This window comes from Muscardinus avellanarius (assembly GCF_963383645.1).
Source record: "Muscardinus avellanarius genome assembly, chromosome: 9".
In the NCBI taxonomy this organism is placed as follows: Eukaryota; Metazoa; Chordata; class Mammalia; order Rodentia; family Gliridae; genus Muscardinus; species Muscardinus avellanarius.
In genome coordinates, this window is record NC_137795.1 from 7,771,074 (window position 1) to 7,885,258 (window position 114,185).

Below are 114,185 nucleotides of genomic sequence, written 5' to 3' on the forward strand. Positions count from 1 at the left end.
GGGGCTGGCTGTATCTAAGAGTGGACCTGCTGGATCATGTGCTAACTCTAATGTTTAAACCATGGGAGGAACTGCCAAGTACTTTTCAAACCTGCTGCATCATTTTATAGCCCGACAGCACCGCCTGAGGATTCCAAGATCACCCCGCGTCCGCCATCGCTCGTGACTGTCCCGAGCTCAGGCCTTGCCCTTCGTTTCCCAGCAAGCACTTCTCTTACACTACATTGTTTATACCAAGTTTATAGGTGAGAAAATCAGTGGCCGCAGGGAGGTGACCGCATAACCATCATACTTGGTGGCCAGCAAAGTCCTTTCCAGGACTGATACTCATGCTTCTATGTCGAAGGCCGTGTAATTAATCACAGTTCCATCCTGTACTTCATGCAAGGTGCCGGCAGTCTGACAGGTGCTCTGTTTTTGCTGGTTTTTAATTTCCAGGGGTCTGCCCAGGCTAGGCCCCTCCCCTCTCAGCTACCCAAGATATCACTTAGTAAACGTCCTCTCTCTCCTATCACTACTTTTCCCTCTTTATTAGGCCATTCTACTCCTATCAATATGACCCCACATTTCCTATCTTAAAAATATGTAATAATAGCACACACCTGTAATCTCAGTACTCGGGAGGCTGAGACAGGAGGCTCGCAGATTTGAGACCATTTCAACTCTTCTCCCATCCGGTCCTTCTCAATCATCTCATTTCCAAGACTCTTCAAAAAGTCACCCATGATCTCCAGTTTGCCAAATCCAAATAATTAACATCCAGCCCTTGTATTACTACTCACATAGCTCACCAGACAACTATTTCCTCCTTCAGACATCTCATTTGGCCTCCCTTGATTCAAAATTCCCGCAGGCACCATCATTTAGTGGCTCTTTGTTCAGAATCCGACCATGTTTTTTCTTCCTGTACTGGGGACTGGACCTGGGGGGCACCCTTACCACTGAGCCACCTCCCTTACCACCTTTTTGAGTATTTTAGGCAGAGCCCCACTGTGTTGGCTTCTGATCTCTCGCCTCCTCGTTGCTGTAATACTGGCGTTCCAACCACCACCATCTCTCAAGACCATCAGAACCACCTGACGGGGCCCTTGGCTTCTCCCAGGCCCGAGTCTGCTCTCCAGGTGGCACCCAGTGGGATTCTGAATAAGTAGGTCAGATCGTATGATGGTCCCCTGAGCAACAGCCGCCACAGATGGGGACGGGTTGTCTGCAACGTGGCTCCCATAATCCCCTCACTGGATCGCCCCCGCGGTCCCTCCACGCGCTTCTGGGCCTGGCTGTCACTCGCTTTGGCCAACGGGACAGTACAAATCTGAAGCCAGCTCAAAGGCTCGTTCACTGTGGCCTGCCCCGCGCTGCTGCGGGCACATGCCCGCCACAAACCCAGGCTGGGCTCTGGCAGGACAAGTGACCACACGGAGAGGCGCCCCAACCGTTCCAGCTGTCCCGGAGGAGGGAGCCCCATCCCACCCCCGGCTCTAGATGAGCCGGCCCAGTGCAGAGGGCTGTGTTAGCGCACGTAGAGAACTTACAAAATAGTAAGTGTGTGTTTTAGGCCACTAAATCCTGGGTGGCTCGTTACCCAGCCAAAGCTGACACAACGCTCGCTTCATCAGAAGAGCCGGATCGGGCCTCAGCCCGCTGCCTTGTGTGCTGACCGCTCACCCCACTTCCCTCACAGCCCCATCCCGAGCCCCGGCGCTTCCCAGACACCTGTGCGGCTTGCGCCCTCGTTTCTTTATTTTTGCTTGAATGCTACTTTTACAGAAAGAACTCTCACAATCCTAACAAACAGCTGGCACTTCCGATCCATGCCCTTTATCCTGCTTATTTTTCTTTTTAGTCCCGATTATTGCCTGACATTTCTTGTTTACTGTAACACACCACACACACACACACACACACACACACACACACACACACACACCCCACGAGGGGCACTATCTCCCTAGTTCTTAGCACGCTGCTCGGAGTATTTTATCACTAGGACACTGGTGGCGGAAGCAGCGTGACTTTGGCCAGCTCGGTTTCGAGCTCTGTCACCTGGAACGTTTCTCCAGGTTGAGGCGGGACATGTGGACTGTTCGCATCAGGGCATGTAAGCTCAATTCCTGAAGCACCCACGGCGTAGAGAACGTTCCAGCGCATGTCCACAAGGGCTTCGGGGCGGGGGGCGGGCGCTGGCTGCGCCAACCTGAGCCCGCGCCCTCTCACTTCCTCCCGCTCTACACTCCCATCCTTTCCCCATTGGTCTGTAAGCCAGTTTGTTTGGGAAGAAAAATGACTCCAAGAAAATATTACCAGCATAGAAATTTATTTGAATTCAAAATAATATGGCTATATTTAGAGTGATATAATAATCTAAAGTAAATATCATCATTGGCTCTGAAACAGTCTAAAGATGTCATTTTTTTTGAAGTCAAAAAAATACATCGTAAGAATGTACAAGGAAGCAAACTATATAGAAACGAGTGTGCTGAGTACTGGGGGCTGTAACGGAGGGATGCACCAAGCTCCCTAACAGTCCGGATTGCAAGACACTCCCAAGTTCTGCTCTGTGGACTCCCTGAAAAAGCCAAGGGCGGCCTCAGGAACTCCAGGGCCCCAGAGGGACGGGGGAGGGCCCCCTGTGCTCCTCCCTCACAGCTCCGTCTTGTCTCTCCTTTAGGGTGGGATTCATTCTATTGACAAAATATTTGATTTTATTTGCAAAGTAAATAGTATCCTGATTGAAGTGTTCCACAATTTAGTAGAAGGTGCTCAGGGATCAATTTCTAAAAAGGTCAATTGAGATCATTAGCAGGAACAATCAGTGGCTTGCAGGAAAAAAGTCAGGTAAGACGTTTGCTAAACAGACAAAAAGAATAAGCAGTTTAAACGTGTGAAAAATCCTAGGGATTACTGTAACTAGACAATCGAAGGCAGACGTGGCCTCTGACTGAGCCGCTCACTTCTGGAGGGCGCTGGGGCGGCCCCGGGGTCCACGGCCAGGCTGTCAGAAGCTCTCCTCCTCGCGCAGAAACTGGAACACGGACGAGAAGTCTTTCTTTGCGTAGCCTTTAGCACACATGGTCCTGAAGATCTGATGTGCCAGGCTGCCCAGGAAGACGGGGCTCTTGGTGCTGGTGGCAGAGTCTTGGGCCAATCCCAGATCCTAAATCAAACAGGCAGAAGGGAATATGTTGAGACGGGTGGTAAAGGCTCACTCTGGGGCTGTGGCTCCTTGGATTCTTGTTTCAGAGAAGGAAACATAGTTGGAAAACATAGGATTCTTATAAACACTATGTTAAGTTTCGTGTGTGTGTGTGTGTGTGTGTGTGTGTGTGTGTGTTTATTTATTTATTTGGGTGGCACTAGGAATTAAACCCAGGGGCATTCTACCCCCAGCCCTATTTTTTTTATTTTGAAAAAGGATCTCTCTAGGTTAATGAGAGTCTATTTGCTGAGGCTGTCCCAGAACCTGCAATCCTCCTGTCTCAGCCTCCCAAGTACTGAGATTACAAGCACGGGCCACCACACTGGGCTTCCTTATATATTTTTGTAAGTATTTTCATATAGGTGTAAAACTGCTCAGAACAGAAACCTTGATTTCTGAGTTTCTCCCCTTCACCCACTCTCATATTCTAATATGACTTGTTTGTTTCTATATAGCAGTTACTATACAAGAGAGGTTATATAGGGAAATGATTTTCAAATCTGTGAAAGTTTGCAAGATGGCCATAAAATAAAAAAATTCTAACGGGAGGGAAAGCAGGGAACATACTTGCAAATATTACCTCATCCAATAAATAAATATTTCAGGTAAAATAAATATTTCATCATAAATTTTTGTTAAGTTACCCACTCTTATGGCAGGAGCCGTAAGAATTTCCTGATTTTACTGCGCTGGCATTGCACTTACACAGCCCTATTTTATTTTTATTTGGAAACAGGATCTCACTAGGTTGATAAGAGTCTCATCATTTTATTTGAAAACAGGGTCATGCTAGGTTGATGAGAATCTTTCTACTTGTTGAGACTATCCTCAAACCTGTGATCCTCCTGTGTCAGCCTCCCAAGTCCTGAGACAAAGGTGTGCGCCACCATGTCCAGCCTAATAAATATTTAAAGTGAGCCAGGCACGGTGGCACATGCTTGTAATCCCAGCATTTGGGAGGCTGAGACAGGAGGACCACGCAGATCAGAAGCCAGCCTCCACTACTTAGTGGGGCCCTTTGCAACTCAATGAGACCCTGTTTCAAAAATAAAGAATTAAAAATAGGGCTGGGGGTGTCACTCGGAGGTAGATGCCCTTGGGTTCTATCCCCAGTACCACACACACACACAAAAAAAAAAGTCTCAGAAGCTGGGATACAGTGATGACTAAGACAGCCAGAGCGCACCCAAATCCAGTGTGCTGGAAAAGAAAGACAATGAAGCCTTGACACCATCTGACAGCGCCCCATGGGCCAGAGTGCTGAGAACGGGCTCTGAGGGAGAAATGGCGCACAGGCCTGAGATGAGCGGGCACAGGGAGGTCCACATGGGCGGGTGGGCAGGAGCCTGGCAGAGGGAGCGGCAACGTGAAGGTTTGCAGGTGGGAAAACAAGAGGCAGAAATGAGTTCAGCGCGGCTGAAGCAAGGAGAGGGGCGCGGGGAAGCAAGACTGAGCCTGGCGAGGCGGGGTGCAGAGGGGCCTTCGCCACCCGCAGCACAGCGAGCAGCCAGGCAAGGGCTCCATGAAGGGATGCGGACGCAAGAGGCCAGCCGAGGCCAGCGCGCTGCACCCGGGGCGTGCAGCCCCGGCCAGCTCCGGGCTGACTGGAGAAGCAGAATGAACGAATGTCCCGGGGAGCGGGCGTAAGCCAGTGTGGCATCCCGGGAAAAACGTCAGTTGGTAGGGAATGAACTCCAGTCAGAGAGCTGAGGGTCTGCTGCTCCAAGGGTATCTTCTGCAGTTGAGATCACAAATGAAAAAAGGCGGACAATGTGCTTTTTGAATGGCCCTGTTAATTTACATGTAACCCATATATGCTCTTACAGCAGAAAGATATGTTTAGACATCATTTCCTCTTTTCTGTGATGTGTACACCCAACGCCAAAGCAACATCAGGAAATTCTTGTGGCTCCTAATCTAGGAGTGAGTAAATTAACAAAAACTTATCACGAGGAACAAAATTTGACCAGCTCATGTTATAAACACACCCAGGCACAAATAAAAAACCCTGGCCCAAGGTCCACACCTACAAGCCCGGGAATAATCAAGAGAAGGACTTTTTCTCACTATTCTAGTAAATCCGCTGCCTGTCATACACTGTTAGAAGGAGAAAGAGGCGAAGGAAAATTAAAACACTAAGTAAAGCACCCTCTGGGTTGGCCCGCATTTACCATACCTTAGCCATGAGTGTCGTTCCAAATCCACCCTGGTAGTTGTTGGCCGAGGGCACGCCATCCATCACCCCAGGAACAGGATTGTAAGTGTCGCTTGACCAACACCGCCCCGAACTCATATTTACGATTTTAGTCAATAGTTTTGGGTCAAGCCCTAACCTGACAAAGGTCAAAGAAAAGAAGTGTTAAATACCAAAATGGACAAGTCATGCATGACTTACTAACATGAGGATGCTCCATCTTCTCTCCCCATTTATTATATGTCTTCTAAAGTCAAAGCTGATTGATATGAGAGTGAGGACTCCAACCGCGAGTTATAGAGTATTAAACACGATCATTTGTGAGCCAAGGCACTTTGCATTTACACAAACCTGCGCTATTCTACTGCTAAGAAGAAATAACATATAACTGCAGAGAAGTGTGGCTTGCCACACTCGTGGGCTTTCTAGTGTTGGGACATTATTGCCTTTATGTGTCACTTATGAACTTTAAACCATATGATAATCTCAATTCTCCATTCTTCACGCACAAGTCATGCATTTCAGAAAGAAGGATTGACAGATACACGATACATCATGGGCATCCGTGTGGATGCATCTGTATGGCTTATTCTTCTGGCTTTCATGAGCATAAATGTAAGAGACAAGCTGCGAGCAGTAAAGGGGGCCGAAGAGGAGTTATCGTCATAGAAAGGACATCTCTTGCTGCAAACGTTTCCTTATTTATTAAATCTTCATTAGATAATCTCACTTACGAAGCAAGTCGGCCTGGAGTTGTGACATATGCTATCTACTCAGAGACTTGCATTGTATTTCTGGGTCAACTGCTGATAAGGTGACTGATCCTGATGAAGCAAAGCTCGCCCAAGCGGGAGCATCGTTTGTTCTATGCCCAGGCTGACGGCATGGGCGGCTGCTCAGCGTGGACCCCGGGACAAACGGCACCAAAATCGCCTGTGACTTTGATTGTAATACAATCTGGGGGGCACAGTTCTGTTAAGTCTCACTGACGTTTCAAATAAAACTTTACACTCAGCAATTTAGTGGTTTTCTTTCACACAAAGGGCCATTATAAAACAATTTTCATAAAAGATTTTTGATTTTTCTTCTAGAAAATAGAAAAGGATCGAAAAGTCATATAAATGTTAAATTTACATTTGTGTTATGCCTAAGCTCTTGTTTACTTTGTATGCTTGAAATATATGTTTGTTAAGTTCAAAATCTGAACATTTTTCTGATGCTAGAGCTAACAGCCATTATACACATGGAATTACCCTGAAATACAACTGGTATGTACCATCAGGCTTTCAAAGGGTCATAGTGGTTCACAGGGTGCTACACGGCCTGACACGTGTCTGAATTCCTATTGGCTGGGGCTCTGTAACGATGGGTGTTTACTAAGGATTAGAACAGATATACAAAGATTCCATCTAAACTGGCGGATAGTATCCTTGTGGGTGTGGTGGTGCACGCCTGTGATCCGGGTACTTGGGAGGCTGAGACAGGAGGACTACAGGTCTGAGAACAGCCTCAGCAACTTAGCGAGGCCCTCAGCAAGTTAGTGAGAGCCTGTTTCAAAATAAAAAAGGGCTGAGGGTAGAAGTTGAGTACAATTCCCAGAACTCCCCCACCAAAATAAAACACTATTATACGTTCTGTTCAATGGTAGAATGCCAGAGAGAAACTCAAAAGTTCTGTTCATTCTCTTATGAAGATCAAGTTTGTTGCATGTGTAGTTTGCCATGGATGCTATCTTTCCCTTCTTTCTTTCTTTTTTTTTTTTTTTTCTGGTGGTACTGGGGACGGAACCCTTCTACCTCCGGGCTACACTCCCAGACCTATTTTATATTTTATTTGGAAACGGGGTCTCTTAAGCCAGCGCGGCTGGCTTCGAACCAGCGCGATCCTCCTGTCTCCGCCTCCCAAGCGCGGGGATGACAAGCGTGCGCCACCACGCCCGGCTATCTTTCCCTTCTAAACTAAATTAGGCAATCACTATGATATTCTGGTGCCTAACTTAGGAAAAGATAAAGTGAATGTGCTTAGGGAATAACTGTGAAAAGTATAATCACAAACTAATAATCAGTTATTTTTCTGTCACTGTAAATATATTCTCTAAGCCCCAAAGTGTAAGAACATATATGTCTGATGTGCTCTATAAAGAGGTAGTATTTTCAAGACCCCAGACACTGCTTCTCCCAGCCACTTGAAATACATTTTAGGGGCTTCCTAGCTTAGATTTTCTTTTAAGATGATTCATCCCATTTAAAGCAGCACAGTTCTGTCTCTCTTTAAAACCTGCCAGGTTATACTCCTAAGAGTATCTTAAGCACCATCGTAAGAGGAAATTTCCCGCTGCTGAGGAAACTGGCATGCTCTAATACTTACAAAATGGTGAGGAAAGCTTATCACCCTAACTTTGGAAAGCCCTCCATTTTTCTTGTATTTTCAAAGGAAAGTACTGGCACAGATTTATGGAAACCTGTTTTGCTGAACACCGTGCTACTGAGAAGCCTCCTGGGGGCACAGACAGAAAACACGTAGGGGCAGCTGCTCCTTGCCCCTCTCCAGCTCCCGTTCAGGGGATGGCTGCTCCCGGCCTGCTCTTCCTCCCCGGCAGCAAAGTGTATCATTAAAACGAGCAAGTGAGAAGTGCTTTGCATTTCATCTTCCTGAGGATTCGTTCCCTGGCACACACATAACTGACAGTTAGAATTAGACGCGATATTAAAATCAGTTACTGAAGTCCTCTGTCTTCCACTGTGCCCAAAGCTTGTAATGGTCTGCAACCAGCTAGAATACACACTCATTGTCATTCCGAGAGTCTATCCCAGAACGTCATGCTTCACTGGACAAGACTGAGTTTCCATTTGAAATCAACAAATTAATCCGAGACAGGTATCTGAAAGGGCAAGTTTAATGGGAAGCAGCTACTGGGCTCTCAACCATGATAAAATGTTATTGCTGTTTCCCTGTAAATTGGCTGGGAACATATGATACTTTCTGCATAAGAGCCCATTGCTGCTCAGGAGATATACAGCTCAAGCCATCAGAAGACTGACAGCCTGTCAGTCCCCATAATAACCTGCCCCTGGATGTGGTTCGAGAGTGCACACGTGCATGCACGTGGCTTTACAATTGCTGGAAGGTTCTCTCATATAAACAGAGAATGAATTCATCGCGCTGATCGTACATATAATGCAACTCAAACAGACGTCACTCTGTCAAATCTACTCGCCTCTAAAACACAAGAATGTTAAATGAACTTATGGGAGAAGTAAAAATGACGAATAAACTGTAAAAGAAATTAAGGTGGATCTAACCCTTTGCCTTAACTATAACCAAGGTTTTGTTTGGGTACTGGGGATTGAACCCAGGGGTATTCTACCTCTAAGCCACCCCAGTACTGTTTTATTTTTATTTTGAAACAGGGTCTCACTAAATGGCCAAAGGTCTCTATGTTACAGAGACTGGCCTCGAATCTGCAATCCTCTTGTCTCAACCTCCCAAGAGTGAGGATTACAGGCTTGCGTCTCCACGTCCCACGAACCAAGGTTTTAAGGGCCAACAGTGTTCGGTCACTTTATGTTCTCTGTAAGAATCTAGCTTGCTTGCTTTTACGTAAGAACAACAAAAATTACGTCACCGAGCTGGGATGTTTGGGTCACAGGAAGAGATGTGGAAACAAAAGCTCTGAAATCATGTCAATTTTCATCAGCCATTCACGTATTCACCCCGGCTTATTCGGATCTGTTGCGTACAGGAGCCACATAGAGGCACAAGACGATGAAGAAGCTGAGGGCTGAGGGGCTGAGTTAAGACCCATACCTGGGTACTCTGGGCAGAGGCGTAGGTGCCGCATCCTGTCCACCTACTCAGCCCTCATCCACTTAGTCAAGCCCTCCGAGCTAAGGCTGTTAGACACAGCCATAAGCTGGGTGCAGCGGGGCACACCTGGAATCACAGGACCTGGGAGGCGGAGGCAAGAGGACCACAGTCTGGAGGCCAGGGCACAGTAACTTAGCGAGACCCTGTTTTAAAATAAAACTAAGGATCGGGCGTTAAGCACCCCTGGGTGTACGAACACACACACACACACCCTGAGCAGCCATGGCCACTCCCTTTCCTGGAGCTTACTTTCTGGATGAGAAGACAGGCAATAAACAAATATATCCACAACCACAGATGTCACCACGACCGTGCACTGCCGCCTACTCCATGTCAGGAGCTGGTGTAGAAGGTTTACGGGGATTAACCCCCTCCACACGCGCAGTGCCCCAGTGGGTGGGTACTGCTGTCACTTTACACAGCAGAAGAGTGAAGTCTGTCACAGCTGAGAGGCAGAGGTAGACAGACACCCACACTGAAGCCAGCTCCAGACCCACTGGGGTTGCGTGGTGACAAGCTGAGTCACCACCAGTGTCAGGGCATTCTATCAGTTTATTAAGAAATGTGGTAAGCCGGGCGTGGTGGCGCACGCTTGTCATCCCAGCATTCGGGAGGCTGAGACCAGAGGATCGCGGTTCGCGGCCAGCCTCAGCTACTTAGTGAGGCCCTCTGCAACGCAGTGAGACCCGGTTTCAAAATAAAGAATAAAGCCAAGCATGGTAGCACACGTCTGTCATCCCCGCGCTTGGGAGGTTGAGACAGGAGGATCACACAGGTTCAAAGCCATCCTCAGCTACTTAGTGAGACCCTGTTTCCAAATACAATGTAAAATAGGTCTGGGAGTATAGCTTGGAGGCAGAAAGCCTCTGAGTTCTACCCCTAGTACCACCAAAAAAAAAAAAAAAAAAAAAAGAATAAAAATAGGGCAGGGGGTGTAGAGCTTGGAGGTCAAACGCCCCTGGGTTCCATCCCCAGACGCACAAAAAAAAAAAAAAAAAAGAAGAAGAGAAAAAAATAAATGCAGTCACAATTTTATGACAGCCATCTGCCATTTGTTGTATTAACTAGGCTGTGTAACTAAGAGGCTTTAGTCACCACGTAAAAGAAAAAGCCCCATCTCAGGGCATCAACCAAGGAACTACAACCGTGTCGGCCCGAGGAAAGTTCTCAGCTGGAACAGCTTCAACTGATCAGCAGAAGTTCAGCTGTTTCAAGCTTCTTCTGGTGGAGGGAGACAGGACACCAGCTGCTGCGGGCCTGGGACCTGGCTGGCAACGCGCATGACCTGTCATATCACCAATACTTCAGGAGAAGCCAATCCCCAATGAGCGAAACAGAAACAAAACCACGCTCGCTCACAATGACAGACTTGTTCCTATGCGAGGCAAAGGAACAAAACCTCTGTACTATAAGAAGGGCACTTTCAGGGCCGTAAAATGACTTCTGGGCCCTAACGAGGAGCCCAATTAGAAAGTAGAAAGTTCTAATAAAAAAGAATCTCAAAATATACTGGATACCAATATTTTTACTCTTTACTTTTTTTTTTTTACAACATTTTAAAATTTCACTAACATCCATAAAGACTCACAGGGTTAATAAGAATTTTAAATGGTAAGATTTTATTCTTCTATTAAAAAAAAAAAAAAAGAAAACAGTGATCCAGAAAAAACACAGTGGCTTATGAGAACAAAATTAATCAGAAATGATCACTTCATAGGGACAGGTAACTCAATTTGTGAATGTTGACATTAATTCTCTAAAAAAATTTTCACTTCAAAGTGCGAACAGAATATAAATGTGGCCGAGCCACTTTGATGCTATACTACTTGGTGGGAATTTACTACTTGGGAATTTATGCTTGCTGATGCCAATTTTCTCTTTCACCTTGCAGAGCTCAATAAATCGTGACTGCTCTCTCTACTCTATTAGAGAACAATCCTGTCATTTTAAACCATGTCTGTAAACCATGGAGCAAAGACAATAGCAGAAGCGCTCATTTCAGGGCTTTCAAGCTGCCGAGAGTCGCCCTAAGATAAAGTGATACAACCCTAATGTTATGAAAATAAGTTATTTATTAGTACAATCTGAAACACTAGAAACTTATGAATTATTTTAACAGTTAAGTGAGTGGGTTTCTAGCATGTGTTCGGGCTTTGTATATATGCTATTAAAAGTAAATATATATATATATATATATATGTATCATTTATATGTAGATTTTTGTGAAAATTAAACATTTTAAAGTTTCATATTAGTAAATATCATGTATCACAGCAAGACTATGGCCAAAAAATAAGGGCAACTCTATTTATTGTTCCTGTTCTTGAACGTTTCTATTTGAAATTATTTTTTTATTTTTTATTTCATTTTATTTTTTTTATATATATATTTTTAATCTGGAAACAGGGTCTCTCAAGCCAGCGCGGCTGGCTTCGAACCTGCGTGATCCTCCTGTTTCTGCCTCCCAAGCACAGGGATTACAAGCGTGCGCCACCACGCCCGGCTCTATTTGAAATTATTTTATTTTTCATTTTCCTTAAAAACAAGATGGAACAGGAGCCGCTGGCTTTCACTTCATTGTATACAGTTTCCTCAGTAGCTGTCCTCCGTCACTAGCTGGTATTGGAGGGGAACTTGCACAAGCACTTACCCTGGAAAAGCTTCATTTTGGAAGGGCAAATAATTAGCTCATCAGAGTTTTGATAGGATCAGGAAAATTGCTCTAGGAATGCCAGAAGATACTCCACTGTGTCTAAGGAACATCGCGACCCAGTGATGAGGAAGGTAGGGAGTAAAGAAGGGAAGGGAGGAAACTGTGGTACAGGACAACACGGGTTCCTTCGGATTTAACGGAATCTCCAGAAAAATGAAAATCAAATTCCAAAGATGCATACTAATCGTGTTGTCAACACCAATTACTTTTGTATGCGATTTGGATTCCAAAAATTTACATTTTTTTTTTTGCTCCCAAGAAATTAGTCTAGAGAATGGACATGGGAACAAGTTGGTGGTGACCAGGTTTTTGATGATGATAAGTGACCCATCGCCCAACGCCGGCCACAGTACAGACACAGCACGCCGAGGGCTCCTATACGTTACCAGTTTTATTAAGGCTTTGTACAGACATGCCTTGCCATCTTATAGACATTCAACTTTAAAATGTGAATGGCACAGGGTATTGATAAACCAATTAGCGCTGATGCAAAGCAAATTCCTCTTTTATCTCAATTAGACATGACAACTTAATAGGTCAAGATAGTTTAACATCTGAGACAAGGGCAATTCAATAAAACAACAGCATCTTGATATGGTAATTAAGAGGAAATGTGAATCCATTACCATGTTTTAAAAACTATCTCAAGCAGTTTGGCTCTTTTCAATGCTTTTATCAAAGGCTCTGATATGAAACACTCCACTCTGCTTTGTGATACGTTTGCTGGGCAGTTTTGGGGAATGGGAAGAAAACATCTGAATAAAACACCTTGCTCACTAAGCTTTTTCTAAAGTAAAAATGTGTGTTTATTATATTCTTGAAATATACACATTCAAAAAAAATAATTAGGCGATTAATCATAGGTAGCATTCCTAACCCCAAAAAATCAAGGGCTAAAATTAATAAATTAATAAATTAACCTTTAGGATTCTAAAGGAATGATCATTTGTAGGGAAAAGAGAATCCTTGAATCACTTTAACTAAAGTATGAATGACATTTTATATTAAAGATACTTCCTAATGCGAACTACCCAAGTTAGAGGTAAGTCGACGTAAAAGCCACGCATATGAACTGCAGCAGTTCAGTTTATCCTGAGATTGAACCACCAAGAGCCTTGCGATGCGGGTTTCAGGGACTATGTTTAAAATGGGCACATAAAACTAGTTGCACGGTAGCATGACACTTGAATTCACTATAGAGTAAAACCATGCTTCACACGGATTCGTTCCGACACTCTCAAAGCATGTTTAAGTTTTATAGTAAAAGTGTTTTGTGCATTTCAACATAACAGAAGAAATGGGGCCTCCATATAAAAAGGATAATATAATTTAAAATGCACAGTCAATACATTTATGGCTACAGCAAAGCGTGTCACGCTCTCCAGGGTCCTATTGGTTGTCCAATGAGCAAAGTCTATTAAAGTTCAATAATGAAGTACTTTCAGAAGGTCCCTGGACCAACTCATTTTTCTCTCACGAACATCATTTCTTTAAACATCAGAAAATCAAATAGAAAAACCAATAAAAATAGTTAGGATATAGAAATGTACTAGGCCACACACCTGATTCCAAGATTCATAGTTTCAGCGGTTCCAATCATACTAATAGCTAGCAGCATGTTGTTGCAGATTTTAGCAGCCTGAGAATAGAGAACATATTAAATATCTTTATTTCCTAACTCACAGAAATTTCTCTTTGCCCAATTACATAGTTTTGTTTTGTTTTGTAAATAAATGGCATTCGATTGCTGATTCTCTCCAGTAGGGAAGGGAAGTATTATACCTCCCTCAACCAACACTCTCCCACAGCAGACTGGGGACCTCTTCCACTAAGTCATAGGCCCACAGTGGGGACCCAGCTCCTATTACGGGCTCAACACGATAGGGAATACTGATCCATGTGGCTCTTTAAAGGACTGCACTCCGCCAGGCGTGGTGGCGCACGCTTGTAATCCCCGCGCTTGGGAGGCGGAGACAGGAGGATCGCGCAGGTTCGAAGCCAGCCGCGCTGGCTTAGGAGACCCTGTTTCCAAATAAAAATATTAAAAAAAATAGGTCTGGGAGTGTAGCCCAGAGGTAGAAGGGCTTCCAGGAACCCAAGTACCACCAATAAATAAATAAATAAATAAATAAATAAATAAATAAATAAATAAATAAAGGACTGCACTCCAACAAATTGGTAATGGGCTACATGAGAGGCAAGAAATGAACAACAAAAGCAACAAAGTGATAAAATAAATGGCAGAGGCCATAAGGTAGAGACAGCGGGAGTGCAGAGAACCAGGACGGCAAGAGCAGAGGTGGGACCCGGGACCACCTCTAAGAAGGCCAAGGCAGGAAGTAAACGGGCAAGAAGGAGAAAGGAGACCAGGGTCGAGGTAAACACTTAAAAGGGATTAGATATAAATGAACATGGGATGTCCTTGAGATCTGTAAGAAAATTACTCATATGCATAAGGAATGCTGAAATTTTTTTATATTTTTATTGGTGCAATGTATTTATAAATCATAGTGAGATTCGAAGTGGTACAAACATACACGCACACATCACTTGGTGATGGTGAGAAAAAGATAAGACTGAGTCAAAAGCTGGTTAAGAGCTTTGAAAGCTAGAGTAGAGAATTAAAACTTGACACAGCAGGAAACAGGAACCTACTCAACGTTTCAGAATGGGGAAGTACCATCAGACATAAACTCCTGATAGAGTTGGCTTTGGTCACTATGTTGGGCAGAGTGATACATTTGGCATCCAGAGACCCCTCAGGTCGTCTGATCGGCAAACCAGGTATGAGATTCTGAAAGAAAAACTGGACCAGATAATGCACGGGGTGACAAGATGGCCAACAGTGAGTGCCGGAAGCAACACTCCTAGGACTGGAGGATGGCCACACGAGAGCTCGGGAAGGACAGACAGAGCCAGGCTATCGCAGGGCCTCGTGAGCCAGTCTAGCGACTGGGATAAAAGCACTCTGAAGAACTGAGTGGAGACGGCATGTGTGCTGGGTGTGGGATGGGAATAACCGTTTGATTTCAGAGTTCAGTACTGTCATATTTCTAAATTAAAATTATTTTCTTTTCAAGAAAATGGATACTAGAGGATAAGAGTCACTCAGACAATATAAACACCTAAGCAGAAGCAGTTTTAAGGGTGATTTCAGTAGTGACTGGGATGACATGTACAGGTCCTAACAGTGGAACTTTTGATATCTTTTTAAATAACTGGCTGACGTCTGCTTCGTTCTACTATGAATGACAGGAAATTGATTTATTCCAAATTAACTTGAGCAACTGAGCAAAGAATCCCCCAATCGAACAGAATAAACAGGACTAAGAATGCAGTCGGGAAAAAGAAAGGAACTTTAGCCAACTTTACACCATCGCGCCGAGGCCGTTCGCGAGGCCGTTACCTGCCCGGTCCCCACGGCTCCACAGTACACCACACTGGAACCCATGCAGCCCAGCAGCTCCTTGGCAGCAGCAAATTCCTCTTCAACGCCTCCCACCATGAACGTGAGGTTCCCAGACTGAGCAGCTCCCACACCTGCAGAATTGGGGGCAAAGAGATAGGAGCAAACATTTCTTAAAATGTTTAATAATAAGAAGAGAGGAAATCCTTCAGCTGAATAAAAGCAGCCTGCCTCCAGACTGTACTCATGCAGGCAGGTGTAAGATACTCTAGATCTCCGCAGGAATGTTTCAGTAATCAAGTACTGTGTAGGGTGATCGCAAATCGAGGGGGATGTATCGATTTAGTCAGACTCATTCTCAATTCATCCTCAACATCTTGGTACAATCATGAGACAATAAGTACCTATAGGAATCTAAAATGTGAGATGTGTTATTCTAGTTCATCTGTTATCCTCCTAAAATCCCTATTCAGTGAAGGAAAGTACACAGGCCAAAGAGGTTTACCTGGGCCCAGCACAGCAGGAGGCTAGGGGTCTGCTACCTGAGTTTAGATTTGAAGTCTCTGACTATTCACTCCCTCTCCAAACACTATTTACAGGGGGGATCTACACAGAAAGAGAGAGAGGGAGGGGGAGGGGGAGGGGGAGGGGGAGGGGGGAGAGATCTCAATCCTTTGGCCCATAACCAAGTAGGCAGTTCAGATGGCAAGGGTCTATTTTAAGAGAAAGAAAACAGTTGTCTACTTAGACTGACCATTCTCATGCACACTTTCCAATACTCTGTTTCTGTCCTTCCTACTCTCTCTCTTTTAGCAATTGTTCCAATTTGGAAGAGAGAAAAAAATGAACTTTAAGTTTGGTTTGACTACTTCTTAGCAGCTTTTAACAAAGGTTTAACATACATTTATTGGTTGATATGACTAAATAAACAACTTCTGCACAGAAAACTTGGCCTTATGCATCTCTTAAAAGGCAAGGGGAACCTCACGTATTTTATTAACTATAAAATAAAATCAAGACTACCATTAACGTTTCTAGTATTGAAATAAACTGTTAATTCATAACTTTTAAGTTCTGTTTTATTGTTCAAAAAATAGGAAAATATAACTTTTGCCTTTGTAACTTAGTGTTCGGCTAGGAATAAAGAAACTACAATTATGCTAAGTATCAAACCTAGCCATTAGAATAGACAGCTGCAAGAAATGGCTTGCTTTTCTGTTTTACTTATTCAATGAAATACAGTATTTACACTTTAAAAAAAAAGCCCAAACACTGAGTATAGTGGCATATGCCTGGAATCCCAGTACTCAGGAGGCTGAGACAGGAGGATTGTGGCCAGCCTCAGTTACTTAGTGAGGCCCTCTGCAACTTAGTGAGACCTTGTTTAAAAATAAAGAATTAAAAATAGGGCCGAGAGTGTAGCTTGGAGGTAGAATGCCCTTGGCTTCAACGCCCAGTACACACACACACACACACACACACACACACACACACACACACGCCCAATAAGAGCTCCCTATTTCATTCAAATTGTGAACATTTTGCTATTGCCAAATCAAGCAGCTTTCTCTTTAGCTCATGCTTTGTTTGTGTGGGGGTCTGGGGATGGAACCAGGGGCATTAGACCTCTGAGCTACACCCCCTGCCCTATCTGTATTCTTTATTTCAAAACAGGGTGTCACTGAGTTGCAGAGGGCCTCACTAAGTAGCTGAGGCTGTCCGCGAACTGCGATCCTCCTGTCTCAGCCTCCCGAATGTGCCACCACGCCCGGCTATATCATACTATTTTTAACCAAGTACTAAAAGTAAAGAAAGACAGTATTACATAGGCCAAACAGCCCTGGAAGAGTGAGTCCCTGTGTGTGATAACCTGAAATCCTCTCACATGTGGCTAAGTTACATTATTTTACAATATCGTCAAAAACACTTTGGAATAGATTATGTGCAAAAAAACCTAATTATAAAAAATGCTTGCAATTAGCTGATCTATATCTGAACTTTATATCTGAACTGATAACATTGATGTTTAAGTGACCGCCATCTTGCTAGTTTCTAATGTACTTCACTAAGATGTTGAACCATTAAAAGTTTTGCAATCATTTTGCTCAACTTCTTTGGCCATTTTTTATTCAAACTACATCACCACCCTTCCTCCCGGTGCTGTTGATCTGACCTAAGAAGTTAAGTAGACAGTTTAAGTGAAAGCTTACAAACAAATCCAGTACGACCCATCGTAGGCCAACAGCTTCGTATCTAGACTGCAGACTGCTAAGTAGCTTCAGAGTCATTTACTAAGGAAAGCTGATGCTGACACTGGTTCTCAGCTGGTTACTCTTTGGACGGGTACACTTTCTCACTTGTTCAAACACATATTTCAAAGAGAAAACATAAGTTATTTAAACCAGAGAAGACAACAAAATAAAGAATAACTATCTTTTAATTCTAAGGTCTGTGGTAGTTCCACAGTCCCTCCCCTCAAGGTGGTGGTGTAATTACTTCTGGCTTTTATCATAGCCCACATCCCAAATTAGGCCCTGGCTGAACTGGGTGACTCTAAAGTTGTAGCATTTCTTACATCCAGGTCCTATCTTTCTATACATACTCCTTTAATCGTACAACACTCTCAGGCCTAGTTCCACTGAAAAGGCAGAACTAAGATTTCAGTGAAAATAAAAGAAACATAACGACTTGCAGTAAGGGAAGAGCATCTAGGAAGCTGGAACTCAAAAATGGTGTAGACATCTTACAGATTTCAGAAGACACATTTGTTATGTCTATCAATAGTAAATAACAAATTCATTACCTAGCCATGCTATTTTAACTCAAGTCCCTGTTCCAAAAATTTTAAAAAACACGAATGTACACTCAGGTACCTGCTAAATAATGGGAGAACGATTCATAGGCGGAGCATCTCTATCCAAAGATGTGAAATCCAGAATGCGCCCAATTCAAAACTTTTTGAGCACCAACATGGCACAAGTAGAAAATTCTACACCTGACTGATTTGACAGGTTATAGTAAAAATACAGACATACTAAGTGCACTGTGTAAAATTACCTTCCGGTTTTGCATACAAGGTGTTTATAAAGCAAACATGAATTCCTTGCTTAGACTTGGCACCCAACTCCAAGGTATCTCATTATGTGTATGAAAATATTCTAAATTAACTGAAAAAGTCCAAAACCTAAATCATTCCTGGTCTGCAAGCATCTTGGATAAGGGATATTCACCCGGTATTTTACTATATATTTAAATAGTTAAATATATATATAAAACAAAAAATACATTCTGTGCTTAATTCTATTAGAACTTTTAATAACACTTCATTAAAACCTTTGATTTTTCTCATCTACAAGATCAGCACTGGGGTCTTGTTTATGTTAGCATCCCCGTTAGCTACCAGGTACATGGTATATGCACTTGGAAAATAAATTAATACGCATGTAAAAAGAGTAAGGGATCTGGAGAGCTGGTTTGGGGCTCTGGCATTTGCCAGTGTGTGGCTGTAAAGATTACTTGACTTTTGAGTCTCAGTGTGTAAAGTGGGAAACACACTAACAACCTCTTCATAGAGTGTGAATATGTGAACATAAGCAATAAAATAAAAATGCCATTTAAATATACGTGCTTACTGTTTTATGATTTGGCTTTGTGTAGTGGGTGTTGTTACATTTGGTTCTCTAAACTACCGTCTTCTCTAAGATAATTTTAGTACTGTTGCTAAATATTAACTATACCTCTAAATAAAGGAGCAGGCCAGCTCAGGTGAGGTCCACGGCCAGCAGTGCCTGGGTCCGGGCGCCGTGGAGACCTTTGCAGAATCGCTCAACGGCAGTCCAGTGTATGGGAAAGAGATGAGGAGCCTGCATCTGCTCTACCCATTCAACAGAACTACCTGGGTGCCTACCAAGTATCAGGGCTGGGTAGCCGTGGGGCGAAGGCTCACTCCCCTTGTGCCTGCTCCTGAGCAGGTATGACCTGCCACCTGGCCTCTCCATGACTACCACCCGTCTGCACCACCGCCACTTCTCACCTGGACCCCTGCGATGGCTTCCCATTTTGACCCCCCTTTTCCTGTTGCCCCCAGAGTCTATTCTCCATAGAGCAGCTGAGGAATCCCCTTAAAGTATAAATCTAGTCCATGTTCCTTCTCTGTGCTCGGCCTCCCAAGGCTTCCCATGTGTATGCTCAGTGTCACGTGCAAGGTCCCAATGGCCTGCAAGGCCGTCGACGCGGCCCTCGCCTCTTCCCATCCCCTGCGGCCTTCGGCCCCCTGGCCTCCTCGCTGCTCCTGAGCGCGCCAAGCCTAGCCCGCCTCGCCGCCTCGCACCTGCTACTCCTTCTGCCTGGAATGTTCTCCCAGGTACTCGTGACTTGACCCTTTGCCTGACTCAGGTTTCTACTCAAACCCCACCTCTTCACAAGAGCCTCCCGACCACTCCCTGCAGGAATCCGAAGCAGCACCTCGCACTCTCGTTCCCCGTGAGCGCCTCGGCCTCGCGCACGGCAGCCCCGACACCGCCGCGTTTCCAGCCTGTGCTCCGAGTGAGCCCTGGCGCCACCAGGGCAGGGCCAATGGGCTCATTACTCCCGCATCCAGTCTGATACACAGATGCGTGCTGCATGAGCTATCTTCACAGAGAGCGGGGAAGTGCTATGTGTGTTCCGCCCCACCAAATCCGAACTTGGAAACTTAATCCCGAGGGGACAGCGCTGAATGGGGGGGCCTGCCGAGAGGTGACTGGGAGAGCCCTCATGAGTGGACTAGCCACTGTCAAGGGTGCTTTGTAGGTTGGGTTTTTTTTTTCTTTTTTTCTTTTTTCTTTTGGTGGTCCTGGGGGTGGAACCCAGGGGCTGTCTACCTCCGTGCTATACTCCCAGACCTATTTTATATTTTATTTGGAAACAGGGTCTCACTAAGTTGCTGAGAGCCTCACTAAGTAGCTGAGGCTGGCTCTGAACCCATGCGATCCTCCTGTCTCCGCCTCCCAAGCATGGGGACTACAAGTGTGCACCACCACGCCTGACCAAGTTTGGAATCTCCCCTGCGTGTGTGTGTGTGTGTGTGTGTGTGTGTGTGTGTGTGTGTGTGTGTGTTTTATCATCCCATCTTTACCCTTCTGCCATGGGGAGATACAACAAGCAGAACTTTGCCAAATGCCAGTTCCTTAATCTTGGACCTCCCAGCCTCCTGAACCATATAAAGTATTTTTTTAAATTATCCAGTCTCAGGTATTCTGTTCTAGCAGCATAAGAAGGACTAAGGCGGCAGGCAACAGGGAAGGAAGGCCGGGGAAGCGAGCAGCGCGGCCAGCGCTCTCCTGGGGATGTGCAGATGCCAAGGGCCACACAGCATCTCTGTCGTTCTAAGGAGTCACTAAACACTGCTTGACCTGTTTTTCACTATGAAGTTAGGCGCTTAGACAAAAGAATCACTGAGTTATTTTGAAGCTTTTCAAAGTCTATAAAAATGTGAGGTTTTTACATTCACATACAAACATATTTAAACATTTATCCTTTTTTGTGTGGTCTTGTGTGTGTGGTACTAGGATTGACCTGGGGCATTCTATCTCTGAGATATGCCATCAGCCTTTTAAATTTTCGTTTGGAAACGGTCGCACTAGGTTGCCAAGAGTCTTGCTTTGTTGCGGAGGCTGTCCTTGAACATGCAATCTTTCTGTCTCGGCCTCCCAAGTCCTGGGAGTACAGGTATATGCCACCATATCTGGCCATTTATCACAGTAACACACACAACCAAGGGATCTTTTACTATCATATGTAAATCTTTCCAAATTAGAAAAAGAGAGGAAACTAATTTTATCATGTAGCTACACCAATTAAAACTAATAAGCCTAAATATTTGGGGCTGCCTTTCCTGTTTTATCTAACACTTTCTTACAACAATGATTCCAATGATTTCCTATCATGCCCCTAAAATCAAAAGGCTGGCCTCATTTGTACAAATGAAAAGGCAAATATTCACATCATTCAAAATGGGTTGCTGGCTACCCCGCTTTTATAATGATAGACAGCTATTACTTCTGTTGGTAATATGTTTTTCTCTCTCCTTCCTTCCTTCCTTCCCTCCTTCCTTCCTTCCTTCCTTCCCTCCTTCCTTCCTTCCTTCCTTCCCTCCCTCCCTCCCTCCCTCCCTCCTTCCTCCCCTCCTTTCCTGGGGACTGACAGTATGTCCCTCCCCTGGGGCTTTCTATCTCTGAGCTACACCTCCAGCTCTATTTTGAAACAGGGTCTCACTAAGTTGCAGATGGCCTCACTAGGCTGCTGAGGCTGGCAGTGAACCTGTGATCCGCATGTCTCAGCCTCTCAAACACTGGGATTACAAGTGTGTGTCTCCACGCCCAGCCACTATGTTTCAATTTCACCAGTCTAACAATGAAGCACTTTTAAACCTAATCAGAATCTCTTAGTTGGTGCAAAAAATTTGATCACAAAAGATTCCTCCTTGAGTGGTTTTCAGCCCTGCAAACAAAGAAGACACAGTCTTTGCTCTTGAGAATTCTGAAGCCCAGGGCTTGTGACTGTGGTAGTGGTGTATGGAGGGTAGATAAGAAAATACCTGTAAGTAGTAAAGGACAGAACTAAGTGCATGCTATAGGAGAGGTATAAATAGAGTTATACACAGGTTCAAAGAAGAAAATGTCATAAGCAAGTATCTGTTCAGTGCCTTTAACAACTTGCTAGGTCTTTGTGGTAGGTGCAAAGGTTTAATTAGTAAGCATATTTTTCTGAATCAAAAATTAAGACAGTGGAAGGGACTGGGGTGGGAACTGGGTAAGAGTTAATTAACGATGTGTGCATGTATGCCTCTACCGTCTTGTGTCCCGTTAAGATGTACAACTACAATGCACCAATAAAAATTTTTAAATAAATGGAAAAAAATTAAGACTTGTTTTTGAAATATTAGGAGACCATTTGAAATATGAATATTCCAGAGTCCAAAATATAGTCATATAGTAGATATGAAACTGCTTTTGCCCACAAAAGTTCTAATATACAGTTAGAGGAATGAGATGTCTACCCAGAAGCAAGGCTGCAGGTAGCATTATACCCCATGCGTCAGATCAGTGAGAGCCCACCCAACCCTGACTCCTCCTTCCCTCCATTTTCAATCTCTGTCATTGAAGGAATAACGAATTCTCAAAGAAAGGGTGCAAAAGCAAACAAGAGATTGTTCTCAAAGACTAATGGTCATGCTGAGGACTATGAACTGGTCTGAGAAACTTTGATACAGGCATTTTGACTCCAATTGCAAATCTGGTTCAGAGCGATTTGAACCAGCATGAGCTGAAGGAACAATTTGGTAGTTTTACACAAGGACACAGAGTTCTGCCTGTTATCTAAACACACGTAATGTCCTGCCTCTCTTGATAACAGAGTTGAGTTTGCTTATCAGAGCAAAACAATTAGGAAGCAGAAAGCCAGGAATAAGACAGTACGCTCAAGAGACTGACTGTACAGCACAATGGCTAGAGTTAATAACGCTGCCCTGCAGGCTCCCAACTGCCCAGAGTATCAGCGGTGCACAAACTTATTTGGCTTCCTGCCCCCTTTTCACGAGAATATTACTCAGCACACCTCTGGAAATGTACCTTCTTGAGCAAATAAACAGAAAGACCAGTAGCAAACTTGCATTCTTTCGTGTGTCTCTATTTTACTCCAGCACCCCCTGGGGAGTGGTTAGCACCCACTGTGGGAACCTGTGGTAGATTTTAAGTGTTCTCATCACTAAAAATGAGTATATGAGGTGATACATATGCTAATGAGCTCAATTTAGTCATCCCACGAAGTACACATATTTTGAAGCATGTTATACATGACAGATATATACAGTTTTTGTCATTAAAAATACATTTAAAAACTGGAAGAATCAACCTAGGGAGACCATGTTGACAAATAAGAAATAAAATTGGGCTGGGGGTATAGCTTAAAGGTAGAATGCCTCTGGCTTCAATCACAGTACCATACAATTTTTTTTTTAATGCTCATTTAAAACTTGATGCAGGTAACAGCAACTGAAATAACAGACAATTTTCACATTTTTCTTCTTTTCTTTTCCTTTCTTTTCTTATAGTATTAGGGATCTAACCAGGGTCATCCTACCTCTCCGCTACACCCCAGCCCTATTTTATTTTTTACTTTGAAACAGGGTCTCACTAAGTTGAGAAAGACTTCACTAAGTTACCGAGGCTGGCCACAAACCTGGGATCCTCCTGTCTCGGCCTCCCAAGTGCTAGGATGCCGAGCGCGGCTGGCCAATGTTTACATTTTTATGTAAAAGGAACGATGAAGTTCTCAAAGTGAACGGAGTTAAAACTCAGTTCTTGCCTTTTTCTCACTAGTCTTAACTTTCCCCTGTCATTAAGGTAAAAATGAACACAAATCACTTTGTTCTATTTATGCTCATCTGTCTCCCAATCACTGGGCAGTTTTATTTAAAAATCAAAATACTCCCAAGCCTCAGATTATGCATTAGCATGAAATAGCAGCAGCGGAGGCACTAGTCACTATTATCAACATTTCTTCTACAGTCTCACAGCTCCACCTATTTTTGCCCCAATTAAGAAAAGTTCCTTTTTTTTTTTTTTTTTTTTGCAGTACTGGGGATGGAACCCAAAGGCATTCTACTTCTGAGCTACACCCCTCAGTCCCATTTTTTAATCTTTATTTTGAAACAGTGTCTCACTGAGTTGCAAAGGACCTCACTCAGGAGCTGAGACTGGGTGAGAAACCCCATCTTCCTGTCTCAGCCTCCCGAAAGCTGGGATTACGAGCGTGCACCACCACGCCTGGCTAAACTACAGCTTTTTTTTTTTTTTTTTTTTTGGTGGTGGTGCAGGGTGTGGAACCCAGGGGCTTTCTACCTCTGGGCTATATTCCCATGCCTATTTTTTTTTATATTTTATTTGGACACAGGTTTCACTAAGTTGCTGAGAGCCTCACTAAGTAGCTGAGGTTGGCTTCAAACCTGTGCGATCCTCCTGTCTCAGCCTCCCAAGTGCAGGGATTACAAGCATGCGCCACCACGCCTGGCTTAAAAGTTCCTATTTCTTTTCTTTTCTTTTTCTTTTTTTTTTTTTTTTTTTTGTAGTACTGGGGATGAAACCCAGGGCATTCTACCTCTGAGCTATACCCCAGCCCTATTTTTTTTTAATTCTTTATTTTGAAACAGGGTCTCACTGAGTTGCAAAGGGCCTCACTAAGCAGCTGACACTGTCCTCGAACCGGGATCCTCCTGTCTCAGCCTCCCAAGTGTTGGGATTACAAGCGTGCGCCACCACGCCTGGCAAAAGTTCCTATTTCTGAAGCTCTTGTATGTTTATGTTTCAGCAGGGAACTACATAACTCCTTTATATCTTGAATTGTAGGAAGCAACACGTTTTCTTTTTTCCTTAAATCATTCCTGACCTTTTAATCTTTACTTTTCTTGCTAATAATCCCTAATTATTTCTCGGTTTCCTTATCTGCTACCTGTAGCAAGACTTGCCCGCTCGGTGTGGGAGGCCAGCCTGTGCAGCGAGCCGCCTCTCTCCGTGCTACTCTGGGCTCTTCTTCACGGGCAGCTCCCGTCCCTTCCTTCTCTGCTGCTCACCCCTCCAGATGCTCCGCGCAGCAACTCTGAGCAGCACTGCAGGGCCATGGGCCGTGACCTCCCCTCTAACCTCCTAACAAAGCACTTCACGACTCTTGCGCGTCCAAGATCTTCCTGGTGTGGCTTGTTAAGCTCTTTGTGGGCGTGAGCCTTTAGGATGTGACTCCCTCACGCACAGCATGTGTCTGAAAAATGGTAATTATCTACTTAGAAGAAAGGCAGGGCGGAAATTAATGATTAATAAAATGATCAAGAATACTAAGGTCGAGATCATGTTTTCTCGTTTCTCAATGGAGACCTCAATCAATTTTTTAATAAGAATGTATTATATCTTGAAAACTGCTGAGTAGACATCTGTGTTTACAAAAAAATAAGTATATGAAGTAATACACATGTCAATTAACTCCATCCAGTGACCCACGGTATGCATATTCTAAAACATTTTGTACATGATATATGTAAACTGATCATTTTTTGTCAATTAGATTTTTTTAAGTTCAATTTTGGACTGGGATAATTCTCCACATGTGCTATGGACATTTTACTTATTGCTGCAAAATCAAGCGTGATCAAAAGTGCACATGTATGGGGCCATTATCCTTAGAATGAAAAAATGAAAAACACATGGTTTAAATTGAGAGACCCGGGGTGAAATCACAGCGCAAGGTCACATCCCTTGGACAAGTCAGAACACCTCTCAGTCTTGCTTTCTCCATCTGAAAGTGCTGATAAGAACATTTGTCATACTTACTTTGAAGTTCAAATGAAAGAACATGTTGGAAAAGTATTTTATACAGTTATTACACAAGTGTTATAAAAAACTCAAATATAACAAGCTGAACAACATGTTCAGTGTGAACATATCAAAGTCTTTGGCCTAACGGTAGCTGAAGTTTGGAATTTAGCCTTCCTGGAAAGCGGAGCCAAGGGATTCTGATAAGCTACTACAAGGGCTGATAGCCCGGAATGACCACTTAGAACCACAGAGAGGAGATCATTGCTGACTCTATGACTATTGCGAAGAAGCTTCAAGTCCAGAGAGGGAAGAGACAGAACTCTAAAATGTACAACCAAATTCTATTTGTCTTTAATACTAGAAAAATCTTGCTGCCAAAGCACTCCCACTGATATACAGCAAAACGTAGTAAATCACTTAATTTACTCAAAAGAACTTAAATGTTTTAACCAGTCTGCCATCAAAAGATATCAAGAAGAGGACCAATGGGACCCGGGCTGCGATCTGCGCTGTCTTTAAAATGCAATTGTTCTAATCATTTTCTACAGATGCGGCCTCACAAGGGGCCGCTGTCACAGGGACCATTTACGACTTGTTATGGTGTCTCTATTGTTTACTAGCGACATTCACTGAAAAAGGCGACAGCTGGGACAGAAAGCTGCTACTCAACGAACAATATAATCCCGTGAAAGTAATCAACAAATTTAAGGGTGTTAATTAACTTTACACTTTATCATGTTCAATTAGTTGTCCTTTCTAGAAAAAGATTGCCGTGCACAATCAGTTTAGAGCATGCCATGTCTGATTTGTAAGTGATCACTGTTTCTGTTTCGGAGTCCATGTCAGATGTTCTCTTGGGTTTTGGTGACACAGATGAATGGCTCTGCACATGTTAGGGGTGATCTGGTTTAACATAAGCCAGCATAACATAACCTCTTGTTAACACTACTTCTGGCATCATCCAGGCTGGAAACAGAAAAGCAAAATCATTTAGAGCGGTATCCTGCAGTCAGACAGACAAAAGTTTGCTCAGCTTCCCCTGAAGTAAACACAGACACAAATACACAGAGAAATGAGCAATTTTTTATCATTATTTTTCAAAGTAAGACTTGTCTTTCAGGGGCATGTTTGGGATCATTTCCTCCCAGCAAGATCTCGAAGCTCTGCGGCATTATGCACCAAGCGCCACTGCGTCCTCAGATTTACATAGTGCAGACAGTCTTTTCCATTGCAGTTGAATAAACGCTAGGGATGTGCTAAATACTGGCTTGTATCAAGTTCTAGATTGTGCCTTTTAAGTCTAGAAAGTGTATTCTCTAAGTGTCGAAAATTTGCAGAGAAGTGTATCAATCTACGAATGCAATTTGCCATTTCTCTTACCTTTAATGCACCTGTTCCTACTTACTAATAGGACAAGGGAAAGCTCGTGATGGAGTGACAATATATTCTGTATTACATTTTAATGAAAGTCACTGCAGTTCCTCTGAATTGAAAGAGATTTGTATAAAATATTTCATAAGCCACTGATGAGATGAACAAAACTAGAAATTGAGGTTTAGCAAGAGGTGTCTACTTTAAGAAAACAAAAGCAAAGAATGGGCATCTATCTCTCTTTAAAAAAGCTGTCTATATAGGATTTTGAAATATTTTCATATGCTATGTCTTGCTATTCTAAACTAGCTATTTCCTGCACAAAACACTAATTAAATGCATGTAAATAACTACTGTTGGTTAGCTGGCTATAGCACACACAAGGACAAAGCTGGGCTTCTTCAAAATAGAAAAGTTAACTCGGAAAGCTAATAATGTCCTAAGTTAAATATTAAAGAAGGAAATTATAGGCTATATCTGAAACAGCTGAAACCACAATACACAGCAGCAGAAAACATTTGTTTTCTGCAGAAGATCTGCAGGGAGAAGAGAAGCGGTCGATAGATCCTTAAATTGGAAGCAATAGCCGTTCTTCTGCCCCAAGTTGGCAGCTGCTACATTTGCAGACCTGGTTCATTATTTACCCATAATGACCATCAAGCTGCAGTCAAAGTCAGATCACAACAACTGTCAGCAGCTCTTTAATTAGCCTCGTTTGAATTCAGATAAATATCACAGTAGCCCTGCTTATGCTCAAAGAGCAACACAGTGTTCCGCGTGGAGTGAGGCCGGCTCATGAAGGACCAGTGCGGCACAGAAGCTCAGAAGTGCAGAAAAGGTTCAAGGATGGGTGAATCAAGGACTAGGACCATTTGCTTTCATTTTAAAGATCGATTTAAAAAGCCCTTCCCTGACATTTGCCCAGGCCAAGATGGGGCCCGACGTTGGGCTGCAATGAAGCTCAGGACTCCTACAGGCCAAAGAGCTGGAGCCCAAGTAGAATTAACACCTTGAAGGATATGATTTTTAAAGCTCTATTTTGGGGGTAGGGACATAGCTTGGTGGTAAGAAACTTGCCTAGCACTGCAAAAATAAAGCTCTAATGTATGTTTCAGCTTCAAAAATCATCTTTAAGAGTCCAATAAGAAATGTTCATTAAACAGCCTGCAACCTTGATGTCCTTGTATTTTACCTTTTTTATGAGTTGCATAATTTGCAAGATTTCCTGTGACAGGGGCTGGGTACTGGAGGTACCCACTCCCCTTTGGATTCTCCCCTTCTAGTTTGCTTGAGAGAAAAGCAAGCAGCCTTTTCTAGAGAAGGGGCTGGTCATTCACATGAGCCCTGTGACTTTGTGGGTAGCCAAAAGAAGGCCGGCTGCCAGACGAGAGAGGGCAGAGTCAGGATGAAGGGCAAAGGAAGAAGACAACCTGACAGCAAATGGGGTAAACGGGGGCGGGGGCAGTAAGAAATTAAGACTGAGATCGCCAGCTAACACGATACACCGCCAACCGAGGGCCACGGCTCCGAAACCCACTCGGAACGGGTCCGAATGGGCGCCATTTGGGGGTGGGAAGCCTAGCTGCAGGGACACTCTGGAGGTGGCTCACTCTCCGAGCCTCCACCACTGTTATTTTGCAGCCACGCCCAATGGGGCGTGACATAATCTCAAGGAAAGGGGCTCACCAGATTTGCAAGGCTACTGTTTACACAAGGTTCACATTCTACTTGCTTGTTTCCTTATTGAGTAGGAAAAAACTCCCATGGGAAGTAATAAAAAAATTACTATAATTTTAGTCAACCTCGAGTACTAAAACCTTGGAATAAAACTTTTATAGCACGTTGTGAGACCACATATACAATAAAGGTAACTTATATTTGCTGCATGTTGATAATGTAAGTGAGAAGTCTTCATCAAGTTTCGTGAGAATCAAAGCAGAAAGGTATATTCCTCGCCTTCCTTTTTCTTAAGAATAAGCCGTATCATGGATAACACCCTCGTTCCTCCTCACTTTTAATAAAACCCGCCTCCTGACTCCATGTCGAGCCAACCATAGCTATGGCTTGTTCAGCACACTGAGTACAGAGTAGGGGTCAATGTGCCGCTTCCAAGTCCAGAGTCAAAATTTCAACTACACACTGGCTCTTTCTTCCTGCTGGCCCTCAGAAACACAATGAATTAAGAATGCTTCAACATTGCTGGCTTCTCATGTTCCCTCTCAAACCCTCACGTCCTCTCCCTTAGACAATCCCACTACCTGTACACAGTAGAAGCTCTAGGGCTTCCCAGGTCAGCCCCTCACACTGCAGGTCCTCGGAATGGGGGCCTGGTGGGGGGAGAAAATGCACTGTCCCTCTAACTTTTGTTTTCACTAAATTCCAAATTCCCTTTTCAAGGAACCTCCTTAGAATTCTTTTTCTCAAGGTCTATGTTTTGGAAAATGGTACTTTAGAGTCATTGGACGTCTTCCTCACCTCTCCAAATTGAGGTGCCCATTTCTGTTTCTGTTGATTCTTTTTTTTTTTTTTTTTTTTTACTACTGGGTAATGAACCCAACCCTCGCACATGCCGGGCAAGTGTTCTACTACTGAGTTCCTCCTCCAGCCCTTTTGAACTTTTTACTTTTGAAACAGGGTCTTTCTGAGTCACAAGGCTGGCCTCAAACCTACCACCCTTCTGCCTCAACCTCCTAAGAAGCTGGGACTTCAGGTGTGCACCACCACCACATCTGGCTCAATTTCTGTTGATTCTGGGTGAAATTCCATGTTTATATGATATGTTCTCATTGGATATTTTTTCTCCCTTTATATGTTTAATCTTCTGGTGTTGCTTTTTTAAGATTGTGGGTATTGAAAGCTGGAATTGAAAGCTGGATTTTTAAAATGTAATCTGATGAAATATGAATTCAATCAGTATATGATTACTGATTAGACTGATTTCTAACACAATATTTTATCTTTACTATTCGCTTTCATTTCTTTTTGAGTTTTTTCTTTCTTCTCTCCTGCCTTCTGTTGGATAGATAAAGTTTTCTAAGTTCTTTCTCCCCTACCCTCCACCCCTGTCTAGTGGGCCTTTGGAAACCATAGGTTACTTTTTTAAATTCTTCTACCAATAATTCTTAACTTTAAATATACTTAATTGACTATAAATATTTTAAATAATTTCTGAAGTTTCCATTATTTCTCCTCACTCCACTATGATGTGAATCTTAGCATGCTCTGGGTCATCTACCACCACCTGCCAAACACATAACTCAAATTTTCCTATTGTCCAGAATTTCAGTTCTACCTTTTTATTTTTTAAATGCACACAAAAGTGGGTCTTTCAATATTCTATCCTTACGTTTATGGTTTTATTTTTCAGATCATTTGTATTCGTGGCTATTTCTTTTACTCTGTGGTTTGCTTCCTAGGGCCATTTTTCTCCGTACTGAAATGTGTGCGTTAATGATGCACTGGGTAAGGTTGTTTTTGTGGCCTCCCTGGCCTTGTTTTTATGAGTTTAGGATTTTGGCTTTCAGGCTCATATTGAATGGTGCTTTCTGTTTAGCCCTGCCCGCTCTGGCCACATGTGTCCACCTCCCTCTCTGTGACTGCACAGTTGGCCTCTGGGGCCTTCCAAATCTCCAGCTCAGGAGCTCTTACCACGATGGCCTGGAGCTCAGGCGTCACCGTCAGCACCACATCGTGAAGTGAGGAGGCCCAGGCGTGAGCATCCTCCCATCACACCTGTTACCCAGCGCGCAGTGCTCTGTTACTCTATTACGGTGCTTTACCTGTTTGCTTTTCCTTGACCAATTAATAAGCTGATAGTAAAAACTGCCAAAAAAATAAAAATAAAAAAAGAGGCGGGAGAGAAACAATGTAGAAAAAGTAAAAACTCAAAGAAATAATGAATGCCACTTTATAATCATTTTATCCCTTGGATTTGTTACAGAAAACAAGCTGAAAAAGGACCATGGCAATCTGTATGATGCCATTTATAAAATGCTAATGAAGCAGATCTCAGCTTCAAAGAAAGCCATTACTGTATTTTAAAAGATAAAAGAGTCAAAAGGCTAATTCTAGGATCAAAAAGAACAAACCTTGATGACATAAAAGAAAATAAAACCCCTTTAGCTGGAAAATTTAAAAGTACATTTGTAAATATATAAAACAAAAAGTAATTCTATTGCTCAGAAAAAGATTAAAACATATTTCATGAAATAATGAATTGACTGCTGAGAGACTCCATGTTAGGCTCTCAAAAAAAACCCTGGATCGATGGAAAGCTAACTCAATACTATGCCAGGAAATTCAGAAATGTAAAGAAAGTATCAAGTAAGCAAATCTAGAGACGTGATTTATGCAATATTTGCCAAAGCAAAACATTAACACATCCTTACAAAAATCATGCCTATCTTCTCAGGTAAATGTACACATACATATGTGTGACCAGGTGTCCTGAAAGCAACCTGTTGGATCACATGAAGAAGGGTCATAAGCTGCATTTTTTTTCTTGCTCTGTCTTTTCAATGAGGTGTACCAAATTAATACCTTCAAATGTATTCTGAAAATAAAATGTGTGTTAGAGATATCAACCATAAGTTCATACACAAAGGGCTTCGGGTTTCATGGGGAAAAATTCCACTACTTCCATTAGCTACAATATTTCAAAAAATACCCATGAGTAATTTATTAGTTCTAAAGCTCAGTGCTCTCACTGTCAAATGAGTCCAGTTGCATAGATATTACAGGGTCATGACGGATAAAGACGCCATGCTTGTTTATACATGCAGTTACCCCTCCCAGGCTACAGCAGGGAGCGCCTGCTCATGCACAATGGGCTCTCCCTGAGCTGCCTGCACACCGCGGGCCTCTCCACTCCTCTCTCCTGACCTCAGGCGCTCCCCTTACTCTTGCTGCAGCCACCGCTACAGATCTCACAAATGTCCCCTCAGTCTGTCACTCCCTTCAACTTTGCACCTTGTCACACAGATGTATGTGTTTTTTTTAATTCCTGCATCTTAATTTACTTCTTTATAGTTTTTGATGATATGTTTTGTTTCAGAAGGTTGTTTTATGTTAACATTATGTAAATATCCTGTCATATTTACTGTTTTTAAGTTTTTAATACTCAGTTCTTTAATCCATTTATTTCATTTTTTATGTATAGTGTGAAGTAAGGAGCCCCAACAAACAGTCGATTGTCCTGACATAATTTATTAAATAGCTCACCATTTCCCCTACTGAGCTGCCTTACTCAGATACTAAGTCCTATTAGGTACTTGGGCACTGGGGACTCATTTCTGTCCCCCAATCTACTGTCTATTCTTAAGCAAACACCATGCATTTTAATAATTTAAACATCATCCTGTGTTCAGATATTTAGCAGAATCCTAATAGTTTCATTAAAAAAAAACTTTTGGCATTTTTAAATGACATATTCTTCCAGAAAAGCTTAAGTTTTAGGGGCTCACTAAGTTGCTGAGGCTGTTCACAAAACTGTGATCTTCCTGTCTCAACCTCCCAAGTAATGGGATTACAAGCATGTACAACCACACTCGGCTTAAGTTTTTAAAATTGATGAGGGTGCCGGGTATGGTGTGATTGTAGTCCCAGTACTTGGGAGGCTGAGACAGGAGGATCTGGGTTCAAAGCCAGTCTTATCCACTTAGGGAGGCCCTTTGCAACTCAGTGAAACCCTGTTTCAAAATAAGAAGAATAAGCTGGGCGTGGTGGCGCACGCTTGTAACCCCTGTGCTTGGGAGGCTGAGACAGGAGGATCGCGCAGGTTCGAAGCCAGCCTCAGCTACTTAGTGCGGCTCTCAGCAACTTAGTGAGATTCTGTTTCCAAATAAAGTATAAAATAGGTTTGGGAGTACAGCCTGGAGGTAGAAAGCCTCTGGGTTCCACCCCCCAGTACAACCAAAAATTAAAAGAATAATAAATAAATAAATAAATAGAATAAAAAATAAGGCTGGGGGTGTAACTTGGAAGTAGAATGCCCCTGGGTTCCATCCCCAGTACCACAATAAATAAATAAATAAATAAATAAATAATAAGCAAAATGATGGCTATATGGCTTTACACTGTTATTCAGATTCTATTTCACCTCCATATTTTTAAATTTTCCTCAAATGGGTTTTGAAAATTTCTTGTTCTATTTTTTTTCTTCATTTTTTTTGGTGGTACTGGGGATGGAACCCTTCTCCGGGCTACACTCCCAGACCTATTTTATATTTTTGTTTGGAAGCAGGGTCTCTTAAGCCAGCAAGGCTGACTTTGAACCTGCACCATCCACTTGTCTCCGCCTCTGAAGCGTGTGCCACTACGCCGGCTGAAAATTTGTTAATTTAAATTAAATATTATAAGCCGGGCGTGGTGGTGCACGCTTGTCATCCCAGCATTCCGGAGGCTGAGACAGGAGGATCACGGTTCACGGACAGCCTCAGCTACTTAGTGAGGCCCTTTGCAAACTCAGTGAGACCCTGTTTCAAAATAAAGAATGAAGAAACTAGGGCAGGGGGTGTAGCTCGGAGGTAGAATGTGCCTGGGTTCCATCCCCAGTACCACACAAAAAAATTAAATGTTATCCTAGAGTTAAGAACCTGGAATAAACTGTTACGTCTCTACCTGCTGTCAGTCCATTTTGTACTGCTCTAGCAGGGTATCGCCAACTGGGGAATTTGCGAAGAGCAGAAACTCATTTCTCCTGGTTCTGAGGCTGGAGACCGAGGAGAGGCGCCGCAGGCCCATGTGTCAGCCGAGGGCTTCTCTCTGACCCAGCCAGGGCGGAGCACCGAGTCTTCACGCGGTGGTGACAGAGGCAGAAAGGCACGGGGGCTAACTCTCCAGCGCGCACTTTCAACCCTGGGTTTGGCACCACAATTGTCTTTTTTGTTTAATTTACCCCATTTTCTTGGTTCGTTCTCTCAAGTAATTTTTAATAGTATCTTGAACATTTGGAATATAACACATTACAAAACTCTATTTCTTCCTCCAATTCTATGAAGTGTGTGTGTGTGTGTGTGTGTGTGTGTGTGTGTTGTGTGTCTGTCTGTCCAGGCAATCAACCAGGTTAGGGTCAGGCTGCACACATTGCAACCTGCTTTTCTAGCCTGTAGTTCAAACGTTGGTTTAGTTTTCAAATTCTTTGCAGTGCGACTTGAATCTCTCGTACACATGCATCAGGCGGAAGCTCGTAAAGTCTCTGCTGCTGCTTAGGGCCGGATTCCCACTGTACAGCTCAGGGGGACCCAGAAGCTCTTAGACAAGGTTGTGTTTCAACGCTCCTTCGTATCTGCCAACGGCTCCCCAGTCTCTGACACTCTAGTAGCCCACCTGCCTCTAACTAGACCATCCTACACCCTCCACGGGCTTTATCACTAGGGCCAGGCAACAGGTGAGGAAGGAAGGGGAGAGTGGAGGGAGGAAGGGGCTCCTCACATTGCCTGACCTGAGAGAAGGACTCCATCCTTGGGTTTCTAAGTATCTGCTCAGCCACCATTTGCTGCTACAAAACCACAGCTTCAGGAGCAAAGCTCTTATGGCAGCACTGTAGGAAAAAGAAGACAGAGAACTTCCCCGTCTCTCTGTATCAAAGGGGCTCTCGCACTTGGACCAGAAATTTTCCTTCTCTTGGAATTCTTTTTTTTTTTTTTGGCCTGCAACCTGGGCATAGTCCAGGGTTCACGCTGCCTAGAATCCAGGCAGGAGCTCAGAGAAGGTGGGGTGGGCAGGAAACTCACTGCCAGCTGGGCTTCAAGTTCAGTGTCCCCAGTCTACCTGTGGCCGTTTACTGCTGAGTACACAGATAGTCTGCTCTGTGAACTCTGCCCAAGATTTTTAGACACATTCAGTAGGAGAGAAGGCTGGAGTGTATTTACTGTCTTAACCACAACTGGAACCTAGCTATCATTCTTTTTTTTCTTCTTTTTTGGTGGTACTGGGGTTCCTGGAAACCCTTCTACCTCCGGGCTACACTCCCAGACCTATTTTTACATCTTTATTTGGAAACAGGGTCTCCTAAGCTAGTGCGCACGGCTAGCTCCGAACCTGCGCGATCCTCCTGTCTCTGCCTCCCAAGCGCGGGGATCACAAGCGTGCGCCACCATGCCCGGCTCTAGCTATCATTCTTGAAGGAAAGTTTTGCTGGATGTAAATTCTAAGTTGAGAGTTATCTGTCAAGATTTTGACAATACTGTTCCACGGTCTCCTGATTTCAACTGTGTTTATGAAGTTTGCTACTGACACAAAAGACTACACATTGTACAAACCCTATGTGCAGATTTACATACCATTTTTAGAATATTTTTATCTAATATTCTAGAAAAGGCAAAACCGTACCAGAAAGCAACGAACTTGGGGAGGAGACTGACTTCAAAGGTGCAAAAGAAAATTTTCTGGGTGATTAAAATTGTTTTCTGAACTGTGATGTTAGTTACATGACTATATACAATTGTTCAACTCCACCAACCTCCAGATTTAAAATGGATGGATTTTATTACATGCCAATTACACTTGCATAATGCTACCGCAGGGCAGAGAAATCAAGTGCCAGTCTGTTGTTCCTGTGTAGGTGACGTCTAGCTACTTTAAATGTCTTTCTCAAGAAAAAAAAAAAAAGCTTTATCTTTGTGTTTGGCACTTTATAGCTTTACTACCATGTACTTAGTAAGACTGCTTTTTAACTCTTGTGTGGTACACCTTGTGCTTTCTGTTTCATGGGTTTATGTCACTTTGGGAAATTCTCAGACACCGTGTCGCCCACTCTCCCGTTCCACTGGAACTCCACTAGAGCCATGTTCCACTTTCTTCCTAGCCATGTCTCCATGTCTTTTATTCTCCACATCTTCCAGCTCTAATTCTTTCCGTGTTGCTTTTGTATGACTTCCTCACATTCTTCTTGGTTACGCATCACTTCTTCAGTTTTCATATTTAGCAAAACTATTGGATTTTAAATCTCAATAATCTTTCCAAATAAGATGTCATTTCTGATCGCCAGTTCCTTCTCCACTGCCTTCAATTCTACCTTCTCTTCATCTGTTTTACATGTCATCATTTCGGTTGTTTTGGGAGTCTCAGTATCTGCAGTTCACAGGAATGTGATTTGCCCCGTTGGCTTGTCTGGTGACCCGTTTCCTTATGTCTCTGACGATTACTTTTAACTGTGCACTTCTGTTTACTCTACATCGTATTTGTGCATTCTGAGGGCCCTGGGTTGAGGACCATTTTCTGCAGCAAGGATTCTTTCTGTGGTAACAAGCCCTACTAACCTAATCTACTTAGACAACCTGCAATTTAATTTATTGGTTGGACATTTTCCAACCTGGTGAGTAATTTATTTGAACTCTACACTCACGAGTTCAGGGCTGCTGTTACGAAGAGTCAAGTGAAACAAACATTTTATTTCTCAATGTCTCAACTTATATCTCGCACAGAAAGATGAATTTCCTAGTTAGTCTCTTAGGCAGAGGGCAGAGCATCCCCAGACTACCCTTCCTCCTGAGTATGGCCTCTTTTTAAGTGCTCTGGCTTCCTTGGAAGGGCAGAGAGAGCTTCTCCACCTTGTGTGAGCACAGCCCTGGGTTCTGGGTACCCCCATGACTCCTTCCCGTGCCTATTCCCATCCCCAAAGCCTGTGGCTCCCAGAATCAGCACCTGGCCTGGGGCAGCCAGAGATTCTGGGCTACTTGGTCATTCTTGTTTCACGTTACTACTCAGTTAGCTGGCCACTGAAAATTGTTCACATTTTGAGGTATTTAAAATGCTTAGGAATATATTTAGGAATGAGGGTGCGGCTCAATGATAAAGGACTTGCCTAGCATGGGTGAGGCCCTGGGTTTGATTCCCAGCACTAGAAGAAAACAAAGGAAAGAAAGTACGTTTATTTATCCAGTACATGGTATTTTATGGCAGCAGCTTATTTTAATGTATCCAATCTACCATACTGCCTGAAGCAGTACATGGCTGTTAAAAAATAAAAAAAGAGAGCTGGGCATGGTGACACTTTATACCCGTAAATCCCAGTACCTGGGAGGATGAGACAGGAGGATCTCAGGTTTGCAGCCAGCTTCAGCTACTTAGTGAGGTCCTTCACAAGTTAGTGAGATCATGTTTCAAAACAAAGAACAAAATATAAGACTGGGGGTGTAGCTTGGAGGTAGAATGCCCTCCATCCCTAGTACTGAGAAAAAAAAAAGGGGGAGGTCTTTGAGTGTCAAGAAAAACTTCTTCCTTCTATTTCTCCTCCTTGAAGAATCTTCTTTTTCTTTTTTTATTTCTTTTTGGTGGTAGTGGGGATTGAACCCAAAGGCATAGTTTTCTTTTGAAACAGGGTCTCACTAAAGTAGCTGAGAGTGTTGCCAGGTTGCAGAGGCTGGTCTGGAACCTGCAATCCTTTTGTCTCAGCTCCCAAGTACTGTGAACACAGGTATGTGCACCATCCTGAGCTTCCTTCTTATTTTTAGGCTAGGGTACCTTAAACAGGTTTTATCTTTACCATTAGCACCTGTATTCTAAAACTTTACAACTGAATGTTGCTTTTATGACATCTCCTTTTATAAGCTAAATCAAGAAGTTTCATTCAACTAGACCAGCAATCAAATCAAGGTAATGAAGACTTCCTGTGAAAGTAATCTAAAAAACAACATTGGGTACTTGGAATTTCTAGACCACTGCAACTTGTGCTTTACTTTTTTTTTTTTGGACTGTTTTAAGATCTCATAAAAATATTTGCTACTCACAAATTATTTGCTGAACATCTTCTGTACACAAGGAAAACACAGAACACACTCCTGGCTCTTCAGATTACACAAAAAATAATTAAGCCCCAATTCTTACTCAAATTAAATACTGCAAACCCACATGAGAGTTACTACACTATAAAATGAACTTCAATGAAAAAAAAATTAATTACCACAAAAAGTTAAAATATTCAAAGTTTGAAGGAGGGAAAATGTCACATTTGAGGCAAAAAAAAAAAAAACTAGAAGAGAAGCTACACTAAATGACCACATTAACACAAGTCAAGAGGGATAATAAAGATTGTGACGTGCTGGCAAGAATGACTTGCTTGGGCAGAGAGAAATAACAGGAAGTGAACTGCCAACGCAGAAAAAAAATCAAGAAATGGAAGTGTGGAATTTATTCTGAAAACAGTAAATGGCTGAATTGGGAGCCAACAAAACTCCAGAAACACGCTCTCGCTTTGTCCTCTTCAGATGCTGCGCGCTCTTTTCAATTCAAACCCCTCTTCTCGCAGTGCCCTCACCCGGCCCCACAGCACAGCATAAACACCTGCGCGCTGGAAGCGCCTGGCCTACACGTGAGACCTGGTGGACCACGCCACGACCCCACCCACCTGCTGGGAACACGAAGGTAGAAGGTAACGTGCGCGGGATCCTTCTCCACACCCATCTCGCTGAGGGGGAGTGTTAGCTCCTCAGAACAAGAACCATGACACACCCCAGTTAAGTACCCGCTATCACTTGATTTTAAGAACAGGAGTGGAGGAAGTACGAAAGGGACAGAGAAGAACCTTTAGTTTCCTTGCACACGTGGAGGGAACTTCGGCAGACCATGAAGTACCTCGAGGTCCCTGGCGGACGAGCGGGGAGGACTGTGGGGCCTGAGGTAACACGCCGTCCAGTCCAGCAGCCGCTAGCCAGGTGGCTGTGGGAATAGTTAGAGCCTGCTGGTTCAAGTCAGATATGCTTTACTGGAACCTTACGCCACATTTCAAAGGCATAGTATGAAGGGCATAAATATTCCAATTATTTTCATATTCATTACATCTTGAGATTGCAATACTTTGATATACTGGGTTAAATAAAATGTATTATTAATGCTGGGTGCGGTGGTGAAAGCCTACAATTCTAGGACCTGAGAAGCCGAGACAGGAGGATCATGGGTTTCAGGCCGGCCTCAGCAACTTAGGCAAGACTTTGTTTCAAATTAAAAAAAAAAAAAAAAAAACATTTTAAAGTCTAGATATGTAGCTGAGTAGAACATCCCTGGGTTCAATCCCCAGTATAAAAAGTTAAGCATATTTTATTAAAATTATTTTCATGTGTTTATTACTTTATTAATTTGTTAATGTGGCTGCTACACAATTTTAAATTATGAGCCGGGCGTGGTGGGCGCACGCTTGCCATCCCAGCATTGGGAGGCCGAAACAGGAGGATCGCGGTTCTCAGCCAGCCTCAGCTACTTAGTGAGGCCCTTTGCAACTCAGTGAGACCCTGTTTCAAAATAAAGAATAAAAAATAGGGCTGGGAGTGTAGTTCGGAGGTAGAGTGCCCCTGGGTTCCATCTCCAGTACCGCAAATAAAATAAAATAATGTATATGGTTCACATTACATTTCTATGGGACAGTATAGCTCTCAGATTTAAACCTAAAAGATTAGAAAAACTGAAACTATAATATACTACAAATAGGGATCAAAAGAACTGGTTTTTATAGGAAAGAAGATGGGATTAACTTTAAAAGTGTGGTTGACTTAAGGGATAAAAATGCAAGCTTGGAAATTAGAAAATTCTGTGATATAAATATAATATTAAGATTTCCGGGAAGATGGCGACTGAGAAAAGCGGGGCTTAAGAGCCCCGCTAACAACCAATCTCCATTACCACAAAATCAGCGCCTTTCCTAGCCAGAGAACACCATCAGCAGAGAAACAAAAAAATCACCAGGCTCCAGAGAGAAAGTGGACTGAGAACAGAGCACTGAGCCACAGAGGAGATACATCGGCCTCACCCCCGAGGACGTGGCAGCAGCGCCATACTGCCGGTGGCAGCGGCGAGTTCACCGGACGGCTACATCAAGCCGAGGTGAGCCGCTGTGGAACAGCCAGGCGGGATTTTTCAGCGCAGGGAGCATCTAAAGCTCCCAGTGGCTGAGCTCAGCACACGCTGCAGGGATTCAGAGTGGAAATCAAAACCAAGAAGAAATAAGCCAGCCTCACGGCTGAGGGCGTGGCAGCGGCGCCATATTGCCACCGGCGGCAGCAGCAGCGAATTCACCGAGTCCAGTACAGCTACATCTGCGAACTTAACAACAGTGGGTCAAATTGCGGGCCCCAGAGGAGAAATCCCGGTACTGTACTCCCTGGGACTTGACCCAGTGGGGGAGTGGCGGTGGCAGAGATATCACACCATAGGAGAACGTGCAACCTGGCACCCCCCATAGTTTAAAGCAGCCTCTATCGACTCCCTGGGTCGGAGACTCTGTGATACAACCCAGTAAAGGAGTAGTGGGGTCTGAGATACTACAGACTCGAGATCCAGAGCACCTTAAGTGAAGCCGTAGTGACCCAGGGAAGAACCCAGAGAAGGCACAAACTTCCGAAATCATGGGAAAGAGGAATAACACTGGAGCAATGAATGCCCACAACATCAGAACCCGATAAAACAGAAAATCAGAGATTTCTAGAAGATCAAATCAGGAAAATAACTGTAGAAATAATAGAGGTGCTTCGAAAAGAACTCAGAGAGAGCCAAAAAGAGATAAAGGATGCAATTAATGAAGTAAAGGCCTCAATTCAAAGCACAAACAATCGATTAGACCACATGGAGAACAGAATCTCGCTCTTAGAAGATGATCATTCCAAAAATGAACGCATAGTTTCTAATCTAGGAAAAAATATCCAACAGCAGGAATCTGACACTGAAGAAATATGGGCCCATTTTAAGAGAGCTAACCTAAGAATAATTGGAATAGAGGAGGGAAAAGAAAGTGAAACCAAAGGGATCAACAATCTCTTCAAGGAAGTAATAGCAGAAAATTTTCCAAACATAGAGCAAGAGGTTGATACACAGGTCCAGGAAACTTATAGAACTCCCTTTAGACAGGATCGGAGAAGAGGATCCCCACGCCACATAATTGTCAAAATGACCAATGTGGAAGCCAAGCAGAGAATCTTAAAGGCAACAAAAACAAAGGGCCAAGTGACATTCAGAGGCAAACCAATTAGAATCACTCCAGACTTCCCAAACCAAGTCATCAGAGCCAGAAGGGCTTGGAGTAACATATTCCAAACTCTGAAAGAAAACAACTTCCAGCCAAAAATTTTCTACCCAGCAAAACTGTCTATCAAATTAGATGGAGAAATAAGAAGCTTCCATGACAAACAGAAACTGAAGGAATTTATGTCTTCAAAACCAGCGCTAGAGAAAATACTCAAAGAGATTAACTACAAAGAAGAAATAGGTAACACACACCAAAACCAGAGAAACAAGATTTTCCATCCAACAGACAACTAAGACTGGTTATCTGTGGAGATTCATTATTTATGTTAGTCTTTTACCTATCTCTAAATTGTATTGTTTGCCTTTATTGTTGTTAATTTTTAGGATTTCTAGTTGGAATATTAATATACCTTCAGATATAGCATTTGGAAATATTTTATCTAATTCTATTAGTAACTTTTAACTCTGTTTACATTGTCTTTGGATATACAATATTTTTTTATTTTTTAGGGAGTTTGTATACTCTTCTGTTGCCTGTGCCATTGAAATCATATCCAAGAAATCACTGCCAATTTCAATGTTGTGAGGTTTTATGACCCAGATTTTCTTCTAAAAGTTTATAGTCTTAAGATTTATATTTAGGTCTTTTATCTATTTTGAGTTAATACTTGTATATGGGATTAGGTAAGGGTCCAATTTTATTCTTTTCCATGTAATTATTATTTTTCAACAATATTTAGTTAAAAGATTATTATTTCCACCACCAAATGTTCGTGAAAACCTTGTCAAAAATAACTTGACAATATAGGGAAGAATTTAGCTCTAGGCTTGTATTTAACTCCAATGGTTTATATATATGCTTTTAGAACAGTACTACACTGTTTCAATTATTGTAGCTTTATATGGTTTGAAATCAGAAAATATATATCTTCTAGCTTTGTTCTTTTTCAAGATCGTTTTGGGTATCTAGAATCCATATTCCATATTAGGATAGATTTTTTTCTGAAAAATAAATATATAAATATATGATAGTTTCACCTAAAAAAATAGAAAAAAATGTTCTCTGGTAAGAAAGAAAGCAAAAAGAAATATTGAAATGTTATCTTTAAGTCATCAAAAGCTTGGTATCAGACAAATGAAACTGTTATGTGAGATTATCATTTTTAATTTTGGATAAATTGCTATAATACTAGATGTCAACCACTAAGCCAAGCATGGGAAGGAGGGATGGGGAGAGAATGGGGTGGAGATCGGGTGGGGGCTGACTGGGTGATGTGTGCATGTATGTCTACAAAAGTTTGTATCCCACTATGATGCATGAATATAGTGCACCAATAAAAAATAAAAAAATAAAAAATATATAATATTAAGAAAACTCTAGAGGTAAGATAACTTAGATGTAGGAAGTTTAGGCAAATTCCCCAGGACAATTGAGATTCTAGAGCTTGGAAGAGAGGAGAAAGGGGCAGTAGGCACATTTTCTCAGATGATGGAAGGATTGGCCCCTGGATCCCCAAAATCATTTCACACAGATGTGATGCTAAGTAGTATCTTAAATTAGGAACATCCTGAGTTGAAGATATTTGAGGTGAAGTAGGCTCCAATGGAAAAGTATATCCCAAACTTTAAATGGGTTAACTCTCTACCTGCTTAATTTATAAAGATACACACCAACCAACAAACAAAAAACTCCAAATTAGTTTCGATGATAACAAAATCTGAGCTCAAATTCACATATCCTCCACATCTATTTTTATCAAAACATAAGAAATTTGGAGCTGTTACAAGAAAATGGTTATTTTAACTAAACTCTTAAGTTTCCTAAAAATAAAGCTATGCAAATATTAAGTACATCATTTCAAAACGTATAATACATTCTCTTCTCATGAGATTTAATAAAGAACCATTTATATTCCCACTGATTTTACAAAACAGGGAATCAAGAAAGGCAAGTTGGCTATTGTGCGTGTGCGTGTGCGTGTGTGCATGTGTGTGTGTGTTACTGTGGAGTGAGCTCAGAGGCATTCTTCCTTTGACCTACACCCCCAGCCCGATTTTTCTTTCTTATGTGAAAACAGGGTCTTGATAAGGGTCTCACTACTTGCTGAGGCTGTTCTCCAACCTATAATCCTCCGGTCTCAGCCTCCCAGGTACTGGCATTATAGGCATGTGCCACTATGCCCAGCCTAAAATTCAACTTATTGGACAAAAGTCTATCTTTTATGGAAAAAAGTTCTAGTGAAATATATTCCACAGCCTTACCTAATATCACCAATTTCAGCATTATAAGAATATTTAAATGTTCCCAGGATAAAACTATAACACCAGAAACCTGCCAAGTAGGTCTTTTTTTTTTTTAATTGACAAGGTTAGCACCTTTGTTTTCTAAGACTCTGTAGACTCAATAGATTTTCAGTGCACTTGGCCAGAAGACACGGGCACAAAGTGGTAGCAGTGCAACGGCGGGCGAGGGCTCGGAATGTCAGAGCCTCACGGGACGGCCACCTCTGCAGAGGGCGCCACAGAAGGAGGGACCTAAACTGGGCTTAGGAGTGTGTGAGGCAAAAACGAGGAAGGGATCTAATTTCAGTAAAATAAAGGATAAACAGGAGCCAGAGACTTGCATAACGATGTACACATTTAAGAAATTCTGTACGGTGCAGTCCGAGTAGAGTTTAAGGCACATGGAGATAAGGAAGGAAAAATAACAGGCAAGGTGGGTGGACATGGCGGCGCGCTCCTGTAATGCCGGTGCTTGGGAGGCTGCGACAGAAGGAGCACAGGTTCAAGGTCAGCCTCCGCAACTTAGTGAGGTCCTGTTTCAAAATGAAAAAATAAAAGGGCTGGGGGTGTCGCTCGGAGGAAGAACACCACTGGGTTCAATTCCTAGGACCACAAAAAACATAAATAAAAATGAAACATCGAGCAATCTTGGATCCAGACTGCCAAGGGCCTTGAACGGCAGCTGAGAAGATGGGGCTGAATGAGCTGGGGAAGCCCTGGTGGTGATGGCGGCAAGGAGGGAGGGACCTGCTTCCTGAGCAAGGCCCCGGCTACTCCCAAGACAGACGCGTGTGCACGCAGGAGGCTCAACCCTTAAAGGAGAAAACATCTTTTATCACAGGAGTCGGGAAGTCTGCCTTCTCCTGGATGGACGGGGCTGGGCAGGCCGAGCAGAGCCGTCGGCTCTCGGAGAGGCCACCACCTCCTCTGCAGCTGGCCCGGCTCAGCTGCCCACCCTGGGATGCCTACACCACGCGGCGAGAGCCATAGTCTACTACTCGCTGAGTCAAGGCTGCAGAGCTTGAAGGAAACAGTCACCGACCAAAAGAGAAGCAGATTCACATTAAGGTAGGAAAGGAATCCAAAAGAGGGAGGAGAGAACCAGGGGCAGGGATGGGAGCAAGAGGCCAAATGGCCGGAAGACGGAGAGGAGGGGCCGGCAGCCGGCAGGCCTGCGTTCACACACATTCAACTTCACAGTAAAACTTTACACGTTAGGAGAGCTCTACCCACAGAGGGGTAGAGGGGGCAACTAAGTTAATTGCAACTCATAATTAGTCATTAAGATTACGTAACAAAGCCTTTGGCGATGTGCTATTCTAATGATGGAGGGCCGACATCTGAGAAATATAATCGTGCATTACCATAAGCACATATGCAAAGTCCATAGAACCACTTCCGCCGTTAACTTGTCATTGAGTGATTAAATATGAATTCATAATTAGAAAAACCCACACTAATTTATTGGCTTTCCTGACTGTTCTGGTCCATTAAAAGTTGATTACTAAACAGTGACCCCTAGTGGCCCATAATTTTCTAATGCTATATTATTTCTCAGCATAGATTAAAAAGAACTTATTTACTCAAAATAACGCAGTTACTTTTCTCTATCAAAAGAAAAGGATTCCTTTTCCTGTGCTCCCCTCCTTCAGATGCATTTTGTGCAGCAACTACGTGCTACAGTTTTCATGGTTCTGTTCAAGTGTCACACACCCATTAGCAAATCTAGACGTGGCCTGGGTGCCTACGGTGTTTTATTACTACGTAGCAACTGACTTCATTAATCCTCTCCTATCCAATCAAAATCTAAACCAACATCAACACAATCATCACACTACTATTTGTTGCCTGAGCACAGGAACATACTGAAAACACACTTTAAAATTCAAAGATTATCAGAAATTTCTGATACACTGCATATGTGTCTTCAAAGGAAACTGATTAGCAACTGTAATAACAACCAAAAAAAATCTATCAGACCAGGAGCGCAGCTCAGCGGTAGAGGACTCGCCTGGCATGTGCACGCAGAACAAAAACGAAAAAGAAATTAGCTTGTCTTAATTTTTTCCTCTCTTTTCTTTCTTTCTTCCCTCCTTCCTTCCTTCCTTCCTTCCTTCCTTCCTTCCTTCCTTCCTTCCTTCCTTCCTTCCTTTTTGTGGTATCAGGGATTGAACCCAGGGATATTCTATGTCTGGACTACACCTCCAGCCCTATTTTTTAAAATTCTTTATTTTGAAACAGGGTCTAAGTTGTGGGGGGCCTCACTGGCCTCACTAAGTAGCTGAGGCTGGCCGCAAACTTTCAATCCTTCTGTCTCAGTCTCCCAAGTATTGGGATTACAAGCATGCACCACCACATCTAGTTTTTAAATTTTTCTTATAGTTTAAGTAAAAATGACGTTTCTCAAGAAATCTATTTATTACACATGTGAACTTTTCAAGCATCATCTCTCCCTTAAAATCAATATATATCTTTAAGCCGGGCATGGTGGGACAAGCTTGTAATCCAGGCATTTGGGAGGCTGAGACAGGAGGATCGCACAGGTTAAAAGCCAGCCTCAGCTACTTAGTAAGGTTTTGTGCAACTCAGTGAGACCCTATTTCAAAATAAAAAATAAAAAAATAGGGCTGGGGGTGGAGCTCGGAGGTAGACTGTCCCCTGGGTTCCATCCCAGTACCACACACACACACACACACACACACACACACACTATCAATATGTCTTTAAAAAGGACTCATATCCCCACAGTAACAGCTTCAGATTTACCTAGAAACCTGCAAACACACTTCCTTTTATTATTTGCAACCCAGACACACTCATCAGTAAAACAAGGTGTCAGCAAGAAGACCTTGCGCACGTCATGGGAAGGATTCCATGTACTTTCACCCTCCCACATCAGTCAAGCAGTTGATCTTGGGTCTCCAAAGCGGTGACTGTGTCCTCGGAGAACGTGGCCGAGTCCCCCTTAAACTAAGGTGTAAACAAAAGAGGCAGAGACACTTTTCTCATGAACCACTGTTGCAGAACCATGGGCGTGGGTTGCCAGTTGTTTTCCGTGATGATTTAATATGGTGGCTGGGTAATGAGTGGTGCCCTCTGCAACAACGGAATCACCATTTAATGCTATTATCAACAGTACATGACCCACCAGCAAGAAGTGTCAACCTGATTAATCTAAACACCGCTGACCTCAAAACCCAGAAAAACAAAAAGACCTTACTCCTTACAGTAGAATACTGCTACTAACATCTACTGTTCCTAGCATGAAAATACACAAACCAGACCATTAAGTAAAAACAGTATGTTAGAGAGTTCAGTGTGCTAGTTTTGCCAAGTGAGAGTTAACAGGGTTCTGAAAAGAGCTAAAGGCATTAGTTAAACATGGCCATTTGGTACAACTTGAGAAACAGTTTTTGAAGATGCCTAGTTTTATAAGTTCACTATGTCATTTAAAATATTTATTGGCACTGTAAATTAGTATTATGGCAAAATATCATTTTGGTTATAAAATTTACCATTAAACTTTTACTTCTTTATATAAGTTTCAAAATAACCAATTAGACCACAAATATCTGAAGATGCAGATTTTGGACTCTCCTTCAATGAGCGTAGCAGAGCAGAGTGCCGGCACAAAAACCTTCAAATCCACAGTCAACTGGAGTGCACCCTCTTGCAGGTCAGCTTGCTTCTGCTCCACACAGTGGGATGCAAGCCTGAAGGCCTGGCCTTTGGAGAGACCACTGAATACTGCCATATTAAGACTCCTGTGAAGTCACAGCGAGGCACTTATAGGTGTCAGAAAAGCTCTTTGAGAGCATAAATTAGACATCTGATTTTTACTAAAAGCAGAATCAAACTTTCTTCACCACAGTAATCTAAGTTTTCAGTATCTACAAAAGGTAGATTCGGCTTCAACTTCCTTGCAGCTGGGTTCAGAGGCTGGCTCTCTAAGAAAACCACCATGTGAGAGAAGGCAGAACAAGTAAAGGTTCCCTACAACTGAGCGTCAATCCCCCTCCACCTCAACGCAGGCTCTACATGGTTACCCAAAGAATTTAGCCGAATCTAACAATCTGAGAACACTCAGACACATCCAGAATGAAGAACATTCCATCAGACAAGTGGTCTACGTACAAAAATGTCAGCTCTGTGAAAGATCTTTCTTTTTAAAGAGAGGGGGAACTGCTCTAGACCCAAAGATGAAGAAACATGACCACCAAGGATAATGCACAAACCTGTATTAGATATGGGATCAAAGGGGGAAAAGCCCAGTTCCTTAGGGGGCAAACGAGAAAAAAGAAACACAGATGACACTGGGTCACTGTCAAAATTCTTGGGTAATAGTTGTCTTGGAGTTATATAAGAGAGATTTTTAAGAAAATACACACTAAATTTACTTAAGGGTGCCAAGTACAGTGGTACATGCCTGTAATCCCAGCACTGGGGAGGCTGAGACAGGATTGTAGATTCAAGGACAGCCTCAGCAATGTAATGGGACCATCAGCAGCCTAGCAAGAACCTGTATCAAAACAAAAAACAGAAAAGGCTGGGATATAGCTCAGAGGTGGAACGCTTCTGGGTTCAATCCCCTGTACCCTCCCCCCACACACACACACATACAAATTACTTACGGGTGAATGTTTCAGCAAAAAAACTGTGTGTATGCACGTATCTGTGTGTGTATGTGCGTGCACGTGCGTGTGTGTGATAAAGAGGAAGAACATATAAATTGAAATAAGAAACAGAACAAATAATCAGATAGCACAGCACTGATCCACACATAAATGGAACTGCATACACTCGTTACTGAGAAATGTTTCGTGTAGCCGGGTGTGGTGGTACACGTCTGTAGTCTCAGTACGTGGGGGGCTGAGACAGTAGAATCTCAGGTTCAAGACCAGCCTCAGCAAATTACTGAGAACTGGTTTCAAAACAAGAAAAGGACTAAGGGTATAGCTTGGAGGTACAATGCCCCTATGTTCAATCCCCAGTACCCCAAACAAACAAACAAACAAACAAACACACACACACACACACACACACACACACACACACAAAGAAGTATTTCATAAATTCTATTTTCATGATGTAAAATAAAAAGGGCAGGAAACAAGGGAGAAAGAATTTTGACCTAAATATCAATGGAGGTAAAAAACGATCTCCATTTACATTTGAAGTATCTAAGTAAAATTTCTAAAAATGCAACAGTTCATTAACTACTGTTTCTCTAGTTTAACAAGGTCTGCTAAGTTCTTTTTATCTCTAGTGCCTCTGAGGCTACCCTGTTCCTACCTTCCCAAGTGAATGTGTAACGCCGTAATGGTGTCTGTTATCAGAGCACTGTGCACAGAAACACCCAAGTTCCATTTTAGGATTGTCTTACAAATAGACACTCAACCACAAACAAGAAGGTAGGTGTCTTTATCATAATACTGTTTAACTCACGTCAGTAAGAAAAGCAGAATTCACAGCCGGGCTCTCTAACGGGCTGCCACGCTGCCGAGTTATAGCCCATGAAAATTCAAAACGCTCACCTACGCACTACGACTGCACTGCGTGTAGTACACAGCTCTGACCGCACTGCGTGTAGTACACAGCTCTGACTGCACTGCGTGTAGTACACAGCTCTGGCACAGTTTTAAGATACAAAGGAATCTGTCTAAACAGCCACATTTCCACCAATGGGGAACTGGGGAAAAGGCAGAGGATTACATGTAATGCAGGTGGCTGTTTCTTCCTATGCATTTTCACAAAACCGAAGTGTCAATAAAACAAACACGCTTCCCCTGATTTAATTACAGAAATGCAATCGATTATAGCGCGGCTGGACGAGCCATTTCTCGGCACAAGAGCCCCCACGGCCGGTCCCATTTCAGAGGTGAGACGGCGACAGAGCGGCAGTCGCAGCCGGGTCTTCTGAGTGGCAGTGAGAAGGAAGGAGAGCGGGGCCCAGACTGCACAGACCCTCCCACCAGGGAAAGCCTGAAAAGAGCAGCGACGTCCCAGGCTCAGGAGCAGAGCCTGTCCAGCTAACGAGGAGCCTCTGAGCACAATTCTAGGAAAGAATTCTGTTGATGATGATTGTTGTAATTAGGCAGAGTGCTTCAAAACAAGATTATTGTTAATGGACAGATTTTTAGTTTCAAGGTTGATTGTAAAACACCAGGAATAGTGATTTTTAGGTCTGTTTTGTGCTCTCAGAGGCGATACTGTAGCTTGTGCCTTTCTTTCCAGAATCACGCATCCATCCCTGCATCCGCTCATCTATTATTCCACGGAAGTCAATGGGACCACACGTGCTCAGTGATGTCTCAGCCCTGAGGACACAGCGATGAGTAAAGCAGAACAAATCCCAGCTCCAGTGGGGTCGGCACGCAGGCCAGTGATACAAACTCCAGAGGTCCTCTCTTAATCGGGAAGCCACAGGAGAGAGGAGGGTCAGAGCCAGAGAGAGGCTGACTGGAGAGACCACCGAGCCCGCCCACCCTGGCAGAAGAGAAGCAGAGTGCGCAGCGCAAGCGCAGCGGGCGGCCGTGACAGTGACCCTGCGGGAGCTCCTCCTCGGGGGTCTGTTCTCAGTGAAAGAAAGAAGGCCAGCGGCCCACCCGGCTGGGGAAGGTTCCAGAGGTCTGCAAACGGAAGGGCCAGTGTGAGGTAATCACTCGGTCGCAGAATGAGTGGAAGAGAGCTGCCCAGCAGCCCGAGGCCCGAGCTGAGTGGCCATAACTGAAAAGCAAGGCCAGGCCCGCCACCTCCATGAACGGCCGGACTGGACCAAGGATGGGCCAGGTTCCACCGAGGGAGAGAACAAGGGACCCAGGAAAGCACACTCACACACTGTAGGAGAAAGAGAGTATGGAAAGAAGGGAGGAAGGAGGAAGACGGGAAGAGGACGCGGTTACATCACTCTGTCTCCTTCGGTTTTGGCACCAACAGGCACTGCCATTGACTAATTGCTTATCCACCTAAGACCTGAAATTTCCCTCCTTTTTTTTTTTTTTTTTTTTGCGGGTCTGGGGGGTGGAACCCAGGGGCATTTGACCTCCGAGCTACACCTCCTGCCCTATTTTTTATTCTTTATTTTGAAACCGGGTCTCACTGAGTTGCGGAAAGCCTCACTAAGTAGCTGAGGCTGTCCGTGAACTGCGCTCCTCCAGTCTCAGCCTCCCGAATGCTGGGATGACGAGCGTGCGCCACCACGCCCGGCTGAAATTTCCCTCCTTTAACATAGCAAATTCCTCTTCTTTCACAAAATACAGGTTTCTGAGCCAGGTGTGGTGATGCGCACATGTAATCTCAGTTCTTAGGAGACTCAGACGGAGGACTGAGGGTTCAAGGTCAGCCTCAGCAACTTAACACACAGACCTATTGCCAAGAATGACAGAGTAGCCTGTGATCCAGTGACTCAGGAGGCTGAGGCAGGAGAATCACAAATTTGAGGCCAGCCCTTAGCAAATCCTGTCTCAAAATAAAAAATAACATACACCTATAAACCCAGTACTTGGGAGGCTGAGACAGGAGGATATAAATTCCAGGACATCCTCAGCAACACAACAAGACTTTGAGTAACCTAGCAAAATGCTGTTTCAAAATAAAAGATAAAATCGAGCTGGGAGTGTGGCTCAAAGGTAGAATGTCCCCAAGCTCAAAATCCCCAGCACTAATGATAAAAGAAAAACAGAAAAAATAGGTTTTCTTTTTTCCTGCCAACTTTATTAGGGTTTAATTGACAAATATAAAATTTTATATATTACTGTGTATATTGTGTTTATGTGTGCACACGTAAGATGAGTAAATAAGCTAATTAATACATCTACCACACCCCATGGTTCTTTTCTCAGGACCAAACAACAGCCTATAGTCTTAGTCTCTTTCACATTTCAAGAGGATTTAGTACTTATAGATCTCATAGTATTTAAAAGACCACAATGCAGAATACCATTTTTCTGTTCTCGCCTGAAGGGAAGAAGATTCTATTTTATTATAAAGAGAATCCAGAAAGAGGAGATGATTCAGATGGATGTGGCTGTTTACTGTTGCTCTGATAAAGGGAGATCCCTCTAAAGAAATAGGGCGCTTTAGGCCCCAGCTTCATTTAAAGTAAAGCATATTTATTTGAGGAAAGAGGTGTGTGTTTTCTCTCCTTGGATATAATTATTAGAATCTGAGACTGGGAGGGGGGGTCACAAAAACCACTTTAACTGAGGACTTAATAACCTTTTTTTTTTTTGTACCTGGAGTGGAACCCAGGGCCCATTGTACCTCCAAGCTACACTCCCAGCCCTATTTCTTAGTCTTTTTATTTTTGAAACCGGGTCTCACTGAGTTGCGAAGGGCCTTGCTAAGTAGCTAAGGCTGTCTGAGAATTTCGATCCTCCAGTCTCTGCCTCCCAAATGCTAGAATTACAAGCGTCTTTTTTAAAAGAGCTACCACCTCATTGTTTCAGTTGGTAAACTGTGGTTTGTTATCCTCCTTGGAACAGCACTGTATGCTTTCCAAGTTCATAATCCCTTTTCTACGACCTTGTTATACCATAAGCTCTAAAAAGTAAAGGATTTTTTTCTTCACTCATCTGGCAGCAAGATTTTACCTGAACTGATAGGAGGCTATTGTATTCCTTTAGCCTGGTTAGGGTGAATATCCCTATATTTCAATGCAGAAATAGTTAATGTGTTTGATGATGGGGTATCTCTCAACTCTGCTAGGTTTGTTACATAATATATGGCATATACACACATTATCTTTCCATAATTCTAAAACAAAATTCACAAGGTTAGCCAGGCGTGATAGCGCAAACCTGTAATTCCAATACTTGGAAGGCTGAGACAGGAGGATCGCAGGTTCTCAGACAGCCTCAGCTGCTTAGTGAGGCCCTCTGCAACTCCGCCAGACCCTGTTTCAAAATAAAGAATAAAAAATAGGGCTGGGGATATAGCTTGGAGGTAGGATATCCCTGGGTTCCATCCCCAGCACCAAAAACAAACAAACAAATAAACAAACTCACAGGCTGCAGAGATTCAAGTGAGGGATTGTGGACCTATGGGAATGTTTCGTCTTTTCCTTTTTCATGAACAGAAACCCAAATTTCTGGCTTAGTGTTAAACTTATTATAATAAGGTGCTTGTAGCTACTGAATGCTTACGATATACCAAGCCCTGGATTTTGTATACATTATCTTAATTTAATTGAACACTAGGGAACGAATTAGTAAGGTGAGATATCTTGAAGTACGTGAATCTTAATCCAGGCTGTTCTCACCTCAAAATCCACTGGGTCTTCTAGAGTGGGGAGCTGGGTGAGCTGTAGCTGGTGTTCATTGGGTGGTTTTTCATTTCTCTTTAGCAGGAGGTAACATATTATACAGTTAAAAGGCACAAAGCTTATGGTTAGCCAGGTGTGGGTTAGGTTAGCTTCCCCTCCACAGATGACTTGGACAAATTCCTTAGTGCCTTTCTGAGACCATTTCTACTTCAGTAAAATGGGGATAATAATCATAGTTGACTCAGAGTAGTTGTGAGGGTCAGATGAAACAATGTCTATAAAGAGGCTAGCATATTACAAAAGCAGTTCACTAAATATTACTTTACCTTACCTATCTTTTACCAAAAGGCATGCATATGATGACAGTTACTTTCTCTATTATTTCTCAAAACTTTTTTCCACAGAAATATAATAATACTCACATATGTTCCCCTGCTGTCAAAGGAGCCTTATTTTAACTTTAGAGGAAGCTTTATTAGTCACTGAATATCATAGATATACTGTGGTATTATATGTATCATAATATACATAATCTAGTATTGTACAGGATACATACAGAATTTGAGCTAAGAGAAGTGTTAGAGGAAAGAAAATACACTGAACAGCTATTACAAGCCAGGTATATTATCTCAGTTCTTAAAATGAGTCAGATAGTATTGCTGTCCTGATTTTTAAAATAAGGAGAAAAAATTCAAGTTAAATAAGTTGGCAATGTCACAAAATTAGTAGGGAACAAGATGTCTTCACCAAAAGCCAAGAGGCAACAGTATCTCATAATGCAGTCTGCTACTCTTACAGCACAGACTTAACTCCTTAGTATTATAACACTGTAATAAGCATATTATATATTTATAATATCTTCAACAAAATTAAATGTATTTTATAACCTGCTTTTACAACCATTCAAAATGCTATAAAGTAGCTGGGCGTGGTGGTGCGCGCTGAGACCCAGAGGATTGCGGTTTGCGGACAGCCTCAGCTACTTAGTGAGGCTCTCTGCAACTCAGTGAGACCCTGTTTCAAAATTAAGAATAAAAAATTGGGCAGGGGATGTAGCTCAGAGGTCAAATGCCTCTGGGTTCCATCCCCAGACCCGCAAAAAAATAAAATAAAATAAAAAATAAATAAATAAATGCTAAAAGTTTTTTCATGTCAAATACTTATATGCAATTTAATTAACTCTTAGATATCTATTTGGGTTATTTCTGAGTCATCACTATTTTAAACCAGTAGTTCTTGAACTTTTGGTGTTAGGGTCTCTTTATGAATTTTTTTTTTTTTTTTTTTGGTGATACTGAGGATTGAATCCAGGAACCTTCTACCTCTAAACTACATCTCCAACCCTATTTTACTTTTAATTTTTGCTAGGTTACATTATGATATTCTATTGTCCTCAAACATGCAATTTTTCATGTCTCAGCCTCCAAGCACTGAGATTAGAGGTGTATGCCACCATGTTCAGGCCCTTATAATCTTATATCTAAGTATCTTATTATAAATAATAAGCCGGTGAGGTGGCCCACGCTTGTAATCCCAGCATTTGGGAGGCTGAGACAGGAGGATCACAGTTCACGGACAGCCTCAGCTACTTAGTGAGGCTCTTTGCGACTCAGTGAGACCCTGTTTCAAAATAGAGAATAAAAAATAGGGCTGGGGGTGTAGCTCGGAGGTAGAATGCTCCTGGGTTCATTCCCCAGTACTGCAAAATAAAATAAGATCAAATAAAAGTAAATAAATAATAATAATATCTAACAGTAATATCTAATAAATATTTAAATATTAAGGCCCAAAAAACTTTTGTTACCTATTGCTATTTACTATATTAGAAATTCAAACTGAAAAAAATGTTTAAATCTTTCTTTCTTTCTTTCTTTCTTTCTTTCTTTTTTTTCCCTCTCTAGTGCTGGGAATCGAACCCAGGGCCTTGTATGTGCTAAGCAAATGCTCTGCCATTAAGACACATCTCCCCATTCCCCAAAATATTTATTTTTAAATTTAAAGTGACCATAAGCAGCTCACCATATGTTACATATTTTTTTTTAAAGGTAAGAATCACCAAAACAAAAATAATTAGTGAGAATAGTGCCATTTTTCAGTGGCGGCCCACTTCAATTCTGGCTTAACAGAAAGCAGCAGGGTTTTCATAGCAGATTAAATACAGAAGCAGATGTGTGTTTGGGCTGAGGTAGACAGAGAAAAGATGGCCTCGTACAGGTACTGTAGTTGGAAATGGTGAGGTCTTTAATAACCTTTTCAGGTAATTGTGGCTCCCCTCTCTTTTTGTGGAGATGAGCCCAGGGACACTTTGCCTCTGAGCTATACCCCCAGCCCTGTTTTTATTTCTTTTGGGAAACAGGCTCTTGTTAGGTTGCTGAGAGCCTCATGAAATTGCTGAGGCTGGTTCCAAACCTGCAATCCTCCTGTCTCCGTCTCCCAAGTACTGGGATTACAGGCATGTACCACCACGCCCAGCTGATATCCTTACTGACAGTGAACCACGGAATCTGAAACCGCCATCAACACAGTGTTAAATGGTCACCCTAAAATCTAGCAGTCTATTTCCCATTTTCCTAACATCTTTCATGAAGCTGGAATCCTATATAAGAGTCATTTGGAAAACAGTCAGTGAGTTACACAGATCTTCCAAATTCAAAAACTCACATTCTTTACCGGCCCCCCAGCCAGTCATAAACCTCTTTCACTGAAAGGAAGCAATCATACTCTTATAATCAGATAAAAGTGTTTCGAAAGTCTAATTTTTTACTGGTAGGATTCAGTTTTACCAATGGCAACAAATAAAGTCCTTTTTCCTTGAAGTAAGAGCCTCACTTTGTTCTTTTTCTCTAAAATGTTTTGCTTGTCATTCTTTCAAATAAAAATGATGATCTACTAAAAGCAGGCAGTTTACCTAGTACTTGTCTTTAACAACCACGGTACCAACCGTAGCAGAAGTGCTTTATGAATTTCCCATTTCATTAAGTAGAATACTCAATTCCAAGGTTTGATGGGATTCATTTTTGATGCTTCATGAAGGATACTCTTACGTGACACGGGGTGTGTGTGGCTTGTGAACACGAGGCTGCCATCTCCATTCACGCTACGCACTCCTCCTGCGCCATGACTGCCACTGTGTTACTGGGAAAATAACTCGGACTCACAGTGTCACTGGGGGTCCAGACGGCACGTTAAGAACCTGAACGATGCTGACAGGACGCTCACAGAGCTAAATCTCTGCACACTTTTTTAATCTGTGGGAATAAATTCTTAGAAGTAAAATCATTAGGTAAATTATAGACATATATATAAATTAAGATTTTGATGCATACTGCCAAATTCTCTCTGAACTGGTTGAAACGACTTACCCCAGTATGAAAGGCCCCGGTCGCATTCCCCTCTTTCCTAAGAGCAGGTTTTCCTATCTTTGCCAACTTGAAGGTTAAACTGTCCTTACTACCTCACCCGGCTGCCCCGCGCTCAGCCAGGCAACGCTGCACCGTCACCTTCACTGTGGCCCCGGTGCATTTCACTAAAATGGGGGGATTATCTGCCCCGTTAATATCACTGCAATGATATCAGGACAGAAAAAGATTGAAACAGTAAAAAGCACCTGCAAGATAATTCAAAGAGAAACTGCTCACCAATGACACTAAAAGGAAGCTTATGGTTTTTTTGTTTCACTAGCATCTGATTGTAAAAAATGTGAGCTTAGGACATATGTAACAGAAAAAAAAAAGAATATTTCTTTAAAGAAATATACAAGCTGGACGCAGTGCCACATGCCTGTAAATCCCAGTGCCTGGGAGGCTGACACAGAGGAGCTCAGGCTCAAGGCCAGCCTCAATAACTTGGTGAGACTCTAGTAACTTCAAATGACCTTGTTTCAGAATAAAAGATAAGAAGGGCTTGAGGTGTAGCTGGGAGGTACAGCATCCCTGGGATAAAAATAACACATCTAAATAGTTTCCCTTTCTCAAAAATAAAAAGATGTTATGCAAATGCTTACATGATTTTGATTTTTTAGAGGGGAAACATTATAAAATTGAAAAATTCCCCACTCAAGAACAGAGATGCAAAATGTATTAAAATGTAAACCAGCACAGTGGCACACATCTGTAATCCCAATATTTGGGAGGCTGAGACATTAGCTACTTAGGTAGACTCTCAGCAAACCAGTAAGACCTTTTTTCAAAACAAAAAGGGCTTCAGTCCCCAGTGAAACACACACACACACACACACACACACACACACACACACACACACAGCATTAATATGCAAAGACAGAGGGATAACATGAAAAGAAAAAAACTCATTTCTATCCCAAATGATGGTCCTCATGGGCTCCCAGAAAGGCTGACAACTTGGTTTCAAGCTTTTAAGAATACTACGGAATCCCAGAATGACTAAAGTCTAGTGCGGCCGTGGGGAGGAGGAGGAGGGCCTGTCCTCTCTCAACAGTGGGGAATCACTCTGGAGAGGTGGCTGCAAGAGTGACCACCTCCACTTCCCGGGGACAGACTTCTTCGGCTTAACAATCCTCACTGGTGACTTGTGACATTCTCCTGCCAGTCCCTGCAGGTCCAGTGCCCTGACAGGCATTATGAAGAGGCCCTCTAGCAGGGCCACTGGCTGTCAGAAGCCACCAGCTGGCCTGCCACAGCCCTGCAGTCGCCAGGGTCCAGCTGCCAGCCTGGGCGGTGCTGCCCATGCTGAGCAACGTGCCACCCAGCTGCTGCGTGGTCGCGTCCATCTGGAGCTCTCCAGCTAGACAAATCTCTCTGCCTGTCAGAGCTCTTCAGCAAGCCTTGTTATGCAAATTCAATTACTCAAGTGTGCCCTATTACTGCTGGCTAACTGCTCCGAGAACCCATCTCACACTGACAAGTCAGTGCACATTTTTTGCTCACCAAAAGTACCTCATTTATTCTTGCTTTTCTACCCCTTGTATCATTAAAGCTAAACAGCTAAAGTCCACGGTATTCTAACCTCTCTGCAGTGGGCGCCTGTTCTCTGTAAAGAGCTCCGAGGGAAATTAATTACAAAGGAAAACCTTCTCCTCAGACACGAAGTGGTGTTAAAGCTGCAGATTCCCTGCACTTGACGGAGATGATTTTACTACCAGAAATAGAAAATTTAAGCCTTAATGACTGAAAAGAAAATCTGGTATAACAAGTTATACTGAATATAATGAATTATTAGGAGAAAAATGCTGTAGTAGTACTTTTGCTAATAACCCAGTTTTATATAAAAGAAAGATGTGCCAAGAAATTTGAGCAGGTAAGGATCATGTGGAAGGCGCGTTGCCTGACTAACCCCCCACCCCCTCCAGCTATGCAGCCCACCTCTGTCCCTCCTCTCCCCTCCCCTACAATTAGGAGGTTCTTTATCTGTCAACTCATTTTAACCAACCAGTGATTTGAATATTATTTGAAATATAAGTATGCCAAGACATTTAACTGTTTCTAATCCATTCAAAAGATGGCTGAGAAAGAATGCCACCAATAGAAAGCCTTAATTCAAAGATTCTTCCCCAAAAAATATCATTACAGAACTGGACAATTCAATCAAGTGAGAAGGTAAGAGAGAAAGCTGAGTGTATCTGTAGCTGTACTTTCTAACTAGCAGTTTCTATGATCTGAGTACAGCACTTGGGAGGGAGAGGGTCTAAGTAAAAATCTGTTTATGATTCATGCAATGATTTAAGTATCAACAGAAATTTATCTAAGATAGGTATTACAGAAAAACATAATGCTATTTTGACCCCAGTTCTCCAAAATGTTTCTAGTGCAGAAATGTATAGGATCTCTACTCTGAAAATAATAATGCTCTGTTGACTGCATAACTGAACGCATGAAGATTGCTGGCCAGGCACAAGTCAAACTCAAATATATTTCAGGGTTAAAGCCTACGGACATGGAAGGGCTAGTAAGGTCTGGGGTTGTTTGTTTTCCTTCCTTTTCTAAGTGAACTTGGAAAAAGAGTAAGGAAAAGGACCAATAAAGACATGTGAGAAATTTTGATAAATCAGCATAAAGCATTTCAAAATATATCATGAAATCATCTTGTTTATCTACATAGGTGACTTTAATTCAGAATTGTATAATTTTGTTTCTAGAAATGACTGAATGTTATTTAGTCATATCTGAGAAAACACTCAATGTATAAGAAGTTACATTCACTATGTTTACTGTTTTACCCTGTTCTTGATTAAATGGGAATAAAATGTAGTAACAATATGCTTGGCCTTAAGCAGCTAAAGCAAACAGCTGCTCTTCAAGTGCCACTTTTTTAATTACTTAAGAAATAACTACCTTTTAACTTTTGAAATATCAAAGTTTAAAAAAAAATTGCACAAAGCCAGGCGTGGTGGCGCAGGCTTGTAATCCCAGCATTTGGGAGGCTGAGACAGGAGGCTTGTGGTTCACGGACAGCCTCAGCTACTATTTAGTGAGGCCCTTTGCAACTCAGTGAGACCTTGTTTCAAAAATAAAAGAATAAAAATTAGGGCTGGGGGTGTAGCTCAGAGGCAGAATGCCCCTGGGTTCTATCCTCAGTACTACACACACACACACACACACACACACACTGCAGGAGCTAAAATTAAAGTTGAAAGCAAATTATTTTATGCAAGTAAGTAAAAGGATAATTATAATCAAATTAGGAACCATTTACATTGTTGGAACAAATACCTATTCCAAGGTAACATTTTTTCACAAGGTGGGAATGGCAATATTAGGTAATACGGGTATATTGAAAATATGTATTTTTATCTAGTGAACTGGCTTTATCAGCATGTTATATTTCTACTTATAAATTCATATTAACAAAAAAGCGTAAACAAAGAATATTTTATCACACTTAAAATCACTAAAATGTTTATACTTTGAATACAAATTCTCTTCCACAACAAGGAAACCCAGATTTGTCTCCAAATTCGTGTGTGTGTATGTGCGTGCGTGCGTGCGTGCGTGTGTATTTTACTAGGCACTGATCTCAGGGGCATTCCACCTCTGAGCTAGCCCCAGTCATATTTTATCTTTATTCTCAAGCAGGGTATCACTAAGTCATGGAGTGTTTTGCTGAGTTGCTGAGACCGCACACCTGAGGCCCTCCTGTCTGTCTGAGCTCCCACTGTGGCCTTGCAGGTGTGGAGCACCATGACTGGCTTGTTCCCACGTATGTCCTTAATGTAAGTGTTGTTTTCACTATACCCAATTCACTTCTGTACTATAACTAAACTCTTTGCTGCCCATTTGTTTATCAGAAGTTAATGCCTATGTGAATCTGCCCACTTAACAAAGCAAAAATGGCAGTCTCTTAATTTCCAAAAAGTAGGACATTTTAATTTCTGTGATGAGTAAAGCCCTTTCTCCAAATCTATGCACAAAGTAGAAAATCGGTAACTAAGTCTCATCCTTAAACTACTCTGCTAGGTTCTTACATTTTTACTGACTTCACTTTTTTCCCCTTTTAATAATTCCAGCAGTGATTTTAATAACAACACGGGTAATTAATACTACTGAACGCACACTATGGATCAAGCACCTTTTCTCAGAGGTTGGTATTATCATAATGTCCATATTATATAAAAGAAACAGACACAGAAACGTTAAGCAATTTGCTCAAGGTCATATGTCTACTATGCAGGAGAAAAATTAACTCTAATCCCCACTGCCTTCAATATTACTGTAGAAACAAGAAAGAAAAAAAAAAAAAACAGAAACTAACTTGGTATAAAACCACCATTAAAAATGCAATCTAGAAAACCCTTCCTCTACCTAGCACAAGAAGGCAGCTGTGTGCTCCAAGCCAACTTCTCTCTGGTGAGGTTTCTAGGGTTTCCACTGGTGGAAATGTCTGAATATGCCCAGGTCCTACAGTTAGTAAGCAATCTAAACCTGAGTCCATAGCTGGGCTTGGTAACATACACTGTAATCCCAGTGCATGGGAGACTGAGACAGGAAGATTGCAGGTTGGTGACATACATTGTAATCCCAGTACACGGGAGACTGAGACAGGAAGACTGCAGGTTGGCGGCCAGCCTCAGCTACTACGTGAGGCCCTCTGCAATTTAGTGAGACACTGTTTAAAATAAAATATAGCTGAGTGTGGTGGTGCACGCTTGTAATCTCAGCATTCAGGAGGCTGAGACTTGAGGATTGCGGTTCACAGACAGCCTCAGCTACTTAGCAAGGTATTTTGCATCTCAGTGAGACCCTGTTTCAAAATAAAGAATAAAAATTAGGGCTAGGGGTATAGCTCAGAGGTAGGATGCCCCTGAGTTCCATCCTCAGTGCTGAAAAAAACCCCAAATAAATAAATAATAAAAATAAATAAATATAAAAAATAGGGCTAGGGGTGTAGCTCAGAAGTAGAATGCCCTGGGTTTAATCCCCAGTACTGCAAAAAATAAAACAAAATAATAAATAAATAAATAAACTCAAGTCCAGAGCCAAATCCCAAGAACTCCAGGCCGCCTCTTATCAAAGTTCTAGAAAGCCTGTTGCCAAGTGTGACCTTCTCACTCTGATTATACAGAACAGTCAGATATAGTCAATCTTGATATTAGGATTTTGGCGAGAAATAAAGGATAGAAATCTCATGTAATTTTCACAGAAAGTAGAAGCCCTAAAATGATATTTCAGAAATATCATAATCTCCCCAAGGGAGATTAATTTTTTTCAGCAGACTAGTAAGAGTTTTTATCTTATATATTATTTTATTGAAACTTCAAAATAATCAATATATACAAACTCAATACTAACATTCTTAATCACTTTTATTTATACCCAGAAAATCTGAGGCTCAGAGAAGTCAAGAAACTGTCTAAAGTCTCAACACAGGCTCTGAAAACCAAGGAACTACCTGTCTCTAGATTCTTGACATAAGTGCTCTTTTCACTACACCTAATTAGCCTCTGTGCTGTAATTAAATTATTTGCCACCCATTTGTTAATCAGAATTCAATGCCCAAGCAAATCTGTGCACTTAACAAAGCAAAAAGAGCAGTCCCCAAAGTCGGCCAGGCCTCGTGGCTTACTCTTATAATTCCCTGTATTGGGGAGACTGACATAGGAGGATCACAGGCTACAGCCAGCCTCATCAACTTAGGCCTTCCACAACTTAGTGATACCCTGTTTCAAAATAAAATAGGGCTGGGGACGCACCTCAGAGGTGGTTCAGATAATCACCAAACCCACTGCACGTCCTGAGCAATTCCAGCTAATGGTCCAAGCACCTTCACTACTTAGTTTATCATCTGCAAGAACTCACATATACACACAATGGACGCCACTTACAGAGATGTCTACCGAAAACATAACTGAAGCCTAGTATATATAATAGCTTACTTGTTAACCTAGGTGAAAAGGACATTTTTTAAAAGGAGATGTAAACTCCTAAAAACTTGTTTAAAAAACCCTAAATGTTTGCCATATTGATTTCTCATACTAACCTCTTTTGTCATCCGATCAATGTAAATGTTTTCTGAACACTGTGATTCCGGGAATACTTCATGGTAGGTGAGTATCATTCTGCCAATCTCATCTCTTACCACTTCCCCTCCATTTACAATGTGAAACGCCAAATTCAGAGAAGCCAAACTGCCATATTTCAGGAAAAAGATCTGCGCTATTTACTATATCTGTGTCTTTGCATGCTATATTCCCTTAAACAACCTTTCCCCTTCACTCTTGGAAAATTTCTATTTAAAATGTAATTCAGACCTTATCTATTCTTTAAAAAGCCTTCCACATCATGTCCACAAGTGGGTCAGTAACTTCATTTTACATGTTCTTACACATGTGCTGATCTGTCTCACTTCATACATGACGACGTCTTAAAGCCCCTGAGAGCATCCATTCACCCCTTTCCTCAGCGATGCATGACAAACAGGAGGTGCTTGGTTTGGACATGGTTCCTATGTTGAAATTTAATCCCCATTGTGAGGTACTAAAAAGGTTGAAATCCCCGCGCTTGGGAGGCGGGGACAGGAGGATCATCTGATTCGAGGCCAGCCTTGCTGGCTTAAGAGACCCTGTTTCCAAATAAAAATATAAAAGACAGATCTAGGAGTGTAGCCCAGAGGTAGAAGGGTTTCCAGGAACCCCAGTACCACCAAAAAAAAAAAAAAAAAAAAAAAGGTGGAAACTTTAGTCCAAACACTGTAGTTGGAGGCGGAGCCTCTGGGAGGTATTTAGGACTAGATGAGGTCACCAGGGTAGAGGGCTCGTGGTTGAACATGGGGAATTTCGTAAGAAGAGGGGTGAGCCTAGAAGACTCTCCTCCTGGCTCCTGCCATGAGATTCCCTGAAGCCACCACCTGGTATGGCCTCTCAATCTTGGAGGCGGGGCCAGGAGCCAAAATAGACCTCCTTTCTTAGTAAAGTTACCCAGCCTCAAGTATTTCTGTAATAACAGAAAACACACTAAGAGGAATGTTTGCTGAATGAAAGGATGTTGGAGAACAAAGAACAGAAATCCGAGGAGGAGACGCTGACTTTCAGGTTGAGAAAGAGGAAGAAAGATGAGAAGAAGTGGGAGACGGATGAGAACAGTAAGAAAAGTGTTGAGATCAACTTAGACGTTATCCAAGTGGGCAGCACCTCCACCTTGATCTGGGCCATTTTATGGGCTAATTTCTTCTAACACCTAAATCTAAATTATTTTTAATAAGCAAATAAAAAGTCATATTACTACCTTTCTCTCTCTCCCCCAATCACAACTCCAGCGCAATCATCCATTCTTGCCCACACTACTGCAATAGTCTCCAAACTTCTACCCTGTCTCCAAAATGTTTTCCATGCAACTACTGTCACCTTTTAGAAATCATCCTGTCTTCCTGCTTAAAACTCTCAGTGGCTTTCCACTGTTCTTAGCATAGAAAGCAAAGTCGTCTGACTAAAGCCTCAACAGGCCAGCCTAACTACTTTCTTACTCTTTAGACACAGTTTTGTAAAAAGACCAATCTTCCATAAATTAATCCCTAAGTCCAGTGTAATCACAATGAAAATATTAACATTATGTTTTGGGAAGAAGATGATAACTGGTGCCATTTCTTTTTGGACCAATAACCAAGCAAAAGTAGTCTAGAGTTTGAAGGAATTCTGGGGGGGAGGGGGGAGTCCAATGTAAGAGGACTATCCTTCTAGATAACAGAGCAATAGAAAGTAAAAATGGCCTACTCAGAAAAGAATCAACCCTGAGATATCACAAGAACAGTACAGAACGTTCAGGAATACATCCTGATACGTAAGGGAACTGAGAACATAAAATTAACGGGTACTTCAAATAAACAGGGAAGACATAGGTTTTTCATTAGATTTTAAAAAAAGTAATCAGGATCTCTACCATCAATCAAAAGCTGTAAAGGGGAAGACTAATAAATTAAACCACAGAATGATTCAAAACTTCTAATTTCAAAAAGTACCATAAGTAAATTGGATAAAGAAAGAAAGGACAAACCGGCAGAGACTGTTTCAACATTTGTACTTTTCCACACGTACGCACACTCACTAAACTGTACTGCTATAAGGGCGCGCGCGCGCGCGCGCGCGCGTGTGTGTGTGTGTGTGTGTGTGTTTGTGTTGTCACTGCTGTACTCCAGGCCTAAAATAATACATGGTACATGTAGATACTCACTATCGAATGAATGAATGAACATATGACACTCAAGCATATCAATTACACAAGACCCCTGCCTAACCTAGTGTGCCAGGCACACGCCAGGCACCAGCAAACAGCTGTTGTATGAGTGAATCTCATAAAAACACATCCAAAGGACTGGAACAAGCACTCATTAAAAAATAGCAAAAATTTAAAAACTCAGAAATAGTCCATAAGTAAGCATTCTTACAATGCTCAAAGGAGAGTCGGGCACGGTAGTGCAGGCTTACACCTGTATTATACAAGTACATGGGAGGCGGAGACAGGAGGACCCCAGGTTCGCGGCCAGCCTCAGCTACTCAGTGAGGGCCTCTGCAACTTAGTGAGACCTGTTTCCAAATAAAGAATAAAAAATAGGGCTGGAGGTGTAGCTCTGAGGTAGAATGCCTCTGGGTTCAATCCCCAGTACCACTAGAAAAAAATCAAAACCACACTATACCATTTTTAAACTATCAGAGTAGAAAAATGTTGAGACAGTGTTGGCAAACGTGTGATTAAATACACTTAGTTTGCACGACTACAATAAAGTCCTGCTGATGACTGGGCCATTTACAAAGAACAAAATTTATTTCTCAAAGTTGTGGTGGCTGTGAGGTTAGCTGGCGCTCCCAGTTTCTGCTTTCACAATGGCACCGTGGATGACACACCCTGAGAGGTCCGCGTAATAGAATACTTCATTTTAATTTAAAAAATACAAGGAAAAATAAACAAAGAAAATGAAACAAACGCAGAAATAAGAGTATATGGAGAAAATTTTTAAAAAGAAAAACAGTACAAAAACCTAATGGCCATGAGTCCATATTTATGATATAATCCCAAAGGATTTTGAGACATCAGATGACACACACCCGGCCTGCACACGCTGAGCGAGGGAACGCAGGCCCCGCGTGCTCGCCATCCCAGCGTCCCGTGCTTGCGGACAGTGGGAACTGGACAAATACTTTTAAGCTAATGATACACGTGGGATGGAAATCATATAGAAAAAGGGAATGCCGAGGGAAAGTAGGATGACTACGAGGCCCAAATGCAGCCCTGGGCCTTCCAGCTGCCTCGAAAACAGCATCTGCGGAACCCAGTATCACCTTCCCGCGGTCAGAGGCTGCGCCGCTATGGAAGCGCCGCAGAACACCTGGGCTCCTCTGCATCCTACCCTCAGCGCTGAGCCACAGGCAGGACGGGCCCACACCACTGACAGCAGGTTTATTCCTTTTCTGTTTTGGTGCTGGGAACTGAACCAGGGCCTCCCGCGTGCTGAACACAATCTCCAGCAATGAGCTATGCTCCCAGCGCTCTACCTGACATTTTGTTCCCAAATCGCCATCTTTCCTCAATACCATTAAAAAGAGCTAAGACCATGGAGGCTGCTGTCTGCTATTATCCTACTTTAGATTGTTACTGCTTCCCCTGTGTAGTAATGGGAGTTGAACTATGCGCATTCTACCTTCAAGTTATACCCTCAGTCCTATATTATTTTTTATTTTGATTTATTTTGATTTTTTATTTTTTGGTGGTACTGGGGTTCCTGGAAACCCTTCTACCTCCGGGCTACACTCCCAGACCTATTTTTATACTTTTTAATTTGAAAAACAGGTTCTCTTAAGCTGGCGCGGCTGGCTTCGAACCTGCGCGATCCTCCTGTCTCCACCTCCCAAGTGCGGGGATTACAAGCGTGCACCACCATGCCCGGCTTTATTTTGACTTTTAAACAGAGTCTCACTAGGTTGATGCGAGTCCTCTACATTGCTGAAGCTGTCCTTGAACCCGCAATCTTCCTGTCTCCGCCTCCCAGCTATGACAAGCGTGCACCACCATGCCAGCTTTGCTCCTAACTCTTAAAGGAAAGAACACATTAAAGCTGGAACATAAAGTATAGAGGAGCTTGAAGGAGTCTCAGATTCAAGAACCACCACCATTTTCTGATTACCTATATTAATGTAAGGAAATATTAATTGAAAAAGCTAGACCATGAGGATAAGAATGTACAAATTACGCCCACAGACGCAGTTCAGGCTATAAATGTGCTCAGTTGTGTCAGGGCAAATCAATGTGGGTCACCCAAGAAGGAAAAGAAGATCCTGTCTTCACATGCCGGCCATTCGTTTAGACCCCCTGCCTATTTTTAGTAACAAGTTTATTTGTTGGCAAAACCCAATCAGAAATTTATTTCAACCCAGTAGCTGAGTAGTGCCTAGCATTTTTCAGCACCAGTACAACTAAATCTTAGACTGCATAAAAGCTAGTCGAAGTATACAAGTATCAAAAAATACTATCAATCAAATTAATCAGAATTAAACTAACAAAGGCATGGCTGAAGAAGGAAATACCTCTGAGGATATAAGAAATATGCACAAAGGGGTCTTTTGGGAAAGAAAAGCTAAGGAGAGTTGCTCTCTACGAGGGGAAGACTTGAAAGTTTTATCCTTGGAAAAATCTTCCTGTAACACAAGAGAATCCCGTGACTTCTTTATGAAATAGGGACAATACTTCATTACCTAGAAATTTCTCCCTGGGGAGTTCTGAAGGAAAAGTTTGATGATTTCTATCACTTACACTATGTCTGACAAGACTGACCATCATTTCTGTTTTTTTTATTCCTAAATCGCCATCCTAAAAAGAGGAAAGGAAGGATAAGCACTGATAAGAAGCATAGTTCGTCATTAGTGCTGATCTGCCATGGGCTTGTTTATCCAGTACTCTGATGTGATTCCAGTTTCTTCAGAAGCATCACTGAAAGACACAGTGCTGTTTCCAGGTCAAATTTCACCAAGCGTAGTTTTAGTATATTTATCATACCTAGCAAGACCAGCAGAAGACAACTCCATCTGGTACAGCAACACAGAAAGATAAAAGTCTCCAAACGCTTAACAGCACTTTCCCAAAAAAGGGCCATAAACCAAACACCACTGAAAGAGAAACGCAATCTGCGCCCTGCAGACTTGGACAGGAATTGCTTCAATACTATCTTTTTCCCTCTTCCTCACCATAAAAGCTACCCACCCCTGGTTGTGATGTACAGAGCTACATCCCGAGTCTCTTAGGAGATTAGGAACCCACAAATACCAACAAAGACAGGAAACACAACTTCTTTCCCACAGAAGCTTTATCACCATGCCACTTCAATAGCTACGTAGTACGAGAACGCTTAAAGGGCAAGCAAAAGGTGCACCCCTCCCCCGACCAAGGCAGAGTGCGCACAACCCAAACTTAACACGGCCATCTAGCTAATACCATAATCATCTCTGTCAAACGAAGGTTAAATGCAGAACACCTTCAGAGAGCAAGTGACTGATCCTCCCCTTCCAGTTTAGGTCATCACTGAGGGGGTGATTAAGGAGCCCTCCAGGAAGCAAACACCCTATCAAAGACGCGCTCAGACAGAGGTTAGACGCCACTAAGAGGCCCTCAAAGTTTCGATTTGGGATCCAAACAGAAAAGTTAATTAAATGCCTTCTTTGGTTCTATTTTGAGGAAGGGTCGAAGGTAAGAGCATTTATTTAAGAAAATTCAGTAGAAAACAGAAAAAATAAATTCCATTTTTTAAAAAAATTTTCATCCTAAACTTTATTTTGAATTTTTTATATTTAAATTATTTGTTTATTTTTTGTTTAGCCAGGCGTGGTGGCGCACGCTTGTAATCCCCGCACTTGGGAGGCTGAGACAGGAGGGTCGCACAGGTTCGAAGCCAGCCTCAGCAGCTTAGTGAGGCTCTCAGCAACTTAGTGAGACCCTATTTCCAAATAAAATATAAAATAGATCTGGGAGTATAGCCCGGAGGTAGAAAACCTCTGGGTTCCACCCCTAGTACCATCACCAAAAATAAATAAATAAATAAATAAATAAATAAATAAATAAATAAATAAAAAATAGCCGGTTGTGGTGGCACACACTTGTAATCCCAGCATTCGGGAGGCTGAGACCAGAGGATCGCAGTTCACCGACAGCCTCAGCTACTTAAGTGAGGCCCTCTGCAACTCAGTGAGACCCTGTTTCAAAAAAGGAATAAAAAATTGGGCAGGGGGTGTAGCTCAGAGGTTGAATGCCCCTGGGTTCCATCCCCAGACCTGCAAAAACAATAATAATAATAATTTTTGTTTTACATTTTTATTAAAATTGATCAGAATGTAAAATGGAAACATAATTAACAATAATACTCAACATATTAGTTTAATAAAAGTTTCTCTCACAAAAGATGTGCATGGGAAACTTACGTAGACATTTGTTGGTCCTTTATAATGATGTATATTGAGATATCATTATATAAAAATTCAAGAACATTTAAAACTCAGGTGTAAGTAAGAAGAGGTATTTTTACTTTTATTGCCAATAAAAAAGAAATATAAAGAAGTTAAGTCACTAAAGGATGTGGAGAAAGTAACAAGAGGTACATAACTTATATCTTAGGTGCTAAAATTGTGTTTTGATGAGGTAGGGAAAAGACCCAAGCAAAGATGCACAGCTAGAAATCCACTGGGAAACGGCACCAGCCACAGGCAGCTCATCCCACAGGGCCTTTCCCCAAACTCTTTTCCAAGTGGTAACCCCCAAGTCCATAGGACGTACAGCACAGATTATAAAATATGTGCCAATAATTCTTTAGGAATCTATTTTTGTGTCCAACTATACTGCAAAGATACTTAATAGGGTGTGCTGAGTTCAGACATTAAAATTACCAATCTGTGTAGGGATTTACCTATTCATATTTTTTAAACTTCTTAACCATATATAATTGGATAGGTTTATGTGTGATTGATATAAATGCACACAAATTCTACACTTCTCTCTCTCAAACAACAAAACCAGAATCCTTTAGGTTCCTTCTTTTTCTGCACCCTCGTTACTATCGCGTTCCCGTATCATCTCCCCTTCCTGACAACACTGGGAAATGTTCACATACCACTGAGAATATCACAATTCATCCCTTTCAAGTTGCAATTTCTATCTTCGAAAAACACATTACTTATAGAATTTTGTTCCTGACTATGAATCTCAGTATCACATGGCATTTTGGTTAGAAAAGATAACTCACTAAAGTCAGGCAAACTTGACCTTAGTCCGGCCGTAATGAGACAATCCACTAAAGGTCCCTTCTATCCCAACCAATGACAGGAAAAGAACAAAACTACACAAAGACTGGGCTAAACTCCAGGTTTCATCACTAATTGCTGGGTAATTTTCTAGCCAGCAACAATAATTATTCCCTAGGAACTGTACCCTAGTAAGAAAGGTCAGTGTCAGAATAACTTTTTAAAAGTTTTATTCTGCCCAAAACTTTCTTGCAAAAATATAACCCCTACAATTGTTAACAAGAATATCGGCTAGGGTCTCCTTCTTTCCAAACTGTTGCCGGTCATGTCTGGAGCTAGAAATCTGTAAGTCGTGAAACTAGACATATCAGGCCACCTAAACACTTCAAATTCTCACTCAGACAATGCAAAAAAGGAGTAGGGTGGGGTTCATTTTCTAAACTTCTCACTTCGGCACACTTGCTAGCTGTGAAACTCAGAGAAATAATGCAAAGCAAAATGTCACAAACATTCCATTTTCTTCAATGAAAATTATGTTTTATGATTATACTATAGTGAGTATGGGATGGTTGGAATTTTTTAGAACATAATGTGAATTAAGTATATTAAGTATCATTTAGGTGGGCATAGTAGCATAGGCTTGTAATCCTAGTATCCTTGGGAGGCTGAGACAGAAGAATCACAGGTTTGAGACCGGCCTCAGCAGTTTGTGAGGCCCTCAGCAACTTAGTGAGACTTTGTTTTAAAATAAAGAATAAGAGCTGGGCGTCGTGGTGCACGCTTGTAATCTCCGCGCCTGGGAGGCGGAGACAGGAGGATCGTGCAGGTTCGAAGCCAGCTGCACTGGCTTAAGAGACCCTGTTTCCAAAAATAAAAAAAAAGTATAAAATAGGTCTGGGAGTGTAGTACCACCAAAAAAATAAAAAAATAAAAAATAAAAAAAAAGAATAAAAACTATGCTGGGAGTGTAGCTCAGAGGTAGAATGCCCCTGGGTTCCATCCTGCAAAACAATACAAAAAAAAAAAAAAAAAGGAAAATACTAACAAGATGATAATCATCAAAATTCCATATAGTTCTTTTAGTAAAACAGAAAATGATAGTTGAAGCGTTAAATGAGAACTGAATGATGTGCTTTATTGAGCACTAAGCTTGATGCACTTACTCAGAAGTCCCAATGCTAAGTACTAGAACCTCATTTCCTCAAGCCTATCACTGATCACGCACACACAGTTGTAATTCTCACTGGTATTTTGTAAAGTCCAAATTTTGGAATTTAACAAGTTACAAAGGTACATTCAACTGAAAGAGAAAACATGTACATTTACATTATAACTACGTGTCTAAGTAAGACACTGGCTCTTTTTAGCTTCCAACTCCTAAAATACCTACAAAGAAAGTTATTTTACAAGTTGAAAATCTCTGGTTTTCACCTCTGGTTCTGTATGTTCTTGTCCATTTGATCCTCTGGTTTACAGGATTCATGCACATAAGAAAAATAAATTTCTTTACGTTACCTAATTAGACTTTCTGAAGTTGACTAACAATTCTTTCCATATTTTGATTGGGGGGCAGGTGTGTGTGTGTGTGTGTGTGTGTGTGTGTGTGTGTGTGTGTGTGACTGAATGGTAATATCAGTGGAGCATGAAAAAATATTTCTGTTGAGTTCGTCTTTACGATAACCCAAAGGCCTTTCTTTATTCTACCAACCAAAAGAAATTCCAAATTTGAAGGCAGCAGTCCTACCATAATATTTAGAAATCTTCTAACTACTCTTCTTTTGCCAACTCAAGCTCATTCTTATAATAACTGCAGGTGTCACATCATTCCTTCCAAAGTGAGCGTAACTAGAAAAAAAAAGTGAGCTTAACTTTCCCGCTAAAATTTGAGAAGAATCTGTTCATGAGGATCAGTAATATCAGCTATTAAAAAAAAAAAAACACCCAACATGACAGCCTGATACAGAAAAGGTGCTTAATAAATATTAGAATTGCCTTCTTCTACAAAATTCTGTATTTTGAAACTTTTTAAGGCTGATTAAAATAAAGATATTTTTAGGAGTCTTACTGGTAAGACTGTAAAGACTGTCAGGTTTTCTTTTTCATTTTCATGGAACACTGAAGGGGAAAACTGAAACAGAAATGACACGAGTGAGGTGCTCGAACTTGCATTCTCAAGGATCTCTTTAACAGACGTGTGTGTGTGTGTGTGTGTGTGTGTGTGTGTGTGTGTGTGTGTGTACGGGTGTACGGTACTGCGGATGGAACCCAGGGGTATTCTATCCCCAAGTGACACCCCCAGCCCTATTTTTTTTTCTTTATTTTGAAACAGGGTCTCACTGAGTTCAAAGGGCCTAAGTAGCTGAGACTGGCTGCAAGCCGTCATCTTCCTGTCTCAGCCTCCTGAATACTGGGATTATAAGCGTGCACCACCAGCCCAGCTCTGACTTGAATTTTTTTTAATTGTTATTTTTGCTTTTTATTTATTTATAATATATATATAATATTTTATTGGTGCATTGTAGTCATACATCACAATGGAATACAAGACTTGTGAGGATATACAGAAAGAAATAGGTAATAGGAGGAGATCTAGTGGAAGAAAGGGCCCTATGGAGGAGCAATTAAGGTGACCAATCAGAGGGGGTGGGATGGGGAGGATGGATTCTCTTTAAAACTCATGATGTACGTAAACAAATGTATCAGAGTTAAACACTGACTTGACTTTTTAATCACAGTACTTTTTCCAAGAAATAGTTTTCCATAGTTCCTCATTTTTTAGGAGTCATATGTAGAATGAAGCAGTTATACTATGCCAAAAGGACACCTAAAAGTGGGCAATGCTGCGCATTTTACACTTAGAGGCGACGACTCTTAAAAAATGACTATTCATAACTAAGTAGTCTCTAAAACTTAGGAATTACTTCACACCACTTAAAGGTTTCACCTGGTCAATTTTAGACGCAAACATACTTTCTCCTTCTTTACTCTCATTCCAAATAAGTTGTCCTGCCAAAAAAAATCCACTGATAAGGAAACTTCCTGCATGCCAGTTCACTTCCCAAGGATCCACCCGCCCACTTCCCAAGAGATACCCAGCTTTGTTTATATGAGCGCAGAACAATATGCTTCCACTGCCACTGCCCCGTAATTTACAGCAGACAGCGCCTGAAGCAGTGTTTGTCTTTCATCCCCTCTTTCTTCCCTTGCCTACCTCCTCACTCCTTTCAATTGCTCTTTTTAATTTAAGAACTCCTGAACGTTTTATTACCTTGGCAGCTTTATTTCTCTGGAATGACTAAAAAGGTAAGTTTAAACAGGTTAGCGTCGTCTATGTTTGTGCATGTGTATTTAAACAGCTCAGAATCCACAGAGTTAAAAAGTTGATGGTGATGTTGCTTTTTACCATGTTCACTCATGCTGGGCACAATTTCATTCTTTTTGTAAATTAAGTATACAAAAGCCAAAAATGTTACTTTGCATACAGTGAACTTGGCTGATCTCAAACCATTTTTTATCAGAGCTACACGTAACTCTAAAGGGTATGAAAGGATGTCATACTAGGTTTTCTTGTTTTCCTTCCTTGTTTAAAATTATATATTATACATACAGATACTGTCATTCTTTCCTCGCCTGAATATGTATAGACTATTGCTGGAAATATTTAAGTTGTAAAATCTATTATTAAAAATACTGTAAGCCCTCAATGTCAGCATTTTTTGAAAGTCATGTTAACTTGTCTCCTAGACGGTTTAGATTTTTAAAATTTTCTATATATTATAAGAAATTAAGTTTAAGAACCATTTCTTTAATAGAATTTTTAATTAAAGCCATTTCAAAGACTGAAGTCCTTTTGAAACAATAACTTTCATTAAATTAAACATTTTTTATCTAAAATGAAGTCAAGTAAGTTAAACATATTCCATATATGTAATTTTAAAATAAGGAAGCTGAAGACTCCTTAACATATAAATAATTAAGAATCAAATTTCAAAGTTTAAAATGCTTCCACATATGCGACTCCAAAAGTGTGAAGTATAAATAGACGGTTTTAGCTGTCAGCCTTTACTTTCTATACGACTTTCTCCCTTCGGCTCCTCTTAGCTGCCCCGTGTCCCCCTCACCCCAGGACCCACCAACACGTAGATAAAACAGAGCATCTGGGCAAGTGGTATTTTAGTACATCACCCCTCCTCTTGCACTTAAGACAGTCTTGCCTTTATATCTATGGGTAGGTTCCCATGGTAACACTCACTCACACCACTACTATTTCCCACTGAAACAAGAGCAGCCAAAATCTAAATGATTCATTACTAAACAGCACATACCCTAACAAGTAAGAAGTTTTTTATAATAACTTATTTTTAATGAAAAAAGATTATTTCTAAAATGTTGGCAATACAGTTAATTAATATGACAGAAATAATCAGAAAAAGTCACTGTAGCCAATTATATGTCTGCCTATCATGGCATAAGATTTGCATTTGCTGATTCTTACTGCATAAAACGCGGGGCCAAGAATATCGCTTCTCTTATAATTAGACATAGTGAGTATAATTTTTGCTAATCCAACTTACTGTATTAAATTTAATTTTTTTAAAAATGCTGGCTACGTAAGCCCTAAAATACCCTGGTGAGGAATTCGAACACAACATGCCATGAAGCAATTCGCGGACAGCGGGAAGCAATTCCAGGGCACAGGCGTCATCTATAAAGAGAGCCCACTGCGGCTTCTGATGTTAAACGAGTCGAAATATTAGCACGCAACAAAGCTAAGAAGCAGACCGTTGTATCAAGTTTAAAAGTAAAGTATCGAGGGTCAAATGTCATGAGTACCTTTGTCTAGACTACTTTCAAATGGGAATTCACAATTTCTAAAGCAAAAAAGTCTCTTCTGTGATACTGAAGGGTATGTATGTATGTATGTGTGTGTGTATATATATATATTAGTACAGCACACATTCCAATAAAGTTATTCAAAACGTGAGAGACGGTTTTGTTTTGTTTTGAAATGGGACCATCAAAGTGGGAGGTCAAACATTTACTTTGAAAACATACACATTTCTTAACCAGGTTGTGCACATTAAGAAGCCTTGGAGAAGAGGCAGGAGTATACAATGAGTTAACATTTCATAAAGCTTTCTGAGCAATGATCAAAGCTAAGCGTTAAACATCTCTCTATATGCGAAGTACACTTTTTAAAATAAAAATAGAACATACACAGAACCTTATTTATTCTGACAACATATCATAGCACCTGGATAGTTGTATTAAATAATTTAATTGTTTCTGCTACAGTTTATTAACTTATATTTATAGGTTCATAAAAATTAAACATAAATGTATATTTTAATGAAAAAATCTCACTTTTATAAAATTTATAATGAGCTCTTTTTTTGGGCTATACATTATCACTTTTTAGAAATGAGCTTATTTGAAAAACTATAAAGACTTCCTGAAAACCAGTACAGGAAACTCAAGAATTTACTTTCTTAAAAACAGCTTTTAAGACATGAACATGACTGCCTAATGAATCTCATGGCTGGGCTTGTGAAAAGGACCAACTTGCACCTTTCAAAGGTCTATCCCTCTTTTTAAAAATCCCCATACAGGGAAACCTGCTGACACTATTTTTACAAGTGCCTGGGCAGGGTGTGTGTGTGTCCAAGCATATGTGTGTGTGTACTGGGGGCAATTTATAGCACGGGGGGGGGGGGTTCAGATATTGGTGAGAATTTTTATAGGCACGATCTCCCCTCTACTATTTAAATAAATAAGAAATTCAATGTCTATTTTACTTAAAAAAAAGCAATCCTTGAAAATGTTTCATTTTAATTTACTTTCATTTCCGTATCAACAACCAAGAACAGTATTTGCAGAATTCAGAAGCCTTTTCAATTCTTTGGAGAAATGTAATCAACTTCAATATCATTTATAATTTTAAATATTCGATATAATTTAAAAATTTTAAATCTACAAGTATTATGTCTTCTCAAACAAAGCAAAAAAAAAAAAAAACAAAAAAAAAACAAAACCAAAACCAATCCATTTTAAATCCCCCTTGCAGCATAGGCAGGTTTGGATGCAATGCCACCTGGTGGCACAGATAAACTCTTAAACTGGCTTATGTCCTTTGACAATGAGCTCTTCTGTATCACACCACCATCTTTTCAACTATTCTGCCTTCTTCCCAAACAGCTTGTTCATCCCATACCTAAAAACTAAGTAATTTTTTTAATTTTAGGATTTTTATTGCAATTAACTGTACATATGACAACTTCCTTAATGTTTAAGTAACAAAAGAAGCAAGATATTCTGCATAAACCAAAACTGTATCAAAGCTTTAATTTTTAAAAGATGAAATGTTTGGGGAGAGCAGAGATGGAGTAACCGAGTTGCTTTGTAAAATTACACTGTATAATTAATTCCATGGTAAGAATGTTTTTATGGTGTGTTTTGGTGACCTTTTATTACCATCAAGTTCACAATGCTGGTGGGCTGCCTTTTAATCCCTCCGCAGACAAAGGCCCTAAATAAACACAGATCCCTTCCTGGGAAAAAGTCCACTCTGGTTAAATGGTAAGGAAATGAGTAAATCATTAGTAATCTTTAAAGCCAAAGCTATAAACTCAAGTTACCTTAAGTTGAAATGAAAGTGTCCTGCAAGAGTTTCAAAGTTCTGCCACAGATAGAAATCTCTAGCTCTTGACTCCAGACTAGGCGCCAGCTGATAAACAAACAATTTAAGTCCAGAGCTGGAGAATTCCCAGCTTCTTCATTTAATGGCTTTGGCCAAGAGTATTTATTGCCTCCAGTTTTATTCTCACTTAGCCCTAAGAGGAAATCTAAACTCATCATTATCTTAAAGCCCCATATGGGTAGCAGTCGGCTCACCTGATACAACTTCTCTTGCCCTATACTAGTTTGAATCTCTACTAGAAGTGATGTAATAACATAAACTAATTAACTGCAGTTTTATGTTGACTTCTTAACAGGCTAAATAAATTTTGTTCAATATAGTTTATGTTCCCACTTGGGGTAGTAACCATTCCAAAAAGTTTAACTTTACAGTTGGCAGTACAAGCTGGCAGCTCGAGTGGAAAGGGACACGGCCACTCTCCCCACACAAGCGCCGACGCTGCTCTCCCTCTCGCCCCGCTCTGTGGCCCACGGGCGGCGTGTGAGTAACTCCACGGCTAATGTACACTCTTCCCGTCAACCTCAAGGTGGACGGCGCGGACCGGCCTATTTCCTAACGGAGCAAAGCGCAAGATTTAAGATGTAAATGCCCCATCATGAAAACCTGTTGATTTTATATGGGTACCAATAAGAATTAAGTTCAGACCAATTAAAGACCATGAGATATGATCAAATAAATGCTGTTTTTAAACGTTTGCTATAAAATTATAGGCCTCAAAGAATTATGTGGATGTTTTCACGCCATTCTTAAAATTATCAGATATTTTTGAAAACTCTCATCTCTACCCAGAATTTGCTATAAAAATACATCTCTTAACTATGTGGATGTTTACAAATATTTGATAATTACAGTGACTAAACTAATCTTCTTCCTCTAGCTGCTTACCTAGTGAATGAATACTCCAAGAAATTTTTATAGCTTAAAGTAAAGGGTTAATAAAATGTCATTAGTGAAAAAAAAAATTCGTTTCCTCCTATTTCTTAATTTCAAGTTTTATAAACCTATCTTGGCTAGAAAATCTAATTAACTATTTCAGTATCTGCCAAGACTGTTTTCTAATCTTTTGATACATGGATAAAGTACATTAAAAATGCTGACCACTTGAGAACAGGTACTACTCTCATATATAAGACAAATTAGGAGCAATAAAATTAATTGATAAATTACTTATGTGTCTGACCTCATATTAAGCTTCATTTTTAAAAACTTCCAACAATGCCCTCTTAGTGGCTGCAAGGGATAAACAATTATAATAACTACAATTAACAGTTTATAATTCAATAAAAAGATGTCAGCTACTAATCTTAAAATTCTTAGTACTCTTCTAAAAAAAAAAAAAATCCTATCTGCCATATCCTCGGAGGTAGCCTGAGCTGAATACAAAACAAGAAAGATACCCTCCCTCCAGCCAGACAAGAGGCCCGCAAAGCAGAAGGCACAAGGCATTTGGCCCCATGTCTGCCTTGGCCGTAACAGAAGCACAACCACGGTGGAATTTATGTGCAAATTTAAAATGTTCACAACTGAAATGCCCAGTGCAATGCAAAACAAAGTAGAACTGGATGGAAACTGGGAGAGGGGCTTAACACTGGACTTCACATGCTACTCAACTGCTGACATTATCAGAGTCAAGAAAACCACACATCCAGAAAACTGCAAGGAAGTCTGCTAATGGCTGGAGTGGGGCCCTCATCAGATCCTCAGCTCTATATTTCTCCTACCTCACCCATGATGCTCTCACAAGCAAAAAATAAATAAATAAATAAAGACATATATGCGAAAAGTATAATGGAGCTAATTTCACACCACTCAGGAATAATAGACGTTGAGGATAAAGTATACTTGTAAGTCATAGCTACAGATTTATTTGCGAAGTCAACTTCACCTTTATATAAACACGGCTAGGCAGCCCTAAACTATGTGACCAGACCCAATTGTGTCTGGTCTGACTTACATCCTGACTGGCAATTAAAGGACATTAAAAATACCCTGGGATTCCTCCAGGCAGGACCCCTGCCTTATCCTTACACTTCCCTGCAACACCATGTGAAGAGAGCATGGCAGCCCCCCCCCAACACACACACACACACACAGACAGGCAGGAGGAGGCCAGAGCAGCCCTGCTAATGGCTACCTGACTGCAAATGAAACACAGTTAAATTCTGGCCCTCGGAGTTAGATGTGAAGAGATTACAGCCTGAGAATAAGTCTTTAGAAATAAACTAGGTTGTCAGCAAAAATAACTATTACTAACATTAAATGATAACAGTAATGAAAACACCGAGTAAAGCAATCACTGCGCCTTCGCTAACTCATTCTTTTGCAATTTCCTCTGAGAACCGCCTTCCCCACGCAGTCCTGGGCAGTGGGGCAGTCAGAGTCGACAATCCTCTCCCGCTGCATTAAGAACTTAGAGACAACTTAAACAGGGTCTCTGGCCGTGAGAGCTCTTGTAAGGGAGTCTTAGTACGCCAAAGAACGGAAAATATTTTTTATAGGCACATATTCAAAGCTAATTTCAAATTTCTTTATCACAAATTTCTGAACTACCTGTGCAAACTAAAAATCCCAGGCAAAAAAAACCCTCTAAGACATTAAAAAAAATACTAGATATTGAGTTGGAACTGTAAATGGCCAGTATTAATTGGCTGGCAAGCAGTTTTGTGTATTTGTACTGATAAATATTAAATCATTTGTAAGGAAACAGATTTGTCCATCAAGCCAGGCGTGGTGGTGCACATGTGTAATCCCAGGACTTGGGAGGATGAGACAGGAGGACTGCAGATTTGCAGCTACTTAGTGAGGTCCTCCACAACTTTGTGAGACCATGTTTCAAAGTAAAGAATAAAAAAAAAAAGGCTGGGGAGCAGCTTGGAGGTAGAAATCCCCTGGGTTCAGTCCCCAGTACTGAAGAAAAAAAACACACACACACAAAGATGTGTCCATCAAACAAAGTGAAATTACATTCTCATTGAGTTACTAAAACTTTTAATAATAGCAAATCAAACCAAAGAAAATCTTATTACTTTTTTACTTTTTGAAATAGAGTCATTCAGGTCGCTCATAAAAAGTACATGCTACAAAATATTTTTAAATTTCTCAGTAATAAAAGTTGTCAATTAAAAAGGAGCTTTAAAAATGCCTTACAGCTGGGCGTGGTGGCACAGGCTTGTAATCCCAGCATTTGGATGGCGGTTCGCAGAAAGCCTCAGCTACTCAGTGAGGCCTTTCGCAACTCAGAGAGACCCTGTTTCAAAATAAGGAATAAAAAAATAGGGCCGAAGGTATAGCTCGGAGAAAGAATTCCCCTGGGTTCCATACCCAGTACCGAAAAAAAAAACAAACAAAAAAAAAAAACAAGCCTTATACACACACACGCACACCTGTATTTTTTACTCCCTTGGTGCTGGGGATAGAACCTGGGCCCTTGTGTATGCTAGACAAGCACTCTGCCACTGACCTATACCCCCAGCCCAATAATATAACTCTTAGAAGGAAGGAAACCCTTGAAAATAAATTATTCTACCAACTTATTTCAAAAGTATTGAAAACTATTTCAGCATCTTTATTAATTGAGGTATACTGGATATACCACACAGCAATATATCTCATGTGTACAATCTGATGAATCTGGACATAGGCAGACACTCCTGAAGCCAGCAGCACCATCAAGGAAGGACGTACTCCATCGCCTCTGACATTCCCTCATCTTTCTGCCCTGCTGAGTGGTGTTCTGTAGTAAGACACTGAACATGAGATCTACCTTCTGATCCGTTTTTTAAAGTACAGAATACAGTACTGTTGGGCACAGGCACTATACTGCAATAGCGCCTCTCCAGAACTCATTCATCTTCCATAACAAACCATAAATTCTTACTGAGGTGGGAATAAGCTAAGAGTAAATGAAACATTCAACACTACTGTGCTATCCCACCGCTTGTGAGACAATACAAAAAAGACCTATTGTGACAGTCCTCCCCCCTCAACACTTCATAAACCAAGGCAAATTCAGATCTATGAAATTTGATAAAAGAATTTGCTTTTGGACAGAAATAGCAAGGTTTCAGCCCAAAGCCAAGTAAAACTGCCAAGTTATAAACCTCTCTAAGAAAACGGTTTAATAGAAATGCCAACGGACCCTTAACTATAATAGCATTAGGTGCCAAGATAGAAATAATTTTTGTTTATGTGGTCCCTTTACCACAAATTAGATACAGATCTGGTGGAAAAACAGTAGGTATCCAGTTCAGTGAACAGTAAAGGCCAAGAATGAACACTTGATTTTAAAAACAATAACGGAGTCTATATGAAAGTTTCATTGAGATTCAGCAAGAAAGTCTAGCACTCTCAGGGAACCTTAATAGGTTTTATGCCTACTACTCCATATTCCAAGAATACCTCAAATGATTAAACCTTAACCCAGCCAAGTAGAATATAAAATCTGGTTTCCTGGTAGGGGACTGCTATACAAACACATCCATATAAGTTCAATTATTTAATTCTGACATCAATGCCTAAGTGGAACAATACAGCTTAGTGAATCGATGAGGCCTGCACCTCACCTCTCTGCTTAAATATCACTTCCCCCAAAAGGGTATCCATTGACTCCGTAAACAAGCCTTCCTATTAGTCCCTGCCTCAACTATACACTGCCTTTTTCCCTTCATAGCACTTATTACTGAAATTATTTTTGTTCATGTGTTTACTCTGTTTCCCCTAAACATAAGCTCTAAGAGGCAAAGCCCTAACCCTAGTGCCTAGAGCACACCTCGCGCACAGAGAGTGCTGAGTGTTGTCTAAAATGGACAGAGGCACATCCCCGTAGTGGACGTGCTGTCTGCACAATCAGGAAGATCACCTAAGAGTGTATAAATATAAAACAGCAAGCAACCTTTAACAGTTGTAGAAATAAAATAATTTTAATCCTAAGATATAGTTCAGTAGAGAAAGAAATGCAGACTTTGATTTTTAAAATTAACCTCTTTCTACAAGTTCCAACCTCTCTCTCTCTAACACCCAAGGGAGCTTCTTTACATTATCAGAAGTTAATGTGAACTAACGACAGCAACAACAAAAGAAAAGTAAATGTGGTAAAAAAAAAATGTGTATGAACTGACCAATTTCCTTTCTTCCTTAGGAATATTTACTAATGAACTATCAAATCTAAGTCCAAATTCCACAGTCTCCCCTGGGTCATTACTGGGAATTATCTATGAGGTTTCCAGTTGACCTTTAACATAAATTTTCCATTTCCAGACCAAAGATTTCTTCCGCTCCAGGATCAACTGTAGAAGTTAGATCTTGCATTACTCTCTTTAAATACCCATAAAGATGAATGTGAGATAAAAGTCAAAACATTTTGTCCTCCTGTCCCAGATGTGGAACACATATCAAATTTAAATGATATATAACTATGCAATAAGAATATAATTAAATGACAGACAATATAATAGTATATATAAAAGCTCTAGGTTATGACTTTCAGTCTATTTTAAAGCATCTGTGTCAATTTCACTAAAATATTTACGGAAGAGAAAGCTTATGACTGTAGGGTTAACAGCCAACTCAGACAGGAGTCTCTCCATAGTGCCCAGAACACTGTGGGGAAACAATCGCTCATAAGCATCCCATGCTGGTTGGTAAGAACTGGGGATACTGCCACACTGCCTTGTTTTCCAGTTTTCAACACTTTACAAATTATTAGTATGTTCTCCTATATTCTAAATGGTGTGTGTGTGTGTGTGTGTGTGTGTGTGTGTGTGTGTGTGTGTTGCTGGGGATTGAGCCCAGGGGCATTCAACCTCCAAGCTATACTCCCAGTCCAGTTTTTTCTATTCTTCATTTTGAAACAAGGGCTCACTGAGTTGCAGAGGGCCTCACTAAGGAGCTGGGGCTGGTCACGAACCCAGACCCTCCTGTCTCAGCCTCCCAAGTATTGGGATTACAAGCGCATGCCACCACACTTGGCCCTAAACTTTTAATTTATGGACTTCTGGACTCCCTTTTAAGTTGTTTTCATTATACAATTTGGGGGTAAGAGATAACTGTAGGAAGGCCCAAAATATTTAATATTGATCTTGAATTTTAAATATAGAAAAATTGCTGGGGCAACAGCTCAGTGGTAGAGCACTGCCCTACATGCAAGGCTTGGGTCTGCTGTCTGTCAACTCACCCCAATAATTCTTCATTCCGTCAGCCACTCTCAGTTAAGATGCCCACGAGGAGCAGAAACTGGAGATAAAAACTGAATGAAGTATGTGCCTTCCCTCTTCAGAGTCTAGTAGAAGAAACAGGCACACACATAATCGTAACACAGTGGTTCTTTAACATAAAGCCTGGATGCTGTAAGGCCGGTGCAGAACATGGCCTCATCGCTGCTAGAGAAAACCACCTTCTGCTTTCAGGCAGAATTCTGCTCAACTTCCAAGTTCTCGTAGCTCAGAACAGATCCCGTCCCAGTTCAACTCCAACATGGCAGGGATGTGTCAAGTTAGCACTTTCCCTTCCTCCTGAGGTTTATTTGATTAAGTAGCACTCGTTGCTGGGGTAGATGAAACTTTGGGAATGAGTTATCAGAAGAGGATTGCTACGAGAAGAAGAAGCCACCAGGTGGGATGAGCCTGACAGAAGGAGGTCAGCCATATGGAAGTGCTTTGACTGAAGCAGAAAACCAAGATCCTCGTCCCTGATATGCCACGAATCTGGAGAACTCTGGGCAAGGCACTTACCCTAGTTTTTCCATCTAGAAAAATAACAAACTAAATTATTGCTAAGGCCCCTTCTGATAATAAAATTCAATTCTAAGAACGCAGGACACACTATTTAACCTCAGCAGTCCAGGAGAACACTGTAGCAACTTTCACTGAATTTTCATCAACTGCCTTTCCAGATCCCACTCATGTGGGCACCGCACATGAGCTCGCCAGGGTAGCTACTTAGGTAACAGACATTCTCCCTGGGAGTCAGAAATCTAGAGACATAAGTCAGGAAACTGTTTACAGCAACAAAATATTCTTTTCTGGCCTCATTTCTCCATCATTAGCAAATCTTGGATGAGAACTTTCGTTTTCCAACTCGACTGGCGCTGTCGGCTATCTATTGCTACACATCGCCACCCGCAGCTTGGTGGTGACGGACTGGCTCACAATTCTGTAGCAGACAAGTCTGGCCGGCTCGCTCCAGCCGAGGTCACTAACGTGGCTGCAGTCACTAGGCAGCGTGGCTGGCGGGGTGGTCAAGGTGGCTGTGCTCACACACGCACTGGTTCAGTGCACTTGGCTCCAGTGGGCTACCCAGGCTTCCACGTACAGAGCTCGCCAAGTCTCCCCTTGCCCATCACCTGCTTATCCCGCTCGCCACAGCAAGTCAGTGGCTAAGCCCACAGTCAGCACTAGGCGTGGGCAGAGTGCAGATTCCAGGACACGAGACCTCAGAGGGCAGGACTCTAGCAGCGTGCCACATCAGCTGGCAGCTATTCAACCAAGTAATAAGAACAATTTTATATCTTAAAGGGCCTTCTTCCACTTAACAAGCCTCATTTCATTTTGGAATAAATTAGAACTCTTTGGAAAATAGTATTTCCTAATGTAGCGGACTATGAAACATCACCCCACCGCTCATTAGCAGTATGATCTTGAGAGGGATTGCTTAAGATTTCTGGGTGTTAGTCCATCTTTTGTAAAGTGGGAATATTGTCCCTGCACTATTTCACACGGTGGTTCTTCCAGCTGAATTCAACCCAAGTTTTTAAACATTTACTCAACACCAAGAATTATGCTGGAAAACCCAACGTCAGAAAAGACATTCCATGATGTATAAGGGTATGAACAATATGCCGGGCATGGTGGGCACGCTTGTCATCCCCGCGCTGGGGAGGCGGAGACAGGAGGAGCGCACAGGTCCGAAGCCAGCCGCGCTGGCCTGAGAGACCCTGTTTCCAAATAAAAATATAAAATAGGTCTGGGAGTGTAGGAATATGAAAAATACAAAAAACTAGAAGTAATCCAAATGTACATCCCAGAAGAAATGATAAGGTATGGTATATTTATGTAGAATACTACAAAGAGGTTGAAATGAATGAACTTTACGTAACAACCGTATAAAGGCAAGACATTTACACACGGTGTGTGGACATCCAGCCAAGCAGGTGAGCAGGGCTCAATTCAATCCACATTCAGTTTGCCAGACAGAAGCCCTGACACAGGGCTCCATCCATCCAGAAAAAGGAGTCCCCCTTTTCTCTTTAGAAAGATGCTGTTGGCTCACTGGGGCTTGTTTCAGGGTGGAGGTGGTGCCTTTTTCTAATTCTTACAAAGGCACTGAGTAAGACAGCTGAGCAGTTCTACCAACACCACAAGTAAAACTCAGGAAGGGAATATAAAAATGCAAGTCACAGAATACGCTCTTGGCTCCATTACCTAAAACATTCCAAATGATATAAAATAAAACATACTTTTTAGGACTTAAAAACACGGGAGCCAGGCATGGTGGTACAAATCTGTAATCCCAGTACTTGGAAGGCTCAGACAGGAAGATTGCAGCTTCAAGGCAGTCTCAGGAACTTAATGAGGCCCTGTTTCCAAATAAAAAATTGAAAAGGGCTGGGGGTGTCCTCGGTAGCACAAAAAAAAAAAAAAAAAAAGAAAGAAAGAAAGAAAGAAAGAAAGAAAGAAAGAAAGAAGAATTTAACAAAAACAATTAAGAAAAAAGACTCCTTGCACTCAAAAGACTTAAACCTGAGAGGAGGAAGATAATTTATGCTTATAAATGTAACGTGGACTTTGATAAAGGCTGTACAGTTTGGCATCTTTGAAAAGAAATGCCAGATAGATTAAAGCATGCTAAAGTGTTTTGTGAAGCATTATGTATACTATGATATTACTACAAAGAAACACCTATACTATAACGATAACTATACAAGCACAAAATGGTTATTCAGACTATGAGTCACAGCCGGGCGTGGTGGCGCACGCTTGTCATCCCCGCGCTTGGGAGGCTGAGACAGGAGGATCGCACGGGTTCGAAGCCAGCCTCAGCTACTTAGTGAGGCTCTCAGCAACTTAGTGAGACCCTGTTTCCAAATAAAATATAAAAATAGGTCTGGGAGTGGAGGAAAGCCCCTGGGTTCCACCCCCAGTACCACCAAAAAAACAAAACAAAACAAAAAAAAACTATGAGTCATATAGCACGTAAATAAAACTGTATAATTTTTAATTAAGAATGATACACAGGGCCAGGGATGCAGCTCAGTAGTAGAGTACTTGTTCTAATAAATACCAAAAGGAAGTTGTCCTTGGGAGGCTAAGACAGGAGGATAGCAGATTTAAAGTTAGCACAGCATTTCAAACTAAAGTACAGGGATGGAGGTATAGTTCAGAGATAGAACAATCCAAGGTTCAATTCCCAGTACCCCCCACGTACACACTTAAAAAAGAAGAAAGAAAGAAAAAAAGAAAGTGGGGCCCTTGAACCTGTCACCTCTGGGCTGGTAACGGACACTGAAATGACTCTGCACTTCCCACCCAGGACACTACTCGGCGGGAAGCAGAGGAAAAGTGGTCGGGGAAACCATTCCCTTCTCAGAAATCGTTTAAATTCATCTCAGTTTTTTTAAAAAAATCTCTTCAAAATGCTAACAACAGAACAGTGAGCATACTATGGTCCCATTTCTATTTTTATAATACAACTATATTTGTATGCATCTATGTGTAAATTCATTAAATGTATTTTTAAGCATCTGAGATAAGGAATAAAACAGGGCTTTAGATGAAAAACAGAAGAAAATTCTTAAGGTTTTGTTCAACTTGTACCAAATATTTTGTTTTGTTTTGCTCTTTCTGGTGCATTGTGGTCATCCATCTTAATGGGATAAAGACCTGTGTGGACACACGTGCACACATCGCCCAGTTAGCCCTTACCCGAGCCCCACCCACTCCCCCTCCCGCCTGCCCCTGCTGGCTTGGTGCCTGGCATCATGTGCTTTAGAGGCTGTCCCTCTTCGCCATCCCCTCGGTTAGGCCGTTTTATTTGCTCCTCTATAGGCTCTCCTTCTTCGTCTAGACTTCCTCCTGTTACCCACCTTTCCCTAGCTTTCACTTATGAGGGAAAGCGTCCAATTTCTTCTTTTCTTGTGACTGACTCATCTCACTTAGCAGAATGTCCTCCAGTTCCATCCACTTCCCTGTAAGTGACGTAACTGTGTTTTTCATACTAAATATTTTGTATGTCAAGACTGGTCATTAAGAACTTCTATAAAATTCTGAGTCTACACTGGGCATGCTAGCTATGTTTTATCCAAATCTCTCTTATTTAATTTTACCTGGTTAAAATATAATCATCTAGGAGGGCCATTTGGGATTGAATCCAGGGACATTTTACCTCCAAGTAAAAACCCCAGCCCTGCCGGGCGTGGTGGCGCACGCTTGTAATCCCCGCGCTTGGGAGGCAGAGACAGGAGGATCACGCAGGTTTGAAGCCAGCCGCGCGCGCTGGCTTAGGAGACCCTGTTTCCAAATAAAAATGTAAAAATAGGTCTGGGAGTGTAGCCTGGAGGTAGAAGGGCTTCCAGGAACCCCAGTACCACCAAAAAAAAAAAAAAAAAAAAAAAAAAAAAAAAAAAACCAGCCCTTTTTTTAATTTGAAACAGGGTCTCTCGGTAAGTTGTTGAGTCTGTCCTCAAAACTGCGATCCTCCTATCTCATCCTCCCAAGTACTGGGATTACAGGCCTGCGCCACAGTGCATGGCAATATAATGATTTTTAAATCAGCTTATTTAATATACAGGAAGTTTCGTCTATTTTAACTGAAAAAGTGAAGTCATTTTCAGTTCATCACATTTATAAAACATTTATAAAACATAAGAAAGCCAATATAAACAAGCTGCTATTATATACTAATTAATCTCATAATGATCATGTATCAACCAATAAATCCCTCCACAAAGCTTTTAATCAATAACATAGTGTTGGTTCAGATTAATTCACAGCAATATGAGGGTATATAATACCTTAGTTAAAAACAAAGAATAATTTCAAGGTTTTCTCACAAATACGAGTATATTTTAGAAGGTGAAATAACACTTAAAAAGTTTAATTAGCAAGGCCGGGTGGCAGGTCCAAGTGAGAGGCCGGGGCTGGAGGCCTGGCCGAGCACGCATGTCAGCTTGTACCGCTGAAACACCAGTGTACAGCAGGGTCAGGCCCTAAAGGAAACAGTCAGGAGAGCCCTGAAACAACCTACAGAAGGGCAGCAAAGACTGGCAAATGAGTTCTGTGGCAGGAGGGCAAATCGCTCCAGAGGAAAGAAAAACCCTGATTCAAAAACTGGGACCCAAATTGGCATTTCTCAAAAGAAGACTTACAAATGGCTAACAAGCATATGAAAAAATGTTCAGCATCACTACTTGGCAGGGAAATGCAAATCAAAGTCAAGGACTTAAATCATCTGCATGCCAAATAGAACAAGTGCTGGCGGGCCAGGGCAGGAGAGGAGGGAACCCTCATTCACTGCTGGTGTGAATGAGCCATTACGGAAACCTGTATGAACATTCCTCAAAAAAGTTAAAATAGAACCACCATGTGATCTAGTGAACCCACTACTGGGTATATATATTAAAAAAAAAATGAAATCAGTCTGTCAAAGAGGCACCTGCACTCCCATGTTGTCTAAGGCATTCATCACAACAGCCAAAATATGGAAACAGCCGAAGTGTACATCAATTGGTCAATGGCTACTGAAAACACCTTACATACACGCACCGGAATACTATTTAGCCATGAAAGAGATGAAATACTGTCATTTGCAGCACAGGATAAAACTGAAGGTCATTATGTTGAGTGAAATAAGTCATGCAGAGAAAAATCCCACACAGTCTTACTCTTCCGTAGAACCAAAAAAGGTTGATCTCACAGAAGGTGAAAATAATATATAGTGGTTATGAGAAGCTGGGCAGGTAAGGAAGTAGAGATGGCAAAAGGCTGACCAAAGGGAGCAAACTATAGTGGGGAAAAATGAGTTCTGGTGCTCCTGGCACACTGGGGTGATTAGAGAGAGCAATAACGTACTCTATGTTTTTAAAATGTTAGAAGAAAGGATTTGGAATACTTTGTGTGTGTGTGATACTGGGGATTGAACCCAGGGGCATTCTACCTCTGCGCTACGCCCCCAGTCGTATTTTATTTTTTACTTTGAAGCAGGGTCTCCCTAGTGGCTGAGGTTGGCTGCGAGCCTGGGACCCTCCTGCCTCAATGTCCCAAGTACCGGGATGACAAGCCTGCGCCACCACACCAGGCTTGGATTGGAATATTTTTATCAGAAAGAAATGATAAGTGCTTGGGAAGATAGATGCATTTACTCTGATTTGTATATCCTCACAACATACACATGTATCAAAATACCAGATGGTCCACATAAGTGCCTTAAATGTGTAACTTTTATGTGTGAATTTTAAAATTTTTTAAAATCAACAGTAAGATCGTGTGCACCATATCAATTTTCAAATTCAACTGCATATCCAGGTTTATTTATTAAATAGGTTTATTAATTAAAACTGATAAAAAGCCACGCCAACCCTAAGCTTATTAGCGTTTTATGATGCAGGTGTCAAAACCAATTCAATATAACAATAAGAAGAGCTAACAATTATTTATGCGTCCACCTAATTTAAAAAAAGTCAGGATATAAGATACCTTTACAACAAAGATCATGTGGTTCTTTATAAGCAAGCAGAAACTGATTTAAATGATCATATTTTACTTTTGAATTCCAAAGCCTACAAACAAGTTTGATATAATTGGAGTAAAATTTCTATTGGCTCCTGCTACACATGCATATATGTATGCATACACCTGCAGGCAGAGTAATTTTGATTATACAGTCATTATGGAAAACTTAAAAGTGACAGACAGTCATCCCTATAATCCTCCCTTTCCACAATACCCACGCTTTTACAATAATAAGTTTCTAGAATTTCTTTAGTTGGTCTCCTTCTCCTCTTACAGGGATGATCGTATGACTTTTAAGTATCTGAGCGGTAAATTGTATTTACAGATTCTCTAATATGAAGTCATCCCTGTATACATGGGCTATACCAAAACCGGTTGTGTTTTAACTCTTATTCATAGCTGTATTTGATTTGCTAATATACTCTTTATGAGTTTTTACTTCTATATTCATGACTGAAATAGACCTACAATAATTCTCTCTCCCCCTGTTTCTGTCTGGTTTAAGTATCAAGAGTTACAAAGGTCTGGTAGAACAAGTCGGGAAGTATTTCCTCATTTTCTATTGTCTGGAAAAGTTCATATAAAATTCAGGTGATCTGCTTCCTGCAACACGGTAATCTTCATCTGTAAGACCATCTAGCCCTAATGTTTCCCTTATGAAATTATATATATATCTTTTTACCAGTTCTTCAATTTCTCAATCATTTATTAGGATAATTCAAGCTATTTTAATTAGCTTCTAAAAGTTAAATTAACAAGCACTGATCTACTGCTATTCAGAAATTTAAACCAAAAATTCACCGCTGTTCAAAACTGTTAATATCCTTTTATCAGAATTTAAACCTAACAATGTATTTTGAGAATACTAAATGTAATAACGGTTTTGTTTTTATTTTTAATGAAAGATTAAGTATCCTATGACGGATCTAAAAAAAAAACCCCCGGAAATATCTTGGGTAGCGCAAAACCATAATTGCTACTTTTGACAAACAGAAATAGGTGTGCATATATCTCAGCTACCACTTACCACCAGAAACAGGGGCGTCCATGAAAACTGCTCCCATTTTCTCAACTTCTTTAGCCAATTCTTTAGAAACTGCAGGGTCAATAGTACTGGAATCTATTAATAATGAGCCTTTCTTCACTTTTCTATGTAAATAAATAAAAACATTTATAGTTTATCACTCTAAAAAAGCACTTTATGCAACTATCTATATACAATCAGAATTAGTTAAAAGATGAGAGCAATCATCTCTCATCAAGGTTTAGTATTAAAAGTGTTGTTAGCCGGGCGTGGTGGCGCACGCTTGTAATCCCCGCGCTTGGGAGGCTGAGACAGGAGGATCTGCAGGTTCGAAGCCAGTCTCAGCTACTGAGTGAGGCTCTCGGCAACTTAGTGAGACCCTGTTTCCAAATAAAATATAAAAAATGGGTCTGGGAGTATAACCCGGAGGTAGAAAGCCTCTGGGTTCCACCCCCAGTACCACCAAAAAAATAAAAATAAAATAAAAGTGACGTTAGTCAGACCTGGCTCAAAATTCTCATATTCATTTCTACATCAATTACAATTCAAAATAAAAAATAATAAAGCGGTACGTGTGTGAGAAAAAAATAAACCGCCGGGCATGGTGGCACATGCTTGTAATCCCAGCATTTGGGAGGCTGAGACCAGAGGATCGTGGTTCACGGACAGCCTCATCTACTTAGTGAGGCCCTCTGCAACTTAGTGAGACCTGGTTTCAAAATAAAGAATAAAAAATAGAACAGAGGGTGTAGCTCAGAGGTCGAATGCCCCTGGGTTCCATCCCCAGACCTGCAAATAAATAAATAAATAAATACAAATAAAAATATAAACCCATGCTCTTCCAAATAAAGCAAAAAAATCTAATAAACTACATAGTATACATTCTGGTAAAGTATACACTAACTATATAATATAGGTAAAGCTAGGATATAAATAATTTAAGACACTTATGAACTTTAAAAGGGTATTTGATAGGATTTAAAGTGTGTTTAAAGTCACTTGGTCTTTAAAAAGTAATTTGTCTTTAACAAGCCATAGTACAAATTTCATATATCCATGTAATTTCCACTAGATCAAATAAACACAACTAAAATCTAGCCATTTACTTCTGGATTAAATATCTTTTATTTTTTTTCAGTAGTACTGAGGATGGAACCTTCTACCTCTGAGCTATACCTCCAGACCTATTTTATATTTTATTTGGAAACAGGGTCTCACTAAGTTGCTGAGAGCCTCACTAAGCTGCTGAGGCTGGCTTTGAACCTGTGTGATCCTCCTGTCTCAGCCTCCCAAGTGCGGGGATTACAAGCATGCTCCACCACGCCCGGCTTAAATATAATTTTATAACTAATTTTTTTTTTTTTGGTGGTACTGGGGATGGAACCTTTCTAACTCTGGGCTGCAGTCCCAGACCTATTTTATAATTTATTTGGAAACAGGGTCTCTTAAGCCAGTGAGGCTGGCTTCGAACCTGCACGATCCTCCTGTCTCAGCCTCCCAAGAGCGGAGATTACAAGCGTGTGCCACTATACCCGGCATAACTAAAATATTTTGTTTTAAATTTTTTTCTGTACTAGTCATAGAACACAGGGGCATTCTACTTCCCAGCTATCACCCCAGCCCTATTTTTTATTCTTTATTTTGAAATAGGGTCTCACTGAGTTGCAGAGGCCTCACTAAGTAGCTGAGGCTGGCCAAGAACCAAGATTCTCTTGTCTCAGCCTCCCAAAAGCTGCTGGGATTACAAGCGTGCACCACTACGCCTAGCCTAACTTTATATATATATATAAATATTTTTATATTTATATATATATATACTTTATATATCATATAAATATAAATAAAATATATTTTTTTTCCTGGAAACCCTTCTCCGGGCTACACTCCCAGACCTATTTTATATTTTTATTTGGAAACAGGGTCTCTTAAGCCAGCGTGGGGATTATAACCTTAAACCTGTGCGATCCTCCTGTCTCCGCCTCCCAAGCGTGGGGATTATAAGCGTGTGCCACCATGCCCGGCTAACTAAAATATTTTTAAAGACAAAATGAAATATTAAACAAGTAGAAAGGAAAACAAGAATGAATGTGGAAATTCACAAAGAATTTTGTCCTTTGAGGTTTGCATATGTTAAATAGAGGAAAGCCGTCTTTTCATATATCATACTTTACCTCAATATTTAAATGTCATTTTTAGATTAAGAGATTTTTATTTATACTATAAGTGCAGAATATATACCTAAATATATCCCTTCTTATCTATTTTTACTGGCTAATAATTAGTTTAGGATCATAGCTAACCTTTAATTCAAAATCCCCAAAGTTCTTACTACATATATACTAACCCAGAGGACAAAGAGTCACCACTGGAAAATTAGAACTGAATAAATACAAAGATTAAAAGAAAAGTGGAAAAAAGTCAGTGATTTAAAAAACTACTAAAAAGTAACTCTTTCTACAGGAAAAAAGAGCATACAAAATCATTTTTTAAAAATTACCCACATGAATTTTTCTAGTTCAAATGCAATGCTTCGTATGTTCCAGAGAAACAGAGAAAACTCTATTAAAGATCACCTCAGTGTGGAGGTTTCACTTTATGGAACCTAAAAATAAGAATTAAGTTTATCATCTTCTATGCGCATAATTTTTTTAAGACTGTAAGTCTTAAATAAATTGGAAGTCATCTCAAAAAATGCACATGCACTGGGTGTGGGGAAATAACCAGAAGAAGATATGAGCCATCCGTGAGAAGTCAACTACAGTTGAACGTAAAGCCAGCATCTCCACGGCACCCTCCCCCGACAACACTGATCTGCAGAAGCTGGGTAGAAAATGGGCCACAGGAGGAGCTCGAGAGGACGAAGACGCACAGATGAGCAAATGCGGCGACCTGAGGGGATGGGAGGGGGAAGAGGGAATTCTCCAATGTTCATGGTGGACATTAACAAACATATTAAGCCAATCACTATGCCAAGCATGAGCAGGAGGGAGGGGGAGGGAGGGGATGGGAACTGGGTAAGGGCTAACGGGGTGACGTATTCAAGTACGCCTCCACCTTCTTGTACCCCACTAAGATGTATGACTAAAATGCACCAAGAAAAAAATTTTTAAAAAAGACCGATCTGCTAGCTGGCCACCATCCTCCCAAGCAAAGAATACTAGTAAGTGAGGGCTGTGTCTCGCACACGCCCCGGGTAACCTGTCCATGAGAAGTAAAGCAGGGCCAGCCCCAGCAGGCCGGGCAGGGATTGGGCTGGGCGCCGGACCACACACAGGGCGGCCCACCCGCTCCATCCAAGTAAGTGTCTTCCAGCCATCCCTGAAATCTAAACATTTATCTTATCAGTTTTCTGCCTAATGTCCAAGTGTCTTTTGCTCCCCACTTTATTAGTTTTCCAAAGCAATTTAATTTCCAAAAACCTCACATTTCATGTGTTGCAGTTTCCTGAAATGAAACCTTTTCTTCTAGTCCTTTATGTGTCTATAGGGCCTATTAGTTTCTACAGGCTCTTTGCTGAAATTCAACAATAAAATAAGCTAGGAATAAGAACGAGTGAGCCCAGAAAACTAAGTTAGGAATTCACCCACCATCGTCCTAACCTAACCACAAGGGTTTGGCAACAGGCAGCAATTAACCAAAAGGCTCGTGGAGCCAGGGGAGAGCAAACTGGAGAGAAAACTGGGACGGAAATTATATTTTATTTAAAGAGCTGCTGCTAACCTTTAATTCCAACTTCCCAAGTTCTTACTACAGATGTCCTAACCCAGAGGACATACAGTAACTTTTTATTATATAATAAAATGTTAAGTAACCGTGCTCTTTCCAATGTTTGGTTTTATCTTTCATAGAGCCCTTTTTCTGAGTTTCTATAGGCCCTAAGAACTTTATGCTTTTAGTAGTTGTACACTTTAAAATGCAAGCTTTAAAAGCCTCTCAAACGTGTTACCAATGAGAGGGTAAATTGAATGCAAGAGTTAAAAGAAGAAACAGAAGCCTATATGTGTGTATACACACACACACACACACACACACACACACACACACACACACACACACACACATATATGAATTCCCAAAAGTCACATTCTTTACTTCAGTGAAAAAAACTCTTTACAATGAGAAAGAAACCACACTACTCACTTTATGAAAGAGAACAGTACAGAAAGGCCTAACAAACATAATTGTAATTTCCTAATAGTTCTAACAAATGTGAAATTCATGAAGTGGCATAATAAGGAAATATCCATGGCGGAGAAGTACGTACTTGAGGATTCCGTTTGCCCCAGAATAAACTTCCATCGCATTAATGCTGGTGGGCAGCATCGTAATGATCCTGTCAGCCTTTTCTGCTACATCTGCTGGGGAAGAGACTACCTTAAAAAAGAAAAAAAAAAGGGGGGGGGGGAAAGCACATTATTTAAGGTCTGAGGCGTTTCTAGAGTGAAAGTAGGATTCACTTTTCACGCACGCTTGTAACAGTGACAGTGCACAAAATCCAACTCTTATTTCCCAATGACAAAGAAAGAAAAAAGCTACTGACTAAAATAGAGTCCATTTCTTCCACACACATAGATGCCATTTCTGTGGACTCGAATCTCCTGTTTGTTTTTAAAAGTGTGAAGAGAGTCAATGGGGCAAAAGCCAGCAGCCCGGGGAGCGGACATGCTTCTCGTGGCTTCCCCTACCTTGGACTCTTAAGCAGTATACTCTGTGGTATGTGCTTTTATCTAAGAAAAACATTCTACTCCAACAGAGCTGGCAGCGCAACTACAAGATTCAGTCGTGATCTGGTGGGCAGCAAAATCCCTGAGCAAATTTCAAGCCCCCACCACCATCCTCCAGTTTCCATTTTCAGACAAAAAAAAAAAAACCAAAAAAAAAAAAACACTGTTCCAATAAAGGTCAGGACAAGCCCATGAGCACTAGCACAGGAGTCCAGCAGTGAGAGTCACTGGAGCCCAGGAGACGCAGGGGCAGGCCTCCCGCCTGACTGCGGAGTGCTCTGGCATCTCCTCTGCTGTGTGTGCACGCAGGGTGCGCTCACTCACACTCTCCCCTGCCCTCGGCTCTCCTGCGCACACTTTGACATCCCTGGCCAGCCTCTTAGCAGTCAGGGTCAGGGAAACCGGTGGCTCAGTCTTGACTCAAATTCTCCTTTAAGAGAAGAAGTCCATCACCCCAACAGTAGTTTCTCTAATGTCTTTTCTCTCTCCATTTAAAACAAGGCAAAGGAACCTGAGGAAGATAATGAGGACCTCTCTCCAGGAGAATGATCTGAGTGTGTAAGTACTGACACAATCCCAGAACATCATGTATGTAGAAACCGGCATACTTTCTATCAGAAAATGGGGCATGACAAAGATGCGTCTGGAAATTGGGGTGTCTCTGCCTTTCCTGGGGCGGGAGTTCACACAGCGTTCGCCTTGGGGTGCCTCTGCCTTCGTCTTGGGGTGCCTCTGCCTGTCCTGGGGCGGGAGTTCCCATGGCGTTTCCTTTTATTTTCTTAGTGCATGAGATGAAAGTGAGAGAATGAAAAGGCAAACAGTGTGTCAGCTGATATCATGAGCTACAAGTAACTACATCTCAAGTTTCCTCAAGAGACTATCAGCTTCTACACCATCTCTGTATAAAGAAATTAGGTAAATCCTTCTTTAAAACGTCCCACAATCAGCCAGGGTCGGGGCACACACCTGGAAGCCCAGTACTTGGGAGGCTGAGACAGGAGCATAGCGGGTTTGAGAAAAGCCTCAGCAAGTAGACTCTCAGCAACCTCGCAAGACTGTTTCAAAACAAAACAAAATAAATAAAATTAGGCTGGGTGCAGTTCAAGGTAGACTGCCCCTGGGTTCCATCTCCAGTACCACACATTCACAAGAAAAATCAAGTATGTTAGTAATTTGCATATTAACAAGGTAGGAAATATTTTTATAAAACACCTCACACTCTAAAACAAAGATATTTTCCCTCAGTGCTTCAATATAATAACTGCAACATTTCAGAATCTATAATGAGGCACAGTCGACATATATATTTTGATACATAACAGGGATTTGCCACAAATGATTCTGAACATTTTATAAAGAAATATTTAAGTTAAATGAAAACTTTTGCTCTACCCAAATAAGTCATGAGATTCAAAAGAGGCAACTATTTTCTGGCAAACAATTCAAGTTCACTCCAGGAAACCAGAGCTCAGTAAAACGAGGAGAAAAGAAAAAGCTGTAGGAGTCAATTCTCCATCCTCGACTATCTCAAGAACAGAGGTTCCTTCCAGAGCCCCACTTGCTCGTCCTCACTTAGAGAAGGCAATACTATGCAAAACAGTGGTGTCTTCCAGCAGCCTTTCCTTCTACGCAGCTGCATGTCTCCAGCTTTCAGGGACATCAGAAGGTCCTGAGGTCTAAGACTCAATTCCAGGCTTCCTCCGAGGAACCGAGAGTTCTCTTCCATTGAGAGAAATTCAATTTCCTCTAGATAACTCCCTGAGAGGTCCCTAAAGGGCACCAACAATTAGCCCGCAGGCCTACGGGTGCTTCCCACCTCCAAGCTCCACTGCCCATGAACTGGCAGTGCCAATTCATCCAACTGCCAAGTGCATGGGGCGACCACTCAGCCCCCTGCATCCCCAGCATCTGCTTCTAGGGATGCTTGGGTTGCCAGAGCACAGCTAGCCCTTCAATTACATAGTGAGGTAGTGTCAAAGCTCACGGGCCCGGAAAAAACGCACGACGGTAGTGATGGCTGGAATGTCACCTCTATTCTGGCCACAACTGCTCTACCTCTCAGGACTACATACATTTGGTTTATGATCGCGACCTTTAATTTGCACACAAAAGGATGGGTATCAGACAGACAGACGGACATTCAAATAATCTTGCCATCAATATGATGACTTCAAGCCTCTGAAATACTTGACGCAATTTGGCCACAACTCAAAAGCCGAGGGAAAAAAAGCCAACCTCCTTGCCAATCTGACACTAACCACAAAAGCCGTCAGGAGCCAAACTAATTAGAGTCCCTGCAATTACATTTGCTAATTGAGTGGATATGCAAAGACGGCGTGGATCAGGGCGAGGAAGACTAACTGGGGGAAGCCAGGGACACGGGTTGAGGTACGCCTCAGCAAGAAGCCACGTGTGACTGCGTGCAAAGTACGCGCCTCCCCGCTTCCACTTCTCAATCCGTAATGTAAGAAGAGTGATCTGGATCATCTTCAAGGGATTGGATCTCCAAAGGAAAGGAAATGGAGGCTGGGATGCACTTATTTTTGGTAACCTTCCATTCTAGGAAGGTATGGTCCCTGTGAAACGGGCCGATGGGACTTGGCAGCATCTGCAGTGGCTGCCGACCTCACGTCTGGACCATGACTAGACCGGCCAGCTGAGCCTCAGCTCTGTGCTGGGTGCCGAGGCGGTCTAGGCCGATCTGCTCATTCCAACTGTCTCACTATTGCGGATGAAAATGACTCCACTTTTTGAATATCTCAACTTTTCACTACCGGAGATCTGTTCCCATGTATTTTACAGTATCGATGGTCTTTAAGAATTTTTACAGCCAATTTCTCTGCTTTTAACTTTGATTCATCTTTATGCCAGTATACATCAATATAAAAAGTAGAGGGCGAGATAGATTAGAGACAAAATCTGCTTTTCGGGAGGGAGAGAGGGCAGAAGGGTCAAGAGCAATCCAAAGGAATTGCACCCCCTTGCACCCCCATGGACGGAGGCAACGGCTGCTAAGCTGCTGTTCTGCATGAACAGAGAAACCTTGCTCTCTCTAGACAAAAATCAAGTCAACTTCAGTACTGTTTCCAAGCACTGTGTAACAGAAACTTGCAAAAAAAAACACAATATGAAGGCAACCTTGTTAAACCTCCCACTCCTGTGGTGTTTAGTCTTTGAAAGTAGGAAAGCATGCTGTTACTTCAAAATTACACTATACTTGAAAAACTGACAAAGATCGCTTGTGCCCACATCTTGAAACATTTGGTCAACAAATATGGAGCTCACTCAGCAAGAGGCTTTTAAATTCTCCTTTAACAGGATGTGAGTAGATGCAAGATTAGATCCCAAGAGATCAACTTAACCAAACATGCTCAGCTTACAACCCAGGAACAACACAACGGTTTCCAATTTTTCAAAGAGAAAACAAAAGAAAAGAGGATCTCATTAAGCCTCATTCAACCAGAAAACTCACACAGAAATGATGCATGTGTCCCAGACTTTTGGCACAGCCCAGCATCTCCAAGGAAAATCCTAGACGATGGGAATGAAGCACAAATGTTGTGCCCTTAACGCTTAGTGTAAAGTACAGAGGGACAACTGGCATCTCATCACACAGTGAGAGAAGGGAGTGTGTGGAGCAGACCCTGTCCTAACACCGTATCTACTAGTTTGGTTTTCATTTTTATCATCGTTCTTTCACTTCAAAAAATATCTACGAGCTAGGCATGGTGGTGCACGCTTGTTATTCCAGCATTTGGGAGGCTGAAACGAGAGGATTCCATTTTCACAACTAGCCTCAGCTACTTAATGAGGCCCTCTGCAACTTGGTGAGACCCTGTTTCAAAATAAAGAGTTAAAGCCAGGCATGGTGGCGCATGCTTGTAATCCCTGCGCTTAGGAGGCGCAGGTTCGAAGCCAGCTGCACTGCCTTAGGAGACCCTGTTTCTAAATAAAAATATAAAAATAGGTCTGGGAGCATAGCCCGGAGGTAGAAGGGTTTCCAGGAACCCCAGTACCACAAAAAAAACAATAATAATAATAATAAAAAATAGTTAAAAATAGAGCTAGACATGTAGCTCGGAGATGAATGCCCCTGGGTTCCATCCTCAGTACAACACACACACAAAAATCTATGATTTTTTCCAAAGCTCTTTGGACTGAGTGATTCAGCCAAGACAGCAGTATGTTTGTTTGTGTGGTGTTAGGAAACAAGAGAAATATAAATACAACAAAGAGTACCATAGCAGCAGCAGCAGCAGCAGCAGCAATAATAGTACTTTCTATGTGCCAGGGTTCTTAGAACTAAGATGAAGATACCATTACTATCTCTACTCTAAAAGAAGAGGATATTTAAGCAGAGAAAGGTTAAGTAATCTGTCTGAAACCAGACAGCACATGGCATTGAGATTTGGGCCTAGGCTGTCCGATTCCAAGCTTTATGTTTTTAAGCCACCACACTCAACATTTGTTGTTTCTAATTATATGAAGGCCTGATGATTGTCACTAGTTTACAGTCTTAGGAAAGGTGCTAAAAGTTGGGATGATGCACTGTAAGTAAAACCCATTTCCAACAAAACCAGGGTGTCATAAAGGAGAACTGAACAAGGAAGCCCGCATTGTTATGGGAATGATCATGAATGGCAAACTGAACCACTTACAAATGCCTCCTCAGAACACGTTAACATTTAGAGCTATAAATAAGCTGATTAGATATAGTCATGTAAAACATATTAAAAGTAAAAATGTTTCCCTTAATAACCCATGTAGCACTTTTAATGCGGATCTTTGAAACCAGGTGACTGCTCTTTGAACTAGATGTGTCAGTTCTGGAACTTTTTCCTCCCTGAAAACAAGCTCCCACTGAAAACATAGCAGCAAAAATTAACTAGGCAGCCTTTCTATGATCTTTTGGGGGAAGGATTTTAGTTTTCTCTGGCTTTCACTGCGTGAGTTTCACTTAGTATATTATTGTGGGTGGCTGAGTGGAGGGAGATGAACATCTGCATTAAAATGTCTAAGTCTTATGAGTCGCTGGGTATAGTGTCACATGCCTATAACCCCAGGATTTCAAAGGCCGAGACAGCAGGATTCCAAGTTTGATGACAGCCTCAGCAACTTAGTAAGACTCTCAGCAATTTAGTGAGATCCTGTTTCAAAAGATAAAATAAGACTGGAGGTATAGTTCAGAAGTAGAATGTCCCTAGGTTCAATTCCCAGTCCCCCCTTAAAAAAAAAAAAAACTAGTATAAATTTTTACTTTTTCCCCATCTTTCACATACTGTGATAGATGTGTCTTCATAATCTAATACGATTATTACTCTTGTTCTCATCTATAGTCCCGGTGCCTGGCATACAGATAGTACTCAAGAAATAACTAAGGTAGTGACTTAATGAAGGTCCCGCTTTGCCAACATCTTACAGAATTTTAAGCCACGAAAATCAGAACAATAAGAGGTAAATTTTCTTCCCAAAGGAGGGGGAAGACTCCGACACTGCCATCTGAGTGGACCGCATCAGAGAAGAGCAGGAGCTGTGCAGAGCAGAGGCGTGCTGGGGCTCAGAAGCTGACTGCCTGCTGGCACCGACACCCAGAGCTCCTGTGTGGCAAACACTGCTACCTTAAGCTCCTCACATAACCCCTCATTCAACCCCCGTGCTACCTCCATGGAAAAGGCACGATTACTATCCTTATTTCACGCATGAAGGAACTGAGGTTCAGAAACAATTAAAAAATTCAAACACTTGCCCACGGCTGCACAGGTACTAAGTGTTGAGAGCAGATCCCAAACCCAGGCAGTTTCAGACCCCAGGACTTGCTGTATCATCTACCCACGAAGGCTGCACACATTACCACACGCACAGTGGCTTAAAACAGCAGAAATTTACTCTCTCACAGCTCTGGGGGCCAAAATCTGAGATGGCGTCAGCAGGCTCTCACTCCCTGCAAAGCCTCGGGAGAACACTTCTCTGCCTGGGCGTGCAGTGTCCGGCAAGCCTAAGGTCGCCTCCGTCCCACGCAGCCTTCTCCCAGGGCAGTCCCAGGACACTAGGCGTGGCACTGGATTTAGAGCCCACCCTACATCCAGACGGTCTCATCTCAAGAGCCGCAACTTAGCTTCCAAAACAGTCACGTTCACAAGTACCAGGGGTTACGATTTGTTTTTTGGTTTCTTTGCTGGTGCTGGGGATTGAACCCAGGTCCTTTGTGCTCGACATCCAAGCTATGCTCCCATCCTCTTTTCTTCACTGTGCTTTTATTGGTGCATTATAGTGTGACTTCATCGCATACATCATGTTGACGGTGACAGACATGCACGCAGCACTTGGTGCCCCGCCCACCTCCCATTTCCCTACCTCCCGATACAGAGCACTGAGACTGACGGTGATGTGTTCACACATGTACGCTAGTCGGTGGTAGTGTTTCCACTACTGGACCTCAGTCTTCCTCCTCCACTTCCCTTAGACCACCTCTCTGGCTCCGCTGAGGCTTGTCTCCCATCACCTGGAGCCCCTCTGGAACCCCCACTACTCCCTAGCTTGCGCATATTAGAGAAAACATCTGACCCTTCACTTTCTGTGCCCGGCTATTCTCACTTAACATAATGTTCTCCAGGTCCTTCCATTTTCTTGCAAAAGACATAAATTTGTTCTTCTTTATCGCTGAGTAGAACTCCACTGTGTGTATTTCCCCTAATTTTGTAATCCATTCACCTGCTGATGGACACCGAGGTTGCCCCATCCTCTTTTATAAAACATAGATTTACTGAGATATAATTCACATGCCATACAATTTGCCCATGTAAACGGCATGATTTGATGGCTTTTAGTGTATGTGTAAGCGTGTGCAACAATCACCACAGTCAGTTTTACAGCCTTTTTAGGAAGAAACTACACCCACTGGTTACAGCTCACCACGTCCATACCCACCAACTGCAGCACTAACCACCTGGGCACTTTCTCTCTCTGTACATTTCTTTAGTCTAGATTTTCATATAGATGGAATTGCACAGTGTAAGGTCTTTTTATGACTAACTTCTTTCACTTAGCATGCCTTAATTGTTCATTTATGTTGTAACAACTATTAGCACTTTATTGCTTTTAATTGCTGAAAAATATTCATTATATAGATATAACACACGTTGTTTATCCACCAGCCCACCGATGTGCACTTGGGTTGCTTCTATCTTCTGATTACCATGAATAATGCTATGATATAGAAGTTTCTGTCTGGGTATTTGTTCTCATTTCTCTTGGGCATAAACCTAGAAGAGCTACTAAGTCATATCATGACTTATGCTTAATTATTTGAGGGACTCTCAGACTCTTTTCCAAAGTGGTGGTACCACTTTCTATTTTATGAGGGCCCCAGCTTCTTCACATCCTCCAACACTTGCTACTTTCTGAATTCGTATGTAGCAACTCCAGCGTGGGTATCTTGCAGTTCTGACTGCCCTTTCCTGATGACTAATGATGTTGAACATCTTTTCATGCGTGTACTGCTGTTCGAACAACTTCCTTGAAGAAATGCTTATTCATATCCTTTGCCCATTTAATTACTTATCTTTTTATGCTGGAGTAGTAAGACTTCTTTCTATATTCTAGAGATGAGTCCTTTACCAGATACATGATTTGAAAATATTCTAGCCCATTCTATGGACTGTCTTTTCACTTCTTTGATGGAAGTTAAACTTCACAAAAGTTTTAAAACTTTTTTTAAAAAGTTTTTTAAAAACTTGGTGTTAAGCCGGGCGTGGTGGCACACGCTTGTAATCCCCGCGCTTAGGAGGCGGAGACAGGAGGATCGCGCAGGTTCGAAGCCAGCCGCGTGCGCTGGCTTAGGAGACCCTGTTTCCAAATGAAAAAGGTTAAAAAATAGGTCTGGGAGTGTAGCCCGTGGGAGTGTATCCCGGAGGCAGAAGGGCTTCCAGGAACCCCAGTACCACAAAAAAAAAAAAAAAAAAAACTTGGTGTTGATGAAGTACAATTTATCTGTTTTTAATTTTGTTGTTCATACTCTTCCTGTCAGATCCAAGAATCCTTTACCAAATTCACAGTCATGAAGATTTATTCTTCTGTTTTAAGAGTTTTACAGAACTTTTTTTTTTTTGGTGGTACTGGGGATTGAACCCAGAAGCATTCTACCCCTGAACTGCACCCCAAGCCCTATTTTATTCTTTATTTTGAAACAGGGTCTCACTAAGTTGCAGAGGGCCTCACAAGTTGCTGAGACTAGCCACAAACCTGTGATCCTCCTGTCTCAGCCTCCCAAGTACTGGAATTACAAGCGTGCGCCACCATGACTAGCTCCTAACTTTATTTATAATTGCAAAAAACGCTCTATAGGACATCTTTTTGAAGACTGGTTTTCAAGCACTTTATACCCACGAAACAACCATTATTACACTTCTAAAAAGCTATCACTTAATTGAAAGTAAATTCATTTTTAAATAACAAAATGTAGGCAAATATAAAGGAAAGCACTTACCTGTTCACCTGCCTCTTTAAACTCTTTGCATGCATCGGGGAACACATCATAAATAATGAGCGGATAGCCATGTTTCATGAGATTTTTTGCCATAGGATTTCCCATGTTGCCCAGTCCAATGAATCCAACTGGAGTCTTAGAAGCCATTGACCTAGAACACACTGATTTCAATACATTACTTTCAATAGAGACAGATAGTATTTTTTATTATAAACATTCTCTCAGTATTAGTAAGTTGGTTAGATGTCTTCTATAAAACAAACTTTATTTTTGCAGTACTGGGAATTGAACCCCAGGGCATTCTATCTCCAAGCTACACTCTCAGCCCTATTTTTTATTCTTTATTTTGAAACAGGGTCTCACTAAGTTGCGAGGGCCTAAGTAGCTGAGGCTGACTGCCAACACACGATCCTTTTGTCTCAGCCTCCCAAGTACTCCCAGCTAAAAGAAACTTTTAAAAGGCTAGTTTTAAATTAGTGACCTAATCACATTAAGAGGTATCAACAATGTGTAAGCACACTAACTTCTAATTATTTATTTTTCCAGGAAACATTCAGATTTTAAGCAATCTCTATTTTCTACCTCTATGACATCCTTTTGCCATTTTTAACAATAAACACAATATTATAATTTGTAAGTTATCTACTATAATTTATAAGTTATAAGTTTATATAATTATAGTTTATAAGTTATAAGTTATCTCTATAAAGTATTTTAGGTTCCTTGTATCTATGTTATCTCCTATGATAATATGCATTAAAAAACTGAAAGCCCAGTATCTTAGAATGGGTCCAAGAATGAGAAAACCTTTCAAAAGCTTTTCATTCCCAACCTCCACAATTACAGAAAGCACCCCTCTAAAGGTACAAAAATAAATCCGGGGGTTAGGGGAGTAGTTTGGTGGTAGAATGCATTCACAAAAAGCACAAGGTCCTGTGTTCAACCCTCAGCACAAACAAATATCTTAATAAAATGCTAAACCCAGGAAAATATATTTCAACCAAAGTTACCATTTTATAAATGTGGCCCTGAGGGAGGGGGGCAGTGAGGAGGGGCGCTTCCACAGGACCGTGGCCTAACAACTATGCACCTTCAGAAGGGAGGGACTGCCATTTATAAAAAGAGGAGGAGGAGGAAGAGGAGGAGGAGGAAGAGGAGGAGGAGGAGGAGGAGAGGGAGAAAAGGAGGAGAGGGAAAGAGGAAGAGGGGAGGAAGGAAGAAAGGGAAGGGCTTTCTTTAAACTCTATACAAGACTTGTTTTTCATAAAAGGCTTCTCAAAATCACACGGGGGGCAAATAATTCAAGATAGGGCTTTAGATAGGAACAAAGTTGTACGTATTACCATGGAAATAAGATTAGATAAAACTTCTCAGGTTTTAGAACTCCACTCAATGAATATTACTGCATGTAGTACTGACATGGCTTACAGACAGACAGGTCTGGCCCTGGAAAAGCTCCTGATCAAGTGAAGGAAGGAAGAGAAAGGACCCATTGCCGGCTCACGCGCCAGCTCCATCTCCCTTCTCCTCAAGGACTGCAGTTTAAAACTGTGGAGCCCAAGTGAGCAGTCACCCTTCGGGATTCAGGTCCTCTCAAATTATGGATCCCCACTCTTTTTGAGCTTAGTCTAAATAGAAAGAGAGTGCCTAAAAGTGAATTATTCAAAGACCAAACACTTAAAAATTAGAGATCTTATTGGGTCGGAAGGCTATTTAATTCCTTTTCATTTGATGACTGGCTCTACCACTTCATGCCCACGCAATGTCCCCTTACTGGTGCTAAGCTTAAAACATGGTGTAACGGGGCCTCTGGCTGACTTTCAATGACAAGAGAAATGACACCTCACTGAACTCTTATTTTGAAATTAAGCCGAATGAGAAGACATTTTAATAGAACTCTAATGCTCATCAACTACTTTAAACAGCCTGATCTATCTTACGCCAGGCGTGGGGGTGCACACTGGTAACCCCAGCATTCGGGAGGCTGAGACAGGAGGACTGAGGTTCATGGACAGCCTCAGCTACTTAGTGAACCTCAGTCCTCCTGTCTCAGCCCCCCGAATGCTGGGGTTACCAGTGTGCACCCCCACGCCCGGCTAGAGAATCCCTTTCCTATAGGTCTTCTTGAGCTCAGGGTCTCTTTGGCCAAGGTTTGAGGAATAGGATGAGCAAAGGTTTTCTGGATAGTATGGGAGAAAGGTTATGTATATGTTAACCACCTGAAACGTGGCGGTTGACAAAATCACCAAAGGAGAATAAAGAGGCTGAAGCCCAAAAGGTTAAACTTCTTTGAAGCCTCGGGGAATGAATACAATTAGAAGTCAGAGAAGATGAAGCCAACACTGAAATGACACAGTCAGAATTAGAAGATAAGGACATTAAGAATTACTGTAACTGCAGCCCATACATTCCAAAAGGAGCAATATGGAAGATGTTTTTTAAAATTCATACTGAATTTCGTGAGAGAAAATCTCCAATGAATTTAGATGAAATTATACTGGAAAATTAACAACAAAATAGACACTGCAGAAGAAAAGATCAATAGCGTAAATGGCACAGCAATAGAAACTATAAAAAAAACAGAGAAAAAAATATTATTAAAGATGAAAAATGGGTGTGACAGCACACCCTGTAATCCCAGTACTTGGGAAGCTGAGACCGATGGACTGCAAGTTTGTGGCCAGCCTCAGGAATTTAGTGAGGCCCTCTGCAATTTAGTGAGAACCTGCTTCAAAATAAAAAATAAAATAGGGTTCGGGTGTAGCTCAGAGCTATAATGCCTCTGGGTTCAATCTCCAGTACCAAAAGAAAGGAAAGAGCGCTAAAAAGCTATGAGACAGCTTCAACCAGCTAAATACATAGATAACTGGGGTCTTCAAATGAAGAAAGTAGAGGAAGAAAAAGAGAGAAAGAATAGACAAAATGTCTCCAAAGTTGAACCATAAGCTCTGCACCTCCAAGAAGCTCAATGAATTCCAATACAATAAATATAAAGAAAACTATGCCAAGACACATCTTAGCCAAAATGCTAGAAAGCGGGCAGAGGGAACGAGGGTCCATTACGAACAAAGGGACAAAGGTAATAACGAAGGTGGAGTTCTTATCAGAAACTATGCGACTGAGAAGCAGTGGAGGAACAGCTTTAAAATACTGAGGAGAAAACTGTCAAGCTAGAAATCTATAGCCAAACATTCACATTTGCATATGTAAAGAGGCACGAGGAAATCTGGAAGGGGGTTTAACCAGTACGCCACTATCTTGACTGTGGAGATGGTTTCACAGGTACAAAAACTTATCAGACTGTACACTTTAAGTAGGTGCAGTTTATTGCATATTAAAATGTATTGCAATAAAGCTGCTTTTAAAAGTTAACATCATAAACTTTTAGAACATTACAGAAACAGGGGAAGAGAGTTCTCAGTTTAAAAATATTAAGAAGATGATATATCAACCAAACATAATGTGAAGTTTGAATGACTCCTGATTTGGGGGAAAACTAAAAAGACATTCTTAAAACTATGGAATTTTGAATCTGAATTGTATATCCGATGACACCATGGAATGATTGCTGTCTGAGGGGTGATATGGGACACCCTATTCCTCAGATTCATACTGAAATATTAGGGCCAGAGTTTTATGATGCCTGCAATTTACTTTCAGATGATGCAGGTAGAATATGTATATATGGAAAAGAGTAAAGTAAATGTGGCAAAATGTTAACAACGGTTGACTCTAAACAGTACACAGATGTTTACTGCATTACTTTTGTAATACTTTTCACTTTAAAATTTTTCATAATACAAGGGGGAAAACTAGTGCATATACATATATATATATATATATATCAAAAAATATCACTAATATGGCAAAATACAAAAAAACTAGGAAAAACGCTTCCAACACATGATAGAAACTGAGCTGCTTCATATGCAGATAGCTTTAAAATCTGGAGAAAATATATAAATACAATTTTTAAGTAGGTAAAAAAATCACAAAAAAGAAAACAATTAACAGTAAAAAATAAATAGCTCCCCCCAAAAAAAAACCTTTGAAAATATATTTAACTTGTAATAAAGAAATGCAAAACGAAGTAATGTGGTATTATCTTTCACCTACTAGATGGACAAATTTTTTTGTTTCATGGACAAAAGTTACCATCAGCAAGGAAGGACTGATTTAAAAAAGGTGCCCTCGCATACTACAGACTATATAAGGTCAATCTTTGGAGTGGCAATTTGAAAAATACTATCTACATTTGAATTTGAATTTAAAGCTTAAGTTTAAAACATGGCTGTTCTTTGAAACAGCAATTCTACTTCTAGGAATATCACTAGGCATGAGGAGGTCAGCAAAAAGTTTTAAGGGTCAGACAGTGAATTATTTTTAGTTTTACAAGCCATAGGCCTCTGTCACAAGTATGCCATTCATTCTCTCTAGCTTAAAAACAGCCATAGACAATACAAAAAAAAAAAGTGTGCCTGTGTATTTGTACAATTTTATTTATAAAAATGGGTGCCCAAGCTGGGTGTGGTGGCGCACGCATGTAATCCCAGCATTTGGGAGGCTGAGACCGGAGGATGGAGGTTCATGGACAGCCTCAGCTACTTAGTGAGGCCCTCCGCAACTCAGTGAGACTGTGTTTCAAAAAAATAGGGCTGGGGGTGTCACTCAGAGGTCAAATGCCCCCGGGTTCGATCCCAAACCCGCAAAAAAGAAAAAAAGTGCCCAACTCTAGGCCATAGTTTTCTGATCCCTAAACAACAGATAGAATTGTTTACTATAGTACTGTTTGTTGCAACAGGAAAACTGCAAATAATATATGATTAATAACAAAATATGCATAATAGGGCATTTGATAATACATACTTAATGCAATGAACTATCATAATATGAATGCTATCAAAAGGAATGCAATATATTGCTACCTAAACACATAAGGCAAGACGCAGCATATTACATATAATACACAATGTACAAGGAAAAAGAATAGACATATACACTTTCATGATTTTTCTATGGATATATAAGAAACAGTAGTTAGATCTGGAGAAAGAGAATAATGGGTCAAATTTGAAGAAAAGATTCTTACTTTTTAGTTTATAACCTTTTGAGTTTTTACCATATGCATGTAACTTTTATAACTATTTTTATAAGAAAGTGAAATAAATAAATGAGCACACGGTAAGTGCTGAGTGTTATGTGAATGAATACGTGCTAGCTAGAGGTTTCATCAAAGGACATATGGGTATAAAAGACGATCCTGCAGCAATTACAGAAAAGCCCCGGTGCCAGCGTGGACCCGGCAAAGGCAAACTCCACGGCAGCAACCACTGCGCACTGCAGGTGCGCTCTCCAGGCTCGGGGCCAGGTTTCACGCCGTCTAAACCAATACGTGGTGTTGTCATTTCTGCCAAATATGTGGATCAGGGGCTGCCAGCCCTACGTCAAAGATCTGGAAGTGCTGTGGAAAATCTGAAAATGTAATAGGGAATGACCAAGAGATCAGTGCAAGACCTGCAGCTAGTCAGCAAACTCAGAGGACTCTCAGTAAGTGGCCAGACCACACACACGGGATTTTATCCGGAATTAGAACACAAGACTGAGAAAAATAGTATTAAAGCTCTGATAGCCTCTGAGGCTGAGGCTGGCTATAGACAAACCGGCGTCTGTGTGTTGGGGGGAAACCAAGAGGGGTCAAAGGACCAGGTGTGAAGATGAGGATCAACAGCAAGTAAGCAGAAAAAGAATCAGAGGGAGGCTTGTCAACACAAGACTGGCTCTCAGGATGGCTTGGCGGAGAGGAATCTGGACCATGAGATCCAGGGAGCTGAACTGAGGCCCAAGGTGGAAGATGGTGCTTCCAAGGAAGGGCTCTGTCTTTGTGTGGTCTTTGCTTGTGGTGAAGTTACAAACCGGTAGTAGTGTAACTAGTTGATCTGATGTAAAAGAGAAGAGGTTATTTATTGATGGAGATATTGTTTAAAATCTTTTCTGAGTGTAGAAGATTCAGTTGAGGTTACTTCTTAGATGTGTGCCCTTGAGGCAAAAAATCTCTTATCTTCTCTAGATACTAAGTTTATCAACAAGAGGCCTACTGCAGAAGGTCACTGTAAAGATTACGTGAGATAACAGTAGGTAAAGCATTGAGCAATGCTTAACACACAATGGCCAATAAATATTAGCTACTTTTATTAACAATGGTCAAGAAGGAGCGCTAGGGGACAAGTGGCCCCTTTTGCCTAGCAAGTTAGAAGAGCGAGTGAGCCAAGGAGACTAAAGGGGTAAGTGCACTTAGAAGATGCCCTGTATCTGGGAAAAAACAATTTTTAGTGAAGATGACGCATTAGAAGTGCTTGGCAAATAGAGAATTTCCTCCCAAAAGGGCAGAAACTCAATGGAATAGACAGTGGAATCGTTACCCTAAAAACCTTCAAACCCATAGAATGAATCTTCCTCTAAGTAAGTCCTGACAGTAGTATGTGAAAATAGCAAAGTTAAGCCACAGATAAAATCAAGCTGGGGAAAAAATAAAATGGTCAATATAATCCAAAGTAATGTTGATTGGTAAAGAAACTAACTAGAAAACCTGGCAACATTAGTCTCTAAATTGACAGAGGCAAATTTATAGAGGTTATGAATCTTTCAAATGCAACCTAAGATAATTTATCTGTTTCTTGGCAACCAAAAATGCTCTAAGTTTAAAAATGTAAAAACTGGCAATGCACTACTTACTTTATATTTCCAAAGTTTTTTCTAATCAAACTAACATATATGTGCTGTAGAAAATTTGGAAAGTATGAAAAACTATAAATAGGGGGAGAGTTAATCTTATTACACAAAAAATAACTCCATGTTAAAGTTTTGCAGAGCCTTATAATCTTTTGACTGCATTTTCCATTATATCATGAGCTTACATTGTTGTTTTCCCTTAACTGAAAGGGATATTCTAAAACTCTAGTGAGATATGAAACCTTAGCTAGTACCAAACCCTATACATATTGTTTTGTCCGATACATACCCTATGACATATACATACTTTATTATAGGGTATGTAAAGGGCTTTATTATAGGCACAGTAAGAGCCTAACAACAACTAATTGTGAAATGGAACAATTATAACACCATAATTTTAAAAAGTTATATGAACACATTCCTTCCCAAAATACCTTCCATTTAATATTTTCAGACTACGGTTAACAGTGGGAAACAGGAACCTCAGAAAAAGAAACTGGATAAGGAGACAGTACTGTACACACAACTTTGTGTCTTACTTTTATCCTATAATATGTTATGAACATTCTGTCTGCTTTAATGCTAACAGTTACTAAACTACGGAAGCTGAGTTACTCTATGGAAGCCTGTATGGTTGGGTCATGTTATTTTAGTAGTAACTATGCTCCTTATGTAATTGCACACGTTTAAGATCAACTTTTAGCACCAGGATCACATGCAGTTATTCAGAACTTCATATGCAACCATGAAAGTTAATGAAATTGGGGAAATACCATTATATATTTGATTTGTAGCCAGATGTGGTGGCACACACTTATAGTCCTAGTACTCGGGAGGCTGAGACAGGAGGATTGCAGGTTCACAGCCAGCCTCACCTACTTAGTGAGACCCTACACAACTTAGTGAGACTCTGTTTCAAAATAAAGAATAAAAAATAGGGCTGAGGGTGTGGCTCAGAGAAAGAATGCCCCTGGGATCAATCCCCAGTAAATAAAATATGCATATGTATATGTGTGTGTGTAGTGTGTGTGTGTGTGTGTGTGTGTGTGTGTGTATGTATATGTGTATATATATACATATATATATATATATATACACGATTTATGCTAGAATTCGGCTGCTCAGCATAGATTTCATATATACAAAGAGATCAATAATTCAAAAAAATTACTATTCCCGTTTCTGTATATCATACAGGTTAATTTTCCTGTTTTACCTTTGGTCAGGTGGTCTTATTTTTCAATATATGTGTTGGTTGAACCATAAGAAGTATAGAGGACCTACACCCATAGATTTTCTTTTGCTGTACTAAAAGAGGCCTAAAATTAAATTAATTAACTTTTAAAATAAAATTTAAAATTACTTTTATTAAATGCATGAGGAATAATAACATACATATGGTATAATATTACTTATTTTCCTATTTCCTTTGTCATGCTTTAAATATATTAAAATTAAGATGTGCTACTGACTGGCAACTTTTAGATCTCATTTTCTATAAATACATTATAAGAATACTTAGAACACTGCCTTCCATATGATATAAACATTTTTTTTTTTTTTTTGGTGGTACAGGGGTTCCTGGAAACCCCTCTGCCTCCGGGCTACACTCCCAGACCTATTTTATAGGTTTTATTTGGAAACAGGGCCTCTTAAGCCAGCGAGGCTGGCTTTGAACCTGTGCGATCCTCCTGTCTCTGCCTCCCAAGCGCGGGGATAAGCATGTGCCACCACGCCCGGCGACGATATAAACATCTTAAATTTACTATGGAGGCAAATATTCCACAGAATTCACAATACTGAGTATGTTACTATTGAAGATGATTTTTTCCTTAATATCCCTACGCACCACACTTGCATATAAAGTGTCTTCTATCCTTTCATACTAGAGCCTTACTGGCAGTGGTAGTGCAAGCTTGTAATTCCAGTACTTGGGCGGCTGGGAGGCTGAGACAGGAGGATCACAGGTTCTCTAGGCCAGCCTCAACAACTTGGGGAAGCCCTCTGCAATTTAGTGAGACCCTGTTTCAAAATAAAAAATAAGATAGAGCTGGGGTGGAGCTCAGAGGTAGAATGACCTGGGATTCCATTCCTAGTATTGAAAAAAACAAAAAACAAAAACTAGAATCTCAAGAGTTAACTAGCCGGGCGTGGTGACCGGCACTTGTAATCCCAGCCTTCGGGTGGCTGAGATGGGAAGATTGCAATTCACCGACAGCCTCGGCTGCTTAGTGTGGCCCTCCGCAACTTAGTGAGACCCTGTTTCAAAATAAAAAATAGGGCAGGGGGTGTAGCTCAGAGATCGAATGACCCTGGGTTCCATTCCCAGATACACACACACACACACACACACACACACACACACACACAAAGTTAACTTTGGAAGTAAACTGAAATTAACAAACACTTAAAATGATTCCACAGAATAAAAATAAACCGTTTAAACACATCATCACAAAAGTACTATTTAAAGTTTTTCATAAATCTACATTCTTATAAAATCCTTAAGCCAAAGAACCTGAAGTGCAAGATCATATGCCAAAATGGTGTAACCAGCCTTGAGAGGCAGGCCCCTCCATTCACAAGGTAGGTACAGGAGTCGGGAACTAGATTCTTCCACCACGAACTCTAAGAACTTGCACAACACCAAAAGGAAATCAAGCGTGCACTCAGATATCATTAGAACATTCTGTAAAGCCACAAATACATCTTCCTTGGCTAACCAAATCTGAAAGGATTGTACATTTCTGCGAAAACTGGTGCTTCTTTGAGCTGTGGGGGGACGGGGAGTTCAGGTCGGCTGGGGATGGAATCCAGGGCCTTGTGCATGCCAGGCAAGCACTCGACCACTGAGCTACTGCCCAACAGCAACGAACAGCTCTGCTGGAACTCAAACTCCTACAGAAATATACTGACAGATTCCTCCATAAATAAACCAATTTTTCAATTAAAGAGGAACCTTGGTATCCTAGAGTACACAGGTAATCCGGAGGAATCCAAGACCACTTTCTGGAGTGTGTTGGGGACATCCTAATTTACTTACTCACGTGGTCTCAGGTTCTTCTTGTAAAAAAAAAATAAAAGACTGAATTAGTTCTCCATGGTGCTACGTGGACCTCTAAAAACTGCCCCTTCCTAGGTCTCTGGTTAGCGTCCCAAACTCACAATGGTAGGGGGAGGGAGGCAGGGGAGGTTCTGGCCACAGTTTTGAGGACGGTCAAGTGTTTCGTTAATAATTTGACAGCAGTGCCACTTCCAGGCAACAGGGCTCCAGAAGAGGGGTAAGCCCGCCCCGCTGGTCAAAGGTGACAAACTTTGCTGGAAAACTCGAATTCAGACACCCTACCTAAAAGGGTTAAATACAAATGAGACTCACTCGGGGGGCAACCTAGGGGCCAGGGATAGCCGGGATGAGCCCCTCCAAAAGTCCTCGGAGCCCAAACTCCAAAGAGCACGTCCCAGGCCCAAAGAATCCTCCCTTCGCCCCAAGTTCACCCCAGCCCCATCCTGAACCCCCCAAAGGGCGCTGATCCCAGCACACCAGAAAGGCAGCGACAGGAGGTGGGGGTACTAGAGGCACCCGCAGCGGCCGCGGGGGGGGGGGGGGTCAGGCCTTTGGAACCAGCCACAATTTTGGTTCTAAATCCCAACGCGACCGCTGCACACCCCGGGAAAGCCCTCCCGGGCCGTCAGGGGGCGAGAAGCCGGCGGCCGCGCAGGACGGGGGAGAGGCGCGAGGTCCTTACCGGCTGCAAGGCTGGCCGCTGCGGGCCGGCGGCTCCAGTAGCGGAGGCCCGAGGCGGCCCCGCGGAGCCGCAAGGAGGCTGCCATGCTGCCCCCGCCCCGCCTCCCCGCGCGACCTCTGCAGCCGCCAGCCGCCGCGGACGGCGACGTGCGCAGCCAGGCGGACCGCACGGCCGGCGTGGGGCCGCGCGCGCATGCGCGATCGCCGCCCTGGGCGGGGCGAGGACGCTCCGCGCCTGACAGACAGTGGGACGGGCCAATGGGGATCCGCGGCCCCGCCCCCGTGTTTACAGCCGGCGGGCGCGAGTCTCGCGTTTACCCTACGCGGAGGGTGTGTGGGGGGCGGTGGCTGTCGCCCGCCTCCGCCGCACATCAGCTCACCCCCCAGCTCCGCCTCCTGCGAGAGCTGTCCGTGCTCGGGCTTATTCCTTGCAGGCAAGGACAAAGGGACGTACAGCCGCCGCAGCAGATTTTTTTTTTTTTTTTTTTTTTAATGGACAGAAGCAGAAGTTCCCAGTCTGAAGCCGGGCGTGGTGGCGCACGCTTGTCATCCCAGCATTCGGGAGGCTGAGACCGGAGGAGCGCGGTTCGCAGACAGCCTCAGCTACTCTGCAACTCAGTGAGACCCTGTTTCAAAAAAAAAAAAAAAAAAAATAGGGCTGGGCGTGTAGCTCGGAGGTAGAATGCCCCTGGGTACCATTCCTAGTACCAAGCAAGAAAAAGAGAGAAAGAAAGAAAGAAAGGAAGAAAGGAAGGAAGAAAGAAAGATTGATTCCCAGTC

General features: G+C 41.7%; 1 protein-coding gene across 1 annotated transcript; it reads right to left on the reverse strand.

The window, feature by feature from the left end:
• Window positions 1-2,995: 2,995 nt before the first annotated feature.
• HIBADH (3-hydroxyisobutyrate dehydrogenase) lies at window positions 2,996-113,491 on the reverse strand (the record flags this gene model as incomplete). Its single annotated transcript, XM_080701304.1, has 8 exons — window positions 2,996-3,154; window positions 5,373-5,529; window positions 13,533-13,609; window positions 15,377-15,510; window positions 89,723-89,844; window positions 93,984-94,089; window positions 102,925-103,089; window positions 113,407-113,491. 8 exons carry the CDS (start codon window positions 113,489-113,491, stop codon window positions 2,996-2,998), a joined length of 1,005 nt encoding a protein of 334 aa, XP_080557430.1.
• Between the last annotated feature and the right edge of the window lie 694 nt (window positions 113,492-114,185).